The sequence below is a fragment of the Protomyctophum bolini genome (genome assembly GCF_963924005.1).
Source record: "Protomyctophum bolini genome assembly, chromosome: 11".
In the NCBI taxonomy this organism is placed as follows: domain Eukaryota; kingdom Metazoa; phylum Chordata; class Actinopteri; order Myctophiformes; family Myctophidae; genus Protomyctophum; species Protomyctophum bolini.
Genome location: NC_137872.1, coordinates 29186972 through 29329272, shown reverse-complemented (window position 1 = coordinate 29329272; position 142301 = coordinate 29186972). Strand labels below are relative to the sequence as shown.

At 42.4% G+C, this 142301-nt stretch overlaps 11 protein-coding genes across 14 annotated transcripts in view; 8 read left to right on the top strand and 3 right to left on the bottom strand.

The window, feature by feature from the left end:
- Positions 1–22134: 22134 nt before the first annotated feature.
- On the bottom strand, positions 22135–28754 carry nkiras2 (NFKB inhibitor interacting Ras-like 2). 2 transcript variants are annotated; one of them, XM_080776340.1, is made up of 4 exons: positions 28733–28754; positions 26787–26910; positions 25550–25791; positions 22135–24548 (listed from the first exon to the last, which is right to left on the bottom strand). In XM_080776340.1, the coding sequence occupies exons 2-4, from the start codon at positions 26878–26880 to the stop codon at positions 24306–24308; spliced, it is 579 nt and encodes a 192-aa protein (XP_080632466.1). In that variant the 5' UTR covers positions 26881–26910; positions 28733–28754; the 3' UTR covers positions 22135–24305. The 2 variants fall into 2 exon arrangements, with proteins under 2 accessions (XP_080632466.1, XP_080632465.1); XM_080776339.1 differs by lacking the exon at positions 28733–28754 and adding an exon at positions 27316–27342.
- A 24-nt stretch (positions 28755–28778) lies between these two features.
- dnajc7 (DnaJ (Hsp40) homolog, subfamily C, member 7) lies at positions 28779–40127 on the top strand. Of its 2 annotated transcripts, none has more exons than XM_080776338.1 (14): positions 28779–28859; positions 31025–31113; positions 31203–31327; positions 32596–32709; positions 35496–35570; positions 35680–35798; positions 36248–36401; positions 36648–36812; positions 37236–37327; positions 37482–37555; positions 37738–37884; positions 38002–38154; positions 38329–38400; positions 38520–40127. In XM_080776338.1, the coding sequence occupies exons 1-14, from the start codon at positions 28783–28785 to the stop codon at positions 38555–38557; spliced, it is 1494 nt and encodes a 497-aa protein (XP_080632464.1). In that variant the 5' UTR covers positions 28779–28782; the 3' UTR covers positions 38558–40127. The 2 variants fall into 2 exon arrangements, with proteins under 2 accessions (XP_080632464.1, XP_080632463.1); XM_080776337.1 differs by having other exon boundaries at positions 38326–38400.
- Positions 40128–40428: 301 nt separating this feature from the next.
- odad4 (outer dynein arm docking complex subunit 4) lies at positions 40429–44348 on the top strand (the record flags this gene model as incomplete). The annotated part of the gene is made up of 11 exons (XM_080775123.1): positions 40429–40548; positions 40829–40960; positions 41043–41196; positions 41311–41372; positions 42344–42497; positions 42721–42945; positions 43034–43241; positions 43425–43511; positions 43633–43829; positions 43938–44038; positions 44211–44348. The coding sequence occupies 11 exons, from the start codon at positions 40429–40431 to the stop codon at positions 44262–44264; spliced, it is 1494 nt and encodes a 497-aa protein (XP_080631249.1). The 3' UTR covers positions 44265–44348.
- Positions 44349–48355: 4007 nt separating this feature from the next.
- cnp (2'',3''-cyclic nucleotide 3'' phosphodiesterase) lies at positions 48356–54303 on the top strand. Its single transcript, XM_080775684.1, has 4 exons — positions 48356–48416; positions 50050–51825; positions 51921–52048; positions 52882–54303. The coding sequence occupies exons 1-4, from the start codon at positions 48377–48379 to the stop codon at positions 53350–53352; spliced, it is 2415 nt and encodes an 804-aa protein (XP_080631810.1). The 5' UTR covers positions 48356–48376; the 3' UTR covers positions 53353–54303.
- A 1278-nt stretch (positions 54304–55581) lies between these two features.
- On the top strand, positions 55582–82649 carry aclya (ATP citrate lyase a). The gene is made up of 28 exons (XM_080776150.1): positions 55582–55702; positions 59617–59796; positions 61218–61340; positions 63999–64061; positions 64215–64405; positions 67175–67254; positions 68304–68434; positions 70054–70172; positions 71311–71447; positions 71727–71788; positions 71884–72001; positions 72105–72259; positions 73562–73655; positions 74350–74491; positions 75013–75181; positions 75288–75392; positions 75514–75710; positions 75844–75925; positions 76453–76563; positions 76821–76948; positions 77506–77599; positions 77861–78015; positions 78809–78959; positions 79598–79741; positions 79835–79948; positions 80165–80247; positions 81204–81280; positions 81383–82649. The coding sequence occupies exons 2-28, from the start codon at positions 59638–59640 to the stop codon at positions 81475–81477; spliced, it is 3279 nt and encodes a 1092-aa protein (XP_080632276.1). The 5' UTR covers positions 55582–55702; positions 59617–59637; the 3' UTR covers positions 81478–82649.
- A 709-nt stretch (positions 82650–83358) lies between these two features.
- LOC308323698 (kelch-like protein 11) lies at positions 83359–89734 on the top strand. Its single transcript, XM_080775487.1, has 2 exons — positions 83359–83896; positions 85311–89734. The coding sequence occupies exons 1-2, from the start codon at positions 83439–83441 to the stop codon at positions 86893–86895; spliced, it is 2043 nt and encodes a 680-aa protein (XP_080631613.1). The 5' UTR covers positions 83359–83438; the 3' UTR covers positions 86896–89734.
- A 213-nt stretch (positions 89735–89947) lies between these two features.
- Positions 89948–96318, top strand: LOC308323839 (cytosolic 5'-nucleotidase 3-like). The gene is made up of 9 exons (XM_080775691.1): positions 89948–90100; positions 91891–91989; positions 92950–93019; positions 93152–93198; positions 93745–93830; positions 93934–94023; positions 94379–94541; positions 94632–94832; positions 95434–96318. The coding sequence occupies exons 1-9, from the start codon at positions 90098–90100 to the stop codon at positions 95542–95544; spliced, it is 870 nt and encodes a 289-aa protein (XP_080631817.1). The 5' UTR covers positions 89948–90097; the 3' UTR covers positions 95545–96318.
- A 768-nt stretch (positions 96319–97086) lies between these two features.
- LOC308323622 (peptidyl-prolyl cis-trans isomerase FKBP10-like) lies at positions 97087–103634 on the bottom strand. The gene is made up of 10 exons (XM_080775379.1): positions 103308–103634; positions 102708–102856; positions 101822–102011; positions 101173–101318; positions 100848–101037; positions 100591–100736; positions 100206–100395; positions 99673–99815; positions 98526–98689; positions 97087–97785 (listed from the first exon to the last, which is right to left on the bottom strand). The coding sequence occupies exons 1-10, from the start codon at positions 103502–103504 to the stop codon at positions 97606–97608; spliced, it is 1695 nt and encodes a 564-aa protein (XP_080631505.1). The 5' UTR covers positions 103505–103634; the 3' UTR covers positions 97087–97605.
- Positions 103635–105112: 1478 nt separating this feature from the next.
- p3h4 (prolyl 3-hydroxylase family member 4 (inactive)) lies at positions 105113–111181 on the top strand. Its single transcript, XM_080774911.1, has 7 exons — positions 105113–105735; positions 107404–107553; positions 107673–107844; positions 107942–108070; positions 108154–108299; positions 109175–109258; positions 110422–111181. The coding sequence occupies exons 1-7, from the start codon at positions 105250–105252 to the stop codon at positions 110566–110568; spliced, it is 1314 nt and encodes a 437-aa protein (XP_080631037.1). The 5' UTR covers positions 105113–105249; the 3' UTR covers positions 110569–111181.
- A 129-nt stretch (positions 111182–111310) lies between these two features.
- Positions 111311–137453, bottom strand: LOC308323227 (disintegrin and metalloproteinase domain-containing protein 11-like; the record flags this gene model as incomplete). Of its 2 annotated transcripts, XM_080774910.1 has the most annotated exons (24): positions 137289–137453; positions 136657–136847; positions 134310–134386; positions 133395–133461; positions 127514–127596; positions 127232–127295; positions 126805–126865; positions 126423–126607; positions 126202–126273; positions 125482–125648; positions 124963–125047; positions 124734–124824; positions 123429–123480; positions 121748–121847; positions 121416–121487; positions 120869–120961; positions 120245–120325; positions 120001–120051; positions 119845–119908; positions 119618–119723; positions 119228–119347; positions 118646–118814; positions 118341–118452; positions 117322–117416 (listed from the first exon to the last, which is right to left on the bottom strand). In XM_080774910.1, the coding sequence occupies exons 1-24, from the start codon at positions 137344–137346 to the stop codon at positions 117322–117324; spliced, it is 2316 nt and encodes a 771-aa protein (XP_080631036.1). In that variant the 5' UTR covers positions 137347–137453. The 2 variants fall into 2 exon arrangements, with proteins under 2 accessions (XP_080631035.1, XP_080631036.1); XM_080774909.1 differs by lacking the exons at positions 127514–127596; positions 133395–133461; positions 134310–134386; positions 136657–136847; positions 137289–137453 and adding exons at positions 111311–113761; positions 115903–115920 and having other exon boundaries at positions 117326–117416.
- A 3807-nt stretch (positions 137454–141260) lies between these two features.
- Positions 141261–142301, top strand: part of 42sp43 (P43 5S RNA-binding protein) — a gene marked incomplete at its 5' end in the record, with an annotated part of 3339 nt that continues 2298 nt past the window's right edge. Inside the window, 5 exons of the mRNA XM_080775122.1 lie at positions 141261–141383; positions 141535–141635; positions 141720–141816; positions 141922–142010; positions 142212–142285. Of these exons, the coding sequence (XP_080631248.1) occupies positions 141261–141383; positions 141535–141635; positions 141720–141816; positions 141922–142010; positions 142212–142285 (484 nt within the window). The remainder of the gene's footprint in view (positions 141384–141534; positions 141636–141719; positions 141817–141921; positions 142011–142211; positions 142286–142301) is intronic.

Here is a 142301-nt window from a genome sequence, read left to right as displayed (position 1 = left end):
CACACACACACACACACACACACACACACACACACACACACACACACACACACACACACACACACACACACACAGCTGACCATTTCACATACCGGGACATTAACTGGCTAAAGCAGTTGTCAATCATCATGAATGGCACTTATAATGTGTGAGTTGTACTTGTAATGTGGCTGAATGGTCCACATGCGGACACGAGCATGCTTACTTTATCCTCTCAACAGGCTTGTATCATGAAACTGAGACCAAGACAGACACCGGGCCATCGCTCAGCTTTGAAAGCACAACAACCAGGGAGAAAGAGAGACAGAGACAGAGGAGAGTGACAATGCAGCAATGATACAAGTGAAGTGAGCCTTGAGCTTGACATCAATATTTGCTATTGATTTCCCTTTTGTCCTCACACAGAACAACACCTTTCACAACAGTAGACAGTCCCTATTTTCTCCTGTCCCTTCATTCTCGATGTGCTTTTTGCGAAGTTTGGGAATAGACATACATTAATAGCTGCAGTTCCTCTGGGTAATTTCCTTTTCCTGGGTCACATCCCACAGCCAGAGGTCATTCGGGATCAAGGACAAGAGTCCAAAGAGCCAAGAACAAATGAAGGCAGAAGATTTGGATGACAGATGATACCAATCTGTTCTTCTTTCCCTAAATTGAAGTAAACGCTCAAGCACAATGCACAGTATATGAATTGTTACAAAAGCAAATGCATCCACAAATACAGTAGCATAATAGACCTGCTACAGTATACAACCCTGAAGGGTTCTATCCTTAAATCATTGACACAGACTACAGTGTAATGAAGTTCCCAGATTGGACACAGTGTAACATGTCTGCTGCCTGGAGCTGTCAGTATGAATCGCAACGGTGGGAATATGCAGTTTTTTCATCATGTCCATGCTCCACAAAAACCCATTAATTGTCATATGGGAGTGTATCGTTATAACATGCCTTTGAAAGGGTTCAGAGGAACATACCATGGTCTATTAAATATGCATTTGCATATTTAACCTTAGTTGTCAATTCCAAACCTAGTCTAAAATGAAGGGAAAAAAGAAAGAAAATGCTTTGTTTTTCTGTAATAACACAGCACATGCACATGGAGAAGTTGTCACAGTGATAAGTAGTCACAGTACGGCCAAATGTTTATTCTGGATTGCCAGTGTACACGCAAGGGTCAAGATGAAGAGGCAGAGGCTCTGGGAATGTTATGGGATGTTTTATTCAGTGGGTGTTTTATTGGTATTCTAATGCCAAAGAGGCAGCACACTTCTAATGGGCCTCCCCGAGAGCCCCGGAGAGATTAAAGACGCGAGAATTAAATCAAATTAGGCGATAAACAAAGAGGCACACAGACGGAATCTGAAAAGTGAAGGCAGTCCAATCTTTGGTTACTGGCAAACTTACAACTTCTCCTGTGGAGGAGGAGGAGGAGGAGGAGGAGGAGGGAAGTGGTGGGCCTTCATTCCTCTTGTGGTCACAACAAAACCAAGTTGAACCAAGGACTTCAAAGCAGTCGAACACACACACACACACACACACACACACACACACACACACACACACACACACACACACACACACACACACACACACACACACACACACACACACACACAGAAGCACAAAGGTTCTGTCAGTCTGAGACATCTCCGGTCATGTGACAGTGGACCAGGTGCACCCTGACTGGGTCCTTGGCAAGGCTCCTCACTCGTTGCCCCTGTCCATCTTGAGCCACAGCCAATCGGAGCCCCTCCCTCCGCTGGGGCGGCTGCGTCGGGGTGCACAGGCAGCCTCCCAGATTGGCTGGGCACCCGCTGCTTTCCAATATGCCCACCCGCTCCCCACAGTGTCACAACAGGCCTCTCATTCACACTCGCTCTGCCCCTGCAATCCACCCCCCCCATCCTCTATCTCCCCCTGCCAGGTGGGACCAAACACATGCCCGCTGTCTCATAAACACCAAGACATGCCAACATCGGACTCCTGAGAGACATCCATACTATCACAGGAACCTAGGGTAGAGCCAAATGCTTCTGGGGAACCAGACAGGCAATAAACAGAACAAATCCTCACACAACTTTGACGAAAAACAACAGCAAGGCAGCCAGGAGGCGTGTGCGAAGTGCGAACGCATATTATGTGCGCGCGCGCACACACACACACACACACACACACACACACACACACACACACACACACACACACACATGCACACACGCACACACACTGATTAATAACAAAAAGAACAAGCCAAAAAAAGGAAGCATGAAGATGGAGCACTGGCAGGCAGTCAACATCCAAACACATCGAAAAAGTAAAGAGCCCTAATGAAAGATTTTCAGCATGACTAAACATAATAGAGGAAATCTTCACTCTGTGTTTCTAGGCAAGAGGGCAGGGGTGATGGTGGTGGGGGAGTTTGCGTTGAGGGGGAAAGCAAACAAGAAATTGCCTTCCCCTCCTCGATCCACACATTCATTTCCTCTGAGAAGGCAATGATGACCGGTAATCTTTGTCCAAGTTGAAGCGCTTTCCTGCCAATCACAATGTGATGCATTTTGAAAACAGCATTAGGACTTAGGAGCTCTCTACCTGATCCCTGACAGAGCCAGACTCAGCCAGACCCCCCCCCCCCCCCCCCAACATGCAAGACACGCGGGGGAAATCAAGCCAATCACACACACGCTCACACCTCTCCTCCACATCCAGTCTAAAAAAATACCACTGTTTTTTCCCCCTCCGTCTGTTTTTGTCTGTTTCTACCTCTAGACTCTCCCTCTTTTGCTCTATTGTAAGTAAGTAAGTACATTTTGTACATTGCGTTTTTTAAAGTGAAAGGTAGGGCGTTCCATAATGTAGGTGCAACTACTGCAAAAGCACTATTAGGAGGCCTTTGTCAGAGGACCGCATTCTATTGCAACTCTCTCCCTCCCTCACTCTCTTTCTCTCTCTCCCTTTTCCTATGCCAATGTCTTTAACGAATCCCTCTCAGAGCAGCCAGACAGCCTACACTCTCCACTTCCACTAAGCTCTGATTGGGGCACTCACTCTGGAAAATGATATTCTAACACTGCAGTTTTAATGAGTTGAATGGGTGGAAAATCTGCTGAAAACACCAGTTACATTCTAAGTCAACGGAACATATCTGTCAGAGCCAAAAATCTTAACACCATTTCGTTTGTGATGCTGACAGCTGCAATTTGTTATGGCAATGGCAAAAGCTCAAGTTTTGGTTTGTTACCCACCCCCCGCTCCACCTCACTCCTTCTGCTGTCTATACTCTTTTGAATACTTGCACCTGTGTTCCATGAAAATGGAGAGTAAGAAACTAAGTCAGAGAAGATACACGCATGTGTACAAGTAAAATTAAGAGACAGACAGACAAGCACCAATCCAGAGCCCTATACAGGTATATGAGAGACGGAAGTGGCTGAGGAAGGAGAAGGTTGAAGGAGCTGAGGGAGAGCAGGCAGCTACCATGGGCTGAGGGCCAGGATGGCAGCTGGGGGCCAGTGGTAGCCATGACCGTTGACAATGCTAAGGGCCGTAACTCAAGTGCCACGACCACGACCCCCTGCGCGGGGCCTGTGGTAGCCATGCGCTTCATCACTGTAATTGTCACGGCCACGACCCCCAGAGTGTGTGCCCAGCCTGTATATCAGAGGACCTTGCCCGTGGGGGGCTTGTGACTGATGGAGCAGCCAGTTAACCAAGGCTTCATATGCACAGGCGAGGTGCCGAGAGGGAGACGCGACGCAGAGAGGTGTTTGCAAATGTTGCACGCACAATCAACGCATAGGCAGGGTTCAGACCACCATGCCTCCATTGTAAGTACCAGCCTATGGCAACACTTGCTTCCAAGCCCAAGTAGCTGTAGATTGGTTGGAGCAGTGAAGCTGGCACCCTGTTTTGTGATTGCAGATTGAGATTGGTGATGACGACGACAAAATAGATGTTCCCGAGTTCCTTGGCTTGGTCTCCTACTCAGCCCCCCTTAGTATTTGCATTGCCACTTTGAGAACTGTATAGGCTACTGTCTGCACTTTACTTCAGTTGAAGTCATCAACTGCACAGTTACTAGTTATTTGCCCAAGGAGTGTTTTTTGTGCAAAACTAATGCTTGGAATGGATTCAGAATCATGAAAACCCCCTTGTTTGACAAACAAATTGCTCAATACCGACAGCCGGTCAGCAAGTGGATTCATAAATATGTATATAGACAATATTTTAGTCCTAGACTATATAGGAACCAAATTTCCCACCCCATTCACAAGCCCAGTTGCCGGACTATAGTGATTTGCATATTTGTCTTGTATTTGAGCTTTTATTTTTTTAGTTTAGCAGCCCATTTTTAGTGTTTGTCAGTATTGTTTGGTGTTCTAGAAGTTGAATTTAAATAAAGTACTTTGCCTTTAACATTTGCCTCTGTTTTAAGTTTTTGCCTATTAATATTCAAGTTGTCTAAAGAACCTTTGCCTTTTACATTTTTAACATTTTAAGGACCAGACCTCAAAAAGGCGGTGTGGTCGGCTTTTGCATTAGTTTAGCTACCAACACATGTTTTTCTACTATGTATCACACTCAGATTTTTCATATTCCATTCCAAAGTTTGTAGGAGGTGCCTGTTTGACAAATAAAAGCACATGAACCCATCTACCCCAACTTTGAATCACACATTGAGAGGCCTCAGACTATAGTCCTTCATACTGGAAAGGTCAACTGGAGTATAATAGGCCTTAATCGGCTCCGAGCGCCTCAATGTTTCTTCACGAAATTAGGTACAAAAGATCTTTGTACCTTTGTAACCCATGACTTGCACAGCGCAGCCCTGGCTATAGGCAACCCAGCCTTAGCAGATATACATGCTCCATGTAGTGCCCTTCTGTAGTCACTTGACATCAATTTAATCAAAAATGTTGACATTTTTCCGTTTAAAATATCTAAAAATAATCTACACTGCAATTGTATTGCAGAGGTTAACAGAATGTTCGTATAGGTCAGCTTTAAACAGAAAGTTTGATATTGTTTTCACACTGCTTTTCTACACAGTAAAACCCTCAGTTTTGTGTGTAATGTATCAATCTTCTCAAATGGACCTGTAATGATCCCTGTGTGTCATTTGAATTGCTGTATAAGAGGGCTTCAGGTAGTGTGTACAGTGTATTGCATGTTGAAATTAGAGCTAATAAAAAAAAATCACACTTCGTGAAGTCTGAGTATCACAAGTGTAGGCCAAGTGTAATTTCCAGTGACTCACAGCTGTCAGAGACACCATCTGCCTGCCTCGCAAACAGTGTGCCAGCTTTCTGCTCTGAGGGGTCTTCAACGTCTTTCAGGCCAAGGACCCCCATAGCTGAGAGAGCTAAGGCCCTCCCCTATACATATTGTATCCAATATGTAAGTGTCCAATAATAGTTTTGTTTTAATTGATCGAATGTAGTAGTAGTAGTAGTAGTAGTTCTACTACAGTCAATAATAAGGATGTTCTGTCATGCTGTAACACATGGTTAAACAGAATTTCCACCATTATTTTGTTTGTTTACCAAAACCCCAAAGTCAAGTGAACAGATAAATAAGAAAATATTGTTAAATAACAAAATGTTGCACTTGTTATCTTGTTTTTGATACATTAACAGAGCACTGGAGTATGTGAGAGAGCAGGCAAATAAATGGGACTTATTGTCTGGTGGCTCATTTCTGGCGGCTGTGCTGTGGATTTGCACAGCTCATTAAAACGAGGCACTGATAATGCGAAGAAGTTTGATTATCTGGCTAATGACATGTCTCGCAGAGAAACCGGGGGAGCTGAGCAATAAGCCTGTCACCGCATGGGGATTAACTATAGTTTAACACTGGGCTGTCAAAAATATTTTAAGATTGACTGTAAGATTATATTGTTCCATTTAAAGCCAATGGCCAATGGTAATACACTTCACTATAAGCCAGGCGCTGAGCTAGTTTGAGATCACTGTATCACTGTATCAGTGCAGTATTGTGCAACATTTTGTGTAAAGACCCTAAAGCCACTGCTTGGATCAATCCCTTTTTGATACAAAACAACTTTCCCCCAGTTTGCTTGTTTTGTTTCACCACACAACACCACCACAGGTTACTACAGCTGGTTCCTGTTGGAGGGGCCACAATAAGCTTCCATTGACTGAAAGGCTGCAGTGGCTGCGTGCCCAGGAGCAGAGGTGATATTTGCGTGCGTGCGTGCGTGCGTGCGTGCGTGCCCGCGTGTGAACCCACACATGTGTCCATATGTGTCTGTTGGTGTGTGGTTTCTCTTTCTCTAACACAGATCCACTATTGTGATGCTTTTGGCAGTCTGCAGTAACATTTGACTGGGCCGGGGCTTTTGCCAGTTTCCAGACTGGGTTTCTGCCGTCTTAAAAAGACAGACAGGTGAAAAAGCACACCCTCAACAGTGCAGGTCGTGTTGAACAGGTCTTCAACACACACGACTGCGTTGCCAAGCATAGCTCCAACATGCACCATCTTCAGCCTTATAATAATAATCATATTAATAAGAATAATATACATTATTATTACATAATTACATATACTACAACATAATGCACTTTACATTTGAAGCAAATCAAAGTGCTATAACTGTATCAAACACATCCACTAACAAATGGAAATGGAAAGAAAATGCGCCAATATCTTTGAACTGCATACACTACATACGGTAACATCACAAATAATCAAATATTAGACTTGTCTGACCATTCATGGGTTATGCAGTAATGTCATTTCCACGAAAGTAAACCATCTTTAATGCATAAGGAAAACGTAGGCTACCTTATGGCTATGTTTGTCGATGTGGTCCTGGGCAAGGCGCAGATGCCTCAACTTAAACTTTATGTAGTCGATAATTTCACCACTTAATCCGGTTGAGCGGATTCCCTCAGGGCTCTATACTAGTGGTTTTTTTTCAGATTTCTGTTATTGTAGGGAAAGCATTCGCTGAAAATAGCAGATCGACAAGCTCACAACCAGACGACCGCGCTATGATGATGATGATCAGATGATTGGGCACTCATGCCAGTGATTATTTGTTATCTGTGATTTGGGCATTCATGCCCAATCATGCAGAGTGTGTTTTAGACCAAAACGCTTTGGTGGACAAACGTCCTTGAGGTATCATCAGCAATATAACATCTCCGGTGAGTGATAGAACTGTTTTTTGGGGATGTTTTTCCTGCAGCCCAGGAGAGCATTCCACCAAGAGGCACCGAGCCAAAAGATCAAATGTCAGCCAAGGTGAATTTCCTTCCTGTTCATCGCTGCCCGTAAGCACCCTCACGCGTCAGTCATCCTCACTTCCAGCTGAGTGACAGCTCTGTCGACAAGTGAGGAGCGAAGAGAGCATGAGTGAGTCCAGTCACATCTGTTGTTTTACAGGCAGCTTGCGTTCAGCCCCAGGGATCTCATTATAACCCGGCCTGTCGAGAGTATCGCTCACAAAACACTCAGACACACACTGATACACACACACGCTGGCATCTATGCTTTTAGATAAAACAGGGAGGCATGAATGAACATCAACACATCAGCATGACTGGCTGAAACACACATACAGAGCACAGGCACACAGTGGTAAACACACAAACGCACGCATGCACACACGCACACGTGCACACGCACACGTGCACACGCACACACACAGCCTCTCTCTCTATCTCTCTCTCACAGCCCTTATAAGTATCACGTCTATCTATGCGCACGTGTGTGAATCTTGGACTTTGTGTGGCCACTTTATGGCGGTCAGTCACCTATGACATACTGTATCAATGATGAATAACTCCATATTCTAATGTCTGTATATAAAGGAGAAAGAAATGATATGATAAACACACATCAGGTTGACATGTCAGGCAGTGACAACATGCCCTTGACTAAAACAGCTTCACTGCCCTCTCAACCAGGATCAGAGGAATTTTATGTTGACTTTAGACTAGCAAACTTTCCCTGCAGAAGACCTGGAATGAAAAATTCTATCATGTGAGATGGAACCGTGCCTCAGTATTCAGGATTCTGGCACTGAGGATGTTCAGTGCAGTGACAAAGCTGGGCTTTGTTTTGGCACTGCTTGGTACAGCTCTTTTAAGCCTGATTCTGTAGTTTTGATGATACAACACATAACCTGCCAGCGAATGGTGATCAGTGATCACACAGGGAAGCTTTATCTAGAAATGGGCCTGGTTGTGCATCTGGAAGGACACAGGGAAGCTGTGGGGGAAGATAGTTTTTATGACGGCAATGGTTCGTGTTGTGGCGTCACCTTTGGGCAGAAGTGGAATTCCATTTTGGGTGATTGGATGTTGTGTTCATGATATTACAGGTATAGAATATTCAAAGCCTGTTAAAGAAATTGGAATAGAGGTTCTTCCTTGGCCTACTGGGAGTGTGTGTGCAACGTTTCATGCCAAATGGTCCAGCATCCAAGATTTGCTTTACACAGATAAACAATGCATGCTTGCATGTTTTCATTAACCAATGATTTCTCAATTGTGACTTCAAACGAAGACACTCCCTTCTACATGTTCCCCAAAGTCCTGAATTCAAATCGGGTGGCCTAGTCTTTACTGCCAAGCATGTTTTGAAGACTAAAATAATAACATTAAGGCATGAATGAGGAAAGGTGTGGTGAAACAAGGAGCATGGTGGCTCTGTGTTAAGCCGCTCACTACATATTACACATGTCCTTGGTTCAATTTCCACCAAGGATGGTCTCAGGATGGGGAAAAGTAATTATTTTGGCATAATAAATAGTATGTGATTTCGGACGGGCCCCTGAATTTAGTATGCATCTCACATACTATAGCAAAAGCTACTAAGCTTTCGGATACACTTTATTAAATCAAATACCACAATGCTCCTGCATGCAGTTTCATAAGTACAAGAGTATTCAAATAATCCAAAATATACTTAAAGTGGCCCAGACGGTCTACAATGACCTTATTGATTGTATTAGGTCTACAATGATCTTATTGATTTTCTCTCAAGCCGTGTCTGCCATAATAATGAAGGTGGTGGATGTCAGTGCCACAGAAGAGCAATTCGTTTATTTTGAAACATGTCAAGTGACATGCATGTCAAGTGACAAGCATGATGCCGCTGCCTGTCAGTTGTGAGGGATAATAGGTTGATACAGTCAACAAATACATTTTCAGTTTGGCTATTCACATATACATAAATGTGCTGCCGTTCCTTAGCACTACCACTGCTACAGCAATAGTGGGCACAGGGAGACTATGATCCAGCTGAATACAAATTGTGCTCAACAGAGTCAACAAAGAGTCATTCTGATAACAACACCACTGTCGAAGGCAAAAATCACCTGATAGAAAACAGATTACACTGACCACAAACTTCTGGGATGGGTTTTACTTTGAGACGATCTACTCCCTGTACACGTACATGTACGCACAGCCACGCACAGCTCCAAGTATGCCTCTACTCCCTGTACACGTACATGCACAGCCACACACAGTTCCAAGTATGCTTGACACTTGACAGTGATTGATAGGCCCGATTGTCAACAGCGACGAGTCTGCCTACAAAGGGTTCCATCAAACCTTGCATATGAAGCACAAACAACAACACTTCAGTTTTTATTTAATTTTATCCCACAATTTGTAACCCATTTTTCACCCCTGTGTCAATTATCTAATGTGATCCTGGGCTCTACACACCCTCCGCCATTGTCCGCCAACCTAGTCCCCATATATGGGGGACATGGGGAGAGCAACGGACTTGAACTCATGCTTCCTTCATGCCGGAGTGTCCAAGTTGCTCCTTTACACCTGACAGGGGGAGTTTCCCTGGTTGGACGTAGCGCGTGGAAGGAACACGTTATTCCAACCAGTTCCTTTCCAGTCCATCAGGCGCCCCGGCTGGCCAGGGGGAGGCAGTTTAGAGACCAGGATTACTGCATGTTTTTTGTGAGGGTATACCTACCCTAGGGGACACGGGGAGAACATGCAAACTCACAGAAAGGCCCTTTCGACAACCCCGCCTCGGGTATGGGCACTGATGAGGAGGAAACACGCCGCCAGCACCCACAGCGGGAATCGATCCCAGGACCTTCTAGCTGTGAGGCGACAGCACTACCAAATACCAATGGTGCCACCATGCCCCTTTTTAACACTTTTAATTACAACATTACACTGAACATTAGCTCTCCTGCTCTTTGTCTCCCTGGCTGGCCTAGCCTGAAGAACAGAGGGCCTCTCCTGCTTCAGTGGCCCAGTTGAATCACTTTCTCCCCATACCTTGCTTTATAAGTCGGCTATCGATTGATAACTGAGTCCTTAGCTTTCCAATATTCAGCTATCACGTCTCACGGATGTCTCGACCACTTGCCTCCCTGCATCATTATCTCCCCATCCAACCACTATCTACATTTGTACCTCCTACCAATGTCTTCTCTCTCTACTGTACATCTTTCTCCTACCAATGTCTTCTCTCTCTACTGTACATCTTTCTCTGTTTCTCTCCCTCATTTGATTCCCTCCAGCTGTGCTCTCTTGCCCAGCCCGCCCCATGGTCTCAGACAGAGAAACTCATTATAGCTAAGGATTAGATCGATCAATATGGGGGGGAGGCGCAAGCAATTTATGCCAACAATGGAGCGCATCTCTCCCTGCCTACTGCCTCACTAGTGGGAAAAACTCTGCAGTGACTCACAGTGTGAACAAAACACACACACACACACACACACACACACACACACACACACACACACACACACACACACACACACACACACACACACACACACACACACACACACACACACACACACACACACACACACACACACACACACACACACACACACACACACCATAGTCTTTTTTCACCAAGTAATTAGGCTGAGAATAATTTTGTACAGTATATTTACAGCAATGCTCAAGGGCCTCTGTGGGACTGGGAAGGAGTTGCTACTAGTCACTGAACAGATGCCGGTTAAATATTGCTCAAAGGCACTTTGACTTTAAATACTGGAGGGGGATAAAATCCGCTACTGGTCCATAAATTCAAAACAACACTGTAACACAAACGTTCATTTATAGTGGCACACACACACACTCTCTCTCTCTCTCTCTCATACACTCACAAACACACACACACACGACAAATTAAACTTCGTCTTTATCGGCAGATCTACTGTACAAGCTCACAACGTAACGTAACGTAATATGAGTATAATATATTGTACGTTCATACAGTAAGTTCAATTTCTGATGATGCACATCAGTAATGGTCTGGAATATTATTGTATGCATTTCCCCACAACATTTTATTTTCAAGGGAAATGGTCTTGTCTGGAGTGTGGAGTTTATGCCTCTGCAGGAAAAGCAGAATCTCTTTTGCCCACTGCTGCCATTGCCCTGGAAACCAGTGGTGTAAGCTGTAAAGTAACTAAGTACAGTACTTAAGTACAATTTTGAGGTATTTGTACTTTACTTGAGTATTTCCAATTTCCAACACTTTTCACTACCAATATATCAAAACTAGTTAGTTACTTTTTAGATTGTGATTATTATTATAATTACAAAACATACATGAACCACTTCAGCCCAATATACTTTTCGGCCATTTGAAAATAGAAGATCTACAAGTTCACAATGCGTCGCGATGTGACACATTGTGAGCTTGTAGATCTGCTATTTTCAAAGGATTTGGAACTTGTGAAATGGGACATTCTGCATACTGAGTACTACTTATTTTTGGCACTAGTAGCCTTCATTTGATACCAATGAATTCCGTTATTTTTACTTGTAATGGAGTAGTTGTACATTGTAGTATTGATACTGTACTTTTACTTGAGTAAAATATGTGAGTACTTTTTCCACCACTGCTGGAAACGAGGGAGAGTAAACAGCAGTGGGATTGGTTTGTTGCTGAGTGCTGTATCTTCCTGTATCCCCCCCCCCCCCCCCCACCTTTATTTCCCACAGGAGTCTTAAATACGGCACTGCCATTCAGCTCAATGAACAGTTTGTAACTTTGTAACCCTGACTCAGGATTCTACCCCCTTAGAGCAGTGGCTCTCAACATGTTGTCCAGGGCAGAGCCATCCAATAGAAGAGTTACGATATTGAGGGGGCAGAAGCCGAGGGCTTGAGCGCTGTTCATGCAGCCTGAACTGAGACAAGCTGGAGTTTGAAATACATCGTTTTCAACAAGGGCGGCACAAATAAGAACAACGTGCAACATGCCAACTGTTTTAAAGTATTGTACAGTGACAACTGACAACTAAAGTCTGTTTATGTTGTACGATTAATACAAAACAATCTAAAATAAAGGTCATAAGATCATTAAAGCTGGGCTTTAGTGCATTTTCCAATGCATTTCTGCCTACTTCCGGTCCAGGACTTGTCCCCATCCTCAATAGAAGTCTATGTAGGAGAGCCGCCATTGGACTGGCCCCATGAAGTGAACAGAGTTTGCATAACTCTGTCTTACTCTAGGCCAGGGGTAGGCAACCATTATTATCAGAAGAGCCATTTTTGGCCCAATAACGTATTTCAATTCTATTTGGAGCCACAAAATAATGTTTGTCTTTCAATATTACATTTTATTGTTTGCTAATTTCTCAAAGCATATCATAACAAGTATACTGTACCAGTAAGCCAGCAGCATTGGTGGTGAAAGAATAACTTTATGCCTCCTACAAATTCAATAATACATTTTATGATATAATTTTTTTGCTTGATTTGTTGCATTTTAATGTTTTACCTTCTACTGTTTGTTTCGTGCCCTTGTTTTAACATGATTGTTTTACCTGTTGTACAGCACTTTGTAACATGTATCTCTATAAATTACAATCCAAAGAGGGAACAAGATATAAGACATACCAAGCCATCAACCCAGATCTATCTGTTCACCCACTCTATACCAGCACCAGCAGTACACCTTACATTGAGGACTATTTGAGGATAACCTTTACACGGTTTCGGTTGTCCGCTCATAGACTGCGTGTGGAAATGGGAAGATGGAGACGCATACCACCTGAACAGCGGTTTTGCCAATGTGAGACTGGTATACAAAACGAACAGCACATACTGGTGTGTCCCCTCACACAAGATATCAGAGAGAAATATGGACATGAGGGTATTGATTTGAGCTCACTCTTTGTGGGCACTAACAGAGAGACTTTGCATATGCTACATGCCTGCCTGTCACTTGTGGAGAAATAGAAAGCTCCTGTTGTAAAGGGTTTCTGTATTGTGTATTGTATATTTTATTGTATTGTACCTTTTTAAAGTTTTTGATTCATGGGTTTTTTATTATTGTTTGGACCCAATGTTTTATACATTTGTGTCAATAAAGTAACTAACTAACTAACTACTTACTTACACCACAACAGACTGCTGATTCACTGACACACCACAACACACTGCTGATTCACTGACACAACAGACTGCTGATTCACTGACACACCACAACAGACTGCTTCAATCACATTAGTAATGAATTATACAAACAGCACACACAACGCAAGCAGCAGCAATGTAAGGTCTGTGGATTTTTCGGCCATTTGAATTAGAATTTTATTTTTGATAGACGGTAAGGTAAGGTACAACGTCTCATGCAGACCTACGTATATATGCTCTGAGGCGGGGGTGCGTATAGACAGGGCTTAATGTATTCAGAACAATGCACACAAAGTGCACAAAGACCAGCACACCGTCTGCACTGGCAATACGAACTTTATTTAAAGGCAACGTTTCGGTCAAAGGCCTTCTTCAGGCATCCGTTTGATATTTGATAGATGAAATTCGAAAAAAAAAACTTTCCGTTTTCTATTCTAAATGCAATTCAGAAATGGTTAATTAAAACTTAATTCCTGATTTTCATTGGTGTGGTTTTAAACACAATTAAGATTTTAAAATTCAAATTTAAATCAAATACACAGACCCATGAAAAAAAGGTTCCGTACGGACCGTACCTTGAGCCGTCTTCTGCCTGAAGCTCCGGGTGTCGATGGCAGTGTGGGGGGGGGGGGGCACGGTCTCTACCTCCTCCAGCGTCCTCCTGGGTCCTCCTGGGTCCTCCTGGGTCCTCCTGGGTCCCCCTGGGTCCTCCTGGGTCCTCCTGGGTCCCCCTGGGTCCTCCAGCGTCCTCCTGGGTCCTCCAGCGTCCTCCTGGGTCCTCCTGGGTCCTCCTGGGTCCTCCTGGGTCCCCCTGGGTCCTCCAGCGTCCTCCTGGGTCCTCCTGGGTCCTCCTGGGTCCTCCTGGGTCCCCCTGGGTCCTCCTGGGTCCTCCTGGGTCCTCCTGGGTCCTCCTGGGTCCCCCTGGGTCCTCCTGGGTCCTCCTGGGTCCTCCTGGGTCCTCCTGGGTCAGGGGTAGGCAACCATTATTATCAGAAGAGCCATTTTTGGCCCAATAACGTATTTCAATTCTATTTGGAGCCACAAAATAATGTTTGTCTTTCAATATTACATTTTATTGTTTGCTAATTTCTCAAAGCATATCATAACAAGTATACTGTACCAGTAAGCCAGCAGCATTGGTGGTGAAAGAATAACTTTATGCCTCCTACAAATTCAATAATAAATTATGATTAAATGTAAAAATAAAAAATAAAGAAAAGAAAAAGAAAACTTCTTATTACTTTTCATACTTCTTTTCCATAGCAACTGGGAGCCACGGGAGAGGGCCTGAGCCACATGTGGCTCTAGAGCCGCAGGTTGCCTACCCCTGCTCTAGGCTCTGGTCCAGGGACCCCCAGGGCCAGGGATCCTTGGGCAGTCTCAAACTCGGTTAATGTAGCATAAATAAATAATGATTGGCCAGTTTTGAGTGTTTGTGCAAACACAAACATTGAAGACAAAAGTGAGGACGCAAATTGTGGTTGGCCGGAATGAGATGATGTATGGACGGTGATGATGTGTGATATACAGTAAGAACTCCCCTCACTTCATACGGGTGTGATTTTTAAACTTGTGACTCCAGCACCTCTCCTAAATCTATTGGCAGATGAGCTGTGCGTTTGTTTGTTCTGTCTTTTTACATTTTGGGTGGAAATCATGTCTAATCCTGTCCCTGCTTATGGGCGATAGTTCTGCCTTTTGTTGTGAGGAATAATCATACAGGTGGCAGAGTGGACACCTGGTAAACAATTCTGTCGACTAAAACTATAGCATGGGACTGTACCTCCATGCTCCCTTGAGCTATAGCTGTACAATACATTAAGAGTAAGACAAATGTGAAACAAGACAAAACTAATGCCAGTGTGGAATGTAAAAGACTGGAAATGCATGAAAGAGAAATCAATATTGATGAATTGCAAGATAAACATGGGTTGTTCGTCATACCATATGCGCAGACGTTTGTGTGCAATGAGCCATTTTTTGCCTGCCCCACGATCAATTTATCATCATCCATATAAGAAAGCTTCCGTTTTCAAAGTTAAGCGTATACTGTAGGCACACTAAGAATGGAAATTATGTACCTGTAAAATTGCCAAAACATGCTCAGACCCCTCCCCCCCACAAAAGCAGTCACAAGGAAAAGTGTACCTATAAACCCTTTAACAATACAAATGCTGCCCTTGCGCTGAGAGGGAAGCATCTCAAAGGCAAGACGTGTTCTCATCTGCAAAGAGGAGATAACTGCTCCTCATCCAGCCCTCCTCCATGGCCCCTGCCCCAACCCTGCCTTTGTACAACCACTTACTGCCTGCATCATGGCCCCCCATGCAGTCCCCGGCCCTAACCCCACACACACACACACACACACACACACACACACACACACACACACACACACACACACACACACACACACAGGAGAGACAAGAAGGGAGAAGAGGGATGGAACTTCAAATGAGTTCAGACAGCAAAGTAAGAGCAAAGAATTTTGCCTCTTGCTTTGCAGTTTTGCTCTGTTTTTGGCTCAGTATCCCCTTTCCCTGATTTCCGAATCCTAGTACCACCTTTACCTGCCTACAATAGTCTACCTTGTTTAGAAAACGTCATGGGAAACCATATAGCTAGCAAATGATGATCATTTTTCAACTTACATCAGAAAGTTCTTGCTAACAGTATACTAATTGTATACCGTCTGTACCCAATGTAAGCTCAGAGAAGAGGAGATAGTTCACTAGCCTGCTTCTTTGTTTCAAGAGAAAATAACTAAAACTAACTGTAGGGTAGGTTTAGGTTGAGACTGGCTCATATAAGTTACTATTAACTACTAATACTAAAGTGACTATGTGCACTGTGCATTACACACACACTCGCTAGAGTTTCAGGAAAACAGATAAAGATTACATTTAACACTAAACAATAAAATGCAATATACAAATGATCATCAACAAACTGAACTCACTTAAATGACGCATAACAAAGGCCTGAGGCTCCAGGACAGAGGGCTCTCAGGTGGTGGAGTTGTTGTTGTTGTTGTTGTTGCTTATGGCCTAAACGGCTTCCCATACACACACCCCCACTTCCTTGTTTACCCCGAAACCCCCGCCCACTCTCTTAGGGTGAATTATGTCCCTATAAAGTAACTACAATATATTATTATTATTATTATTATTACGGTATTATTATTATTATTCATGTATGAATCCAACGCTATTTATATTTTTAATACAACTGATTCCATTTCTGAGCAAAACGATAACCACCCGTTGCCCGGCGACGAATCTAACCAATCAGGGTGCGATCAACCGGCCGGGGTATGGGATCACCAGAGCCATAGAAGCTCTGAGCCTCTAAGCTCTGACCCTATGCTTTGAGCGAACCTAGTCGGAACACCGTTTCCGATTGGTGGAGCTGCCCGTTGTAACCATGGTAGCGCCGCAGCGCGTTATTTAAATTGGGCCAGAGCGTCACTGTCAGGTCGGTTGTGACGTGGCGGCCCCGTTTCGGTTTGACGTTGCCGTGTTGACAGAATCACCGTTTCTGGTTTGTGGAGCTGCGCGGTAACCATGGTAGCGGCGAGTGACGTCGCTTTGTTGACAGATTCAGGTAGGTTGTGACGTGACGGCCCCGTGTCGGTTTGACGTTGCTTTGTTGACAGAATCACCGTTTCTGGTTGGTGGAGCTGCGCGGTAACCATGGTAGCCTCGGCGTGGTCACATCAGTGTGACGTTGCTTTGTTGACAGAATCACCGTTTCTGGTTGGTGGAGCTGCGCGGTAACCATGGTAGCGGCGTGATTTGTTTACACGGAACCACAGCTGATCTGGAATAAAAAGGGCTCATCCTGTCACAGACAAACACCTTTGATTTAGTGTTAATGGTAATCCTGTCTACTAGTGCTAGCAAGCAGAATAGTCACACAAGTTTTATCAATTGTATTATGGTGGAACCAACTGACATGGAATCCTCCAGAATAGCTGAGCAGCAGCTCAACACTTATGGCATTAGAACACCTGATTGCCGCAAAACCAACGGAAGGAAGATGTCAACATGCACTTGGAGGAACAAGTGCAAGGAGAAGGTTTTCGGAGCACCGCTGAAGAGCCTACAGTGTCATACTGACCACGGGGATGTGCCAAGGTTTCTGGTGGGTGCATGTAACATGCTGCTGGAGCACACTGGCGAAGAGGGCCTGTTCAGAAAAGCAGGTTCTATTACTAGACAAAAAGCACTCAGGGTCCAACTGGATGCGGGCAAGGAAGAGTGTCTGTCCACAGAAAATCCCCATATTGTGGCCGGCCTGGTGAAGCAGTTCTTCAGGGAGCTTCCAGAACCCATCCTGCCCACCGAGCTGCATGATGCCTTTATGAAGGCCCAGGAGCTGACCAGTGAGGAGGACAGAACCGCCGCCACACTGCTGCTGTCTTGCAAACTGCCTGACAGAAACATCAGCGTGCTGCGCTACCTTTTTGACTTCCTCCACAGTGTGTCCAAGAGGAGTGCAGAGAACAAGATGGACAGCAATAACCTGTCTGTGGTCTTCACCCCTAACCTCCTTCCACCTGGAGAGAAAACTGAGAACATGGAAACCAACCTCAAGCTGCAGAGAGCAGTCATTCAGTGCTTCATAGAGAATGCTCAGGACTTTGGTGTGTTACCACAGTGCCTCTTGGAGAAAGTCATGTTTGGCGGTGAGACCAGTGAGACCAGCGAGACCAGCGATCCACTGCCTCCTCAAGACAGAGAAAAGAACACCCTAGGACAGAGAGCAGAGAGGGCAAAGAAGCAACTTACAAGATTTGCAACTTGGATTCACAGGACATTTGGTTGCCATGTGCCTCCTGCCTCCTAAGACTTCAGCCAGGCTTTCCTGGGTACGGGAAGCGAGTCCAAGAGCTCAAAGTACTTCAGTACATCTGAAGAGAACCTGCTGACACCCCGGGGTGATGTAAGCACCAGAGTCACCAAAAGTTGACGAGGCGGCACCCGAGAGCGCCGCCCCACGAGGGTTTTGGATCTGATAAATGCACGCATCCCCGGAGGTCAGCGCCCTTTTGCATGTATTAGCTCTAGAATTACCACAGTTATCCAAGTAACTGAGGAGCGATCAAAGGAACCATAACTGATTTAATGAGCCTTTCGCAGTTTCACTGTACAAGCCGTTTGTACTTAGACATGCATGGCTTAATCTTTGAGACAAGCATATGCTACTGGCAGGATCAACCAGGTAGACCTCCTGTTTCTGGCCGGGAGACACCCGCGCCCAGGTGAGGCGCGGGTGTCTTACTGTCTTCTACAATGTTCTATTTTCATCCTTCCATGTCAGTGAAATGGCAAGCCATGCACTACTCTGTAGTGATGTTTGTGCCTTGAGCAAACTTTGTTTGGACATTGGAAAGTGTGAGAGCAAAGGTCCACAAAAATTACAATTCTTAGTTACACAATTTAGGGTTTATCATTATAATTTAGCAAACTGACAGTCACGTGGTTACCACGTTTCCCAGGGCTTATTGGGTTAGTTTAGATGCTAAGTATGACACACAGAGCAACTATGAACATTAATATTAGAGAAACATAACAATAAGGCTGAACTATATGGTGACTTACTTGAATGAGCTGGTTGTATGACACAAAATACATTAATAAGGAAGAGGTGTTACACCAACTTTTATAAATATGAATGTGATTCTACTGACGCACATACAATGTGCTGGTCAGACTAGGTCAATAAATGTTTTACTACTTTTATAAATATTGTTTGTTTTGTAAATTGTTGATGTTTGAATTATAAAAAAAAAGAAAAAAAAAGAAAAAAAAGAAAAAGAAAAAGAAAAAGAAAAAGAAAAAGAAAAAGAAAAGAAAAAGATTACTGACAATAATATACAGTATGAACTTTAATTATGGTAAAGTATAGTAGAAGACAGCCAGCACTCAACAAAAATGTCCTTTTACTACCGGTATGTGAAAATGAATTGAGTGCTGTGCTGGCCCTATTTTGAAAAACCTTTTAAAATATCCGATCTACAAGCTCACAATGTGTCTATTTTGGCTATTTGAACAAAAAATATGTTTCCAAATACAAAGAAAAAGCCTAAAAAGGTTTTGTCATAAATAAGGGGTAAGGCGGCACCCAAGATAGGGCTATTATATAGCAAATCTGCTGTAGTGGGGCTGCTCAGTGAGTGTCTGAGTGAATGTCTGGAGCTGTATGAGTACCAAGCAGAAAGAGTTGACTTACAATAAGAACTATTCTGTGTTTTGCTCCAAGGACCTTGACAGCAGCTACTACACAGCCTATGTGAAATCCCTTCTAAAGAAAAAGTCATCAACCCCCAGGTGAACATACATTTACTCTCATGTTATTGGAGTACAGTACTTATGTTGATTTTCTTCATATGAGTAAAAAGTATATATTGCAGCATTCATGACTATAGCCCAGGCCCATAGGGCCAGGTTGGATCTTTTATACAATATTTGTATTAGTGTTAACTTACCCCTACTACGTATTATGTACTTTAGTGTTACCCTACTTATTGTCTCCACCAGGCCGAAGGCATGGGAAGAGAGTATGTTTTGCACTCCGTCCGTGTGTGTGTCCGTCCGTCTGTTACTGGCTAATCGCACTGTTAACCCGGTCGATGCCAAATTTTGCACACACACTCCCTGGATGCCAACGATGAACCTCTGCCACCAGAAGGCCGACTTTTGTAAAACACATTTTTGGATATTACTACTCCAGATTCTGTCCAAAAATCACGCAAATCGTTACACAGTATCTCTATAGTCATGTGCGCAAGACAGATCTGTCCAATATTTCATATTCCATCCTAATTGGCTAACATTGGCTTTAAAAGTTTGCAGGATTGGCCCGTTTCGAACAAAAAGCCTCAAATCGTGGAGTGCAATTTACATGAAATCTTTCACAGACTTTCCTACTAGGCTGAAGAATATATCCCACCGTTTTCACATTGGCCTGTTATAGTGCCACCAACAGGTGGATTTATGCAAAACACATTTTTGGAACAAAATACCTCAAATCATCCACTTGCCATCCAATGGTAAGAAGAAATGGCACCCTTTTCACATTGACCTATTATAACGCCACCAGGAGGCCACAACCTGACCTGCCCTGGTAGAGACCTGTCCCCCGAGGGGCACTTTATCTAGTTCTGTAGTGTTCTCTGCCCTTACCTGTCTTTGTTTCATCCTTTCATCCTGTGGTGCTCCTATGACAACTGAATTCCCCTCAGGATCAATTATAAAGGTCGGTCTGATAGATGGAATGACGGTCTGGACGGATGAATAAATGGACAGACAGACAGACAGACAGACAGACAGACACAGACAGTCAGACAGACAGAAAATCAGGCTTCTCACTTCAAAGGAGATCATTACATTGCTTGTGTTCGGAGAGCAGCAAGTCTGCTCCTCTATCATCCCTTAACCCCCCCCCCCTCTCTCTGTCCATCTTATTCTCTTCCTATGCCAGCCCAACAGCTGCTTTTCATCTGGCCAGCCTCCAAATGGATGACTGAAAAAAGAGTGAATGGGTTTATAATTTCACTTGTTAATGGCACTTCCCCCATTTCCTCTCTCCCATCCCTCAGTGCCAAGCTTGGTGTGAGAGGAGAGATAAAGGGGATGTTCAGATCAACAGAAGAATAGGTCTGGAGCTTCAGTTGAAGACATACTGTATACTCACTATACTGTATAGATACTGCAATGAGCTGCTTCTGAGTCCTCTTCAATCATTGTCTCCACTAGGTCGAAGGCATGGGGAGAGTATGTTTTGCACTCTGATCGTCCATCCATTCATGTGTGTGTCCGTGTCTGACTGTCTGTCTGTGAACAGCTAATCTCTGGCACCGCAGCCACACTGCACACACACTCCCTGGATGCCAGAGTTGAACCTTATAGCACCACCAGGAGGCCGATCTTTGAAAAACTTTGAATTTTTTTGACAGTACACTACACCTACAGATTTTGTCCAAAAAACATCACGCAAATCTGTAGTCACTCTATATCCCCAAACAGAAGAGGTGTTTCAGATTTGTCTTACTCCATCCTGATTGGCTAAGATTCCAAAGTTTGCAGGAGTGCTGCATTTTGAACAAAATACCTCAAATCATGAACACATCGTGTAATTTCCGTGAAATTATAGGAAGAAATGCCACTTGAAAATTTTCAAATCAGTCTCATGGTGATCTGTGTAACACTTTGTATGTAAATCGTGAACGCAGCGTCCGATTATGGTGAAACTGTGCAGTGTGTGCACACATACAGTACATGTAGGCTAGGCTGAGGAAGAAATGCCACTTAACAGTTAGAACAGGCCAAGTCGGGTCTTCACCTATAACTGCACCAATCTGTGTAAAACTTTATATGCATTATGCACACTCACTAGAGGCCAAGGAAAAACCTTGGCCTTCAATTTTCAATTCTGCCTTTTAGAGGGCCACCAGGAGGCGGACTTATGTACAACACATTTTTTATATTAGTCCTTCAGATCTAAATATCACGCAAGTCTGCACACATCTTAATTAGTGTGAGATTAGTTTTTGTATGTTTAACTTGAGGGAAGTTAGGTCTAGAAGCAGAGTCTAAACTAATATTTCTCAGAGACATTCAATTAATAATAATTTGGTCCAGTGGGCTGATTCATTGACATCCACAGTTATGTTGCAAAACAGCAGAGACCTCTGCTGGCCATGAAACAAACTGCAAAAAAAATGACAGTTCAGTTCTGTGAGCTTCGGTTTATTGAGCCTTTTCAAATACACAAATGAATGTCAATGTTTGAAAGCATATCTGAACGATTCACCTCCAACCATCTCTTGGAATGCACATCAGAAGGGTTTCAGCTGGCCCGGAAACAATTCGACCAGTGATCATTCTTTAACCTGCATGTCTGAGCTCAGAGGGACATGCTGTTGTGATGACTGAACAAGGTTATTATAGTTAACGAAAACTAACAAAATAACAAAAACTGTTTGTTGGCTGAAACGGTATTGTGTTTACAAAACTAAAACTAACTGAAATTATAGACAAAATGCCCATATATAGTTTTCATTGTTACCGTGACATTCTTTTAATCCTGCACCTGACAAATAACCCAAAGTCTAAAAAAACTAAATACTAAAAACTAAACTAAAACTAGGTGTCGTCACAAAAATAAAAACTAGCAAACTTTAGCAGAACTAAAAGTAAACTATAATGAAAAATCCCAAAACCATTATAACCTTGCTCAGCAATCATGGATGCAGGAGAATGTCCCACGATGAAACTGTTACTGTACCAGAATGTACTTACTCTATGAAATAACAACCACCACTACCAGCGAGACACAGAAGAAAATAACTTATTTACAATACATGCAAACAGGTATCAGGCAAGTACACTTAAAGAGGACATTAACAGCTTCATGATCCATGAACAGTCACATAAACATGTTACATGCATAGTTTTAGATTAAACATTTAACCTGATACTGCACCCTGATTAGACCTCAGTAGCCATTTAACAATAATTCTGAAGTTCTTTTTTGACAGATTAGAACACTAAAATGTCTGTATATATGCGAGTAGTGTATCAGTTTGTGGACAAAAATAAATATAAAATGATTGAAAGAGAGAAAGAAAACACACTAAAATGTATCATAGCTTTAACTGGGGAACGTTTATCAATCTACAGAAGTCTGTGACAAATTTTCTCATCTTATATGCTGTGCGCAAAAGCTTTATACATTAACTTCAAAATAATAAGTAGAATCACACCTGAGCCTGTAAATGAACTTAGACAAATAATGCCATTTTGTCCTTCATAGCACCAATCTTTTGTTTTAGCATAAAAACAAACTACAAGGCAAACTACAAAGTGTTTCTGGAAAATCTGTTGGAATATAACAAGACTGGAATGAACTTTCTAAAGATTTTAGGAATGCCAGTCATTCACAGTAACATTCCACATTGAAACCAAGAGGACCAGTAGTGTAACAAATCTCCCCACTAACAAATAACACTTATCAAAACTTATTCAACTGCACCCACACTCTCTACCCAGCACACGATTCGCATTGGCATAGGCTTTAACATTAAGGAAAGGAAAAATCAGTCATCTTTAAATGTTTCCACGTGATTCATTATTGGGTATACGTGTAGTGAATAGTTACATTGCATTCAATCTATATACAGTTAGGTCCATAAGCATGAACAGACTGACATGTTTGATATTTTTAGATCCATACTTTCATAACTTTAGATGTCGAATGACACAGTCATTGTGATTAAAGTCAGACAGTCGGTCTCTGTGTGTGTGTGTGTGTGTGTGTGTGTGTGTGTGTGTGTACCGAGCTAACCTTGCAAACCACAGGCCACGGCACCAAATGCTTTATGCACACTGCCATTAGGGCACATTATGTGCCATTTGCACATAATGTTTCATGCTTACCATCTAATTTTAAAATGTAAGACAATGGGGCTCTGATTGGGATGAAACCCTGCCCAAATGTGTAGATTTAGAAGAGCCACATCTACAGGATTCTTTTTTATTTTTTATCTCATGAAATGGTAAATCTACAATCCTGGACCTAACTTAATGATTCAAACATATTAAACAATCTGTATCAGGTAGAGTACATTTGTAGTGGTTGCAGGTCTGTCTCCCTACTAGACATTTTGACGACATAAAACTCACAGATTGTAGCAGTAAAGAAATAAAATGTCAAACATCACTTTCTAAATACTTATGGAGTTCAATATGAATACAATCATCCTGCCTCGTTTGCTCTCAATAAAAACGTTTTCCCTCAATTCTCAAAAGCTTACTGACCTTTCAGCAAACCTGCAGTTCCCTTAAAACACCTCCACTGTCACCTTCTATCTCTCTGCTCCTCCAGGCCCTCCGTTGTTGTTACTCAACTGTCTGTAGAACCACTTCCCTTGTTCTTGTTGCGACTGAGGGGGAATGTAGACTTGCTCTGTGGTTGAGTCATTTTGCTGGCCAGGTAGACGAAGGGCTCAATGAGTGTGCGCCGGTCCACCACAGATACTTCCCACAAGCGAACCTTCTCAGTTTTAGCCCAGTTCTGGGCCATGTTTGAGTCGACCCGACGATCCTCTTGCTTGTCCAGTTTATTACCCAGCACCACGATGGTCACCTGGGAACAAATATGTTACCACACATTTTACAGTTTCTTATGGGCATAGTGTTGAAATGGGTTAAATTCTCCTTTAAGCCCATGAGCTTTATTGTACGATAATTTTTACGATTACGAAAAGAGTCAACAAGATGGAACATTGTTAAATAAAAGTAATACTTTCAAGCTGTTAATTTTGGGATATAGGCCAACATGTGAATAATGGTGCATACTGCATGCCTAGTTTTTGGTATAAAGAGGCATTGCTGTATTAAATTATTATAATTTTTGAGGGGCGCTAGCCCCTCCTATATACAGGTTTTAATGTTTGTTTTAAAAACGCCATTGACAATGAAGGGAAGATTTACGTCATATTGTCTCTTTATTGTTAATGGCATTTAATGTTTGTGTTGGCATCGTTTGTTTCACATCACCATTTCATCACTAGCACCCGTCACTTCACATAGGTGTGATTTTTAATACAGAATGAGATCATATCGGTTATCGGCCATTACAGCAATTCATTATATAGGATATCGATATCGGCCAAAATGTCTCATCTGTACATGCCTAATTTTTATGTATTGTGACTATGAGCATGTAGAATACAGTATATCTGCTATTTTAGAAATTACTCTGGATTGAACTATGAATGCGTTCTTCCCATTCTAGAGTGAGTACCAGAAAGAGAATATTGCCCCAGTGACATTCTTTGCTCACTCAAGAGGCACCAAACAGACAAAACAAATTCACATACTATGTTATACTCCACTCTACGAGTAAACTGATTCTGTGTAAAATCGTTTATCCTGTTCTGTTCCGTGCCTCTATATTTCAGAGACAAGTCTAGAGCGAGAGAGAGAACGAGCTCTGACTCACAAACTGTTATAATCCACGAGATGAGTCAATAGATATTCATGTCCAACACAGTTACAACAATATGTTTGAACATATTGAACACTTTATCCTTTGTGGACCTCCTAATTCAGTTTAACAACACTACAAAGTGGGATGGTCCTCACCTCTTTCTTGTCCCTCTGGCGGTCAATGTCCTTCTTGAGTGACTCCATTCGCTTGAAGGACTCTTTACTATCGATGCTATAGACAAGCACAAAGCCATCTGCAAAAGAGTAGTAATGTCGAGGAAACTCCATCCCATCCCTGAGCCCTCGGGTGTCGTAGAAACGCACCTGCTCCCTTGTGCCACGATCGGTTTCTATAGAGCCAATGTATATGTCCTCCAGGGTCTCCATGGGCTCAGAGCCTAACAGATGACACAAATTACAAGTAACAAGCACATCATCATGATGATCACACTGACAGATAATCAAAATACTGTGACCCAGTTGATAGTGATACAATCATATACAATGTTTCGGCAAGGTTACGGTAGGAGGCTAGCCGGAGTGCTGTGTGTGTGTGTGTGTGTGTGTGTGTGTATGTCCAGAGCTAATCTTGCTAACCACTGGAATGATCACCACCGAGTTCCTTGTGTGCAATCTCAATTCCCCACTGAGAGGTTCAATAATATTGTCAAACGACCAGAAACTGCCCAAACATATTATTCACGCATTCTCTCATCACGGTACTGTCACTTCTTAAAGGGCCACTTCACCCCTTTTGCAAGAAACACGTTCCTGGGGTTTTTGTGTGGTTAATTTGTGTTTTTAGATATTTTAGTATTTCAAAGTGTCTGTGATGTCATGGACACTGGTCTCACTGCTGGTTTGACCATAATGCTTTGCTGCACTCAACCCACTTTGTGGAGAGGGAGAGGGCTGTCTTACTGAGACAAGATGTAGTCCAGGAAGGAAGTGAGACCAGTGTTCATGACATAACTGGCACTAAAAAAATCTAAAACACATTACACACCGCAGGAAAGTGTTTATTTTCTCCCGATATGATCCGGTTGCAAAAGGGGTGAAGTGGCCCTTTAAGCTGAGCCATACGAACATAAAACTGTTCCATTTCCATGTCAGTTTACCATCTTCTGCACTTGATCATAACTGACCTCACCTCAATCAATAATACAAATGGATGGATGGTATGAGCATGTCTGGTGTGCAGACAGTACAGTTATAGATTGTTCATGCCAGAACCATTAAGCCTGTGTTATACATAGTTGCACACCGACGATCTACAAGCTCACGACACATGGCAGCACAACATATTGTGAGTTTGTAGAACTACTATTCTTTTTACACTTTAGAAATATTCATCATTCTGTGCTACATAGAATATGTATGCCACACAACTTACCTGCAACATGATTGGCATACAGTAGTTGTTCCAATACGGCTGTTTTGCCAACAGCAGACAGGCCACAAACAACTACTTTACAACTTTTCCCCATGATTACGATTCTTGCTTTCTGTCAGGAAACCTGTAAAACATTTAGTAACGTTTACACAAAGAAATCACTCGTGCAAACGGTGCAATGCAATGCAATTAAACAACAGGGACTGTACTTATACTATCTTTAGTTTCGGCTAGTTCTGTTGTCTTAATCGTAACAATCAAAACATTTGCTTATTTGCTTATTCGAACTACACGTCATGCAGGCAGGCTAGTCAAAGTAGCAGGCCAGCAGCTGACAGCGTTAGCTTTAGCTTCCATAGAAACACGATATCTCAACGATCATTCTCTGAACAATCAATTGAACAATCAACGGGAATCAAACAATTAGAACACCTTGCACGCGCAGATAACCACTATAACGTTGTCGATTACTCGCTACATGAACGTTTTAAAATCGTGGAAAAATAGCTCAAACGCTTTAGCATCTCACCTGACTTTGAGTTGAATTGTGAGTTACTTCCTGTTTACATAAAAGAGATTACCAGTGTTGCCAGGTTTGCGAGAGAAACAAGCAACCAGCAACCAGAATCTAGAGAGAGAGAGAGACCTGTCCTGTACTATATTTTCACCTGTAATTTGAGATTTTTCCTGTACTTTTAAACAGAGAGAGAGAGAGAGAGAGGTGGGAGGAGGTAAAGTGTCTAGTTATAGTGAGAGTTGAGGGGGCCCAAGGGGGGTCATCAGCCTTAAGGAATTGATTGATTGATTGATTGATTGATTGATTGATTGATTGATTGATTGATTGATGGATTGATTGATAACAGTTTTCAAGGACAAGCACAGGGAAGTACAGTACAAGTAGTACAAGTACTACTTTGTACTACTAGTACTTCGCAGAGGAAAATATGTTTTAAAAAAGTGTCATGCAAATGTTATGCACATTTATAATAATTATTAAAATAATAATAATAAATTAATAATTTACATTTGGGGGATACCTTTCACAATAATAAATGTTCTAGACATTCTAATGATCACAAAATATATGTATATTACTGGCATTTTACTTACTTTTTTCACGGTTAAAGGTCAAAGGTTAGAGTCCAAGTTGTGTGAATTTCTGTGGGGGGTATTTATATGCAAATATATTATATTTTATTTTATCAAAAACATTTATTTTCAAGACCAATGCCATGCGTTGGTCTTGAAAATAAATGTTTTTGATAAAATATCAAATATAAATGTTGCCCAAAAGCATCGTTGGAGCCTGCAGGGTTGGGTAATCAAAAAAGTAAACCAAAGAACAAGATTTCTGGGCAGAATTTCCTCGTTTGTCAACAAAGGTGCTCTCAAGACTCTAGCGGAAGCCCTAATTCAGCCCTACTTTGACTATGCTTGCACCTCTTGGTTCTCAAACATCTCTATGACAGTTGACACTAAAGACCAAGCTACAAACCTCCCAAAACAAACTAATTCGACTACTCCTCGGTCTGGGGCCTATGACCCATCTTTTGGACTCTGTTTTCTACCCGGAGCCACCCCTAGACTCTAGGGGTGGCTCCGAAAACAGAGTTAAGCAATTGAAATTGGGACTGACATTTAAAAATGTAAATGCCCTCTATGCCCGCAGACCTATATAGCACTGCCACCCAAGTGTGTATTAAATGCCCTGACTCCCTCCCTCAAAAAATACAAATAGTCCTTTAAAACAGGCCTGATGAGTTTGACCCGTACTGATTACATTTCTGTTTGAAGTGTACGCGGTACTGATTACATTTATGCCAATAAAGTAATCAATCAATCAATCAATCAAAGAAAAGAGAAGGCCAAAGTAGCTTACAATAAGCGGACATGGCAATACCGAACATTACGTAACCGCTGCGGACGTTCAGGGGGCGTGGTCTTACGCCTGTGTGACAATTGTGGCCCCGCCCACCTCCTCTGTATCATCGGCAAAATGGCGACGGAGGACTGTGATGATCTGATCATGGACCCAGACATGGAGATCCTCCTCAGTGACGAGGAGCTGGAGAGGTAGGAGGAAGAGCAACAAGTTGCATCGTATATCAAGGTCGGTCAGACGAAGCCCTGACACCGACCGCCCGTTGTTGTCATCGCGTCTAAAGGGTCCTGTCAGGGTGAATGTTCTTGTCGCACAAAGAGCACAAACTGTTAGCTTCTCTTTAGCAACCCATTGCGCTATCCGTCGAGCCCCCCTGTCCCCTCCACTTTGCTGCTGTGTGACAGTGTCCTGCTGGAAGGAGCGGTCGTATAGCCCCTTTTTCGGGACCCCTGGTTACCTTTTCTGTACGAAAAGCATACTCTAAGACGAAAAGGTAGCCAAGGGTCCCATACAGACGTCCGAAATTCAGTAACCATGGGTCCCGAAAGGTGCTAATGTATGTTACTGTGACTGTCCTGCTGGAAGGAGCAGACGGTGTGCTTCTGCCTGCCAGCCGCAACGACCTGCCTCGGGTTACTTATAGTTTACAATTAATTGTTGTTCGGCTGTTGCGTTTGTTTTAAACAATTATAATAATTCAAATTCAGCTAGTTTATACAGTTTCTGTGCGACTGCTTTTCTATCAGTCCTATATCATTTGGTTAGACAGAAATGTAAACAACCATGGGACGTACAGTCATACATTTGTGCTAAAAATGCGTCCTTTGTATTCAATTCATCAACATAGCATACAAAATTAATACTGATAGAATATCATCACCAAAAATAAAACAGTAGAAAAACTACGGGCTGGGGGAGGGGGGGGGGTGAATGCCATTACCTTTCTAATGGAGAAGCGAGATTTACCTCTCCCTTTGGCCTCCTAAAAGAAGATGGATTTCCAGGCCTGTTTTGAAGGAAGCCAGTCAGTGGTCATCATCATGAGGTGAAACAGGCTTCCAAGAAAAGCTGTTTCCCACATGATGGTGTCATTCCTCTCTCCCCCTCCCTTTCTCCTTTTTTGCCTGGCATAAAATACCCCACGTGTTCTTGGTTGGGAACCTACCCTCCTCATCTGGGCTGCTGGTTTGGCTCCTGGCTGGGCTATGTTTAGCTGCATGGTAGATTGGTTGCATACTGCTTAAGAACTAGAAGACCCCCCTCCCACATATACTATATCTTTTCGGTTTCCTAAATACATGCATGCTCATTGCTGGTGGTGTTTGTTTGTGCAATATAACACCATGTTTTACCAGTGTCTGTGTTACATGATTGTAAATCTGGAGCAACACACAATTACACTTTATATAACACTTTGTATGCATATTTGACACATCATGACATGGCTGTCCCTGGTCAGCAGGGTGTCATTGTGAACGTACAATTGTAACATGGTTATTACTACTTATAGAGCGTCGCAGTCCCGCCCCCTTTCATGATGACGCCAGGCCCAGGAAATAATTCCTAATGCATTTATCCCATAGACATTTCACCTTTTATAAGCGTCGTACAAAGCCAACTCAAGTTGTGACAAATCATGACAACAAACACAATATTTTGGATCAAACTAATAATTACAAAGAATAAAAACAACAAAAAAGTGTTGTAACCTGTCGTTTTTTTCTTCTTTCTAATTCTTTGTTTGGCCCAAAACATTGTGTTTATTGTGTCACAACTCGAGTTGGCTTTGACCACAGCGTAAACATCTTTAAATAAATACTTTGTGAAAAGTCTATGAGGAAAATGAACGGGGAATTATTTTCCGGGTCTCTCGAGGGGGTGGGACTGCGACGCTCTATAGAACTTGCTGCCCTATACACCAGCTGGCGTGATGGGGAAAAGTAACTAGTTATTAAAGAACACTATCACATTAGAACAATGTAAATCATGAAATGTTTGAATTTGTTATTGACTTTATAACTACAACTCAACATTGAACAGAGATATTGTATCCTTGTTTTTAATTTTATATCAGTGTAAAAAAACACACATGGGTATAAAGTAAACGTATAATGTCATGAATAAATGTTGAGTAATAAATGAGAATATTTTGTGAATATTATGTTTATGACAAGACATAAGACATACTTACCGTAGTATCCAACTATCCATTGTACATTTCCCCATGAGAACAGGCTGTGTGTAACAACTGTGTTCTTCTTTATGTATAGCATAAACTCCAGAACTGTCCAGTTCTGCTCAAATCTATTTAGACTTAATTCACTAATTTGTATTTCTCTACTCCCCTTTTATTCAGGGAAGCAGAGGGCTTCAAAGAAGAAGGCAATGTCTATTATGTCAAGAAGAATTACTCTGAAGCATTCGATTACTATACCAAGGCCATAGGTAATGTTTTCATTCGTTTTAAATTAATCATCCCATGATTGATGTTAGTTACAATTAGTGGGTGTTTAAGTTGTTGATTTTCCTTACAGACATGAGCCCCAAGAATGCAAGCTACTATGGAAACCGCGCAGCCACTCTAATGATGCTGTATCGGTACAGAGAGGCTCTGGAGGACTCCCAGCAAGCAGTGCGGTTAGACGAGACTTTCGTGAAGGTAGGTTGTGGAATTTTTTTAGTTTTTATGTGGACAAGCCCACCAGTTTATTAATTATGCCTAGTGGTTTGCCTGGTGGATGGTGATGGGTGGTGATCCACCTGAACTGAAGCCGCACCCACAGCTGTTGTATGATAAAGGCCGAGGGGTTAGGGGACATTGGCACATTTGACTGTCAAGGTTTCATCCTCCAGGAAGAAACCCTAAATGTAAAGGGAAGACATCATTGCACATAATAACAACCATACCAAGGGGTCTAATTAAGTACTGTCACCTCATAACAATATGTATAAAATACACATAGGTTGGTCTTGGCGCCTGTTCAGTGGGGTGTTGAACTAGGAAGAACAGCATTTAACTCATTGTTTATCATTTCCTCTTCTACATGTGCAGAGAGCTGTTGGAGGGTGCATTTGTCATCCCTTTCCCCAAGCTGAAATCTGCAGTTTCAGTGCAGTTTTCAAAATGATCTATCCGTTCAAGTCAATGGTGGAGCTGTGCTGTTTGCAAGACTTAGAGACCTGCAGAGTGGTGGAGGCTGATCTTAGTGTACAGTCAATTGACTAGTACTGTACTGCTAAATAAATTCATACTCTAAATGGGAAAAAGAGAAAAAAAACCCAACAGCCGGTATATTTTGAATGTGTAAGGCCTAGTGGGATATGGGGTATTTGGGTCATTAAAACACATTGGCTGCCATTGCAGTCCCGAGGTCCAAGGACCGCCCGCCCCTGGCAGTATTGAAAAGCGACGCACACCCCTGGGACAACCCAGGGACTTAGCATGTGGAGCGACAACTGTGGCGGGCACCAGGTGCACGGGCCGGAAGTAATTAATGCATATACAAGGCAATGGCATTAAAGATTCAGGATCTATATATATCCGCTATATCTATAGAGCAGAGCTACCATGATATACAGTGTATACATACAGTACGTGACCTGTGTGTGTGTGTGTGTGTGTGTGTGTGTGTGTCTGTGTATAATTTGTGTGTGTAACTTTTTGTTATTCACTGTATTGCATTACTGCATTTTTTAATGTTTATGCCTTGCTTTTCTTTTCTTTTGTTTCTCCATTGCTCTGTAAAGCACTTTGAGCTGCATTTCATGTCATGAAAGGTGCTATACAAATAAAGTTTTATTATTATTATTATATTCATTTTATATATACACACACACACACACACACACACACCCACACCTGCTTTCATTGAAACATATATACTGTATAATAATTATTTATTTTCTGGGGAAATAACATTCCCCTAGGGTCATTTACGAGAGGGTAAGTGCCACCAGACCCTCGGCAATGCAATGGCTGCCAGCCGCTGTTTCCAGAGGGTTCTGGAGATGGAGCCAGACAACAGCCAGGCTCAGCAGGAGGTGAGTCAGCCGCAGCAGAGTAGTATCTCTGCCTTGGACAGATGGCAGCAAACAGAGTGCAAGAGTCTGCTCCTGCAATTTAGAGATGATCTGAGGTCACAGTTAATTTGTGGTGAAAGACAGTTTCATGTTGTAAAAAGGAACGAATCATGGGTTCATGTGCTGCCACACCACAATGGAGACTACGGGTTTCAACCCTCCGGTGCGCTCGACTTCCATGCAAGCACAATTGGCCGTGCTCATGGGAAGAAAGCTGGGCGGGAAGGTCAGTCCTTGTTGCTGCATTAGCGACTCCTATATGTTGGTCAAGGGCACCTGTCAGCAGTTGAGCTGTAACAGATAGGGCGTACTCTGCATGCGCTATGTCCTCTCAGTGAATCTCCTCACTGGCAGTTGAAATACCATCACTGTAGTGTATTCTCCACCTATCTCCATTCTCCACCAATGGTCTGGATACACCTACATTCATTGCATGTGATTGGATGGCCAGTGAAAGTGACTGGTGTGTGACAATGCCACGTCCACTGTTTCTTTTAGAACACTCATTTACATCATAACCTCAGCACCTGCTTCAAGGTCCTGCCCTCGGGTAGGAGATACGCTGCATCTAAATTCAAGAAGGCAAAGGGCAGTGCCAGTTTCATCCCCTCTGCCATTAGGGTCCTTAACAAGCACAGACCCCCCAATACCTGATTCACCTCACCTGGACTTGCTTGCCAGTGCCCCCGGAGAGCGCACACAAAGGCAGTTGAACTGGACTGAGCGATGATAATGGACAGTCACATACACGCATGCACACACACACAAACACATTATGTGTGTTTCGTGGTGTGGAGAGAGACTCTGCTTTCTTTTAAATAGCTTTTAAAACGTAGAATTATTTTACTAGTACTTTGCTGGGTGTTTTATTGTATTTGTATATTTATGTATTGTCCTGAATGTATGCTAATTTACCGCCGCTACCACACCGACTGAATGCCTCTGCCCTGTTTAGGAAATCCCCTGTCCTTTGCATTGGTTCTGCAATTTCTAAAAATTGTTACCACCCACCTCTGTCCCACACAGAATTAGAACCTCACCAGACTTATCAGTAGGCAGAGATCTCTGAAAGTCTGGCTACGCGAGACTACCATCACTGGGACCAACCAGTAAGGGTCACCAGTGACAACAAGACTACAAGTGTGGGTAATTTGGTTATTGGCATAATTACGGAACTGCCAAGCAAGCAAAGACTAGTCATGACATACACATTGTCGAGGAGGGGTAAAAGTTACCTTGTTTAAAAAACATTTTATTGACCTTCATGGTTTCCAATACATGAAGTGGTTATCACTAACATCTGTAAACCACATCTTTTCAGAGGACGGATAACGGAACAATCAATAATTATTAGTAATTATTTGGGGTGCCCACTGCTCAGTCTGCCCACTGGACTGGTTGCTCCAGTTACCTAGTAAGAGTGCATGCCACATAAATGATTGATTACCGGTATTATGTTTTTAACGGGAGTGTACCTATGTTCCCCAGGTTCTATGTTCCCCACCATGCAAAAAAGGTTCTTTGTTCCCCACTTGGAATAAAACTAAACCTAACCAGAAACCTAACCTAGTAAGTTTAGTAGTTCTAGTAAGACTAAAAGTATTTTAGCAACTTAGTCTTTTTAGTGTTAGTTTTAGTAGCAAATTATGATTTAAGCTCAGTCTTTGAACAATCCATTGATCAACTATCTAGTCTTAGCCAACTAAAAATTAACACTGGGTCTTAGCCAACTAAAAATTAACACTGGCATAAAATAAACTAAAACATAATTGCTCAGACTCTTCAACAAAGATGGCAAAAACAAACATTCTTTGTTCTATACATATAATTGTATAGTACAAAACACTGAAGTCCTTAAACCAGAAACCTAACGCTAACCCTAAACCCTAAGGTAAATGGGAAACATAGAACCTGGGGAACATAGGGATGACCCCTTTTTAACCATGTAGCACTCTGGGATTCCCTGTGAATGAAAAGTGCAATACAAATAAAATTCATTATTATTATTATTATTATTATTATTAAATGAGGCCACAGACCCCCCCCCCCCCCCCCCCCCCGCAGGTGGCCCAGGCTCAAATCCAGCCCAACATTAGCTCTTTGGTCTTTGGTGCATGTCATCCCCTCTCTCTCCTCCACCTGTCTTGTTTCTTTGTCAGACAGTATCATAAATAAAATAGACAAAAAAAGAAAAGCAGTTATATAGCGCCTTTATCCATTATGCGCTTTACAATGATTGTGCATTATATTCACCCATTCTCACACACCATGCAAGGCACCAACCTGCTCATCAGGAGCAATTAGGGGTTCAGTATCGACACTAACTCTGGGAGAGCCTACTCCCTGAGCCACTGCTGCCCAAGTTTAGTTCTAGTTTTACTTCAAACTAAATAATCCATGACAGCAGAGAAGGGGCTCTTGTAAGCATAACATTGTAAGCGTGACTTAACCACAAGCGAACGCATCACTTGCATGTTCAGATATGTGTGCACCACCTAACTTTACCTGTGTACTAGCACAGTTCTTCTTTCAACCACTATAACACAGGTACACATTCCTGCGCTGTTCCTGTATTTGTCCATAGTTTCATAAAGTGTAATTTATCTACTCCATCATGCAGGGGTGTCACTTCTCAAGAAAAACAACGTAGTCAGGAAGCAAAGAACATGGCACCATAAAACAATAATTGACTGGTGAAATTAAAGGTCTTTTACATTGTCACTGAATCCTCAAAATTCTCTTCTCAGGTAAAGAATGCTGAATCCATCCTAGAGTTTGAGAAAATGGCGGAGATAGGATTTGAAAAGCGTGACTTTAGAATGGTATGCTATTGGTTTGATTGAACACATATCTAAGTAAGTTGCATCTGTGGAATATCAAAATTCTCTGTTCCTGGTGTTCAGTTGTGACTGTGTTTCTGTGCGATCACAGGTTGTCTTCTGCATGGACCGTGCCTTGGAGACTGCTTCAGCCTGTCACAGGTTCAAGGTTCTGAAAGCAGAGTGCCTAGCCTTGCTGGGGCGTTATCCTGAGGCCCAGACCGTAGCCAGGTAGATAATTAAGTAATTGATTGCCATGTCAATTGGAGATGCTAGGAATGTGTCTCTGTGTAGTCGGGGTACAGGGAATCGTCAATTGTGTCTATCATTTTAAATGTCATCCGTCATCCATGCCACTCTAAACATTATTTTCTAAACGATTGGCAATTGATCCATGCTTTTTTGTAGTTGTGGTTGATTACCACCATTACATTTATATACATTTTATCCAAAGTCATTAAAATGCTTCCACCCTTACTGAATAAATGAATGAATGGAAAACATTGACTTCCTTGAAGACCAAACAAACTACAGAATGTTTGAAAATGGTCTCATCAGAAATTTCAAGTATACAGTGAGTAGTAGTCATAGACAAGAATCTAAACATGATAGTCAAGACTACTCATAGAATTTGAAAACGCTTAATTTTTACATTAACATGTTGTTTTGTTCCCTATAAGTGATATTCTGCGAATGGATGCCACAAACGGGGATGCCCTGTATGTGCGTGGCCTTTGCCTGTACTATGAAGACTGCATCGACAAAGCTGTCCAGTTCTTTGTCCAGGCCCTGCGAATGACTCCCGACCACGAGAAGGCTCGGCTTGCATGCAGAGTGAGTCACTGCTTACTATGAGATGTACTATGAAGGTATGAGATGCTATGAAGTGCATGCAACAATGTTTCCTAGTTTTGCTTAATTGGCAAACTTATACACTAAAAAGTTGGGTTTTATTATGTTTCCATGTAGGGAAGCGGGCCTCAGATTTTAAATGTCTCATGAGTTTCTCTAATCCATTTTGTCTCGATGCTGCCTCACTGATAAGTTAGTGGATTTTAAGGCTGTGTCTTGTCCTTCCAGAATGCTAAAGCTCTCAGAGCCAAGAAGGAAGAAGGGAACAAGGCTTTCAAGGAGGGTAACTACGACTTGGCCTATGATCTGTACACTGAGGCTCTGACAATAGACCCCAACAATATTAAGACAAATGCCAAGCTGTTCTGTAATCGGGGTACCGTGGGGTCAAAGGTAAGCCAAAATAAAATGCATACATACTGTATATCCTTTTTCTTTTTCAACTGCTGTGAAAATGTACTGAAAGACCACCAGATATTCTATTTCAAATGGTAAAACAAAAAGAGGCACTCTGTTACAGTCAAGTAAAAAGCCTTTATTGAAACGGCATAAGCTCTGCAAACGGCATTAAAACAAAGACCTACGCGTTTTGCCTGTAAAAGCCTTCGTCGGGGTCCCATTCTGTTTCAAATGTTTACAAAGCCAGCCAGAGAGCCCACTCTGGCCTTGTTACCTTAAGTATGTCTTTTAGCTGAGTTGTCTTCACCAATTGAACATCACATTCCTCTATATAACCAAACAGAACTAGGTCACTATCTCCACTCCCTCTCTTTTGTCCTTGAATGACCACTCTTCCTCTTTTTTCATCTTTGAAAGCTGAAAAAACTAGATCAGGCCATCGAAGACTGCACAAAGGCAATCAAACTGGACGAGACCTATATCAAGGCCTACTTACGGAGAGCGCAATGGTATGTCCAAGATCACTCTGCAATCAATGTTTGTTTTGTTTAGATTTCCAACAGAGGCAGTGTGTTGGCTGTACCTTGTTTCTGTGTTATGATTCAATCAATACTAATAAGTGAAGTAACAATGAACTTGCATGTTATTTGTGTGCTTTTACAGCTACCTGGACACAGAACAGTATGAAGAAGCAGTCCGGGACTATGAAAAGGTTTATCAGACGGAGAAGACAAAAGGTGAGTCAGTCTTTTCCCTGTATGACACAGCTGCTCAGCTGTTTCTTTCCCTCACTCGTTAGCTCTGTATAACCTCCCACACCTACGTTTCATTGCTATTATTTAACATGGCTTAATGTCTGTGACACCTGCTGCCAGTTTAATTAAATTTGACTGCTCTTCTCGCTTTCTCAAATCCATAGAACACAAGCACCTCCTGAAAAATGCCCAGCTGGAGTTGAAGAAAAGCAAGCGGAAAGATTACTATAAGGTGCTCGGGGTGGACAAGCACGCTACGGAGGATGAGATCAAGAAGGCGTACCGCAAACGGGCCCTCATGCACCATCCAGGTCCATGACATGAACTATATTACACACACACACACACACACACACACACACACTGTATAATATCTACAGGGAGATGGCATGGCATGAACTGAGCGAGTTCCTCCCTTTTTTTTGTAGACCGTCACAGCGGGGCCAGCACTGAGGTGCAGAAGGAAGAGGAGAAGAAGTTTAAGGAGGTGGGCGAAGCTTTCACTGTGCTTTCAGACCCAAAGAAAAAGTCCCGCTATGACAGCGGTCAGGATTTGGAGGAAGAGGGCGTGAACATGGGAGGTCAGTAGCTGGGGAACCGGAAGTCTATCTTAAACATAATTCATAGATTGTTGCGCAGTGCGCCGGTTTTGCAGATCATTGTTCTAGTATAGTAATCATTCTATTACTGATAAGTTGCAGTTTTTTCTGTTGAGGCACTTTCTGTAATTTGATGGTGTGTTGTGCCTTCAGCAGATTTTGATGCCAACAACATTTTCAAGGCATTCTTCGGTGGCCCTGGTGGTTTTAGTTTTGAAGGCAATCCATGTATGTATATAAAAAGCTGTTGGAAAACAGTACTTTTCTACATTTTATTACACTATTCAGATTTTGCAGTATATATTTCACATTATTAACTTATTTTTTATGTTTTGTTTTTATTTCAGCATCAGGACCAGGAAATTTCTTCTTCCAGTTTGGTTAATTGGACAATATGAACCACCAAGACTCTATTCAGACAGTATCAAACCCTCAACCCAACCTTATTTATCATATCTGACTGTTTGCGAGTCAGATTCTTGTCTATGCCATTGACTGAATGCTATCCAATGACATGCAGCAAAAGAGGTAACACCAGTATAACACCAATACCGAGAAGGCCCATCCTCGAGTTGACAATGATGTTACTGGTTTTTGAAGTGGTTGAATCTCTAGAGTGAAGCAAACTTGAAAGTCAGTAATAGCAAGCAACACTGATTATGTAAAAATACATTGTTTCCCAAGTCATGCAACATTTTTAAATGGGTGTAATTGTGTAGCTCTAAATGCTTAGAGCTTTTGGGATCCATGCAGGAACAGGATATGACACCCCAAGGGGAATGCTTCATAAGAAACAACTGAGCACTGTGCAAGCTATTATCCTTGACCTACTGTAGTGCAAAGGAGGCATTCCCAGCAGGAAAGGTGATATCTTCCCCAGCGAAGACAATGACACCCAGTCAACCTAGCAATGTGAATTTTATCTGCTGAGGAACACATGACATGATCCCCCTTTTTTTAAGTACTTGCAAAAAAAAATACAATTTGCTGCTATGGATGAATACTTAAAGCTGTCTCCTTGTTATAATCCAACAGGAACAGTTCAAGTAAAGCATTTCTTTGCGTTCACAACAGCTGGAGCCCAGACTTGCAGTATGCATAAAGCACAGCCTAAGCACAGTAGGAATATGACAATTGAAATGGCTGCACTGGCTGCTCCTGCTAGCACTGTCGCCTCCTTTTTTCCCATTTACTTCCTCACCACCAATTTTATGTTTATTGCCATTCACCGGGTGCTGCATTGTACATTTTACTGGAATGTAAAGTGTTGATGACTTATGTTTTTATTTTATTTTCATGTATATTTATTGTAAATGTTCTGTCTGATAAAACCATCAGTGTAAGATAAGGATGCTGTTCTGTTTTGTTTTTAAAGGGTCACCAATAGCATCCCTCTGGCGCAAACTCAGGAAAAGTTGTTTCTGCTTGTTCTGTATCAAAATAATGATATGCTGTCTTAACCACTTAAACCCTACTGCCCCCATTTGGCTATTTTTGGTGAAGAAATGTGATGTACACAATATTTGAGGTTGCCTAGTATAAAAGGATAAAGCCCTGAGGGACACCTGTGAACACCTAGCCTCAATGTAGCCTGATAGCCCGTCGCTGATTTGAGTCCTGATCCTGGCAGCCTTTGCTGCGTGTCACTCCCCATCTCTCGACAGTTTTTATGTAGAATGTTGATTTTGTTTTATTTTTTACCGGACTACTACAGGTCCTCTGGCCTCTTGGGATGATTGTTGAAGGTCTCATTCAAATATTTGAGCTCAGTATTATTTAGGACTTAATGTGCAATCTCTTCTGTATAATGAGTTTACGAGATTTTAGCTTGGTGCACTTTGACAAAAATGAAAAGCGTCCTCATCTTTGCTCATAGGTTTTGCTCTCTGGGTGAAACAGTCCTCCTGTCACTATGGAAAGTTATTAGCCATGTAAATAAAGTTTGCCTCATATGCGTTTCCCCTAAATTATTTTAGTGTAAATTTGACTACCAAATACATGTGAATAATTGCAATAACATGACGGCAGCTCTGCACTCTAATTCTGAAGAACTCTGGAATCCATTGGGGTCAGAGCTTTACAGTCTATGGGTCAGAGTTGTAATGTGGGTGGTAATGCTGTCCAGAACTTTGTTGCGCCGCTGGAGGGCACTGTTTCTTGCTGTAGTATTTGTTAGGGTGGTTGCTAGGATACCAATCGACGGGATACAGGATAAAGTTGGAAGTAATTGAAAACAACAACAGGGAAATGGCCAAAATGTTTGACATGGGAGACCAAGGCCAAGCACCGAAGAGCACATTTCATACTTATATGGCTGAGGGAAATCAGTTATACCGAAAAGGGGAATATCTCAAGGCAATAGAAAGCTATTCCACGGTAAGTTAAATGTTGAACACGTTAAGATAGTTGTGAAAGCCAACTGGCGCTGCACTGTTAAAGAGCTCCAAGAGTGAAGTGATGTTGACAGTAAGATATTTGAAATAGGCTATCATATTTCGGTTACAACAACCTGTGGACTTCAGATGGATTGATCTTGTAGACAGTGACTTCGAACCCCAGCATAATGAAGTAAAAATGTTCGCCAGTTGTCCTGCTGCAAGTTGCTGCTCGGTTGATATGAAACTTATTCATTATTACTTTTTGTTGAAATGTTTAGGCATTGATTCTTCAGCCGGATGACAAGAACTGCCTCGTTGCCCGATCGAAATGCTGTTTGAAGATGGGGGATTCTGAAAATGCATTAAGAGATGCCGAGGCCTCTCTTAAAGGGGACAAGAAGTTTTTCAAGGTGAAATGATTTTTATTTTATTTCATGTCGAAAGTGAATTGATGCTGTGCAGGAAAACATGTCTGTTCTATGCCTCTTCTAGGGATTGTACTGTAAAGCAGAGGCACTGTACACCATGGGCGATTTCGAATTTGCACTGGTGTTTTACCACAGAGGACACAAACTGCGCCCAGAGCTGCAGGAGTTCAGACTTGGTATCCAGAAAGCACAAGAAGCTATTGAAAACTCTGTGGGCAGTAAGTCAGAAAAGTACTCTTTTGTATTATGTCATAGTCACATCATAGGGTATTTAATTTTATGTTCCTGCTCCAAGACCATCTCTTCAAATGTGTTTATCCTGATTCCTATAGGCCCTTCTTCTGTTAAACTAGAGGATGTGGAACATCTGTCAATCTTTGATATGGATGAGGAGGTAAGCATTATTATTTACTTGTCTCCCACCATTTTCATTTTTGAGCCGTGCCTTACCGCTGCATTAGGCAGCTCTCTCTGTGTGACGTGTGTGTGTGTGTGTGTGTGTGTGTGTGTGTGTGAGAGAGAGCGTACAGCTGCAACACCTATAGTGGCCAGTAGAGTACACTACATCTCAGAGGCAAATATTGTACTTTTACTCCACTATTATTTGAAAACTTTAGTTACTTTGGAGATTTTATACAATGCAATGCTCACAGTACAACGCGTTGTGAGCTTGTAGATCTGCTATTTAGTTTAGTTTAGTTTAGTTTATTTCGCACAATAAAAAACAGTACAAAAAGGTAACATTAATAAAAGAGAAGTGAGTGCAAATAGTAATATACAAATAGTAAGACAAAGTAATCAAACATAGGTATGGAAAATAACAGAAACAAAAACAACAAGAAATACATTATTTACACTTGTGAAGTGTGTGTGTGTGTGTGTGTGTGTGTGTGTGTGTGTGTGTGTGTGTGTGTGTGTGTGTGTGTGTGTGTGTGTGTGTGTGTGTGTGTGTGTGTGTGTGTGTGTGCGTGCACGTGTGCGTGCTACATTACGTTAGAATAAATTGGAGAGGGTAACTTCAAGAGGCTGGCTGTGAATTCCAGAGTAAAGAACCTCTGACTTTTATGGAGAACTGGCTAAGAGTGGTACTTTTATACATTTTGAAAACATAATGTACTTTTACTTTTGGTATACTTTAAGTACATATGTATGCCAATACTAAAGGAAAGAAATGCTCCTTATCCAGCTAGGTCAGAACTTCTTTGCCTTCTCAGGGAATAGAGCCAGAGAACAGTTATCTGGTCCATATAGTAATTTATACACACTAGGGCTAGGCCACTCTATTTTCTGTGTAGTATTTGATTATATCATATCATTTTCACTCCTATTGATGTGGATTGTTTATTATTTCATGATAATTGACAGCTACATAAGGGGCAACCTGTGAGCATTATTCAGCCCCTGAGGAAGGATGCAAGGCGGCAGAAACAGAAGACCATGAGCGAGAGGACAACCAAACAGTTGCTGGGACAGATTTACAGTGACAGGGAATATCTTGAAAAGCTACTGAAAGATGAATGTAAGTCATGTCTTTGTCTTTTATTTCTTAGCAGTGTCCACTTTGTTCTTTGTCTTTCACATATTAATTTCCTTTAAGTTTCTCTGCCTGCCATTGCTGTTCAACTGCAGCTGATTCCTAAACCTAGCACAACATACTATACTACTGTATGTAATTCCACTTACTGTATGAGAGGCTATAATGCAAATGTTTCATCTTAAACTGTCCCACTAATGGTCTCCAGACTTGGTAAATGGTAAGATGCGTGGTGGGGAGAGAATACAGGAGGTCATTGTGAACTGCATCTCCTACCTTGACACACGGACTGAGTTCTGGCACCAGCAGAAGCCTATGTATGCACGGGAAAGGGAACGTAAGCTCATGCAACAGAAAAGGAACAAGAGTTGTCACAAGCCACCTTCTGACCCCACACGATTTGTACTCAACAGCCTTGAGGAGATTGATGCCGGTAAGATGGACTTCATGATGCAACCTCTCAGTATTTTCCCTTGTTTTGTAATGGTGGTTTTCAATCTGATGTATTTGTCCCCTTTAAGTATTGAGTGCTGGAAATGCAGAGGTCAGCCTCAAGAAAGCTCGAGATGTCATGAAAACCGTGCTGGGGTGGTCAGAGGAAGTGGTACCTAATAAGAAAGAGGTGCTGGGAAACCTACACAGTTGCATTGGGAATGCCCTCATTGATCTGGGGAATATGGACAAAGCACTAGAGAACCACCAGAAGGATCTGGAGCTGGCTACACAGTGGTGATTAAACATTCAAATTATTTAATATTAAATTATACAAGTATAAGAGAGTCGGTATAAGAGAAAATGGTAAAAGAAGCAATAATTTAATTTAATTCATGTGGAGACCATATAGGAGCACACAGCATATTTGAAATCCCATTGGCTGTTCTCCTCTATAACAGTTCACTTCTTCATTAATAGCAAACTTCCTGATGCAAAGTCACGTGCTCTGGACAACATTGGCAGAGTCTATGCCCGAATTGGAAAGTTCAGAGAAGCTATCGAAGTGTAAGTGAAGAATGAAAGAAATCATTTATTTGTCTAGGTGAATGATGTGCGGGTTTGGTAAACAGGAAAGATGTATGTTCAAGGCTAATCGACTCTGCCTTTCTCCATATTTGTGTTTTAGCTGGGAAGAGAAGATTCCCTTGGCTTGTGGTGTTTTGGAGAAGACCTGGTTGTTCCATGAGATCGGTCGTTGTTTCCTGGAGCTGAAGCGCTACACAGAAGCCAGAGACTATGGCATCCGGTCCCTCGCTGCTGCTGATGAAATTGCAGATGAGAAGTGGCAGCTGAATGCCTGCGCCTTAGTGGCACAAGCAGAATGTAATTCTTCAAAGCATAATAGAACAGGATTAATGTAATAGGTTGAAGTGTCATTCCTTTTAAACTTTAGCTTCTTCTGATCGCTAATTACCTTCTCTCTCATCACAGTGAAGCTGGGAAACTTCAAATCTAGTGTGTCAAATTTTGAAAAAGCCTTGTTCCATGCTAAGGTGCTACAAGATGACCTTGCCAAGGATGCCATTCAGAAGGTGACCTCTCATCACTTAATGTCTGTTCTGCTCTTGCATGATGTCATTGTTCACTGACAATTATCCACCTGCAGTGCACCAAAATTGTTAATTTAAAAGAGTGTTAATTTAACCTCTACAAATCAACCCTTAAATTAACATGCACACTTTAACACTGTGTGTCCTTTTTCAGGCCCTTCGCGAGGCAAGACAACATCAGCACAATAAAACGAGTGGTGACACTTAAAGACCCGCAGGGGACAAATAAAAGTTGAACTATCAAAAGGAAACTTATAGTACTTTCAATGTTATTTGTACTACTGATCTCTCTCTCTCTCTTTGATATTGGTCATAAATAATTCCATTATTATACAACACAGATGCATACGTTTGTGGTGAAAGATTTAGAAACCAACATAGCTATGAAAACATAAATATATAAGACATTGTATCATGTTCTGCATTCAATATTACTGCATACGCTGCATTAGCCCTGCAAATGTAATTTGTCATCTGTCTAAATATTCAGGAATAATCATCTTGAATTTAATGGCATTTAAAATACTTTATTTTTATGTTTTGCATAAATGTCTTTGCTTGCATGTACAGAGTTCTGCTATTAAAGAAGGGTACCCACATCTAAACAGGACACCTTAAAACCACTTAAACCTCATATGGGTAACCAGAGTACCTCAGGGCTCAATACACTCTTCTTTTTACTGTTATTGTGGGGAAAGCTTTCACTGAAAGCTCTTTCTTTCACTGTATGATTTCCCTTTTTTCATAGAAGTGTATATTTGTACGTCTTTAAATGTTCTGATAAAAAGAAAATGGAGGGCCCTGATGTAAACAAGTCTTAGTGATTTTTCTGGTTTTATCTTCGTAGCAGTTTTTGTATTGACCTATCAATGCTAATTTCAGCAAAAGCTTTCTTCAAAATACCAATGCTGGGGTTTAAGTACAAATATCACTAGAAGTAAATGTTGTGAACAGACAAAATATTGCTAAATGGTTGTTGTAATATGTCTTAGTTTATACTTTAAAAAGATCACTTCAATTAAATGGAAATAAGTATTTAAAAAAATGTATATGGTGTCTCTTTATCTTTATCAACTATTTTGTTTGCAGCCTTTAATTGCAGTTTTCCAAATTGGAAAGCTTTGTGTCACACAAGACGAGAGTAAATGCATTCCATGTAATCTGAACTAAACTTGAAGGTTGGTCTACTGACTCTACTCTATACTGTACATTTCTTAAAAAAGCTCAATTGCTCCACCTCCTGGCCTTTTGGATTTGACAGGTTGTTCTTGTTAAATCTAGACACATTTATTTGGTTCTGGTTGATGATTGTCACCAAATCACTTTGCCTTTCCTTTTAGTGTTCAAGGTTCTGGTCACAGTCGGCACTCATTCTCTCAGCTTGTTTGTATTTGTGCATTGAAGCAAGCATGAAATATGCCAATACCAAAATAGTATTATTTTGTAAAATACATGTAATAAAAAGAGTATGTTAATCAATATAACTTATACATATGGTTGTATTTTGTCTCCCTGCTTTTATTGAGATATTTAGGATCTTGTCAAAGGTCATGTCTCACCTAGACACAGGATCTGACAGGAATTTTGACCTGATGGTCAAGATTCTATAAGATCTATAAGATCAATGGTAAAAAAATGCTGGTTCAAATCCGAGGTAGAAGAGGAAAGTTACATAGTGCAGCTTTTAGTCTGTCTTCCTTTGCCCATTACACATGTTGCAAATATACCTATGCTTTTGGAACAGAGCCATAAAACCAGACTGACGGACAGTAATGATGTACAGAAAGGAGTATGTAGAAACAAATTAGTCTATTCCTATAGCCTAAAATACAGTCACAGTCACTGGATTTGAGAACAAAAGCTTCTCAAGCTTTGACCTCATTCATTGCAACCTCAGAATCAGTTTTCCCCTGTGTGAACAACATTTCCTCATCAGAGCTATTCATAATGCACACCACTTCCCCTAGTCTCACTTCTATTCAGCGTAAGCACATGATTTCTGTTTTCATGTTGCAGAGACCAGGGGCCATATAGTGAAAGAATAAGGACACTTCCTGGTTTGGGCTTTGGAGTGTAGGGATGGGACGGTTCCTACCTGTAGAGTAGACACTGGGGACATATCTGCACTTTTTTGGTGCAGAAAGTTTATTGCGCAGAGAAGGCTCAAACAACCCACCTTGACTCAAAAACACCAGAGTAAGGCCAAGTGTGGACAAGGACTTGAGACGTAGGAGGACCCTAGGCAGGACGCAAGCCACAGTCCTAGAGACCTCTAAGGGCCTGCAATCCCCCAAGAACACACAAGGCAGAGGGAGCCTCCTGTTGGCTCTTGCATTAAGAAAGGACAATAGCTGGATCCTGGATGAGAGGGGCAGTGATTTGACCAATTACTGCTGACCAGGCCAACTGGAGAGTGTTGTGGTTAAGGCCAGCGTCGACCTGATGACCTCTCTTCCAGGCCAAGGCTTTATCCATTATTTGGATGTTCTCTATATGCCTCTAATAAGTTACCTCTAATAAGGTTGCCTCTAATTAATAGCTGCTGATTCACAATAGAATCAAATACCTGTACTAGACCATCCGTGCAAGTATGACATAAAAACAACCAACAAGTAGAAAGGTTAAGGCCAGCGTCGACCTGATGACCTCTCTTCCAGGCCAAGGCTTTATCCATTATTTGGATGTTCTCTATATGCCTCTAATAAGTTACCTCTAATAAGGTTGCCTCTAATTAAAGGCTGCTGATTCACAATAGAACTATAAATTACGGTCTGCCCCGGTAACAAGATGTGCACATGCACACACTACAGTGGGGGGACACGCAACAGGCCAACAGGCACACCAAGGCCTGCCCCCGCTCGATCATGATTGGCGGAAGGCCCCTCTACATTGAGGGGAAAAGGGGTGGGTGGGGCCAGTTTTGCATGTCTTAATGACTGTTGGTAGGGAGTTCCACATTTTGGTGGAATAGGAGCGAAATGAATTTAGTCCCTTGTTTGTGCCGAATCTGCACATGGTTTGTTGAACTCCCTCTGGTGTTGTGGGTGTGGACTTCGTTGACATTAAGGAAGTATTTAGACAGGGTATCTTGGTAGTGGTAGTGTAGCAAATCTTGTTGACCAGACCCATTGCAAGATGCTGCACTCTGTCGTCAACCCTAAGCCATTCCAGCCTGTCAAAATGGGCAGGGGTGAGGTGGGTTCTGGGAGTGACGCCAAGTAGTAGCCTGACCAGTTTGTTTTGGGAAGTCTGGAACCTTATTTTAAGGGCATTTGAGGTGCTGTGGTACCAAGAGGTGCATGCATGCATAGTCGAAGAAACCTTGTACGGCTCCGGTTCATTCATAGTCTGGATTTTCGGTGTAGAGGTGACCACCGAACTACAACATATGTTGTAGATATTAATGGTCATGTTGTAGACATTAATTGTATAGCGTACTATGGGAGGTCCCAAAATAGATGACCCCTCAGAAAAGGGGTGGGGCCATATACTCTAAGGGTGGGGCTCAGGAAAATTTGAACCCCATCATTTTCTGACAGTTCATGGTCCCTAACTCCCTATAAAAGCCAAAACAGCAACAAAAAAAAATAGCAAAAACATCCTACGGAAGTACACCTCGTATCACACAATATTGTGGGCTGGATGCCGATCTTAGCCAATCATAATGGAATATGAAAAATCTGAAAGAGCCGTTTCGTTTATCAAAAATTCACTATAGAACGACGAATGACGGACACACCAGACAGATGTAAAGCATAAGCAGTAGCACTCAAGTAGAGGCCTAGCCCTAGCCCCACCCCTCTAGCGCGCCAGTAGTTTCAGGAGTAGATTCGATCCCATAGCGCGGGGAGATGGTCGCACGCGCCACGATTGGTTAACTGGTTGTCAAGTAATCTCTCAAGAAAATACAGATTCAGCTCCCCAGATTATATTATTATTATTATATCATCAATGAGTCTGTAACTGTATGTAAAAGCTAGCAAGATCTCCATATCTCCCTCATAGCCTACTTAAATAATTGATAACTTGATATTGTAATAATAGATAATAGAATATGTAAACTTTCATAACTATTATCTGTCCACTACTTGGTGTGTGTGTGTGTGTGTGTGTGTGTGTGTGTGTGTGTGTGTGTTGTGTGTGTGTGTGTGTGTGTGTTATTTATTTTACAAAAATTAACAGTTGTCCAATTGCCCAACAACCAACTGGCCAATCACAACTCGACCGTCCCTCTGGGGTATGGGGTTAGATTCTACTTTCCCGTTTTGTTTCTTCAAAAACGGGGCGTGGACTGCCCTGTCATTGTAAACGAAGGCTCGCATGGTCCACGGCGCCACTGACATTTCCAGCAGCAGATTTGGTAAGCTCCCAAACACGCACGTTTGTCATGGTTGCAGGTGATCTGCTTTCACAAGTTGTATTTATCCAGCGTGATATCGTCCCTTATCTTTGTAACACACAGAGTGTTTGTACGTGGCGTGGTTCAGTGCCACGCCGGTGTTTTTGGCTGGCGTGGTGCATGATGAAGGCAGTCCTCGACTAAAATGTACTGCAATGTGATTTAACATTGAATTAACCTATCGAATTGACTTTATTTTGAGAATACCGGTATGTGACTTTAGCTTCTTAAACTTGCCTTTCTTTTATTTACCGGCTTTCTCTTATGTGCTGAATGTTTTGGGCGAGCATTTTAAACAAAAGGATGGCCATGCTCTCCCTGTGCGCCATATAAATCACTATGAATCATGTAGTGTAGACTGCACTAGAGGAGATGACCAGGCCATGTAGCCATGTTTCGCATCATCATCGAATAGACATCGTGAATATTTAATCCCGATGTCTTGTTTGCATTTTTTCCGACAAGGGCGTCTGATTTGGCACGCTCAGCTGTATTTAATTTAACGGAGGTAACGGATAAAGTGAGGTTATGAGAGTTCTTCAATGTTGACACGCATGGCATTTCCCTGAAATGATTGGACTTCGTTTTAAGCTAAGCGTTTGCTTACGTGTTATATTTGATTTACCCCCCCCCCCCATTTTTTTTGTTGTATATCGACTATTCATTTATCATGATGATGAGGTCTTTGTCTTCCGCTAGGCTAGGTCTAGCGCAGCTGTTTCGGTCACACAGGGTGTGAACGATAAACCCAGCTTGTCGTCATAGGGCAACATACCTTTGTGTCCTAATACTTTGCTTTTTATCTGAATTATACTTTTATAGTTTGAAAGCTTAAATGGGACCATGACTAGTTTAATTTGGGCCATGAAGCCCTTTGCCTTTAGGCTTTTATTAAGCAGCAGGTAAACTAATCGGTATGTAGTGCTAGTGGAACAAGATTCCACAGCAATATTTAAAATTCTGCTTCAAATTAGCATGGATGCTTAAAAAATAAATAATGATGTCCCTCAAGTATAATTAATTGGCTTAGGAACTGCAGTGTAAAACATGGGGCTGTTAGCAATATCTAGTGGATTACAGGAAGATAATGTCACCCTCATATGCTTCCCTTGAATCCCTTCCAAACCCCCTGTTATTGGATTAATGGTGACTTAAACCATTATTTCTCGTATTCCAACTCCATGGAAATTTGACACCATCCTGGTCAATGCTTTTAGTTGGCAAGCTGTTGGTCATTGAGCAGCTCATGACAAGTACATTGGTGAAGGTTGTTGAATGCTTTTAAATCAAACAAATGGGAGATTGGTTTATTTTTTTGTAATCATTGCATTCGGAAATTATATTGATCTATGACACTTTGAGGCAGATGTGAATGGCTGGGGAATTGTAGTAGACTTACAGATACATTATGACCATGGTACTGATAAGCTTATTTGGAATTATAATGTCATGTCCAAAATGCAACATCTGAATACATTCAGCACTGTGGTTGTAGTTGGCAAGTTGTTTCAGAGCATGAGAGCACAGACCATTGATATGCTTGTACACTACAGACTCAATGCTGACTTACTGTATTTGTTTGTTTTTATTTAAGGTGGTGTGCAGTTAAACATGGCTACTGAGCAGAGTCACAAGGTTTTGGCAGAGAATTCACATCCTGACAAGCTACCATCCCCAGTGGTGGGAGATGCTGGAAAGCTTGCGATGAATGGCCATGAGGCAGAGAAAACGCCCATGAAAGGGATGGATGCATCGCCACCAACATTGACATTACTGTCTCAAACTGTGGAACCTGAAGACATGTCTGTACAAGAGAAGGGAGCTGGTGAACTGGTAGTGCTGCCTAATGTAGTGACGGAACTAGCTGGGCTACCCAAAACGATCCCTGACCCAGTTAAAGCTTCGAACAGCACAGAAACAGAAAACGTCGTGGAGAACACACCAGACAAACCTCTGTCAGCGGCTGCCCCTGAACCAGAGCCAGAGAAATTGGTCGAATCAGTTCCAGAAGCTCGGATGGAGGCAAGCTTGTTTCCAGTGGCTATAACAGAGGAGGGAATCCTCAAGAAAGAGGAGGAAAGTAAGATGGCAGAGCTCCAGAAAGAGGAGGAAATGAAGATGGCAGAGCTCCAGAAAGAGGAGGAAATGAAGATGGCAGAGCTCCAGAAAGAGGAGGAAAGGAAGGCGGCAGAGCTCCAGAAAGAGCAGGAAAGAAAAATGGAACTGCTTCTGAGAGAGCAGGACATGAAAATGGCGGAGTTCAAGAAGGAGCAGGAAAGGAAAATGGAAGAGCTCATGAAAGAGGAAGCAAGTAAGCAGGCCTTTCTCAAGAAAGAGCAGGATAGGAAGGAGGACGAGCTGAGGAAAGAGCAGGATAGGAAGGAGGACGAGCTGAGGAAAGAGCAGGATAGGAAGGAGGACGAGCTGAGGAAAGAGCAGGAAAGGAAGGAGGCAGAGCTCAAAGAGCAGAAAAGGAAGGAGGCAGAGCTCAAAGAGCAGGAAAGGAAGGAGGCAGAGCTCAAAGAGCAGGAAAGGAAGGAGGCAGAGCTCAAAGAGCAGGAAAGGAAGGAGGCAGAGCTCAAAGAGCAGGAAAGGAAGGAGGCAGAGCTCAAAGAGAAGGAAAAGAAGGAGGCAGAGCTCAAAGAGAAGGAAAAGAAGGAGGCAGAGCTCAAAGAGAAGGAAGCTGAGCTCAAAGAGAAGGAAGCTGAACTAAATGAAACGGAAGAACCGAAGAAAACCGAAGAACCGAAGGAAGATGAGAAAGAACCTGCTCCTGGCTCTTTGTCTTTTGCCCTTCTGGATCAGGAACAGACCAAAGTTTCGTTGCAAGCCTCTCGTACCCTTGTTGTCCTCCGAGGCCTCCCAGGCAGTGGTAAGAGCCGTGTGGCCCGTGCCATAGCAGACAACTTCCAAGACCTTTGCTCTGTCTTCTCCGCAGATGACCACGGTATTAAACCTGAAAACCCTGAAGGATCCATGGATGGGTACAAGGCACTGGATGAAGCAGTGGTTGCCCATTGCAGCGCACAAAAAGCTGCCCCTATGGTGGTAGTGGTGGATGACACTAATCACACCTTAGATCGGCTGGTCCGCCTGGGGGAGATTGCAGAGCAACAGCGGCTAGTGGTCATGTTTTTGGAGCCCCGCACCGAGTGGAGCCGAGATTTGTCACAGCTACCCAAGAAGACTGGACGGGATCTGAAGGAGGCCCAATTCGAAGCAATGAACGGCCCATTTGAGGAAACTATTCTTCCTCTTTTCTTTGGCTGGTTTCTGACCCCCACCACCCAGGACAAGGTCAAATGCATATCCATGGATTTCCTGAAAACACTGGACAGTTTAGAAGCCTTCAAGAAGCACTTGGCAGACTGTGAGTGAATTTAATTATGCACAAATTGAAAGGGAAAAAAATGTTTAGCAGCCTAAGTAAGTGACTGTGATTACAGATTACCTTTTCTTTTGCAGTTAATGTGGAAGCAGAGAAAGGGGTGGATCTTGAGCAATATTTCCAGTCCAAAGGCATTCTCCATTGCACCACAAAATTCTGTGACTATGGCAAAGCTGAGGGAGCAAAAGAATATGCAGAACAAACGGTAAGTGTAAAAAAAATAGAAACATCTTGTCCTCAATTCAAACTTTATATATTTTTTATGATTCAAAATTTTATTGCTTTTTCCATTAGTTTCACAAACATTTAAGACAACAAACGAAACAACTAGACAAGAAAATAATAAATACATTACACAACAAAATCTTTACATAAAAGATAAAACAATACAGACAATACAATACAATAAAAATAAAATAAAACAAATTAATAAAAAAGGGAAAAAGAAATGCCATTACACCTGGGTAGTATCAATTTACAATGTATTCACAGAAAACAGAAAACAAGAGAAAAAGAGACGTTGCGCTCACACCATAATGGGATTGACAGCAATGTGCATTATGTAACCTCCCCATTTCCGTATAAATTTGTCCAGTCTGTCGGACCTCCTGTATGCCATTTCTTCATATGCTGCAACCTTACCTAACTCCCAATTCAAACTTTATTAAAGTTTAACATTTGAACCAGAATCTGATTTGAGTGTAAATGTATGGCTGGGACAGATTAATTTAGATTATTAATTACAGAAACAATAACACTTTTTTAAACATTTTAATCAAGCTTCGTTTTTGCACCATGGAACCTTTCTCACTGGAGGAATTTCAGCCGTACCGATCATACCAGTGCACGCAATGAGAGAATAAGCCGTTCAGACTGCTTTGCTTGGTCCAGTGGATAGAAAATGTGTGTGTGTGTGTGTGTATATATATAAAAATACAAATGAATTGGATTCAGGTTTTTTTTGGAAGTCTCAGCCTATGTGTCAATTTGCTTTGGATTTGAACTGACACTTTATCTCTGCCTCTCCATCTACTCTAGGCTGTTAAAGAGCTCTATGGTTCTGCATTTGAGCTGACTCTTAGTGCCCTCTTTGTCACACCTCGTACTGTTGGAGCCAGAGTGTCACTCTCTTTAGAGCAGCTTATGCTCTGGCCAGCCGATGAAGAGAAGGAGGCACAGCCTGAGGTTCCTGCGGCCGCCTCGGTGCCTGCGGCCGCCTCGCTGCCTTTGGGCAGCCGCGCCCACGTCACTCTGGGCTGTGCCAATGGAGTGGAGCCAGTTCAAACGGGCGTTGATCTACTTGAAATCCTGGCTTTGCAGCAAGACGGCCAGCAGGGGGAACTGGTGGAGGAGATGGAGCTGGGGTCTCTGGCCTATTATGGAAATGGCAGGTGGCTGCTCAGTCTGAGGGAGCCCATTTCTGTTCAGGCTATCTTCTCTAGCTTGTACAACCCCAAGAAGGCTGACCTGACCAAAGAGAAGAAAAAGAAGAAGTGCACCATATTGTAAACGGCACAGGTGGGGTGTGTGGCTCGGGATGAATGGTGTAATAGGAATTAGGTTAATTTTTTGGAGGGTTTGTGCTATTTTTAGGGGTTCTGTTACAGCTGACCCTAAACCCACAAGCCGTGTGCCTTTTTACTGTTGATTTGCACCACAATCCAAGATGCCTTCAACCCACTTAGGTAAAAATTGATCAGTTGCTTACCACAAAAAAAACCTGTATCTTACCACATATAAATGTGCCACAGTTTCAATACCTTGCAATTTGCTTAGGTCTCATAAGATGCAGTGTTAAACAAAGGTAGTACAGCCTCCCTTCCTCATCTTTATAATTCCTGTCTGAGCCTAGATTTCCCACTATAAATGGTAGCTTGTTCAGTATTCATTTAAGCGAGTGATTAGGTATTTACTATTTCATTACATGCAGCAATCTTCATTGTATTGTCGGCTTAAATGCACATTTTCTCACCTGTTTTGGTGTTTGCCTCACTCACTGAGAGATCTGTTAAAAGTATCCTGTGGTTTTGGTGAGTTGATGTTCAGCTGTTTTGAGCAACTGTCTTGTTGTTGTAGCATATGGGCCAAAGGTATGTAATTAAGTGTACTGGAATGAATGTTATAATATAAGTCTTTCCTTGTAAATTCTTTGCACTGTGCACTCTTGAAAGGGAGACTGCTGATGAGTTTAGCGTTTGTTTCATTACCTTGCACTTGGTACTTATCAGATGCTGTGAATCCAAGTCCACATTTTGCAATCCTTCTACTGCGCAAAACTCATTGATCCCTTTCAGCCTCTTTGAACAACACTGCATTTCAATTTTATCCACATAAAATGCCAGTTCCCCCCCCCCCCCCTTTTTTTTGTTTTGTTGGTAGGACAAGTTGTGCTTGTGTAGCTCTATGAACCACTATTTTTGCACTTGTTTTGTACACTTAATAAACGGTATGCTTTGCTCCAAATTGAATTAGGTGATTTGTCATTCTTTCCTGATGTCCTTTGAGTTTTTTTTGCTTGGCATGCTGACCGATGAACATGTTGTGTTCCTCTTCAGTTTATGTTGAAAACTGAAAACACTTGTCTATACTCTATTTTGTTAAGTGGTTAAACCAGCAGATGGCACTCCTCACTGGTACACCGGTAGCCGGGAACAGGTTTTCTACTATAACACATGATCCTGTGAAAATAATATATTCTATGCCATCTATTAAACCCAGGCACAACTCCTCCCAATTTATGTGGACACGTTTTACTGATTACTGCAACAGTCTAGACTGGATTCACTGTCGATACCCTTGCTGATAAGGCCCTGACAACATTTTATAATCCTGCATGTCATCCAGTTGGTAACTGCCAGAAATTGATATCTGGCCATGTTTGATTAAGGGACTGAACAGTTGTGCATGTGCCGACACATTTTGGAAACAATTAGTCATTTTTTGTGTGCTAGTCTAATAAGAACCAACATGTATATTTTATATTTATAAACTATTCTAAATTTGATATAGGCTAATTCTCTCAATGTGCATTTCTATCCAATCTTTTTAATGGAGTCCCATACACTACTGTTCATCACTGTCATCTGTGGAGGTATGACCTTAAGCAATAATGGCCTTAGCTCTGGTCCATAGCATTAATGCTATAATGGCCTCATATGTAATATAAATGTAGGGTTCTCGAGATATTCAGGTGGCGGCTTAAATATTTAAAGTGAATGTGAAATTGTTAATACTGCATATATTAATGATTATGTTCATTCTATTAAGTATAAACAATGAACTTCTATTGTGTATTAATATAGTACAGGGAGGCGATCAACACTTATCTCTGAACGTGCATGTGTTTGGCAACATCCTAATCTGTGTACAAGTGCCAGAGTTCATGTCACAGGAGTTACTAGTAATAAAATTGTAACAATGTAGACTGAGACTAATTAATGGCAGTGAACTTGTGCTTGGCAAAATCACACGTGCGCCGTAGAAGTTTAAAGTCATAGGGAATGGGTGTAGGTCTTGGTATGATCAGGACTATTGTATAGTCATTGGCTACTCTGTAGATAAAGAACAATGTTGACCAATCACCGTTGGCAGTGAGTGATTGCCTAGGTCTCTGCTCTGAACGAGCGGTGGGCGTGAGCTTGGTGAAGCAACATGAAGCACGGTGCTTCTTCAACCAATCGGAGAGCAGAAATATCAGCCAAGCCTATCGGCAGATGGGCGACACAGACAAAACTCACACAAGGAGCCCCAGTGTTCCACATCCAGCCAGTGAGTACAAATCACTGCTCCATCAGCCCAGATACCGGTGACCTCAACGAAAAACCAGGGCGCATCTATAATATTTTAAACACCAAACAAGGTAAAGTATATATATTTAACAAATGTAAGCTTTTTACTGCATTCGAATATCTTTCGCACTCTCACGCGCTCCCTCACTCTTACATTCTCTATCTCTCTACTTCATTCATCTTTTCTTTTACCTCTTCCTGAAGGAGTCGGAGCCCGGAACAGTTAAACCGAAAACAAGTTTAACTGGATAGTCAAGTGTGCAGTTTAAAACTGAACTCCCGACGAAAGCGCAAGGAATGATTTGGTCATGGTTAACAACAACGCTATGAAAGCATTGCATTTCAGTGACGTGTTTGTAATCGGCAGAAATAAAGGTATAACAAGCAGATGATTCCAGGTGGGACTTTTCTCTTCGCAGATGAGTAAGCCTGGGACCGAGGCTAGGTGTGACTGGGACACATTGGGATAGGGACCACTTTGACTAAATAAGTTTGGAGTCATGTACTGCAAAAGCTATCAGTCCTATTAGTGTGATTCATTATATCAGTATATATTTATTTAGAAATAAGTGCAGAGCCTAGTACACAGTTTTTTTCTATGGCTGGTCTGCTCTGTTACACCTGGTCATTCATCATCCACCCTTGTGCAGTGCACCATCCTGACTATTGTTTGTTATTACAGGGCCGTGGTATTTATTAACTCTGACAGGCCTGTTGCAGTAAGGAAATTAATGGGGAGCCTAGATGGGGATTTGGTAGACCATCTTCCACTGGCATGGGACCAGAACTGTGGTGACTCGGGTACAAGAGTGATCAATACTTGGAGAGTCTTCATGACACCCCCATTAATCCCCATAACTGCAGACACCCAGGGCCGTGATGTAATGTAGGGAGTCCTGTTAGAGACGACATGAGGAACCTTTTTAATTAATGAACCACAGAAAAGCTAGACAGACTCACAGGGTACTTTGTCCCAGCAAGGTTGCGTAATGGTTCTTCTTGTGATTTATCCACAATTACACATGGGAGTTAGTGGGTGACATAATGAAAAATGTCATGTCACGCTTATTGTGGGCAAAATGAGTGGTGTAGACTGTAGATGGACAAAGGACAATTTCATGATACATTTTAATCTCAGACTGCAATATTAAGATTGTGAGAATCTTTATCGCAATTAACGATCCCTAGTCTGAGGTAAAAGCAAAGATAGATTCTGGCTTACGGGACTGCACAGCCAGATCAATAACGAAGGTGTTGTAGTACCAGGCATGTAGCATAGAGGCGGAGGGGAAGGGATGGAGCTGAGAGTAGAGCCTGGAGGCTGCAGGTGACTGTTTAGTGAACAATGTAGATTTGACTGACCGATGGAATTAGGTTTCCAATGCACAGTGCACATAGATATCATATACTAGTTTCAGAGATGTTGAATTGTTCTGTGTCCTATGGAAAACACAGACTTTCTTTTACGCATGATGCACAATGGTTTATCTGTTAAAAATCTGAATTCATTCATAGGCCTTACTAGCACTCCCTCTCTACTCTCAAGTATAAATGTTATAATCTGGTCCTCATCCGGTCCTGAGACCTTATCGTTTTGGGGATGTCTCCAGTCTAAAGTCTCTAGGTCGTCCTCAGATCGTCGCTTCCAGTCATCCCGGTTCTCCATACATCTGACCAGCTCATTGGTGCTTTGTGCTCCTGCGTCTTTCTTGAGTACATCCACGATTCCACGTATGTTAATGTGGGATGTCCTCTTGATCGCAGCACTATAGTGGCTGTTATTGACTAAATTAAATATTATATTTTTAGGGATGACTCTTCTTGCCTTCAGATGAGTAGTAATGTGTATATGATGTCCAAATGGATAGAGCTATTCCTTGTTCATTTCGCTCAGACAGAAGTGTCTTCTCTAATGACTTCAGAAAATTGTATCGCATCCCCTGTAATGAAGCTTTTAAGGCCAAGAAAAGACAACATCCATTCCATCTATTACCAGTAAGACGCCTGAGGGCGAGAAGCGACCTTGCAACCTGGGTGACAGCAGAGTGCTGGCGCTTTGCCAAGGGGGGGTCGGATCAACATATGGTATTAATTCTTTACTGGCCATATATGGAGCGTGTCTTGAGTGTACAGGGTTTGATGAGGTCAGATCAACATAATATGGAATGTCGGAACAGGTCATCTCCAGCTGGAGATCTAGGGGTGGCAGCGGGCGCAGTATCTTGAGTGTACAGGGTTTTTTCGGGCCTGTTGAGAACTTTAGTTTTCGCCAGCTTCCGGGCGTGGCTGCATTAATAACTTTGGGGCAGGCCCGTCTAGAGTTTAAATAGACAGGTATCAGTCAAAAGGGAGACATCGAAGAGGATGGATGGATGGATGGGGAAGAATCAACATATGGAATGGCAGAAAAGGTCAGCTCCATATATGGAGATCTAAGGGTTTGAGGTGAGTAGAGTTGCCGGCCAATATTGATGACATCACGTGATGGTACAGTATGACCAAATATGGGGTGTGAATGACGGGAAATGCACGATTGCATAGTAACAATAGATGGAGATCTATTCTATATTATTAGCTAATGGGAGGGCTGGCCGGTGTGTGTGGGTGGACCTCTGAACAAACATCGGCCATATCACTATATGACCACATAAACAAACCACAAACCTTAGAGTATATATGAATAGAGACGGCACCAGATTTCTCCTCCCATCCACTTGCATTAAGTTGCTCAAAAGCGCATGAGTCGATTTCACTCCTCCTTCCGGGTAGGAACAGAGTGCATTCTGGGATGGATTGGGTCCAAACACATGAACGTGCTGCCGTTGACTATCATTGCACACGTTCACGTGCGTTCACGTATGAAACAGCGTTCACGTGTCATCATGACCGTGCGCAATGATAGTCAACGGACCAGCGCGTTCATGTTTGGGCCAGCGCTGCAATACCAAATTCGGCCACTATGTCCATTTCGCCATTTCGTATATATATATATATATATAACCATAAACAAACCACGAGTCAGCTCCATATATGGGCACAACGGGTACTCTGACAAAGCCCTCGACACTATGACTCGGACATAATGGTTGGATCGGCAGTGCGACGTACTTTAAAACATGTCAGCTTGAAACACCTCAGTGTCAATGAATGAGCTGGACTCATTCAGAGAGCAGAGATCACAACCCTGGCTGTGTGTAATAACAGCTGTTTGTGAGACTATCAGTTCAACTAAGATCCTCTCTATTTTTGCTCTTTTCTGTGTAGGCAATAGGCATGCTAAGAAACTGCATTCAAAATCACAACAAACATACACGATACTGGCAGTCTGGCACCATGGCTGGTTCCGTTATGTCACGACAGATCAAACTGCGACTGAGATGAGATCTGTGTTGGTCAGGTAGCATTCAAAAGTATCAGGGGACAAGGATCATTGTGTTGTCTGTGCTGATTCTTAAGGACAATTTCAAAACTATAGTAAAGTCTTTTGTTATGTAAAACAAAATTACCTTGTTTGAATGCGTTTTGTTGTGGTTTATTACTACTTTGTTGTGTAGGTCCAACCTTGGCTAATCGTGGTAGCCTCAGCTTCACTACCTGCATTGGCTGTTTTCTAGCAGAGTGTCTGATGGCAGGCAGAAAGGATGACTGGGCAAAAAGTACAAACCTGAGTCTGCAGTTTGCATCTAATCAAATTCTGTGCTTGTGTGTTTGAATTTGATTGTCTAGGTTTTTGTCACCATTATACATACTGTAAGCATCCTTCATTGAGATCCTGCAAGTACAGTACTGGCACTAGATCTTCTATCTCTTCTCTCCATATCTAATTTATATTCCTATCTGTCTGTATTGGTTTTGCCTCTCTATTTCTGTCTGAATTCATTATGTTTGGCTACATCTCTTGCTCGTCACTGCAGCTCCCCCCCCCCCTCTCTCTCACAATCAGTCAGTCAATCTTTTCTCTCCATCTGTCTGTCCCTCCCATTAGGCCACTCTAACCCAGGCAGTCATGTCGGCCAAAGCTATCTCCGAGCAGACAGGAAAAGAGTTCCTCTACAAGTACATCTGTACATCAGCTGCCGTCCAGAACAGGTTCCGGTATGCCAACGTGACGGCCGAGACTGACTTTGACCGCTTGGCACAGGAGCACCCCTGGCTACTCACAGAGGTGAGGTATATGCCTGCAGGACTGTTGGCACACTGTAAATCTCGTTTTAAATTAACAGGATTTCACAGAGTTACAGATGGATAGATTAAAGCTGAGCTTGTTCTCTTCATTACACAATAAAATCCTCAGTATTGGTTTGCTCTTAAGTCTTAATATTGCTAGTTTGCGACCCTTCACCAGCAAAAGAAAAGCTAAAGAAATTGAATAAATACAGACATTATCTTTTCTTGCTGCAGTGAGTGGGGTCATATTGTACATTTATGGCCCATAACCGTCATGAAAGCACATTCTGAGATTAGCCTGCGTGAAAGGAATCTTCATTTTCTTTTATTAGTTTAGTCTAGATGAGTGGTCTCTTGGTGCTTGTTAACAGACATCACAGCTGGGCAGGGCTTCCTAGCAGCTCCTCTGCTAGCCGAATGGAAATAAAACCTAAGTAAATGTATAGGAGAATGGTTGGCTATATGGGAATGTACTTTTTAGTGGCAAGCACAGTAGGAAGATGCAGTCACTTCAGGACCACGGACAGAGGGACTGTAAATGGAAGTTAATCTGATTTTATGTTGTGACTCATCTCGTAGGGTAAAATGTCGTCATCCTCCTACCTCTTTCTGCTCTGCACTGTCGGAAGGTGGTTTTATCTAAGATAAGATGAGGGTTTGGAAGGAGGGAGATGGGTGGTGTGCCAGAATTGATTAGCAAATTGCATTCACTGACTTTCACCCTTGGCCCTTTTTCCTGAGCTCGCTGGCAGGCCTCCAGATTGTAATGGCTGCAGTCTCATAAGTCATTCTCTATGTTGGATATGCCAATGAGATGAGCTAGTTGGGTCGGGTGGTAGGGTTTGTAGTAGTACACCGTAAAATACTCCGTGTTGGGTAGAAATCCAAAAGGACCAATTTGGTTAGACTTTTACAATTACATTTTAACACCTAGTACTCTGTGCAAGAGCTTTTGAAGGGCTACTGTAATATGCTCAGTTGTGTGAATTTATTGCCTGACATCAGGGTGTATTGTGTTAGAAATGTATAAAATTAGCTGGACCTGATGGCGGCTCTAAATTAAGTGAAAATATGCATGTCATGCCTATTTTTAAAAAAAAGGAAAAACAGAAATACTGTAGCCCATGCTGCCAAATTAGTTTTTGGCTCTTTTGGATGATTAACGTTATTATTAATTACATAGTGGAAATTGTGACGTAGTGGGGGAAAAATTCTGCCACACATTTGGTCATTTTATGTACAATACGGTTTTCATTATTTTTCTTGTATCGTGTGTATTTTGTGTACTAGGGAAAACTAAATGTGCCATATTTAGGTCAGATTAAATGGTTAAATAAAATGGTTCATTTTACCATCGTTCCTAAGAGAGATCTCTGTGTTCATGTGCTCAAGTGCCAACACGTTGTCTACTTTCCTCAGAGGCTGGTTGTGAAACCTGACCAGCTGATCAAAAGGCGAGGGAAGCTAGGACTGGTGGGAGTCAATCTGGACCTGGATGGCGTCCGAGAATGGCTGAAGACCCGCCTCATGAAAGAAACAATAGTAAGTCATCCACTGTCTAGTTGCAGCACTGTCTAAAACGCACACGTACGGCCTATTTAAAACTCCTTAAATCAATGTATGTTTCCTTCCTTCCGCCATTTAGATTGTTAAGCTGGATTTATAGTAGTTGCTCAGTGCTCACCAGTGTCGCATACCGAGAAGAGCTGATCTACAAACTCACATGTTCGCGTTGCATGGCGAATTGCGGGCTTGTACTATATATCTGCTATATGTGGCGTGACTCTTGCACACAAGTATATCAGGCCCTTTAGATTTCTGTGTTGTGTATTTTCCTGATCTATAGCAGTGTTTTCCAAACAGCTGGATGCTTTGTTCAGGAGCTCCCTCACAAACACAACCAGTAGATCAGTCAGCTGGACACAGTCCTGCCAGTGAGAAAACACATTTAGTCCAGTCGGTGTAGCGGCAATGCAACAGATCCATCACTTTGCCACTTAGATGGCGGCTCGCCTCATAAACCTAGACCCTAGTTCATAAAGCTGTGCGTGTGAGAGAGTGAATGACTTATAGATTCAGGCAGGCAGCCCGACTGGGTGCGTCATTCACCAGTCGGTTGAGATGGAGCTGTTAGTGGCTACAAGTGTCCATAAATAATCATGAATGAATTTATATTGTCTGCCAGCATAGCATGTCTATCTTTGTGTTGATGTTTTTTCCTTGTGGTTGTAGATAAATAAAATAATAAATTTTATATCAGATATGGAAGATAATAACATTAATGCATAAGAGGCCATCTTGATTTTGTATTCATCATCCACAGTGTTTAGCCTCTGTTTGAGGCCACTATATTCTTGTTATACCTGTCCTTTACAGTGGGAGGTTTCTTCCACACGCGATAATGTCACTTGTTTACAGTATGTCAGAACAGTCTTTTCACAGGGCATCAAGTTCATCAACATAATTGTGGCTGTGTTTGAGTAGCCTGGAATCCAGACTGATTTGATTCTTTTTTTCTCACTTTGCGACGTGAGAAAAGAATCCACCGAACCGAACTTATCGGTCTGGATCCCAGGCTAGTGTTTGAGTATTGTGTCTTGAAGACAGAGCTAGTGGTAGCTAGGGGAACACACCAGTGACTAAACAATTTAGTTTGACTGCACACACTTTTCTCTCCAACATATAATTCTCAAAGGCCTACTCTCCCCTCATCAGCTCTGTTTTATTTGTTCTCTTCAAACTGGCAGTCCTCTCCCTTCCTTTCTTCTCTGTGGCTGGTTGCGCGCTGGCAGTTCTTGGTTCATTCGTGCCTTGTGGCATTTAACACGACCATTGTGACAGCCACTCCAAATGAGCAGGCCGTGTGCAGGGCCTTGCCTGTAGCAATACATGGCGACACTTTACTCTTTCTGCTTGACTTCATTCGGATTGCTAGGGACAATCTTACTTTTATTTCACCCTGTTATTTTGAATAGAAATTCCGTTTACTGTCTGCATTACTGTGTGTTCTGGACACCAATGGTTTATAAATGGCTGTAGCATGCATGTGAACCTTCGATGTGTTTGTCTCACTGGGAAGACATAATTGCTAATATCTTTGCATTGTCCAAACCTTTATTTTCATAATTAATTGTTAATGTCTGTAGTCTGTTACACCATAAAATGACAGTAAGGTAATGGAGTGCAAAATAAATGGTGATCACAAGTTATCTGAAACTATCTTCAGTGTGACCAAACATTCAGAAACATAATGTAACAAAATACATACATAAATGGATGCGCCTGGGACGTATCCTCAGTGATGTATCCCAAGGTCATCGGGGTTTCGGGTCTCGCAACATCATACCCCTCACTCAGGTGACCCAGCCAGGAGTGATCAAGTCCCGACTTACGTCCCAGTAGCTACCCTCGATAAGTCCCATTAGGGAAAAACCACAATCCATTCCTCCTGAACTACTCTGCCGGGACTGGGAGGTACCATTCTGGCACATGGAAGGACTAGGCTCTGTGGGTTGACACCTGTCCGGGCCCCTCCTACGTCTCACCAGGTCCACTCCTGCTCTCACCAGGTCAGGCCCTGTGCGTTGCACCAGACTCCCAGCACCAGGCACTTTATTCAGGAATGGTGGATTCTCAAGCCGCAACGGTTCCGCAGGCTCCACCTTGCCCTTGGTGGTGCCGCAGGCTCCGCTTGAGGCTTGCATGGCCCTCCTAAAGGCCTCACCGTGGGTTTGTTGGGTTTCTTCCTCACAGAAGACACAGGCTGGTGGCGCTAACCCATACTGCTCCCGGGTGCCGTCTAATTTCCGGCTGCCACCCGTCTCTCCGGTGGTCACCAGACTATTCCTGGTTGTCACTTAGTCTATTCCTATGAGTCACTATAAATAGAAGAACTATAACAAAATACATACATAAATGGATGCGCCTGGGACGTATCCTCAGTGATGTATCCCAAGGTCATCGGGGTTTCGGGTCTCGCAACATCATACCCCTTAATCACTTGTTTTATAATATGAAATAAGTGGTACATACACATTTTGACAGGATATAATATATATATAATATAATATATATCATATTATGACTATGAGGATTATTTATAAGGGCCATTCAACTAATCAATTATTCGATGACTCTATTATCCATGCATCAAATGTTTCTCTGGCTTCTGATGAAATTGTGTTTTTGTTTGATCCTCAGGTGGGAAAAGCAAAGGGAATCCTAAAGAACTTCCTCATCGAACCCTTTGTTGCCCACAAGCAGGTAAGGCAGTGAGGCACACATGTACCTCCATGTACAGCTAACAACTTATTTACACACATTATAAGAGCTTATCAAGACATATCATGTACCCTGCCTTGTGCTGTTCAAATACACATTATAATGTGTCCTGTCGTTTGAATCTCCATCCTCCAGGAGGAGGAGTTCTACATGTGTGTGTATGCAGCCCGGGAGGGCGACTACCTCCTGTTTCACCACGAGGGAGGGGTGGATGTTGGTGATGTGGATTCCAAGGCGAAGAAGCTGCTAGTCGCGGTAGATGACAAGATCAGCGAGGATTCTGTCATCACAAACCTCCTCACCCATGTCCCCAATGACAAGAAAGTGTGAGTTGCACGAGAGAGGGGGGGCTGTGTCCTTTGAATATATCATGGACCCTATCTTGCGCCATCCCTTATCCCTAAACTCCTTCGCCATTCTTTTACTATTTTAAAACATTTTATAGTAGTTCAACTTGCCAATCTGCATCGACATGTTGTGAGCTTGTAGATCAGCTATTTGAACTAATTTAAAAATGTTCTAAAATAGATTACATTGAAGACTGGCGCTGCCAACAAAAAATCTGTTTTATTTGGATTATTTTTCATATGAAGTTATATTCACACACAGTGCACAATTCACCATCTCAAAGAATACTGCAGCTCATGCAAAAAAACAAAACCCATTGCATATCGTTCGATAGCTTGGTGGCAAACAGGAGATTGTAATCAAATAGCAGGTGATTATAATTGACAACCATGGCACTCCAGTATACTGTTGGGCAAAACACATCGTATATATTGTAATACTACGAATAACAAGTGAATGACCATATAGCTCCTATTCTGAGTTGGGCGCAGCTCATGTGTGCAAGGTATTCAGATGAGGAAGCCGTTACATTAACAAATTAATTTCAATCGACCAGTCACCCTGCATGCTATTTTTGTCTGTTTACTTTGGAGTGACTTACGTGCAAGGCTATTATTATTTGTCTTCATGATGTAGTGACATGATATGTTTTCACTTTCTTGGCAATGTAACCATGGGCAATACATACTTCTAATATAAATTCTATCCACATACTATTTATAAACGCTAGACAGGACTGGGCAGTCTTACTGCTTTATGTTTCGGGGGCTTGCTTTGCTGCCAATATTCTGGAAAATACAAGACTCACAAGTGGCAGAGAGCACTTCAATGTATTGCAGTGGAGGCAGGGGAGGAAAAGGGCGGAGGGATTCCATTAGACAAATGACAAACTCCCTCTGCTGCGCTTTCCTTCGATTACCCCATCCCCCGTTCCTTAGAGCACGTCCATATCGTCCATCGTCTATGCCCCCCCCCCCAACACTATACCTCCATCTTCCCAGAAGTGCTTGTTAAAGCCGGCAGGTTCTGGCTGGTCTCACTGTCTTGGCTGACATTGAGGAAGACGGCCCTGCATAAACTCTAAATGCCAACCCCTACTCACTGCAGCCCCCCTCACCTTCCACTCGGGCTTGTTTGTTGTGTATCAAAACTGAGAGTGGGCCCATTACACCCACGTGACCCAGCCGTCAGACCCTGACATGATGAGGAGCTGAGTCACTGGGTTGGGTCACGATTCTTCCCCACAGGGAGGGCAGCCACAGAACTGACGAAGGACTGACAGGATGGTCACAAAGGCACCGAGCTGCCTGCACAACTGACAGGCAGGAGGAAAGGGCAAAGCATCGCCTCGACCCACCGCCCCCTCCTCTACCAAAACCCATTCGTTGCTGCTCTGTTTTGACAGGTGGAGGATGGAGCAAATTAGATTTTTCCTTCTCTGGAGAAAGCTACTCACTGAAGTTAATTAGCTGTTGCTGGTTTGTAGCTGCTGTTGGACTGCTACTGCCCCCTTGTCTCTATTTTAATGATGGTAGCAGTTGTTTCTAAGATGAGTACCGGTATGGCAATGTTGTTTCAGCAATCTAATTCTTTACTCATGAACACAATCCAGGATACCTTAAAGATGGAGTGCCACCATTTCTGTATTTTTCCAGTTTTTCATATGTCTGAGGTGACAGGACTTCATTAGACACCCTGGAGTCGTTTTTATGTGCAATGGTGTATTAACTTTGTATTGGGGTTTCTTCCTGGAGACTGAACCCTTGACAGTCAAACGGGCCAATGAAATAAACTGTAATAGTATCATCACACTATCAGCCCCTCCCCCTTTATCATACTGTGGGTGCGGCTTCAGTTCAGGTGGATCACCAGTTCACCACCCATCACCACCCACCAGGCATACTTGATGAACTGGTGGGTGTGTCCACATAAAAGCATGATTTTAACAAATACTGTACACTTTTTGGAAAAAGTTCTTGTATTATAATGCCTGATAATCATGTTTTATGGTGGAAACAAATCGTGGCACTCCATCTTTAATTTACTGGTTTGCTATGGGATTTACTGTGCATATTCATGCTACCCAGACAATGGCCGCTGTGGATTTTGGTGGCCTTTCCTATAGTGTCATCCTATACAAAAATTCCGTGGAGGGCAGTGTTGCATTGGTGATTCTATCTTTGGTGGGACATCACACGCACATCTCTTAACATGTCCTACACTATAGGATTTAGCAAGTCACACAATGGACCATTTGATATGCATCCAGGCTCATCCCTATATTAATTAAAGCTGGTGTGACTCGGCAGTCAGTGGCCTTTGTAAACTTTGTTGATTTTCTTCTTAATCAGTGCATGTGTGTGTGAGTGCTCCTGAGCAAATCTTTGGGCAGACGTCACGTTGTGTACTGCGTGCAATGAGCAATGCAACACTGCTAGAGGGTCAACCAACGGTTGATGGTGGACGCCACAAACGTAACTTGCAGAGTGCAGACTTGCGAGGTGCACCGTTGCTCCGCTCCACATCAGACTTGGCACAAACACTGCTGAGGGGTCTGCTCTCAGAATAGCCACATCAGGGACCATGTGTGGCACCCAGGGGCCCACCAGGAGACCTTAGCGGTTGTCACTGGGATGATCCCAGTTCATTGCAGAATTTGCAGTAACCGTAACAAGCATTATTTAGTAGAGCAGAGCTGTAGAGACTTCAGAGTAGAATCTAATGTGTGCATTTTGTTCTTGTTTCAGGATACTGGCCAACTTCATCGTGGGTCTCTTCAACCTTTATGAAGACCTGTTCTTCACATACTTGGAAATTAACCCATTGGGTAAGTTTCTACCTTTCCTGACTTGTACGTCAACCCCTACTCCATGATTCCACTATCTAGTATCTACGCTACAACCCCAAGCTCTGTGATTCACTCTGTGTCTAATAAGCAATTCCTCCTTAATGGGTTCATCAACGTCATCGTACTCATTTTAAAAATAGCGATCATAAATGTGTAATTATGGAATTAGAAGGCGGACATCAAACGGAAATAATAATCTTAGTACCAAATCAAGGATCTGAAGTTGGTTCCCTACATATAACACTGGGGGGGAGAAAAAGGTAAATAATTCATCCCCCTGCTGTTTGATAATGGCAGTGCGTGTTTATGATGGAGTAATTGGGCACTAGTATGCCCGCTGGCAGCTGCTCATGTGGAGGTGGCAGGGATTGCTTAGACTGCATCTCCATGCTTTGATGTCCCCCCCCCCCCCCCCATCTCCCCTACACCACATCCCCCCACACCACATCCCTATGTCTTACACCTCCTACAGGGAGAGCAGGAAGGTGGGTGTGTCCCCAGTGGGTGGGCATGATGGTCCTCTTATTTTCCCAGTACAGTACAGTACAGTACAGTACAGTAATGACAGCAAAGTGGTCCAAATGCTGTGATAGAATACATGCAACAAAAGATCTATCTTGCCTCCCACATGAACCAACGTTTTTGTGAGCTTACCGATCTGCTATTTTTGGAGTGATTTTGTGTCGAGGGAAAAAGGGAGGGGACCAGGTACCGACTGCTGGGGGGGCCCCCGGTTAACAAAGTACATGGAGCTTAAGTGGTTAATGAAGGTTGAGGAAGGGATGCAGTGGATGCTAGCTCAAACGGAAGACCACTCATCTGATCATTAGCTCAGACCCAATCTGAGAACCCATCGTCAAAAAAAGGACAAAGTATGTCTCGAGAGACTAGCTCAGACCTGAATCCAAGTAAATATCAGTAGGTGTGGTGGATGTGGCTCCCAGGCCTTAGTAACACACCTTAATTATCCATCTCTGATATTGCACCCATCATATGTCTCACTCTGACCTCTCTCTCCACTCCATCAGTGGTTACCAAGGCCGGCGTGTATGTGCTCGACATGGCAGCCAAGATTGATGCCACGGCTGACTACATCTGCAAAGCTAAGTGGGGAGATGTGGAGTTCCCTCCCCCCTTCGGCAGAGAGGCCTATCCTGAGGTAAGAGTACTGTAGCCATGCATCAGATTCTCATCCAGCAGCATTGAGTGATTTGTTTATTTTGTTATGTCATGTTATGTATGTTCAAAGGAGTAGGGGGGGGGGTGGTGTTGTATTTGTGAATAATTCTTTCTTGTAATTTCTGTGGTTGTGTGAATTCATATTTCCTCGCGTCACAGTCTGCAATCCAGTTGGTACTTCCTACCGAAATGGCCTCAGCATGACTGTTTTATTCCTCTTGACTCTGTGCTTTGTGTCCCTGGCCTGGCGCCCCGCATGGAATTGCTTGGGAGAAAGCTAATAGCAGAGCTGTTAATCAGCCCTTATGACTCATTCTGTGCAGACGTACCCTCCTCCACTAAAGGTTGTCTCGTTGGATACTAAATACCGGGTTGTTATGAAGTGTCCTTTGCTTGGGCAGTCGGGGACACTGAATCTGAATTCTAGCTTCACAAGCTGTGAAGAGTGTAATTGAACTAGGAGTACAAATCTAACTACATTTGTACACTCTTGGAGTTGGATGTGTTGACTTTCATTATCCCTGCAAATGTGTTTAACACGATGGACGCCAAAAGGCCCCGGAGGTCGCCAAACCCGTCAGATGGCGTATAGTATTAAGGGTTATATCGGTACCATGTAAACAGTGATTTCTGATCACATCGCGCCAGCCATGTTACCGCTTGTTGTGAAACCTAACACATGTCGGCTTCTGCTCGAAAAAGTTTTTGCCCGTTGTATTGGGCTGTATTGACGGTAATATACTGGCATATAATAATAGACTGGATATGGTAATAGACTGGATATAGCTGGCTGCCTGCGGTCATTTCAAATAAACAGCAGGTGGTGCTGAAAGTGTTAACTACTAATTTCAAGAATGAATACATCTTGAATGAATAATTGAATTAATTCTTTGAATATTTTGCTTTAAGGTTTTATGCTTGCATGTCACATTTACAGTATGTGTGCACTGCAGGTATGTTGTTTGGGGAAGAGCTTGTTTGAGGCAGACCGCCTGGGTACCAGATGGGTTTATCTAATTGGGTTGCTGTAACTCTGGGCTGGGTGGAGATGACGGTCAGCAGGGGCCTTTGATTGGTTGTGTTTACACTCTGGTCCCCAGCTGTGGCCCTGGTTGTCACAAACGAGTAGCGATGGGCATCGGATTAATCCTAACATTTTTGTCCCAGTGTTAAACCATACGTATATTGTATCTTCAATTCCATATTTTTGAGGGGTGCTAGCCTCTCCTATATACAGCTATTGTCCCCACACGTCTCAATATTTGCCGTTGACAATTAAAGGAGAAATTAGGTCAAATGTCTGCCAAATATGACATACATTTAGCCAACCATCACATAAATTCAGTTGTTCATGAGTTTATAATGATAAGAGCGCCCCTCTCTTCACACAGGTGTGATTTTGTATTGTCACACAGGCTTCCTTCCGAAATGTCTGACTCTGTTAAAGTGTGGCTACATCCGCAATCATGAAGTGGGCCTCGTACAGTGTCTGCCCTGATTGCAACCACAATTAGCAACCCTCTTCCTCCGTTCTTTACATAAGAGTCCTCTAGTCTAACCTCTGACTGACTGACCAACCAATCCCCTTATCTGTTACAGGAGGCCTATATTGCCGATCTGGATGCTAAGAGCGGTGCTAGTCTCAAGCTAACCCTGCTCAACCCCCGTGGCAGGATCTGGACCATGGTGGCAGGAGGTGGTGCATCAGTGGTTTACAGGTAAAACGGTCGTGTACTCGACTCATGAAGAACATGAATAACAGTTACAAACGATATAATCTATTTAGGTCGTTCGTATGGTCCTCGTAAATTGTCCCCTGCCTTTTCCTTTATTTCGATCATGCTATGTGTAATTTAATTTAGCATTGGGGGAAAGTACGCCACTTGTGCAATAGTGAGATTGATGGTACAGCAGCTGTGCTTGACTCTGTCTGCCAGCTAAATTGGATTCTCTAATGATGCTATTGCTGCCAGAGTCTGCAGGAGGCATTCAGGAGTGATGTCTCCTGTGCTAGTCTGTCTGTCAAAGTACGCAAAGCGTAAGCTGCAGTTTCACGAGCTGTGACTAATTATTCCCCTTGTGTACTGGTATTTCTTTTAATTTATTTTTTCCTGTTACATTATTAATTTGAAAAATAACGGAAGAGAGCACTTATAGTGTCCGGTGGAATGCGGATCAACACGGATCCGTCTGATTTTCCATATTCCATACTAATTGGCTAAGATTGCCTTCCAAAGTTTGCAGGATTGGTCCGTTTTGAACAAAATGCCTGAAATCATGAATGCAGCTTCAAATTTCTGTGAAGAATTCCCACATTCCCACTAGGCTGAGGTCAAATGAAATCTTTTAAATCAGCTTTATGTTGGTGCTATAACAGGCCGATTTGCGTTTTTTTATCTATAACTGCACCGATCTGCGTGAAACTTTGCACTCCCTAAAGGCCAAGAAAAAACTTCTAACATTTGCTTTTTAAAGTGCCACCAAGAGGCCTACTTTTGTAAAACACATTTTTTTATATCACTCCTTCAGATTCTGTCCAAAAATCACACATAAGTATACAGTATTTCTATAGTCATGTGATCAAGACGGATCTGATATTTCATATTCCATCCTAATTGGCTAACATTAACTTCCAAAGTTTGTAATATTGGTCTGTTTTGAAACTCTGAACACACATTCCCACTAGGCAGAGGAAAAAATCCAACCCTTTTCACATTGGCCTATTATAGCGCCACCAGGAGGTCACAATAACCTACCTGACCTGGCGGAGACTTGTGATCCGAGGAGCACTTTTTCTAGTTATGCTGTGTTTTTCTTTCGATGGATAACTAATAAATACTTCATATTTCGTCTTAGTGACACCATCTGTGATCTGGGCGGGGTCGATGAGCTGGCTAATTATGGGGAATATTCAGGAGCACCTAGCGAACAGCAGACCTATGACTATGCCAAGACCATCCTGTCTCTGATGACCCGAGAGAAACACCGTGAAGGTAAGAGATGAGCTTTGAGTCCTATACTCACTTAAATGATGATGAAACCATAGGCTGATTGTGTAGTTCGGTTTCCACAGGTTACTACAGCAGGGACAAACATGACGGGCTGCATGATTTCTTATGTCTGTTGGCATTCAGATCATGTTTGTGTGAGCACTTATTATTGTGTTTATACTGTGTTTGTTTTCACATACCAGCCTATGGTTTCATGCCCCTTTTTTATAAGTGCACTGGATTTGTAGTCAATTCATTGAGCAATCAATTCCTTGCCTACAGGAAAGGTTCTCATCATTGGAGGAAGCATTGCAAACTTCACAAACGTCGCAGCTACATTTAAGGTAGACACTGAGGTGTCATTTGCAGAGTATTACAACAACTACAACTTATCTGTGGTTCAGATTGTCATCTGTTGTCATTTTCTTTTCTTTTGTAGGGGATTGTTAGAGCCATCAGAGACTACCAGGGGCCTCTAAAAGAGCATGAGGTCACCATTTTTGTTCGCCGTGGTGGTCCCAATTACCAGGAGGGTCTTAGGGTCATGGGAGAAGTGGGTATGTGCACTCGCATACGCTGTTCATTCACGCCAGTCTATTTTTCATCAAATGCATGTCTGCTCATTTGTCATAACGCCAAATGTTTGTGTGCTCTCAATAGGTAAGACCACTGGGATTCCCATTCATGTCTTCGGCACGGAAACCCACATGACCGCCATTGTTGGCATGGCTCTAGGTCACCGACCAATCCCCCATGAGCCTCCTGCGGCTGTTCACACGGCGAACTTCCTCCTCAACTCCAGTGGGAGTTCATCGGTATGGCATGTAATATGTTGGCCAACGGGCTGTCATGATATGACCACTTGTTATGTAACGACTCAAGTCTACATGTGAACAAAAGATCTGCATGTGGTAATGAGGCTGGGCGATATGGCACAATATTATGACGATAATATTGTAATGACAATATCAGTTTTCTTGTCTTAGATGTACAAGCTGTGAGCTTGTACTTCTGCTATTTTTGTATGTTTTTGGAAAATCTTGAAAGTGTTAATAATTTAGAATTACGAGAAAGTTTGAAAACTACTGATTTAGAAGGCATTTGTAGATTCGGCCTCAGGTGTCTTAAATAACAAAGACGGCCTGGGCTGACCTGGGCTTGCCCGCTGGCCAAGTGGTCCAGGCGCATTACATTACATATAGGCTCTGGCCTGACATCGCATCGCGTGTTCGAGTCCCGTTCATGACGACCTTTGCTGCAGGTCTCTCCCCTTTTCTCTCTCCCCCTCTTTCCTATCTATCTTCACTTGATACTATCAATAAAGCCAGAAAAAACAAATCTTTTAAAAAATGAACAAAGACTGCCCCCTATCTACAAGCTCACAGCGAAGTACAGTATAAAATAAGGCTTAGGTGATTAAAACCAGGAACAGACAACACCTATGCCACATCACAATATTACTCATTTGAAAATTCCAGACGATAATCTAGTCTCGTTACTCTTATCACAATATCGATATATCAACATATTGCCCAGCCCTACTGTAAGTGGTTACCTCTTGGTTAATTTCTCTGAAGCAGGCCTTGTAGTGACGTCGTATGTAAGTGCATGGGAGACTGTTGTGTAATGCTCTGGTAGAAATGGCTGTCTGGGCAGAATGGACTGCTTTACCCTGGAGGCTTCCATTAAAAATGTGCATGTACAGGCTTTCAGAGAAGCATTTCTGTGTGCGTGATTGTGTCTGTAGTTACTGTATATGTGATCATGTGTGCAGCTTTGTTCCTTTGGAAGGAATTTACTCCTGATTATTGTTTTATTTCCTTCCCTCTTTTTGCTATTTAATCAATTTTGACATGGCACTAGTCATTTGATCATCTCTGGGGCAAAATGGGTGTGTCAAACACCATAACAGTAAAACATAGCAGAAAAAGTTTATTGGATGAATATTATCATAACTGTTCAGCAATCATTTATTAGCGATACCAAAAAGTAAAAATGCCAAGTCAAATAGGATCTCGTTAATCAATATACACTGAGCTGTACTTGAACAAAATCACCAATCTACGAGCTCACAGCAGTGCAGTCCGTTGTTGATCTTCTCTCGTTTGTGTTTACAGACCCCAGCATCCAGCAGGACCGCATCCTTCTCTGAGAACACTTCTAGAGTAGAAGGGTCGCCTGCCAAGAAAGTCAAGACCGGTGCTGCTGTTGGTGAGAAAAACCTCAGTGTTAACCACTCTATTCTTGCAACACTTGTTTCCCTGTTCACTAAACTTCTTCATCAAAGATTGCCGATCTACAAGATCACGACTGTTTTGGGGCGAGTGTTCTCCCCAGATTGGGCATGCCGTGGTTCAGATGGTTTTAACTCTTGAGAGCGTACACATGTACACTTAGAATACATTAACACTGAAGATTTTGCTGTGCAGATCCAGTCCACCCTCCACAGACCGCGACAATTTGCTTCTTGGGATTATGAAATCAATACATACTGAAAACTGAGCCTTGGGTTCTTAAATTGTTACACAAAGGATGCATTGGATGGCATTGTAATTATACAAGTCAAGATTATGATTAGGTGGCACAGTGCCCCCTCTTGGACAACTGAGACTTGCAGTCTCTCAGTGAACTGACAGCACTTTAGTTACTAATCTATCTGTGATTATATAAATGACATGTTTCTGCATGTGTGTTCATAACAAACTGATAACTAAACTAACAGGTTCATGAGCTCCAGCATCTAATTTACAAATTGAGCACTGCATACAACTTGCAAAAGAAAGTTATTTTCTTTTATATCATGTTAAAACTCAACCACCCATGTGTGTGTGTGTGTGTGTGTCTCAATCAAATGATGGCTCACACTTTACTCACCATCAGTTACTATGTTTACCTGTCCACGTAGCCAAGGGAACCAGTCTGTTCGGCAAGCACACCAAGACTATCGTGTGGGGTATGCAGACGAGGGCGGTGCAGGGTATGATGGACTTTGATTATGTCTGCTCCAGAGAACAGCCATCCGTCGCAGCCATGGTCTACCCGTTCACGTGAGTGTTACGCCATCTGTCCTGCTTCTGTGGTGATGCTGTAAGTGCCACTGCTCGTGTATTTAAAATTGAGCAGGATCTCTTTATGGCAGTTGGTTCTAAATGTGGGGTCTGGCAGGTCCTTGAGGGGTATCCGGAGAATTCATATTTGCTTAATTGAACAAGGTGGACCCTCTTGTGTAATTGTAATGCTTTATTGGGTCGTCCACTCACAGTTAACAGTCTTTGTATTGATTAAATGTACTGTAATTCTGCAAAATGTTCCCTCAATCAATCAACCATCTGACTATAACATCTGTGAGTTTGACACACTACAGTAACTACACTGATGAAGACAGCATGTTAGCATAACGATGAAGACATTGATGAAGATTTTTCGCTGTGGCGACTTAAAACGGAAACGCTTTGCCGGTGCTGCAAGTTGCAGCCGCATGCGAGCGTCATTTCCAGCCACCAGCCAACCATCCTATGTCTGTGCAGAGGCTTCACACATGACTGACTCTGCTGAATGTGTGTTTCAGTGGAGATCACAAACAGAAGTTCTACTGGGGTCACAAGGAGATCCTGATACCCGTCTATAAGAACATGGGAGACGCCATGAAGAAGCACCCGGATGTGGATGTGCTCATCAGCTTTGCCTCCTTGAGATCTGCTTATGATAGCACCATGGAAACCCTGCAGTATGCACAGGTGACAAATAATAACCTCTACGGCGCAGATGTTGACGCCATGCATAGGAGGCGCATGGTGGTGCAACTTTTTAAATGATGCATTATAATAACACAACTGCTTTCAGATTCAAACCATCGCCATCATTGCTGAGGGCATCCCTGAAGCTCACACCAGGAAGATCATCAAAGCTGCAGATGAGAAACGAGTCACCATCATTGGGCCAGCGACAGTAAGTCCATCTTGGATCTTAATTTCCACAACGTTGCATGTCACAGTACGTTATGCATAATGGCAACCAAATAACAGATCTGTATATGACCCATATAAGTGACGTTTGCACCGTAATCCAGGTTGGTGGGATCAAGCCAGGCTGTTTTAAGATCGGGAACACGGGGGGCATGCTGGATAACATCCTTGCCTCTAAACTCTACCGTCCAGGCAGCGTGGCCTACGTGTCCCGCTCTGGAGGGATGTCCAACGAGCTCAACAACATCATCTCCAGAACCACAGATGGTGTTTTTGAGGGTGTGGCCATCGGTGGGGACAGGTATGCAACTGTCTGGCCTCTGCAGTGTGTCACAATCGATGTGTCGAGCTTAATTTATTATTTCTGAAAGCGACACCATCGTGCAATGGACCGTAAAGGAGGCTTTATGCTGGACCCTTTTTTATTTCCTCAGATACCCCGGGTCTGTGTTCACAGACCACGTGCTGCGCTACCAGGACAGTCCAGGAGTGCAGATGATTGTTGTATTAGGAGAGGTTAGTTGATAAACTAACACGGTCCTGAACCCTTTAAAAGTGTGGGTTTTTTAAAGTGTGGGTTTTGGTTGTGTCATGCCGTGTGTCATGGTTTACTAGTCTAATTGGGCCGTTAATCGGTAATCTAAAAATAGTCCTTTTTTGGGGGGGGTTTATGTGCTAAAAGAGTGACTTTGAGAGAAGTTACATTGTAATTCAAGTCAAGGAGACAATTTTCTATTAATTTCTACGCAACAGAGCAGTATATCTAGCCAGTTGTACTAGTTACATCATGACAAGGTAACTACACAACCCAAACCTCTACTAAAGTGTCCTTGTGCTTTAATTTCGAGGACCCCCTGTTTGATATCCATTAAGTTACAGACGGACTCCAATTCCATATAATTAGTCATTTAGTTGTGGACCCTTGGAACCCCCTAGACACATTCAGAACCTGTGATCTAACAGACACACTACTTCTACAAATGCCATTGTGCACAAATTAGTTGACACTATTATTGTCTGTGACCTTCCCACCCCTGCTGTAGATCGGAGGTACAGAAGAATACAAGATCTGCGAGGGTATAAAGGCAGGCAGGATCACAAAGCCAGTGGTTTGCTGGTGCATTGGTACCTGTGCCACCATGTTCTCCTCTGAGGTGAGAGCATAAAGCATAATCTGGATTCATTGACATTTGGACACTTTTTTGGTTTGGCTTTGCACTGTTGACTTTTGTCGTGTTTTTCTTATGATGAGACGTAGGAACACTTTATTATGACTGATCGACGTTTTCCTTGTTTTCCCTGTTTTCCTGTTTCCTGTTCCTTGGAGTGGTTGCACCACTCAAAAACAGCTGCATATTGAGCAAGTCTTTCAATCGGTAGTTGATCCATTTCGCTCATTGTTGTCCCCCAGGTCCAGTTTGGCCATGCTGGAGCCTGTGCCAACCAGGCCTCTGAGACGGCAGTAGCTAAGAACAAGGCCCTGAAAGAGGCTGGTGCCTTCGTCCCCAAGAGTTTTGACGAGCTGGGAGAGGTCATCAAGTCAGTACTGTCACAAACACACAGACATGCTTCCTACATATGTCAACATCCATATTCTTCAGCACATGTACTGTATGACTATGTTCAGACCCCCTTGACTCACTGCAGCTCAAGGTATACTTGACATACACCAAACATTTTTGAAAGCATACATACCATAGTTTGTTTGCTTTTCAAGGAAGCCACTGGATACCATTCATTTCAGCACATTGTGAAAATCAACATGCAAAGACTTGACATTTGCTTAATTCAATACAGTGAAACTAGACGAAACCGGTCCCTAGAAAAAGGATTGATTTATGAACTAAATTCAACCATGATTTCTTAACTACGGACATTATGTTTAGCCAACATTGACTCAGTTATTCCAGTAAGTTTGGTCAAGTTTTAATGACTAAAGATTTGGTGTTCATTTACCTTTTTCTCTAGAGTAATGCCATTAACGTTAACATGGTATATGTGGCCAGTAAAATGGTCAATGTTTATGTATGACCAAAGCTGTGAATAGATGTATTGATGTCGACAAAGTTCTTTAGGTTTGCTTTTTCTTTGTGCAGATCGGTGTATGATGACCTTGTTTCCAAGGGAGTCATTGTGCCAGCAGCAGAAGTGCCCCCTCCCACTGTACCAATGGACTACTCCTGGGCACGGGTAGGTATTTCCTAATTTATACTTCATTGTACAACAGTGTGACCACGCGATGCAATGCATTGTGAGCCTGACATTGACCTGTGGCAGAAATATCCGAAGTATAAATCAGACTTTAATCACTTCTCTGTGAGATCAATATGATGGGTGGGCCTTTTTATCTAAGAGTTCACTATTTCAGATCAGGCTACTTGGGAATAGATGGAAAACGAAGGTGCCTTGAGTGATATTTTCAATTTTTTTGTTTTCCTTCCATTTCTGCAGGAGCTGGGTCTAATCCGTAAGCCAGCCTCATTCATGAGCAGTATCTGTGACGAGAGGGGTCAGGAGCTGATCTACGCAGGCATGCCCATCACTGAGGTCTTTAAGTCAGAGATGGGAGTGGGGGGAACCTTGGGACTGCTCTGGTTCCAGAGGAGGTCAGCTTCTCAAACCAACAATAGGCTCTATGCACATACGCCATTTTGGAAATAGCTTTTCCCACTTCTGGGCAGAAGTGGGTTCCAAATGACCCTGTATGAGTGTGTACAAATGGAACCCAAATGGTTCCATTTTACAGGTCCATTTGGTTCCATTTGTACACTTAGAGTTATGGGGGTCCTTGAAATGAGAGAATTTGAGAACAACTGAACACTAAATGAAACAGAGCCTTAATTCACCTTTAGCACCACTTAGACACTCCCACTTGGACACTTTCTAGCCAGGCTCATTCATTCCAATGTAAATATCATGGATTTTACTTTTACACATTAAATACCGGTTAATTTTTTTAACTAGACCTCTTCCAAATCCGTCAACAAGGCCTACCATATGCACTGGAAAAATATGTGTGACATTTCCTTTTTTAAAACAACGTTTTATCATATAGGAAAACTATTGGTGGAGAGGTTATGTTATGCTTAGCTGTGATTGGACCATATCAGTTTGGGGAGGGGCTTAGCTATAGGTCAATTATAGATAGATAGATAGAATACTTTATTGGCAGTTTAAGAAGATTACAGAAAAGGACATAATTTAAAAAAAAACGCCAAATGGACTTAGTATCATCGATAACGGCCTTGAAGGAAGTCTGAAGAGGCCCGGAAGTAGGGAGAGTTGTTTCCAAAATAGTGTGCATATAGAGCCTATTGCCATTGAAAACTCTTGACATAACTCACAACAAAAGACGTATACATGTATTATAGATGAATTGATGTCCAATTCCATGTGTAGGTTGCCCAAGTACGCCTGTCAGTTCATTGAGATGTGCCTGATGGTGACTGCAGACCATGGCCCTGCCGTCTCTGGTGCCCACAACACCATCGTTTGTGCCCGTGCTGGCAAAGATCTGATCTCCTGCCTTACCTCTGGACTCCTCACCATTGTAAGACATTGCTCAACCAGAGCCATCATTTTCATGTGGCAGTATTATTAGCAAATCTCACACCCACAAGGTACTTCATGACTTAAGCACATTGTCCCCTTACAATGTTTACCAGTTAAAAAAAAAACATTTTACTTTATAACTGAAGAGATAACGGAGAGAGGATTATGAATAGTTAACGCTAGCTGGCACTACCTCAGGTAGGCTACAACAATCTCTCCTCTTATTATCAATCATCAGAGCCAGATAATCTCTAAACTATTGCATGCGTCTTTCAGCACCACAACCCTGTGTGAGCTCTGCCTCTGACACAGCTGGACTGTGCAGTGAGCTCTGCCTCTGACACAGCTGGACTGTGCAGTGAGCTCTGCCTCTGACACAGCTGGACTGTGCAGTGAGCTCTGCCTCTGACACAGCTGGACTGTGCAGTGCGTGGTTGGCGCCACTGTTTACAGAACATTATCATTAATCAGTGTGGACATTCACATAATCATTGTTATAGTTATCGTGTTTGGTGTGAACAGGATTGGAAGTGGTTATGCAATGTAGATGCGCTTTTTTTTTTACTCGACACAATGTTGACGACAAAAGTTGGGAGAATGTCCTCAGGTCTCCATTTTCCTGCCATGGCTTTTCAGGGTGATCGTTTTGGAGGTGCTCTGGATGCTGCAGCCAAGCAGTTCAGCCATGCATTTGATAGTAGCATGATGCCCATGGAGTTTGTCAACAAAATGAAGAAGGAAGGCAATCTGATCATGGGCATCGGTCACAGGGTAAAGTCGGTGAGTGCCAAGCGTCCTTCAGTTTGTGTGCTTCTTCTATACATGTTTTTTTTTTCTCTACAAATCTCAAGAAGTGTACGTGTGTGCGTGCAGATCAACAACCCAGACATGAGAGTGCAGATCCTGAAGGACTTTGTGAAGCAGCATTTCCCTTCCACCGCGCTTCTGGACTATGCTTTAGATGTGGAGAAGATCACCACTTCCAAGGTAAGAATGAGTCGGCTTTCAATGCCCTTCCAATGTTTAAAAAGTACACGCATCCAAACAGTAATGCCTGACTTGCATCTAGATTTACACGATTGATTCCACCACAGACCTGTAATGTTATGAGCTTCAACTCTTCATCAGGCCTCATCAGGTCTGTGGTCACCATGTCAGTGGTACATCCTAAATTATGTTTCTTTCCTTCTGTTGCTTTATTAGAAGCCCAACTTGATCCTGAATGTGGATGGTTTCATTGGTGTCGCCTTTGTGGATTTGCTCAGGACCTGTGACGGATTCACAAGGTAGGATAATAAATTCCATCTGCCTTTAAAGTGCCAGTTACTTATTTTTATGACGTGGCTCCTCAAAGACGAGCTGTCTAGAGGAGGGCTGGATGTGTCCAGAGCTGATCTCACAAGCCCATCTCACTTTTTGTACAGTTGTGAATGACAGGAAACAGGGAGAGCGAGACAGAACGCAGCTATGGTCGTCTGGCTTGGGAATCAAACCCACAATTTGCTGTCAGACTGCATTAGAGCCTAATCTCGTGTCTAAATCGTGCTAAATCGCTGTGTGATCCAGTCTAGACGGCCTTTTCAGTGTTGCTTTGTTTTGGTCCCTTACATCTTATTCCAAGATGTACTTGAAGAAACGTGTTGGATTCATATGCCGCATCAAGGCTTTTATACTGTAGGCCCTAAAATTACACCCTTGATCACGGGGAATTTGGGGTACTTGATTTTTACATTTTATGACAATGACAAAGATTTGGGGTACTTCTGATTCCGCTTTGAGGTTTCCTGCCTGATAACTACAAATCAATGACTATAACATGACCGCTACCGACCGGATCATAAAACCGATCTAATTTGCTTCCCAGGCAAATTAGAGCATATATGTGGTATGAGACATAACCACTAGGCCATTGGTGCCCACAGAGGGAACACTTTTATATTTAACTTTACATGTATAATGGAAGTCAATGGGCTTCTGATCTTGCAGAAACTGTCATACATCATAGATTATTTTGACGTATTCGTATGTCATGGCTGACGGCACAGGCTAGGCACAGGGAAATTGGTAGTAATCATAGAAAGAGCTTCCATGAGATCATAATGTACTCCGTTTATTACCCTCAAAGTAAATCATAGAGAGGGGCTGATTCATGGTGTTGTGAACCAGTCAACACTGATGTTGACCATGTCATTCTAGATGCAAATTTTGTGCAAGAGTTTCCTTATTCTTTTGTTTTCTACAGGGATGAGGCTGATGAGTTTGTGGAGATTGGTGCTCTGAATGGCATTTTTGTCCTGGGACGCAGCATGGGATTCATTGGTGAGACCTGTTGTTTTGTCCTCCGTTAACACTCATTGTATTGTAACATTTGAGATGCAAGAAACACTCATGATAATGTATGATGATCTTGTCATTTCTCAGGACACTACCTGGACCAGAAGAGGCTGAAGCAGGGTCTGTACCGTCACCCTTGGGATGACATCTCCTATGTGCTCCCAGAACACATGTCCATGTAAAACAATGAGACCAAACCAGAAAGTGCCAGCACTCACCTCAGCCCCTGTAACTCCCCTTGTACTGTGATCTGTTACCCAAAGTGGTAGCAATATATAGGGAAGATGTTATTAATATACTGTAGCTGTAAATTTCAAATATCAAAAAATAGGAGTTTTAAGGGTATGGTTTATTGGTTTTAGTCTTTATCACTAGCTAAGTAGCTAGTGCTGCAGCCCTGAGAATAATGGCAAAGCCCACAGAACAATCAAGGCCCATCTGAGACAAATGCAGAATCTGAACTAGGGAGATTATTTGGAAGTAAAATGGATGGACTCTTGGCCCTTTGTGTTGTAAAGTGTAATTTATACTTTTACAACAATGTCAACTGTGGTTTTCACTGTATATTTTTTTTATTTTCTGAGACCAGAATTTGGACAGTGGCGATTGAGAGTACAATGTTTACTTATTTTTAGCTACCACAGTGAAGTACTTGGATTTGCCTCAAATATTACAACATAATGTAAAGCTAGTTTGTCTGTATCACAGACTATTGTGTCTCCGTGCGGTTTTCTTCGTTGTCTCAGTGCCATATCAGAAACATAAGGGATGAGACTGACCGTTGTGCAATAATGTCTGTCTAGCTATTGTTTTAGATGGAACATACTGTAGATCAGAGCTTTATTTATGTATAGATGTTGTGACGGTAAAAAAAGGTACAAGAATGTAACGGTTTTGATTTTATGTTCTGTAAGGTTTTTGTTGCATTGGCTGAGGTGTATTTGAGTCATTCCTAGTACGCAGTGCCATTTGCTGTTTTTGCTCATTTTTTATTAGGTTGGTCTCGTTTATTTTTTTAAGCCTTTTATTTTCATAAAATATGCAATTCCTCAAAAGGAATCTAGGCTACCATACAGTAGATTCAACTTTGACGTGATTAATTACTAGATAATTATTAAAATGTAAAACTACATACTTGTTGCAGATGTATGAGGTCCAGAAAATCCCCGCTCACCAGGAATGACTCACAATTAACATGTTACTGCTATTGTGGCCAACCATTACCTTTTGTCTTAAAACTGTGTTGTCTTGTATTAACTGTTTTAACTTTGGTTATGTGAGCTAAATATCTCTGTTCAAACTTGTTGTATAAATTGTGTAAATTAGTAAAATAAAATATATGCAACTTGCTGTATTTTTTTTATATTATCTTATTTATTCCAAGTAGAAATAAATGCGAGTGTGAGAGAGAAATAATTCATGGTATCACGTTGATAAATATGTAGGCCTATTTATAGATGGCAAATTGGCAATCAATCAGCCAGCAGGTGACGGGTCCTACAATAAAAAGAATAAACTGTCTGAAGTGAACCTCCTATGAAAGACCCGTAGACTACACGCAAAAAGCTATTTGCTTAATAAGAACTAAATGATTTTGCTTGAAGTCTGAAATTAAACTGAGGGCAACGCTTAAGGGGGAACGACTGTTGTCATGCCAACCATAAAGCCCTTAGCACACTGCGAACACACTGCGCATGTCAGTAAATTGTGTTTGTTTACTAACCCTAATGTCAGACGTCATATGAGAATAAATAAACTATTGTGATTTTCAGACACTATGTCACTCATTTACTAAATAAGGCAGTTGATGCTTTTTTAATTATTTATTGCTTCGAAATTTGATTCTAAAACGTCCAGATACAGCTACTGAATAACATTTTTAGTTGAAATGTTACATGTAATAATAATCAAAGGGCAAAAAGACGTATGATCCCATAATATTCCCATTCCGTTTGTGGTTTGAGGAAAAGCTGTCATTCCCCCTTTATTTTAAGCGTCACCTAGCGTCACCTACATACACGCACGTATGAGTCGAAGACGGAACTGACTTCAGTGTCGTCCTCTGTTTTGAATTCATGCGTATGCGGTCGTCTTTCGTCCGCGAGTTCACCGCAATTCCAATATTTCTGGGTCCACTGGCACAATGGCAGCCGTAGCCCCTAATACAGAGGATTCTTCGCGGAGCAGCAGCGGCACCAGCACGCCCAGCGCCCTCGCCGGAGACGGCGATGCGGAAGAGGCCGAGGACTTCACCTCCTCCTCCCACTGTTCGGAGCTGTCGCGCCGGCAGAACGACCAGAGGAAGCAGGGCTTGTTTTGCGACGTGACGCTGGCCTTCAGCAGCGGGGCGGCCGCCGGGAACGTCCAGAGCTGTGAGTTCTCGGCCCACCGCTCCGTGCTGGCCGCGGCCACTGACTATTTCACACCCTTGCTGGGAGGACAGTTCTCCGAATCGCTGTCCGGACGGGTTGAGATGAAAGAATGGAGCTCAGAGCTGGGACCAGATGCGGAGACGGTGGAAAGTGTCATCCAGTATATGTATACTGGAGAAATACGCGTGAGCACCTGCAATGTGCATGAAGTGTTGGAACTAGCTGATAGGTATGTTTAACCTCACGTGTATGTGCTTGTGTGTGTGCGCACCATTAACTGATAAAATAAGAAATCTAATCTAATCCCAAATCAAGATAATCCCACAATGGCTGATCTATTGACATAAGGGCTGTGGTTGATCATCATGGCTGATGGCATATATTTGAATCTAACATACTCACTGGTGTTTTCCTAATCAGTCAAACTTGAAGCATTATTATATAGTTATAGACTAGTATACACTACAGTTTAATTGGTTGACCTCGTGCCTCGTCCTCATTGATGCTTCATGCTTGATTGGCAAAAGTCTAACTGTATTAGTCGGGGAGCCACAGGCCCAAAAACTCAAGAAAAGGGTTCGACCTGTGCTGTCATGTCATGCCCTACTTTTTATTTGTAGTTTCTATAAACAGCTTTTGTCCCCACACGTCTCAAGATTTGCCATTGACAATGAAAGGGGAATTCAGGTCAAATGTCAGCTAAATCTTGTACCCACACGTCTCAAGATTTCCCATTGACAATGAACGGACAAAATTCTGCTAAATATGACGTAAATTACACATCAAAACATTAAACGCCATTGACGTTGAAGGGAAGATTTACATCATATGTAAACGAGCAAATCAGCTAACCAAAACAGGCAACAGGCATTTCTGATTGGCCAGTATGAGATGATGCATGATGTACGATGATAAGAGCACCCCTCACTTCACACAGGTGTGATTTTTCTTCTTCTATTAATTTGGTTATTAAGGTCCACAGAATGAGAGGTCTGCTCCGCCGAAACATAGCAAAAAAAGGCAGTTATGGCCATTATTGTATAATGAAGCCTTTATTAGGTTTCTTTTCTTTGTGTCCTCAGTAGTGAACAACACCAAGTTAAGAAATACACTCCCAAAACCTTTCCAAATGATAGCCATTTTTTTTACAAAGGTTTCTCCCCTTTTTGGATAATATTTGTGAATGTAAATGTGTTACATGGATACCTACAAGCCTCCATACAGATACAGTATTTATGCCAATCTCATGCAGTTTTGAGCAAGAACAATGCTGTTTTTTGCATGCAGTACATATCTGTAATTTTCGCCTATTGTAAACATGAGACCACTTTACTGTATCTATAGCTGTATGAGACCACTGTACTATCTATAGCTGTAGCTGCAAGAAAACACTTTGTACCACTTTTGTTCTTGGGATCTTCAAAATCTTCGTCAGTCAGTTGGTCACCCCAGGCATGACCCACACAACCTACTGAGCACTTTAAGAAAATAAACCTAGTTCACATCACATAGTCAAAACATATGCGTTGTTTCCGGCAGGGCAGGGCCTTAATGCTTAAGTACAGCATGACATCACATCACAGGTCCTCTCATATTTTGGGTGACTGTCTGACTATATGACATTTTATTTCTATTGACCATAGGTTCCTGCTGTTGCAGTTGAAGGACTTCTGTGGTGAGTTCCTGAAGAAGAAGCTGAGCCTTACCAACTGTGTGGCAGTGCACAGTCTAGCCCATATGTACACTCTGGACCAGCTGGCTCTTAGGGCTGCAGATATGATCCGCCGTAACTTCCACAAGGTCATTCAGGATGATGAGTTTTACACTCTGCCCTTTCACTTGGTGCGTGACTGGCTGTCCGACGCTGAGATCACAGTGGATTCAGAGGAGGTGCTATTTGAGGCTGTGGTAAAGTGGGTGCAGAAAAATACAGAGGACCGAGGACGCTATTTTGAGGAGTTGTTCCGTCTCCTCAGGCTGCCCCAGATAAAGCCTACCTATCTGACCAGGGTGGTAAAGAGCGAGCGCCTGGTGGCAGCCAATGAGGCTTGTCTGCGCCTGGTCTCTGAGGCCGTGGAGGGCCATGCTATCCGTTTTGAGAACCTCAAGTCAGCTGACATGGAGTTCTGGTCCTCTTACATGGCCTCATTCCAGCCTCGCTTCGGCCAGAACATGGACGTTATCATGGTGGTGGGTGGCGTGTCGGAGGGAGGGGACTACCTAAGTGAGTGTGTGGGCTATTTCATTTATGAAGACCGCTGGGTTAATCTTCCACACATCCACAACCACCTGGATGGCCATGCCATTGCCACCACAGAGTCTCATGTCTATGTTGCCGGCTCCATGGAGCCTGGCTTTGCTAAGACAGTGGAAAGGTACAACCCCAATCGCAATACCTGGGAGCAGGTGAGCAACTTGACCACACGTAAGCACTCCTTTGGACTCACCTGCATCAAGGATATCCTCTATAGCATTGGTGGCCATGGTAACTTCAGCCCAGGTTTCAAAGATGTGAGTGTGTATGAGCCTGAACAGGACAAATGGCACAACCTGGAATCTGCACCAAAGATCCTGCGGGATGTGAAGGCAGTGAGTGTGGAGGACCGCTATGTGTATGTCACGGCACGCACACCTGTCGACACGGACAATGACGATGGACTGAAGACTGTGACCACCCGCTATGACACGGAAAGCCGCCAGTGGCAGGATGTTGACTCTCTGCCCCTTATCGACAACTACTGCCTCTTCCAAATGGCCGTGGCCTCCACTAACTTCTACCACACAGCCTCCTGCTGCCCCAAGAACTACACGGTGCGAGATGAGGTCGCCAAGCAGAAGATCAATGCGCGTATCTCTGACGAGATCCTGGAGAGCCTGCCACCGGAGGTGACCAGCATCGAGGGCGCCGCCATCTGCCACTTTGACGAGGATGTCTTCATTATTGGTGGCTGGAAGAACAGTGACGACGTGGACAAGCAGTACCGCAAGGAGGCATACCGCTACTGCGCAGAGAGGAAGCGCTGGATGCTGCTGCCACCCATGCCGCAGCCTCGCTGCCGAGCCACCGCCTGCCACGTACGCATTCCCTATCGCTTCCTATATGGCTGCCAGCGCTACCCCATGCCCCAAAACCTGGCTCGCCAGCGGGATCGCATGCAGCAGATGCAGCAGCTCCACCGGCGCACGCTCACTCTGCGCAGGCAGCTACAGTCCCAGATAGAGTGCTGAGTCCTCCCACCCGGTTCCCTATATCCCATTCCTCCCTGTATCCTAATCCTCACAGTACGTTTTAACAGCGGGCGACGAATTTTCCCGGAAGTGCATTATTTGTATATGGGACCCGGCGACTACCTGCGATGACAGGCGAACGGGCGATGGTCGAAAAGTGGGCGGCCGATAAGATACAAATAATTCATCTTTTCGGGCGATGGGGCGATGTGTCGGCTGATGCTCGCCGCTGTTAAAACGTACTGTTATCCTGTCCCCTGTATCCTAATCCCATCCTCCCTGTCTCTTTTAACCCATACGTTCCTGTCCCCTATACTCCATACCTCCCTGTCTTCTACATTCTAATCCCATACCTACCTGTCCCCTATATCCTAATTGTATTCCCTGTATTTGCTACAAACATTGTCCTGAGTACTTTCAAGCACTCTACCGTCATCGTTGACCACTCATGACACGCGTTAGCAGGCCCTGTGTTGCGCTTATATCGGCCACATTCACATGGTGAATGGGCAAAATGGCAGCTGAGTGAATAGGGTCAATGTCATCATCACTCCCTGCCAGCAGCTTCCTAGCAGTTTTGTGTTAGCTCAGCTGTTGATATGCCGAAGTCTGTGAGATGTGTAGGCAGACAGGTCTGCTGTGAGAGGACATTTCAGAATGTACACATGTGAATAAGAGTGTTGCCATGGCTATGGCGAGAAGAATACCCTAAATATCGTCAGCAGAGATTAAGTTGATCTATTTGTACATACATAGTATATAGCTGTATATGTATATACATTTATATAGATATTTTAACATCCTTTTATTTTGTGCTTGTACAAGGGAAGCTATGTGACATGTATTCACATTCCTGTATTCAAACCAACTAGCTTAAAGAAGTCACATTCCATTAGTGACACTGTGACAATCTCTTCATGCTAATATCACATTGATCTTTTGGTCGGATATAATAATCATAAAGCTTTGCTGTGCTGTTTATTGTAGTTACTATCTTTGAATGGCCCCTCAATACCTTATTAACATGAGAAGAGGAGAGGAGAAAGAATGTTATTCTTACATTGTATTTATACTTTATTGTATGTCAGTGTTGCACACTGATATATGACCTATTCCTAGCATGCAACTGTCATACAGTGGAGTATAAATTAAGCATTAGATTCCTGTTAATGCAGTTATACTTTGCTTCTTATTGCTTGCCTAACACTCCAATGATATTCCAAGTTTGTGATGATCTCTGAATGAGACAGATATTACCTCGCCAACAAGTTAAAAAGAAAATCTAGCTTTTGCATTGTTCTTGCTCGGTTCTTAAAATTATATCTACTGTGTATACGGTATGTAACATTCCTTTTGTTGCATTCACACGGGCAGACGCAAAGACGCAGTCTATCATTCATTGTCAATGGAAGCCAGCGACGTGAAGCTATGAAGCAAATCCGACGCTTGTAGCTGCTGAAGAAGCTACAAATACACTGTGTAGCTTTGCATCTTTTGCATCTGCCTGTGTGAAAGCAGCATTTGTGCTCCAAACTTTGGTAGTGCATGAATCATTCCTGTTCCTGTTCATTCCTTTTTATGCACTTTGACAGACTTTGACAGACCTTTAGTACATGTCTTTAAATTGTATGTGTGTGTGTGTGTGTGTGTGGGGGGGGGGGTGCTACTTTACTCGGAGCGAAAAAGCTTGATTCATGCACTTTTTTTACATCCTGTGTAATGTCTTATATAAACCTAGCTCTGGTCCATATCCCTAATGCCCTTTGCTGCCATTGCATTAAGGCTATGGGACCGTTCTCTTCCTGGCTCGTATGAAAGCAGACCAGCCTCTCCTCTGTTACGAAAATAAAAAGAACGTTTCACCTACTCACCAATACAAAGGCGGCTTGTGTTATTAGAAAGTCTACTTTCCTTAGTGGACGCACTCTGAGCCCCCCACCACACGTATAAAATGCACTTTTTGCCCAGAAAGGGATTTTATTTTCACTGGAAAAAAATACTTTTAATTACTCCCCTCTACCGATATTGCCAAGAGAAAATCTCAAGATTTTTCCTTTCGGTGAAAACAAATCCCTTTCTGGCCTAAAAGTGCATTTTATACGTGTGGTGGGGGTGCTCAGAGTGCGTCCACTACGGAAAGTAGGCTTTCTAATAACACAATCCACCTTTGTATTGGTGAGTAGGAGGGGCTGGTCTGCGTGTGCACCCCGTCTCGGCTGTCTCATGCAAGCCAGGAAGAGAAGAGTAGCAGAGCCCTAATGAAGGCATTAGAGCTATGGATCAGAGCTAATATAAACAGGTATAAGTCAGTTGCCATTGTGTTTGACTTTGTTTTTTTACTACCATTCAGACGAGATGATTGTATTTAGGAAATGTTTAGTTTATCCAGCATCCAATCAATGTTGATCTCCTCTGATAAATGTCATGACTTCTTTTGAAAATTGATTTCTTTACTGCATTCTCAGCTGGGTGTTTAGATTCCACCTTTACTTTCACTGTCCAAAGATTATCATAGATGAGGTGGAGGGGGGGAATATATGTGGATTTTGATGTCTTGTTTTAAATAAATAAATGGAATTCCATTGTGAATGTGTAACAATGGTCTTCTACTATTCCAACAGTAAGGTCTGTCCATACAGCTTTTTTGTTTTATTATTATTTTAGAGGAAGTCAGAAATTATATAAATTTCCTCTAGTTTTTTGGCAGGCTTACACAGCACTGCAGTTTAATATTAAATGGAATAAGCTATATAGATTTTGCATTGCATGTGACAGTCTGATAATTGTCTTATTGGATGTTCGAAATGCTATTGTCATAATTATTTGCAGTAAAAATTTGTATGAATAACATTTTGTATGATCTATTTTTGATGTAATGTAAAATGTAAAAGATGAGACAACTTAGAGTGTGTTTGTATGAAATTAATAATTATGAATGAAGTTTAAAAAAAACAGACGTTAATTGATCTCTACATGATGGGATAGACCGATACCAGGTATAGGAACCATGTATAGTGGCTTTGTGACAACGGGGAAAGTACAGTGTGTCCGTCCTCTTCAGTCGTCAAGTAATGCAAGCAAGTTAACAGTCTTTGTAGTTAAAGGTTCAGTCCGTTTGGTCGTCTGCAAACGTAGCATCTTAGTCGATTAGAAACGCTGTAATAACATTGCGTTACAACTGAAAGAGTACACAACCCGCAAAATGGTAAGAGTTACATGTGTGTGTTCTTTTTAATGAATTGGTGCAGCTGCAGCATGCTAGCTTGTTTAGCTAACGATACGATTGTTGTGTAACGTTACCACCCTGCACGCAATCTGGGAAACCAAACCATCGGCAATTATTATTATTTTTTGAATTGCTGGCTTCTGAATCTGTCTTGAGACATTACCATGCTCGTTAAACTGCATTGTATGACTCGATGTACATCTGTAGTACATTTTGTTCATATTGTGTGTCCCTGAAAGTTTCAGCAGGACTTATAAGACAACTAACTTAAAAGGACCACTTTTCAACCTGCTTTCATATAATTGGTCTCACTCCTCACTAATGTTCACGATAAAAAACTTAAAAAAAAAATCTACTCTGTCTGTGTCTCATAGCATAGGAGGGCTGTGGGAAGTTCAGAAACCGTCCACCAGTGACATCATAGATGGTGAATTCAAGCTAATAGAAACTGCAGGCTTTACTATTCGTGAAATGTTGCAATGCGATAATGCCATCGTTCTCACGATGATAAAAATTTAAATATGTTTAAAAAAAAAATCTTGTTTAAAAAAAATCTGCCTAACAGTGATGTGGACAGGGTTTCTGATCTGCCCACAGAACGAGTACAACAAATTGGTATTTTATCATGAACATTAGTGAGGACCATTTATATGAAGATAAGTGTTTATTTGTACGTCTAAATGTTCTGATGAATTGAAAATGGTGGACCCTGCGGTTGCATACTTAGTTTACTAGTCATTGGTTAGACATGGGTTAGGTGTGCTGCCCCGTGGGAGGTTAGGGTAAGGGTTAGCCCCGCAAGCAGAACCCAAATGTAGTAAAGTTTCTGACACTTTGATTACTTTACCCATTGGGTCCTGTTTCACGCTGGGCTGCCGCCAGTTACGCACACACAAATACAATGTAAACACGTAAGGAGAAAAGAATCTGCGCGCTTTTACGATGTTTTTCCATGTGTTAACTTACGAATGTGCGAACTATAAGTACCTTACATACCATACCGACACATCTCCTGTGTCGCGGAAGCCGTTAAGTATTTTTAATCGATGATTGATTAAAAAGGTCGCTTCTTCCTACCTTGTTTATTGACACCTCATTGTACCGCCTATCTGGCTAGCTAGTGGTGCTATAGCTATGACGGAGCAGATCAGAGGCAGGGACGTAGCCCGCAAAGCCAACCGCACATCGGGAGGCGGTACAATAAACGGTAAATAAACAAGAAGAAATCAAAGCGACATTTTTAATCAAACATGGATTAAAAATACTTAACGGCTTCCGCGACACAGGAGATATTCTCAGAGGTATGTCAGGTACTTATAGTTCGCACATTCGTTAGCCATAACAGGAAAAAAAATTGTAATACCGCGCCGATCGACTAAACGAAGAGTTTGTTTATATCCGCGTTCCAACAATCGCATTAGAAAATCTTAGCATGGCCAGGAACCCTATATAAAGCGACAATCAAATTTCATAAAAGCTTTATGTAGGGTTCCGAGAGGGGCTAGGTAAGGGTTTGAGATAGGTTGTAGTTGTAGGACTGGTCTAACCAATGACTAGTCTAAACCAAAAACTGTCTAAACTGCACCTGGACCCTGTTGTAAACAAGTGTAATGCTTTATCAGTGTGTCGTCCACACTCCACAGTAACAGTCTTTGTATTGAGTTGTGCTTTCATGTGAAATGTACCCATTCTGCAAACTGTTAATACATACTTCAATCAATCTCCCCCACGCACGGCACGCGCGTGGCACCATGTCTGTGTGTTGTTAGATCGAAGAGTTATCGAACCCATCTGTGTTCATGAGGGACCCTCAGAGGGTAGAGGACATCCTTAAAGCCATGCAGAAAGCGGGTTCCAACACCATACAGGTACATTGTCTAATGCTGCCTGTGATTCTTCTAATGGGAAATATGAAATTACCGGTATGCATTCACACCACTAATTGTTAAAACTGCATATCCTGATCTCTAGTCTAACTGGGAGTGGTCTACACTGAGGACTAGGCCTCTCTCGACTTAATCAACCGTTTACGCACATCAATAGGCTTTTGTTATGACCAAAGTATCGGTGAGACTGTTCCTGGATCTCCAGCTGAGTAGCAACATCAGCCCAGCCCCATGTTTATTCATCACAGTTTATTTGAACCCATCCAAGGTTACTAAACTTCGACCACTTGTCATTCTAATTAGATTTGTCCCATTGTCTGATATGGAGGCTAGCTGTCTGGTCATGTGACCAACAGTTACTCCTCCTCCTTTTGAGTAAGACTGTATAAAATTGACACACATTCGGTTCTTGAGTTCAGTCATCCGACATGCTGGAAGATGGTTGTGCTCTAGAGATCTCTATTAAATTGAACTGAATGCCTCATATCATCTTGTCCTCACCTTATATTTTGGTTTAAGTATTCTTGTGTTAGTATAAATTCCATCACATTCTCAACCTTTTACATTTCAAGGTTCAAGCCTAAGGGAAATTTTCAGTAGCACCGAAGAGGTGACTTTAGGACGGTACCCGCCCCCGGCACCCCCCCCCCCCCCCCCCCCCCCGAACCTCAAATGACGTTGTCACATTGTAGGCTCTACACAGAGCCGAACCGACTTTTATTCGGCTCTAAATTTATTTATAGCTCTAATATGTGGGTGAGCAACTCCATACCTCTATTATTTATAACCATGAAGGACCCCCAGTTTGATATGCATTCGGCTACAGACCCCCATTGGATACTATTTGTATATCTGGGTTGTTTCCCTTGTTGGCAATACTGTGCCTGCAGTACACTGACAATGTCCTCATTTAATTTTTAATGTGATTTATATTTGTCCAAGGTGATCTCAGATTTTGACATGACCCTCACAAGATTTGCATATAATGGAAAGCGGTGTCCCACCTGTCATAGTAAGTTGTAAATGTAGTTTTACGATTAATAGTCTAATTACATCTGAATGTAATCTTTTATAAATATCATGTATTATTTATTATTATAATTATTTTATTTTATTTGATCTTGCTTGTGTGTTTTACTTTCAGACATTCTGGATAACAGCAAACTTATCAGTGAAGAATGCAAATTAAAGGTACTTTGGTTCTGGAGAACTGCTCGTCTGAACAACTTTGACAATTTGAAACGGAGTAGATGAGATTTGTAGGACAGACAGACAGACATATACATACATTATGTAGCAATAGAGATTCCTGGAATTTCTTGAAACCAACCCTGCAGAAGTCTCTAGTCTAGACATGTGCTAGCCTACACCAGGATGTTGAATTTAAAGATAGATATTAGTTTGAAGAGTCTGGGTGGAAGGTCAGTGTAATAATCAAAGCAAAAACGGACTGTTGAGCCCTGTTGTTAAGCAGGGCATATGATTTAGGGTACTTGGTGCGTCTTGAATCTAGGGGGCCACATTCTAGCATGTACGCATGCATGTGCATTTTTTCCGGTACCACGCCATGTTACCCCGTGCAACGAGCACGACACCACTGGTCACAGTGCACAACCAAATGGTGCCAGGAAACCTCATCTGCAAGATCCTCACTGATGCCAATTGGGGTAAACATTGCTGTGTATCTTCTAGATGCATAATAGCCAGTCACATATTGTATTGTCCATTCTCCCTCAGTTGAAGGAGCTGCTCGACAAATACTACCCCATAGAGATCGATTCGTCACGGTCGATAGAGGAGAAGCTGCCCCTTATGGTGGAGTGGTGAGTTGGATGGACAGACATCTCTGTGCAAGCCTTTGTATTGCCATTATTGTGTCCTTCAGCTTCCCTTCAACTTGGATGCTGTCTGCTTTGCATCTCACAGGTGGACAAGAGCCCATGAGCTTTTGGTGCAACAGAAGATTAAGAAAGACATGATGGCCACAGCGGTCAGAGAATCTGATGCCATGCTGAGGTAAGACCACAAGTCATAATGAGTTTTTGTAAAAGCAAAAGATATCCTAAAAGTATATATTATCATCTTTTTTAAGACATGCAAACACCAAATACCTTGGTCCAATTTTGACAGCATAGAGCAGCTCCAGAACGTGCACATAGGAGGCTGTGGACACCCGACAGTGGTTGTTACATGATGGATCCATGTCCAGGAATCTTTTGGACAATCTTTCTTTAGTCCAGTGTGCCAGATCTTAACATTGTAGGAGCCCATGCATGTTAAGCACAAATGGACGAAGTGTGCACCCGTTTTATGATGTACTCCCAGACTCATTATCCTCGTTTTTAACTCCAGTGATGACTTATTTCCACAGGGAGGGCTACCAGCTCTTCTTTGACCGCCTGCATGAGCACAGCATCCCACTTCTCATCTTCTCTGCCGGAATAGGAGACGTCCTAGAGGAGGTGATTCGGCAGGCAAAAGTCTTCCACTCCAACGTCAAAGTCGTCTCCAACTACATGGACTTTGATGAGACAGTGAGTTTTGAGTGAGATGATGGTGCATTGTGTGCTGTATTTGTACGTTAACACATTCCTATCCTAACTTCCATGCATGGACCCCTCCAGGGCGTGTTGAGGGCTTTCAAAGGGGAGCTGATCCACATCTACAACAAGAGGGAAGGTGCTCTGCTCAACACAGAGCATTTCCAGGAGCTGCGGGCACGCCACAACGTGCTGCTACTGGGAGACTCTCTAGGAGATCTGACCATGGCTGACGGCGTCCAGGATATGGAGAACATCCTCAAGATCGGCTTCCTCAATGACAAGGTTTGCACATCAACTGATTCATCACCAATGCCACTTCCAACCTGGCATCCCTAATTTGGGCATGTCATTACTGTATATGCGAAGGTTTTACAGTGTTCAAAAATAGTTTATATAGACGATTGTACAAGCACACAATGCGTCACATCACATGTGAGCTTGCGGATCAGCTATTTGCAACATGCAACAATGCTGTACAGTGAAGTATAAAATAGGGTTTGGTTAAACACTGTTAACATAAGTAAGTACTAGTAGATGAGAGGATGGGTATACAGTACATTAGCCTCGCGTAGTATATTAGTCTCGTCCCTCTGTGTTCGATTTTTCCCCATGTCTCTCCCCATATTTGAATACTGGGCTCTGGTTGGTTATAGCCTGGTTCCAGACGAATCTGGTTGGCTGTCACCATTTCGGCCGTGAAGTCCTCTCACAACGGGCTCCTTATTAAACTATTACCCTTCACATTACTCTAACTTATTTAGAGGTAACATACTATACATTTTGATAGTCCTTATTACCCATGATCTTACAGAAAATACCACAATATAATAAAGATGAATTCTTGTGACATGGTTTATTTTTCTCCCGTTTGTATTGAACTCAGGTGGAGGAGCGGAAGCAGTCTTATCTGAACTCCTATGACATTGTCTTGGTGAAGGATGAGACCTTGGACATTGCCAACTCCATAGTGCTCTACCTCACTGGCAGTAAGTGAACTTAGTTAGAATATGGTTCATCTCACTGGCACACCAGTATTGGACAATCCAGTGTCACATGAGGAAGGTGTCATCCAGTAGGAAGGCCCGGCTCAGTAAGTGTGCCAGTTGACAAGATTTCTCAGAACAAAGAAAGACTGGTTCTTTTTTATATTTGCCAATTTATTAAAGTTACACAGTTGTGTAACTGGGTTTTCATTTTACCACTTTTTGAAGCCCAACAGAACATATGGTTCATAAATGTTCATAAATATGTGGGGAGAAGCTAAATGTTACTGATAAGCATGTCTTGCAAATCTACAGAATGTACTGTAACAACATACATGTTGTAGGTATTTGGGTCCATTTTTGCAAAGGAAGAGAGGTTTTTGACATACAATGCCCATTGTCTCATTCTCTGATTCTTAAACTTGATTTATACTCAGCAGTATCGCTTACTGAAAATAACAGATTTTTGGCAAGTGATGCCATAAGTATAAATTACACTTGACACGGATAAAGGGAAAAAGATCACACAATGGCACAAAAACTTGTCTGAAATGTATTTGCTGGTTTAGTTCTAATATTGAAGGGAAGTTTGTTGCTATGTCATTTCTTCCCTTTTAATGATGCTATATGGATAGTGTTTTATATGGAAAACTCTTTTGTGCATTACTACAGTGCTACCAAGTGGTGAAATAGGCCACATTATACTTAACAGAAAAATGCCTGTCCTTTAATTCCTGTTCACCCTGATGTTCACGGAAACATAATTAAAGGGTTTATCAAGGGTCTCCCATTTTTGTGCCGTCTGTTTACTTACATTTCATCATAATTACCCCAATCTCATCCTTGTTTACGTATTTAAGAATTCTGAAAGCTTTATTTAATATCTAAATCTTTTTCATGTTGCTTAACGACTTTAAACCTGGTCGACCTTTTCATTTGTGTGCACTTATCAGACTAAAAGAGTAAAGCTTTAACCATATGCCCTCTGACTATTGGTAAAGTCTGCACTTGACAAACTCAACATAGCTCATGGATTTAAGTTCAGTCTCCACAACTGATGTCTTTTGGATTACCTACTGTAGAAGTAAAAAAAAAATATGGATGCTTGTTTTTTAAAGATTGGATCATTTGAAGTGGTCAAACTAGCAATGTTTGGAAGCATTTTCCATAAAACCCTAATGGTCTTGGATATATCAAAAGAAAAGGTTAAAGTCTCAATCCGATTTCACCTGGTGGCAGCATGTAAAACAAGAATTAATTTTTTTTTCATAGTGTCAATAGTTTTAGGAAACTAGTGATCGGTTCATTTCACAAATCACATATTAGAATTTGGCCTTTTTCCAGTCGTGAGATTTTTAGCTTTAAATCCATGTTAGCCATTAATCAGTGGTGTATTTGTTACTGTACCGGTAGTTATTTTGTATCAGGGCTTTTACTCCTTGCAATACAATACTTTTAGTCCTACATTTGGACAAAATATTCCATCAATATAACCAGAAATGTTAAGTATGCATGTTAACTTGCAAATTATTGTAACAGTAAAGAAAAGGATATTTATTACAAAACGATTTTATTAAGGTCAACACTTCCACATTTTTATAATAAAAAAAGCACATCTGGTCTTGCATAAAATAGCCTCTCTAAAAATATACAACCAATGGACTTTACATATATACTTTTTCAATTTGGTGTATGGGCCTAAGGCACAGTGTGAAGTTTGTGAACTCCAAACACAACTGATCTAGCAGCATTTTCAAATAAACTAGCAGTTTTCTGGAATGATGGGCACAGCCCAAGTGCTTGACAAGCTAGTTCAGTGCAAAAGTAATTACAGTACAGAACAAAAATTACTTCTTTACTGGCCATTACTTCTCTATTCACACTTTAAAATATCCGTCACCTATGGAGAACCACAATCCACCTATACCCGTACCTTGTCTTGTCAGTTTTGGTTGAATTCAATTTCAGAAGAAATATTGCATAACCCTTGAATCAACTGCAAAACAATTACAAATGTGACAGTGATAATGCAATCACTGGGGTTCTGTACTTCCATGTATAACACATCCCGTTCACAGCTCCTCATGTTTGAGCTCCTCATCTGCTTTCAGTTTTAATTCGCTTAGTACAATCTTCCCATCTCTATTGCGGTCCTGGTTATCGAACATATCCTTTATAATATTGTCGGCATCCATGCCTGGCCGCAGACGACCTTTCCCTTCTTCAATCTGGGCCATGAGGAAAGCTGTGAACTGGAGAGAAAGAAATGTAAAGGACCTCAGCAACCACACAAGTCAGGGTAAAGTGATTACATATAACAAACTAGATTTGGCTAGAAATTGCGAGACTTAAGACTAGGGATGCACCAGTATAATAAAGTTGACATTTACAGATGGCAGTGAGTAGCTGATATTAAACTGTTGATACATTTTGTGCTGGCTATATTAGAGTTTTGCTTATTGCTTATCTGCGGCGTACCAAGCTGCAGATTCTGAACAGTTACTTAAGATTTATTTGTTTCACTGGCACAAAAGGGGCAAATAACACCAAAACTTAATGATCAGTATCATTGTGTCAATTTTGTTGACCAAGACTAAAAGACTAAGGTTTTTGATATTTAGTCTACTAAGACTAAACAATTTCAGATGACTAAAACTAAAATGGTGTGTCATTCAAAAGACTAATGGCCCCATCTTGGGCGAGCCTTACCCTATATCCCTAAACTTATTTGCCATATTATTTTACCATCTTGAAAAACATTTTTTAATTGTTCAACTAGCCGATCTACAGCGACTCATTGTGAGGTTGTAGATGGTTGTAATTTTTTAATTATCTTCAAAATAGGATGAAAAAAAAAGGCAAATGCATTTAAGGGTAAGGGCAAGATATAGCCCAAAGACTAAAATCTGAATTTGCTGTCAAAATCAACACTGCATTTTAAACAGCAGTATCAGTGCATCCCTACTTAAGACTGATGGCTTGTTTAACTTACCTCCTCCAGAGGCACCTCTTTGTCACCATTGATGTCCATGGCAGGGAACAAGGGATCTGGGCTTTCTCCCAGCCACACAAACATGTATCCCTCAGGCACACCCTTCTTTAAGTCCACCAATTCCAGCTCAAACAACAACACTGCACTGCTAGGCACACCTTTAGCTACAAAAGAGGAAAGAGAAGAATACATGAGAAAAGAAAAAATGACAGCTTGTGGCGAGCTAAAACCCTTGAAAAGTACTGTCATGACTCTTGCATCTTACTAAAGTTAAATTAAGGTGACCTAGACAAAGCCCAAACCACACCAAAGGGTCAGGTTGGGACAAAACCGTTTAAGGTAAAACACACCATTGCGTGTGGTGTGGTCTAACAGTTTTGTCCCAACCCGACCCTTTGGTGTGGCTTGGGCTTAAAGCTCACTAGTGGATTTATTTATGCATTCCTACAGGCACAAACAATCCAACATCTAACTGTAAACATAAACAATACTTTTCACACTTTTAGAGACAGGGAATTTCATCCTTTAATATCTAGATTAGATGTCTTTATTATCCACAAGGGAAAATTGTTTTGCTCAGGTCAATGCATACATTCAGGACAATACATACAGGACATGTATGTATTGTGTATAATGTAATATAAGCCTTACATGAGCACCGATCATTTGCAGTTTCGAACAATCTAATAATTCAACTAGGCTATTGTATCAGACAGGCCACTGACAATGTCATCAGATGAGGGAGGGGTGCTCTCTGTAAAGTGTAAACTGTTAGGGCCAAGTTTAGAATATTGAACCAACTTATGCACATTTCCCTCTTTAAGTTGTGTCTGAGAGGACGTTCGGGTGAACGTGTTGCACTGACGGATTCAGTCAGTGACAACGCTCTTATGCCAGTCACGCTGGGCAAGACCTAAGCTGGAGTGTATTTTTTGGGGAGGAAGTTGCAGGATTTTGGTGGAAGTACCGCTCAAGGAAATGACGTTGACAATTTACATTGTCCGTGAATGAAATAAGTGTTGTCATTGGTGGTTGTGACCAGGCTTTTCTCTTCGCAGACGAGTAAGGCTTCACTCAAGCTGGTAAAAAGAAAGCAAGTGGGGGTCCATATATAATGTACATTATGAGAGCAGACACGCATACTGACCTCCATCTTCACCGTGCCCCAAGTGTGGTGGAACGATCACCCGTCTCTTCTCACCCACACACATGCCGCGCAGACCTTCATCTAGACCCTGGATCACTTTGTTGGAGCCAAGTGTTGTGGCGGGAGGTAACTCATAGTGATCCCTGGGAAGGAACCAGACAAGAGTTGTTAAATGGACTCATCTCCAACCAAGGTTACATTGAAATTTAAATATTAGCACTGATTTATACCTGAAGCTATTGTACATCGTTTGGGTTCTCTTGTGTTATGAATCATACTATGCTATTTTGGAAAGTCTCTTCAAAATACACTATCAGAACTATAACTACACTATTATGCTGGAACTGCATAGCCTCGAATTGCTTTCTAAATTTTTTTTTATTTTACAGGTCATGCAGGTGTGTGACGTCACGTGTGCTGCCGTTAGATTTATTCCTACTGATGTCACTTGGCCAAGGAGCAGAAAAGGACTACATGCATTGTATGGACCAAGAGGATGCAGTGTAGCAGTGTGAGGGGCAGAGGGCACTCACGAGGAGTAGAGGAGGGTGCCATCCATCGTGGAGCAATTGTAACGGTACTGAATCAAATCATCAACATCACTAGTAATGTCGCATTCCTTAGGCTTGTGAAGGATCTCAACCGCAATAGCATCTTTGGGGTTGTGGAAATCGATTACATGGATGTCAAACACCAGCACTGCAGAGCCAGGAATGAGCTCTCCTACAACAAGGGATAAAAGAAGATTGAGTCATACTTGAGACATACTGATTAAGAATGCATTTTAAAAAGTCCCCACACATTTTCATGTTCATATTTGACTGAATATGTAACCCATGTACTATATACGTTCAATTAATGCATCCTTTGTGCAAAAACACCAAATCGCCCCAAAATATCTATGGTTCAGAGACTCACCAACGCCTTGTTCTCCATAAGCCATGTGAGGTGGCACAGTGACCTTTCTCTTCTCTCCAATACATAGCCCCTGCAGGGCTTTGTCCACCCCTGAGATCACATAGCCCTTGCCAATGTAGGTGTTGTAGGTACTGTTACGCTGGTAACTGCCAGAGGAGAAGTGGGAAGACGTCATAAATAAGACCTCAAGCTGTGCAAAACTGGAATGGAATTATGCTTCTATATTACACTTCAGAAAACGGATAACTTTTCTCTACCTAGAGTCAAAGGCAGAGCCATCCTGGAAGGTGCCATTGTAGTGGTACCGGATGTAGTCTCCGACCACGGTCTTGCGGGTACAGTTCTTCGGCACCTCCTTCACCACCACTGTAAGCTTGTCTTTAGTATTGAAGATGTCCACCATCAGCACTTCAAACACCAGCGTGGCTTGCGGAGGGATATTCGGACCTGTTGAGATAGCAATCCCTGCTCAGCAGCATGTGACCACATCTCCTTTATGTCTAACTTTATGTGTACTAACTACTAGTGACACAAATCCACTTTGCATTAAAGATGTGGTTTGAATATTGGTTTGTAGCCTACCAGATCCCTTCTCCCCATAGGCCAGGAAGGGTGGAACAATGATGACCCGTCTCTCTCCCACACACATGCCGAGCAGACCCTCATCCATGCCTTGGATGAGGTGGCCCTCGCCCACATAGGTATCATAGGTGGAATTCCTAGAGTAACTAAATTAAGCAAAATAAACACACGCACATTAATAGAAAGCATAATATTAGTATCTTGACATAATAAAAAAAAACGTAGTGACTGGTTCCAATCACTACTGAATTGGAAGATCCAGTAGCGACTGGTCAGCTGAGAAGTTCAGCCATATAAGGGCTACCACCTGCCCATTGAGGGATTTAAAAGCAAATACAAGCTTAAAACCAATGGAGTGATAAACTGGTGTGATTTGATCACTTTTTTTTTGGTACCCATGAGAAGGCAGGCAGCTGCATTCTGGACTCGCTGCAGAGTGCAAACGCCTGGATGAGGATTGGTCAATGTCAGACTATAATCAAGCTTTGAGGTATGGATCACTATTTTCAATTGTATAAATGGGAGGTGTAGCTTGACAAGTAACCTTAGTTTTTTTTTTTTATGAGACTTATACAATACTGTACAGTATAGAGACGGGGGACATGCAGCAGCTGAGTCACATGGTTTTGTAACCGAGACGGTATCTCACCTGGTGTCAAAGACTGATCCATTCAACAGAGTACCATTATAGTGGTAACGGATGTAGTCTGTTGCAGCAGCAGTGCGTTTACAGCTCTCCGATTTACTGATGGTGCGGATCTGGATCTTGTCCTCTGCATTCCAGATGTCCAGCAGGAGAACGTCAAACACCAGCACCGCATCAGGAGGGATAATGCCACCTATCAGACACAAATAAACACCCTGTTCACTCATCTGTGTGGTGATTGATGCCTTCATCATATCGGACCTATATTCTATGCAAAGTAAATATTCACACATCCACTTTGTTCAGTTGCGTTGGACAGTGAAGCAATCATGAAAAAAAGGTATTTCACGAACAAAAAAAATCCTGCACATTGCTCTTGCTCAGCAGAATCTTTTTTTGAGGGGTGCCAGCCCCTCCTATGCCCATCTTTGAGGGTTTGTGTGAACACAAACATTGGCTGATCACCCCATAGCGATGATTTTATTGGCTGAGCAAAGTACATATTGAGGATAAAAGTGAGGGCAGAAAAAGACGCCATAAGTGATTGGCCCGGAATGACACTTGTGATGATTTGATTGGCTGAGCACAGAATGTGATGTATGATGATAAGAGTGCACCTCACTTCACACGAGTGTGATTTTTCCCCCCAAATTGTCAATTTGAATAATAATAACCGTCACTCATGTCACCATGACTCATGGATCTAAATATTGGCATAAAAGACACATGAACTGACAGATACCTCCCTATATGGGCATAAAAGGAAGGAAGGAAAGGACTGCAGCCCATCAGTGGTGTGATGTAGGTCTCTAGATGTGAGAGCCACATAGCGGCCTGATCTCTAGTCATTATTTCTTAAAGATGTATACACATGTTGAGTCTCTCGTACCTCCTGTTCCTATGGTTCCATAGGCAAGGTGTGGTGGCACGGTAATCTTCCTGCGCTCATTAACACACATGCCCTGAAGCCCCCGGTCCATTCCTGTGATGAGTCTGCCCAACCCCACCTGGCTGATGAAGGCAGTACCACGGTCATGGCTGCAGGGGAACAGAGGTGAAAAGTTTTAAAAGTAGAACAATAACGATTAAAAAAAAGTCTACTATAAAGTATAGTCATGTGTTCGATGCCGTGTTAAATGCAAAATAAATCATGCATTGGCGAGTCGACAATAACGCTTACTAGTAGCAACATTTAAAGAAAAATGTTTGCGCCATGGCCAGGCCTACGCGCATCAGTGTGGCCTTCATTGCCCGTTAGTTACATATGACACGTCTGCAACAGTCACGGACTCACGGTAGCTCCATAGCGGACAAGTTTAACTCAGCAGGGTTCATTCAAGGTTAGCGGTCCTTTTGAGCAGGAATGCAAAACCTTTTGGTTCCAATTTCAACAATCTAAATTATTTGTTAGCAGTTTAAAACAATGGTATTCTCTCAGTGTGGTTGCAATCAGCCCAGTAGGCTATACATTCATCACGACATAACGTACCTGGAATCAAACTTTTTCCCATCTGAATGGAAAGTACCGTTAAAGTGATACCGGATAAAATCCTCGTTTTGCACCTCTCTAGGACAAGCTCTTGGGATACTATACCGATCGATAACGACATCCACCAACGCACCGGGGTCGCACTTCACATCAACTACAGTAGTGTAGAGCAAAATCAGGCACAATGCTAGTGCCATTGTAGTATACCGTCGTGTTAAGCCGATGTAGTTGCGTGCAGAAAATTGAGAAAAAGAGCACTCCTCTGCCAGTACGTAGTAGCTCAGCTGTAACTCGAGGAAGAAACGCTGATTTCCCGTGGCCGCGGGACGTGTCTTTTCAAGCAGAGGGGGAGGAGTGCCCCCTCATGACCCCTCCTTTTAAATTCTGTAAACGTGTAATGCCAGGTCCCATGAAGGAGGACATTTTCATCATGCGGCATGCCTGAATAATCCATCCAACCTGATTTTGATTTGTTGATTCATTTACTGATTAATTGGAAGGACTTGTATGTAGATTTTCCTGAGCCAGCGGGGACATGATGTTCCAGCCAATATATTATGTGAAAGGAAAGATGTGCACAGTGCACATCTGTCTGCCTCAGTACCTCCCCAAACAAACTCACTTCGTGTAGTTTCAGGGTCCTAAAATAGCCTATCAAAGATCTTAAAACAGCGACCCATAACTAGTCTTCGCAGTTGAGAGATGCCTTTTTAGTGTGATACCAAAATGTTGTTTAATTGTTGTCTTCCTGAAATTCCCTGGGATATCTCATCAAATTGTTGCGTGTCTCAGCATGCCAGTTTTGTTTGGAATGTTATGTAGGGTAGGCCTCCTATATTGTATACTAGCCTTTTGTTTAGCCTACTGCTGCTGCATATAAGGACTGAAAATACATGGTCTGACCTGGATGACCTCTGACAAACCATGTGTAAAAAGTTGAGTCCAGTCAACCAGGAATTCAAAGTGACTTAATTCCTTTAATTAAACCCACGGTAGTTAAAATGTATATTATAATATTTCTAATCTAGTCTTAAACTTTTGGTCATTTTATCGTCTACTCAGGCTTATGTGAACACCCCAGACAGTTTTTAAGTTGCTTGATTCAATATTTAGATATTCATTTTAGTTGCCCCTTCCTATACAAACCCATTATAACGTCAAACTCCAATTTTAACCACGATAGATTCATCGACATTATCAGTCAACAAAAAAAAGGTCGGGTGTTTTCGATGAATCTATCATGGTTAAAATGGAGTTTAAAGTTATAATTCCCTTGTATAGGAAGGGGGCGGGGCAGCTAAAATGAATATAAAAAATATAAATACTGAATGGAGCAACTTAAAAACTGTCTGTGGTGTTCACATAAGCCTGAGTAGACGATAAAATGACCAATTTTTTTTTTAAAGTGAAATATCCCTTTAACTATAAAAATAAGTCACACTCATAGACTGTAGTCACACTATGTGTCTATATGTAGTATGTAATGTATGCACTAAATATGCATGTTGGTTGTTTGTTTATTTGCGTAGCATGTTTGAACAGATGTTAGTTTGGTGTTTACGGTATCCTGTTACTTTGTAGCATTTAATTGTTTTTTGTTTACACTCTATATACATGACCGATGCCCAGTTGCTTAGATGATCCAATTAAGGCCTGCTAGGTTTCTACTCTCTGAATAAGATCGTCTATTTGCTTAAATATTAAATAAATAAATCCAGATCGGTTGGGCATTATGACCCAGGGAAAATCTAGGCCTGGTGGAACTCGTTTCCTCCTGTAGATTCTCTCTGCTGAAGACCCGAAAATCCCAGCCTGCTCTATCCCCACCTACCAACACCGGCCCAGTGGTTTCGTAGCACAGGCTACGTGCAGTCTGACATGCCCAATCACTTCTAAAAGACGATTGAAATCCAACCTGTGTGGATACATCTGCGAGGGAATCATGTTCCTGAGAAGTAGAGAGACTTGGCCTTTTAATTTTATTTGTGTAGCCTTTGTGATCGTCCCAGTTCTGGTCGAAGCTCAGTATGAAAAGTATAGTTTTACAAGTTTCCCAAAGAACGACATCATGCCACTAGATGCTGCCTATGGACATGCGCTGGAGCAGTACGCGTTGCAGAACTGGGGGGAAACCATCAAGTACTTGGAGTTGTGTTTGCGACTTCATCGGCTGCTGAAGGATAGCGAGACGTTCTGCAGTCACAACTGCAGCTCTGTGAGCAGCAGGGACTGGGACAAAGTGGATAATGGCTCTCTATTCAACGACACCAGCCTCCGCATCATGCGACACTTCTTGATGCGGGCATCTTGTCTTAAGAAATGCAAAGCAAACTTGCCCGTATTTAAAATAACGTACCCACGGAGGGATGTACTGGAAGCTTTCGACAACAGAACGCCATATCGGTACATACAATATGCTCATTATCAGGTGAGGAGGTCACAATCTGTTGTCAGGGGTTTGATCATGATCAAAAGGGGTTGGGGACTGCCCCGTTAAGAAAGTTACGCGTGTGCCATTGGCTGTGTGTGTGTGTGTGTGTGTGTGTGTGTGTGTGTGTGTGTGTGTGTGTGTTGTGTTGAAAGACCTTTACACTGCCCTGAGCTCAGACAACCAGTCGACAACCACCCACAGTCAGACACAGCTGAGGTCTTGTAGGTGGATATAAAATATAAAATAATATATAATATGTTTATGGTCTAAGAACGGCGGCTCGATGCTGATTTGTACATCTTAATAGTAATTGCTTTACTAGGCCTATACTGTATCGGCTAATCACTAAACAATTAAGTAACTAAGCAGCTAGCTATAATAATAACTGAATTAGTATAGGCCGCCCACAGTATGTTCGTGGGTCAGATTTACTGGGATTGACTTCTCGAGAGGAACGTGACTGAGATGAATAGCCTAGCAGTAGCTAGGGTAGGCTATTTTCACTAGTCTACTCTCCCGTGAGTCCCTCCTGTCGACAAACCTGCAACTGAACTGAGCAGTTGAGAATGTGCCACGTCCCTCCAAAGGCACCCCGTTAAACAATCCCCATGCAGCTGGTACAATCACCTTATTCTTCTCAGTCAGAAACAGGAGTGATGTAGGCTACTACCTGCTTTCAGCTTTCTCATAGCTTATAATAAAGTCAAAGTTCTGCTTAGGCCTATACTTACTGGTCTGATCACCTAACCTAAACATTATTGTCATTTAGAACAGTGGGACAATCTTGTCATATTACTGCTATTTGTTGTTATGTTCATTCAATTACTAACAAAATACACATGATCTGGTCTCTCAACAGTGTTTTGCATTTGTGAATCATTGATGGAGCTGGGGGCATAATAAGGTCACATATCATCATCATCATCATAGTAGGGGTGCACTGTAGATGTGAAAAGCCATTTAGTCCGGCAGCCGACAGGCTTCTTTTGTTTAAAGTGGGAAATTTGGTATATAGTCATTTTTATTGGACTAAAATATTGTCTATATACTGTAGGCTACATACATTCGTGAATCCACTTGCTGACCGTCTGTCACTATTGGGCTATTTTTTTATAATGAAAACTAGGGGGTTTTCATGATTCTGAATCCATTCCCGATCATTAGTTTTGCACAAAATACAATACTTTGGCTAAAAGCAGCCATAGCCACTTGCCCAAATGTGCCCAAAATGTGCTGACCTCATCACATTTGTCATGACGTCTATAGCCGTTTTTAGCCCAAAGTGAATTTTGTGCAAAACTAATGCTTGGAATGGATTCAGAATCATGACATTTTGACATGTCACATACTACTTAAAGGAAAGTTTGACATTTTTTCCTGCCACAGGATGTTAATGGTAGGGTCACAAGAACCCCCAATATAGTGACAGCTGGTCAGCAAGTAGATTCAATGTATTATAGACAATATTTTAGTAGAATAAAAAAGACTATATACCAAATTTCCCACCCGTCCACCTCGGCTGCCGGACTAATTTGCTTCCCTGATTGATTCCCTGTTAATCCTGATAATCAAGTATATTAGTATATTATCACTACAATCTCACACCAGAGTGTTGTCATTAGTAGTGGCAATGATGTAATTTATTTATTTACATTTCTACTTCAGCTTAACAACCTAGAAAAGGCTGTTTCAGCAGCCCACACTTTCCTGCAGAAGAACCCAGATGATCCCTACTTAACCAAGAACATGAACTACTACAAGACCCTGTTGGACGTGGAAAAACACCTCATTGACATTGAAGAACGCTCCTATGAGGTTTGTGCTTTTATTATTATTGTCCTCCAAAATACCTTTTGCATGCTGGACTGCTTTAAAAATGTAACCAATGGTGGCGTTGCACCCAATCCAACACACATACCCGGTCTGTTATTCAGAATGTGTTCCTGAAGGCTGTGAAGCTGTACAACAATGGGGACTTCAGCAGCAGTGCTCGAAACATGGAGCAGGCAACCGTAGAGTTCTTAAAAGCATACGATGTCTGCTTAGCAAGCTGTGAGGGCTCATACGAGATTGTAGAGTTCAAAGACTTTTACCCAACATTGGCAGGTAAGAACATAAGAAGAATGAAACAAGAGCAGTTTGAATACAAAAAAAATATGTTTTTAAAACGTCTTTCTTATTGTCTCCTCCTTGCTCCCTTCAGATCTGTACACTGACGTGCTAAAATGCAAGGTGAAATGTGAGGCGGACCTCACTCCCAATGTTGGTGGATTCTTTGTGGAGAAGTTTGTTGCCACCATGTACCACTACCTCCAATTCGCCTATTACAAATGTAGGGGCCAGTGAAAATGACTATAAACCAGAGAATGGGATATTGTACCTAACGTAACAAGCCTCTTTTCTATTGCTCTGCAGTGAACGAGGCAAAGAGCGCTGCTCCCTGTGCAGCCAGTTACATGCTGTTTGACCCTAGTGACAAGGTGATGCAGCAGAATATAGCATACTACCACTTCTACAAAGAGCAGTGGGGACTGGAAGACAGCCACTTCCTGCCACGGCCGGTGAGGAAAAATAAATTTCCTTGATATTTTTCGGAAACATATACTCTATACATTATGCAGGCATAATATAAAGGCATGGGTTTCCAGTTCAAATCTTTCCCCCCATGGATCTCCATATACTGTATGAGCATGATGTGACTCTGGACTTGACATCACACAACAGAAGTCAGAAACCATTGCATATCGATGTCAATTTGGGTGTATAATCGGACCACCTGCAGCATGTTCATATTTGGGCACAATATTGTCACCTGCCTGCCACAACTTGAACTTTATAGTAGATCACTATTAATGGAGGGAGGGGGGGTGGGGTTACAGTGGTCAGCAGAAAGCAAAGCTCTCACCCAGCAGGGTGACACACCAAACCAGTGCAGGGAAATCTATTGCATAAACTGGTATGCCTACTATGAGCGGCAAAAAACTACTTTCTGTCCTTGACGGCCCATATATCCAAACAGAAAAGTCCATCTGATTGCAATAAATGACTTTGCCACTCGCTCACTTTGTGCATGCTCTATTGGCGATTTGGCGTGAACGTTAACACAATTTAAGGGTGGCAATTAGAGGCCTGTATAATAGTCCTATAAAGATGTTTTCATCCTTTGGTTATGCTTTGCCTTGTGCTGCGTTTGTAGCATGCCAACTTTGCATGTAATTGAGTAAAGCCACAAGGCTCAGTCCTTTGCCCTCTGAAACGGGAAGTCGGTTTTGCAGAAAATACTTACTTTACAGGCGCCTAACTGAAAGGTAAAAAAGGAAACCATAAAACAAACACAAACAGCGCACAAACACATTGTTTTGCAGGATGTCATGAAATGGCAGCTTTCTTCTTCTGCTGTTTGGGTCAGCTGAAGGTTGTCACATTTGTTTTTCAGGAGGCTTTGAGGTACTTTAACCAGACAAACAAACAGAGGGCGATGTTAGAGTTTGCACAAAACTATCTACAAACAGATGACGAGGTAAGTTCAGTATGGTAAGTCAAAGGGATATCCCTTTGGCTTAGTGGTTAAGATGTTGGCTTTCCATGCGGGAGACCCGGGTTTAATTTTCGGGTTCGATTCCCGGGTGTTAAATTGGTGCCCTGGCCCGCATAGGATTAGGAGGTTAAAAGGAGGGTGATTGTAGCAGAGTGGCTCACAGCCTCAGCCTGATGGCCTCAAAAGTCTAATATCTCCCCGGAGTCATAGGGATATGCCCATGGATCTCCTGTGTAAAGTAAGTAAGTAGCCTTGCCGAGCCATGAGGCTCATAGGGCAGGAGCCTATCTCCTGTTTCTGTAGCGTGAGGCAGCTTGATGTACAAGTACACCCCCTGGACATGACGCTAGTATGTCGCAGGGACTTACCCCCAATCCAACCCTTGATGCTGAGTGTCAAGCAGGGAGGCATTGGGTCCCATTTTTAGAGTCTTTGGTATGACCCGGCCAGGGATTGAACCCAGTCTCAGGGCGGACACTCTAACCACAAGGCCACTGAGCTGGTCTCCTGTGTGGGAAGTACTAATTAGCTGTCTTACCCAACACCAAGGTCTAAATTTCTTCTTCATGGGAAAGAAGTCACTTTAAAAATGAAAATGTTAGTCAACTTCATGAAACAGTTCTGTGGTTAGTCATTCCTTGACTATGGGTATGGAGGGAACTCCTGAGTAGGGACTACTGATGATGACGTGACTACTATAGTGTGTGTAAAGGCCAACAAGGAAAACGTTGAGTAGAGAAAAGTATATGAAGATGGGGGAGGGAAGGTAGTACTGTGTTTTCCACCAGTTGAGTGTGGTATGTGGCTGGGAAGTGTTGGCCACTAGGCCCGGGCCACATGCATTTAACTTGGGTTAGCCCCTCCCAGTTCACTGCACTGACTAGACCTGAGAGTGGGGAGGAGGCACATAACAAAATGGTGTGAATTACAGGGTGCTGAAGTGAAGATAGAAGATTTGACAAAGAATCTCCAGATGTATCCAATGGAAGAAAGGAATGTTTGCCCGGCCATATCTCAATTGTGACACTTTGTGTTTTGTTTTTAGCTTTAAAAGCCGTTATTCTTTTGGCAAGAATATATTGGTCTTTAGGTATGCACCAGACAGATGTGAGAGGCCAATGACTGATGGTTTTTTTGTCCATCAGGATGAAGTAAGACCAGAGGAGGTCAGCACCAGTCCTTCAGAACCACCTGATGCTGAGTTTGAGGGGATAGGAGACTACGAGGAGTCCTTCACTGCCGACTGGTGGCAGGAACCAAAAACCAAGTGGGACATTGGACAGTCTGACTGATGTCTACCGCTCTCATCCAGCTGTCTCCTGAAGGCCTATTCATAGTCTGGATTTTCGGTGGTGAGGTGACCACCGCTCCAGTGGTGAGCTGACCACCGGAGCTGAAATAACGTTGAGCGGTGGTGAGTAAAAACAGAGAGAAGGGCTTGAGCGGTGGCGGTGGTTTGCTCTTCACCACGGCTCGTGACGTCATGTTGTAGTTCGGTGGTCACCCCACCATCGTAAATCCAGACTATGTATGAGCCTTGACTCATGTGAAAACATAACAAATCATGTGTCCAAGCTACAGAAACAGACTGTGCATTCACAATAACCGTAGAGCAAAAAACGCATTTGTGCACTATTGGCACAAATCAAATGCATGTGTTGATCAACACAAACCTTTGGGACTATCAACTAGGTAAAACCATTATTTAAACCGTAGTTGGATATACCTCTTTGTGCATAGTTCGGTGACATTTTATTTAATTAAAGATAAATGCCTTGGTGCCTTGATACTAGGAAGACGAAGAATGTTGAATGATATTGTGCAGTTACTAAGTTGTGTGGAGAAATCAATTGACCAAATGTTTCAACTTCAGTTGATGAATAAAGTTATTTTAGTACAAGCTTGCCCATGACTCTTAAAACGGTCAACAAGGTAGCGAGGAAATGTGCACAGCGTCAATACCAACCACAGTTCAAGGACACAATACACATTTTATATCCTCAACCATCATTCCTGTAAAATATGCGTTTTGTCAAGACAAATACAATAAAAGTTAATGTTCCAAACTAGGCGTTTGAATCCACCTAGGCTGGACATTTGGCCTTGTTTGTGGTAGGGAAGCCGGATGGACATTTTCGCTGCATCAGTGACTACTACAGGTTGTTCAAGGTGCCTGGCTGCCAGCAGGGGTGGTAACCTATTAGGAATGTGTATCAGAGGAGGCATCTAGTTTACCATTACCATCCCCATTCCCTACCCCCTAGGACCAGCCACTAGGGGTCATCAGTGGCAAGGTTACAAGTGTGTGTGTGTGTGTGTGTGTGTGTGTGTGTGTGTGTGTGTGTGTGTGTGTGTGTGAATCAGGGAGATTACATTGGGAAAATAAAAAACACTTTCATGACAAACACAATGAGGTGTTAACATGTGAACATAGAAATTATGGTTTCGCTTTTTTATTTAATTTCCCCTTCATCTCAGTTCATTGACATTCTATACTCTATAGAGTTCATCTGTAATTTCATTTATTTTTTCAATTCAAAAGTGTCTAAAAATACAGGGTATGATGGATCATTTTTTTCTTTTCCCTTTCCAGATTGTATTTGATACCTCTGTACAAATTGTAATAGTAGTGCATCTACCATAGTGCAAAACTCAACCAAACAAAACTGACCGCATACAGGCATATCAGACAGGCTTTCTCCTCAACCCTAACCTATATCTCTTTAATCTCATTTACATTGGGGACAACTGGGGTTCATTTCAAAGTCTCTGAGCTGAAGTGTCCACCCAGGGCTCGAGGGCTATCAACAAAATGTACAAAAGTCCATAACATTTCTGTGATAACTGGAATGATTAAAGAGATGGCTGGCTTTGCCATTATGCCATGTTGATGAATGAATGGATATGGAGAGATTTACAAATGCAGTTCATGTCACAAAAACGGATATGTTTTTCTGAAACCAATAAAACAAATGATTTTAACATAGTTTTAAAATGAATGTTCATACAGTGTATTTAACATTCAGTATACTTTTCAAATTATTTACAAACAAGTGTGCATACAGTTAGTGCTCATTTTACGTAAAGACAAAAACTGTTAAATCTTTTATTGACGTGCTGCCTTTGTGGTACGGTGACTGCAGAGCACAACAGGTCATAGAAAGAGATGATATTCTAGATCTAGACGTAAAAACCTAACCTACCTGTGAGGTGTATATGAACACCACTGCCCCTATAATGCCTGATTTATACTTGGTTTGTAGATTATTTTTGATGCATGACACTGGCGCACAACTAAGTATAACTCGAGCTTAAGTAACGCTACAGTGTAAACACTCATACTCATTCTTTCATTCTTTAAAAAGCTTGTACCCTCATACATTCATCCATGTACAGTACAAACATAGAAATTATACCTTCTTAACATACAAACTTTGGGCCCCAAGAAGGTGATAAGCACACATAGATATTTGTTTTCATTAAAACTAATAGTGGAATGTATGTCGATCGGTCTGTGGTTCAGAACACAAAGTTACGGTCTCTTAAATTACGACTCTTAAATTTCGTTTTTCAAAAATGATCCCATAACCATAAGCTTCCTTTTTTTTGTACCTGAAAACTTTAAAAAGTGGCAAATAGGATGCCTTTAGTGAAAATTACAACAAACAGACAAACCCATTCATTCGTCTGTGCTCTTAACGCTTTTACAGGTCCGTTTTCAAGTCATACTGTATGTAAATATTCATTAGTTGTTCCAAAATCTCTCTTTGGAAAATAATTGCCAAATGCAGTAGTTGATTTCAGTTCAATCTGCACTGTTATAACGTACTTCTAGGTATAAACTTAAGGACAAGTTGTCCGTTCTGAGATGCAACTGTACAAGGCCTAGCCTTGGAGGGACAGTAGAACAGGCAGTACCTCAGGTCCGTCCTCTTTAAGACGAAAACAACTAGTCAACGCCTACCGGTATATCATTTCGATAGTCTGTTATACACAGCCAGTCTGTGCTAGTCCAGCATTTAATAGTGGACTTGTTCGGTGGCCACTTACTTTGTAAACAAGCAGGCAAGCATTGGCAAGACATGTCTTCATATTGAATTGGTCCACCGTTGATATGTTCTTCATCAGACTGTCTTAAGACGTTAGGAGAGGAGGTACACGGACACCAAAGAACGCTGTTAAAGCCACTGCGAAGGGTGAAGACACCTGAGGTCTCTCCCATGGACAGCCACCTGACGCAATCCTCAGTGGCTTACTGGCAGGAACCACAGGAATATGATTGGCAGTTATGGTATGAGGACAGGCAGGAGGACAGACAAGGAGCAGACAGCAGAGGGGAGGAAACGATTTCGGAAGGTTTGGAGAGATCTACGACAGGAGTGGAAGACTTTGCTTTCTCCTCTTCTCTGATGTGGAAACGACACAGTGCGAGGACGACAAACATGAAGACAGAAAGACAGACAGGTGCCTTATCCTCCACCAGATCTGAAATAGAAATAAAGCACAGTATAAGAGATCATTTCAGGTAGAAATAAAAGCTGGTGGGGAACGCAAACAGAACTGAATGAGTGAATAGAAAATGCCTGGAAGATGTTAAACCATTTAACTATATACTTTGTTGTATGTTTAAACAGCAAAAAGAGCGTTATGAGCTTGTAGATCTGCAATTGTTGTTGTATGTTTGCCCATTTATGTTAAATTGTGTGCTTATTTTTGCCATAATCACTTATTATGACGTAGCTGGAATAGAGACACTAGGGTTCATGTGGTTAAGTGCACTGTATTAGAAGAGGAAGAGGACCATTACTAGGGGCAGCAGGGGTTAAAGTGCTTTTTGGGTGAGGAAGCATTTAACTGGGACTATTGCAACACTGAGCACTGAGTTAAGGTGGAGTGGAGAGAATAATGCTACAGTGAAAGGCAGGGCTGAAACAGATGGTGTTACATGTAGCTGAGCCACGGGATGATGAAGCTAGCACCCATTAGTGCTGCCAACGAATATTCTATATCCGAATATAGATTCGAATCAAAAATAATAATTAATAACCGAATATATAAAATTAAGGTTCGAATTAAAAATAATAATAAAAAATATTTTTTTATTTATTATTATTATTAGTTTTCGGTGCCATGGGTAAGCGTTGTGACTTGTGAGCTTGTAGATTAGTTATATTTGCCACGCGACACGCCGACAACGGCATACATTGAAGAATAAATCATTTCCTAAACACAGACTATACAGCGCAGCGCAGCGCAGTTCTGATTGGCTGCCTCGTCTCCAGCCGTGTTGCCTCAGAATTCTTTAGGGTCACTAATTTGAGCATAACAGGCTGCGGAGCGCAGGCGCTAGCCAGCTAAAAAGTTTCATAACGTCGGCACTCGGCAGCAGACCCACAGTCCACAGATAATAATAATGCAGCAGAATTAACACTGCCTCCGTGCCTCGTTTTGATAAGGCTGTGTGGTAGGATTGCTCATTTAAGAAAAATGTTTTACTGGAGAAGGGAGAATGTATGCGTTCCGTTCCATCTCAGTTTTCAGCAACACCAATGCGCGGAGAGAGAGAGAGAGTTGCGCCAGCAATGCGATCTTAAATGTTATGTCTCAGGTTGTATTGGTGTAAATATAATTATTAAAAAATCCGATTGGCTCGAATTTAATCCGAAATCCGAATGGCTCGAATTGTTCGAATCCACGTGGGTTTTTAAAACGAATATCCGAATCCAATTTTTGGACAATTACGGCAGCCCTAGCACCCATGCTGCGAGGAGCAGTGATGTAGGATGTTGTGAGCTACTGCAGGTGTTAAGCCTAATTTAGCGGCCATGATTACAGTTTAGGGCCGTAGGCCAGGGATACTCAAATAGATTTACCTGTGGGCCACATTACAAAAATGGCAAGGCCAGTAGATAAAATTACGACATTAATGATACTTGATAACTTCTCTCTTTCAATTGCTTTATTTTCGCAAAATGTATCAAAGTACAATGTGCATGCACACAATATGTAAATAAATAAATGTGTTACATTTTCTTGCATAAACACCATGAGTAGCTGTCTGTCTGCCTGTCTATGAGTAGCTGTCTGACTGCCTGCCTGTCCAATTCTCCATGAGTAGCTGTCTGTCTGTCTGCCTGTCTATGAGTAGCTGTCTGCCTGCCTGCCAGCCAGCAAGTTGGTTAACAGAAAATAAATTGTTATGGCTGAGTAAAATAAAATACAATAAACACAATTTGCCTGAAAATAGATTACCCAGCTATGACCTTTTTCATGAAAAAAAATGAGTAGTGATATGGCTGACTGAGTAAAATAAAACAATCTACCTGAAAATAGATAGCTATAAGTGAAGAGCAATTTCCGCAATTAACATTTCCGCAATTTCCATTTCCAACTATTAATGGCAGCTGGGTTTCATCATTCAAATAAAATAGAATTCTGTCCGTTTAGCTATAAAATTATGTCAGGGAATAGGGATACACAGTATATGTCTTTCATTTGCATTGCATCTCGCCCCCCCCCCCCCTCTTTCTATGAGCGACATGGTTGTGCAACAAAGTATGGGTTGAGGTTTATGGGTGCCACTCTGACATGACAATTGGCTTGTGGAATTATCTGGGTGGAATTACCTTCCTCTTCGGATGTTCCTTTATCCAGGAAGAAACAGGAGCACATTGGGAGAAGAAACACAAGGTCAGGAGAGATATCAATAACATTACAGAGGAAAGAAAGGCCAGCTAGTAATTACTGACAGTCAGGAGCGTGTTGTAAAGCCCATCAATGGTAAATGTGAATTAGAAATTAGAAATAAATTTCAAAATTACATAAAAAAGGTAAAGAAAATAATAATCAGAGATTTTGTGCAAATGTTGTGCAAAAGGTTCATGTTATTTTGTGGTCACAATTCTTACTATCACAATGAATATAACAGCATGGGCTTTACACAATACCATGAAATCAAGTCATTACATTAAATAACTATTATCCATTTGGCTTGATCCCATTGTGCTGAAAATTTCAGACAGGAAATATGAATCAAGCATTGAGCCAGTCCAAAACCCTTCTTCCCAAGTAACAGTGATGGCACCACATGCAGCAGGGCTACAAACAAAGTCATGGCACCAACCATCTCAGTCCAATAAGGTTTGATTCTGATGGGCCACCACAGCAGGCCTGCCACGCCCATCGTCCTGCCTGGGCTCTGATTACCAAGTTCTGCTACCTGCACATAGCTCATGCACGGGGGCAACACATGGAACTTCTGTCCCTAAAAGGATTGTTGATGCTTCATATTCATAGTTTCGTTTAAAAGTAAAAAAAAAGGGTTCTGCTTTTCAAGTAAGCACTCTTCAACTTGAAAGATTGGGTTCAAACTGTAGTCCTTTTAGGCGCAGAGTATAAGCAGTGAACACAAGCAAGCATGCAAAGATGGAGCCGTGCAGAGGAAGCATGCACTGCCTGTCAGTACTTTAAAGAAAGCAAATGCAGTGAAAAAGTAAAGTGCTACATGTAGAGCACTCCGTTAATGGGTACATAAATTAATTCACTGCGACGATTACAATATTCCAAGACTACGTGGGGAATGAGGGGGGAGGAGAGATGGGTTGGGAACGAGGAGAGCTTCTGGATGTGGCACCAGTGATTAGTTGCATAATGTTAAGCAGCTATGGGGTTCTGAACCGTGGGCCCCTGATGGGCACTGACAAGAGTGCTGTAAATGTTCCTGGTAGAAGAACACCTTTGATTGATCCTGGCCTATCACTATATCTGACAGAGATGAGAGATAATGGGATTGCAGAGGAGGCAGGACAGGAGAGGTGCGGGATGGAGCTCAGGGTCGATCTTGTTCATTTGATCGCTATCCAAAAGGAACAGAAACAACAAGAAAAGAGCGACGCTTGCTAGTGCATAATGGCAAAACGATCCAAGCATGAACACGCTCCCTGCCCCACCCCCCAAGTTGAATGCATTGTTTCTGAGTGATGTGAGTGGGGGTGCGGGGGGCCTTAGGTAGAAGCAGACAGGTACACAAAGGCATGCCAGAACTCTTACTTAAATCCCCATCCTGTTCCCCCTAGGACTATAGCTGCCAGGAGAATAGCACCTGCGATGGACCCTATTATGATATTGGTGCCACTGGGACCTGCGCAGAGGAAGGAGGGGGGTGCGAGGAGGAGGAGGAGGAATAGAAACAAAACAACACCACTAAAAACACACATCAGAGGACGGCATCGACAGCAACATCCACCAAAGAGATAGAGAAAACACAGAGAGAGAGAGAGAGAGAGAGAGAGGGAGATTGTATACCTGTGGACCAAGGAAAAAAGAGATGAGGAGAAAGAGAAGGAGAGAAGGTCCAGCATGTAGGGCGGAGGTGAATAAAACAGACGGGTGGAGCGAGGGAGGTCAGGGAGACAGCAATAAAAAAATGAATAGGGGGATCGTTTTGTCTTTCATTTAATTTTAATCTATACTAGACAACTTCATGCGCAGGGGAGCTTTTATAAAAATGTTTGTTGGTCATTAAGAGAAAGTAAGAAAGACACTTGCCTGCAAGACACACACATACATATGTACACATACTGTACACACGAGCACTCACACCAACATATGACATGCACATAATATGCTCTACGAAACTATTTTGTTACAACTTACTCCGCACACACACATACCCACATAAACAAAACAGCAATGACTACAAAATGCTGTGTTGACCAAACAGCAATTTCTGAGCTTCTCACCACTGATTCACATCGTAAGTAGTTGAACTATCCTCTCATTAGGACACATAATATTTACACACACCACAACATTCAGTACACTGGGAGCCTGATTTAAGTCTGATTTATACCTAGTTGCGTGCCAGTGTCACACAAGCTCACATCAATCTACAAGCTCATAGCTGATCTACAAACGCATAGTCAATCTACAAGCTCTCAACATTTGTGAGGCTATTTTCTGTGACACGATGCACATCCAAGTATAAATCAGGCCTTACAGTGACGACAGCAAGAGAATAAGGTAGGGAATGAGCAGACAGACAGGTGGAGTGAGTGCTACGGACCTTTCTTCTCTGGGCCGGTGGGAACGGTGGGGTCAGGGATGGGGTCAAAGACGCTGCAGTCCTTCCCTGTGTAGTCCCTGTCACATATACACTTCACCTCATTACTGCAAGTCTAAGAAACAGACAAGGAGAGAGAGACAGACAGACAGACAGACAGACAGAGTAAAACAAAGTGATGCAGACAGGAAACCAAACGATGCAAAAACCGGGGGCTTCATACACTTTGTTGCTCGCATTGTCTCGTAAACCAAGTATAACTCTGTCTCGACTCTTATAAACAACACGTTGAACGTAACAGGACCTACCCCGTGGTCAAAGCAGGTGTGCCCGAAGTTAGAACCAGCACAGGTGCTGAGGTTGAAGGCCGCCATAGGGAGGCAGCGTTGGTCCATACACATCATGTTGGGACCACACGGTGTGCCCTCCTCCACATAGCCCAGGTCTGAGCCATCTTCTAGCAGAGCATGGCCACCTCTGAGCGAGCACGCACATACACATACACATGCACACACACACACACACACACACACACACACACACACACACACACACGCGCACACACACACACACACACACACACACACACACACAGGTCAAGGGGAAGAGATATAGTGATTGAGAAATATTTCCCAATTTGAGGATGTTAACCAATAGCCACATGAGGACTTATATCTTGCATAATGTTTCTAATTGATTGATTCATTGTTTGGTCCATTGTACTAAATTCATCAGTAATATATATTTATCCATACTTCATTATGTTTTCATGCTACAAAGGTTTGGTCTGGGTAATGAGGTCAGTCACCCTAGGTGAAGTGGTCACAGACAGACACATAGAGCCTCCGATTCCCCCTGTGATGTCATATGTAGCACAATGATCCACTCACTTGCAGTCCAGGTACCTGCCCTGGTGGTAGATGGTTAGGCTGGTCACCTCCCCCTGCAGGTCTCCAAACTTTGGCTTCACTGTCATATTGGCACAGAACAGGAAGCCACACAGCACATCCCTGAAATGACACCAAAAAGAAGAGGGTGCACCCCAAAGAAGAGCATGGTAGGTCAGTAGACTGGAGCATTCAATGCTCTGATTACATGTGGTTTTGTCCCTTTCAGTACAATGATGGCATTCGAATCCGCTAGTAGAGACCATGTATAGATCACACTTGTACATCTCCAAGGGCTTTGAGTGATGTGAATGAAGCCTAATTCATACGTTGTCTAACAATTCAAACATGACAAATCATGAATTAAGCTTAAGACTAATATGAGCGACTTACGGCTTGTTGCACTGCAGCCAGCCCACACCCTCCGGACCAGGCCCACAGTTGCCTTTCTCTGTTCCCTCAGCGTTAAGCTTCTCATAACAGAACCGGTCTGCTGAGTCTGAAAGAGCGGACAAACAAAACTGAATAATTTGGCTGACAGCCATTTCTTGTCAGGAGTGTAAGACTGCAAACCAAGGTACAGGTGGAAGGACATCAGAGGAATTAGCTGATCATCTTACTATAGCCCCAGAGTCCCTTGCACTGTGCATCACGAGTCCTACATCGACCTCCATAACAGCGACCCTGCAAACAAAGGGGTAACAGGAAAGGCTCAGAGGTGGGCAGCATGAGAAAGCATGAGACAATATGTTTATAATGTAGGCAGCATCACTTACTTGGCTGCTGTCACACAGGTATCCATCCAGTTTGTTGACATTATGGGGGCACTAAAAGGGAAATGTATAATTATTATTGTGGTGTGTGTGTGTGTGTGTGTGTGTGTGTGTGCGTGCGTGCGTGCGTGCGTGCGTGCGTGCGTGCGTGCGTGCGTGCGTGCGTGCGTGCGTGCGTGCGTGCGTGTGTGTGTGTAAAATAGCTAATTCTCATCATGTTTTGTTATGCTAAAGTCTACTACACTACCTGGCTGGAGTCCCCAGTGCAAGTCTCTGAGATGTCACAGTCGTTCACAGCCTCTCGACACACCACTCCTCTCAGCTCATACTGAAAGGCAGCAACAAGAGGCCTTCAATTATCAAGTCTAATGACTTATCGTACAATAATCGGCAATAAGGAGTATTAAAACCTAACAATAACAATGGTAATCACTTGTTTTGGAATCTGGTGCTGTGACACTCCAACAAAAACAACATTAAATACATACAGACAATGTATACACATTAGAGGCAGTAATGGATGTGTGCTCTGCTCATGTACAGTAGAGCACGTTAGAGAACGTTTTTGGCTGGGGACCCCCAAAAATGCTTTGGCCATGTCTCACGACCCCTGCCCCGCCCCCCCTCCCCACCACCAATGCAAATTGAACGCTACAATAACCTTAATAATAGAGAAAATACATCATAAATTAATATTGAAACCAGATATAATCATTAAGGGAAGTTTATGCATGCACTATGTGTACTATGTAAACTCTAAATTTCCATTTTCCAGCCAGTCAGATGCAAATGTTTTTAAATTAAAAATATTCTGGGACCCCTGAGGGGTCGTGACCCCCAGGTTGAGAACCCCTGCAGTAGAGGGACTCACCCTGCAGTTGCTGCAGCAAAGGCCATTACTACACATGGCATCATGGGTCAGCGTGCACTTTTTGCAGCAGGCTCCTCCATTGCGGGCACACTCCTACAACCACACACACGCACACACACACGCACTGAAACTAGAAAAGAGCTTCTCTCTTTAGCTCATCTCTTTCCTCTGTACTTCTCCCTTAAACCACTCTCTCACTCGCTTAAAATACAAGCTTTTTTTTTTTTTTTACTGGTATATTCAAATTTGGCACAGATTTTAAATTCCGGTATATTTTGTACTGTCTATTTGATTACATTTTTACACTCTTTGGAGCTAAACCAGAACTGCCAGTGAACTTTGTGACATCACCGTATGCATCTTGGACCACTGGGATATTGATATATAGGGTCAAAAAAACCAACCAACCAAAAATCTTAATTCTAAATTGCCCTACTACCAAAGTTTATGAACTAAATGCCTAAGTTGTGCAAAATGCAGAACGGCAGCAGATGAATGGAATTGTTATTAATCCACATAACAGTTCTGTTGGGATGAAGACACTCACCACTTGTGATCCACAGTCACACTCCTCTCCTGGTTCCACAAAGCCATTCCCACAATCTGGGGGATCTAGTAGCTGAGAGAGAGAGAGAGAGAGAGAGAGAGAGAGAGATACAAAATGTCAGGAATACAGGAGGTAGAAGATACATGGTGATGTCAATGGCTACTGTTCTGTAAAAACTGTATATGTGCGTTCTTCTGAGAGAAATTAGGCCATAGGGATAATTAATTTCTCTATAAATAACAGGGTCTCGGAGGCATACAGTTTCACTCCACTTACTCCCCACTAGGACAAGCAGACTCCCCCAGCCCCCCCCCCCCCTCCCCTCCACTCACCTTGTTGGGCTTGTTGAAGAGGCAGCTGCCGCCCCCCTGCCGTAGGAACTGGGTGTACTCATCAATACTGCAGCGGGAGAATTTTCTGGGGAGGTAGTATCTACAGGTGTTTACACGCACACGCACACACGCACGTGCACACACACACACACACACACACACACACACACACACACACACACACACACACGACAGAAATATAAGGATCAATACCATATGTACAGTAATATTTCATATAGTCCATACAGTACATTTAACCACTTGTAACGGACCCCGGAACTGAAAAGCTTTTATTTTGAAAGGCCTTCCGGGAACACCGGAAGCACTAGCCCACTGGGACCAAATGACTATGAAAGCCAGCCCAACGTCACGTGAGTTGGAAATGTTTGTTTGTCATGTGGTTGGGATTGAACAGAACTGTGAAAGCGCTACAGTGAAGGATTATGAGTGGCATGCAATCATTTTAAATAATATAGGCTACCGACATGAAATCTGGATGGAATGAGAGTTTTAATGGTTGAATGTATTGTTTCAGTTATATGCCAACGGAATTGCAACGCCATGGTCATTAATGTGTTTAGTGCCCAGCTGGAAAGGGGGAAAAGGTAGTTGTCATTTTAAATGTGAAAACTATATTGTTCACTGCTGACTGTCTTTTATATTTGAGAGGTTTTTATGTGTCATGGTTGATACCTTTTTCACTGTATTGCAATGCATTTTGGGGCTTTGAGGTTTGAGCTATGCCAGTATATGTCCCGACTTGTGTTTGCCGTTTGTATAATGTGTATATTGTTTATTGTGTTATGATTGACACTGTGGTGCCTCTTTGACACCTGTTTTGTAGTTTTCACATTGATTAATTAAAGAGCTTAAAATCATCAGTTGGACTTCACCATTATTCCAGCCGGGGTCTGCTACACCACTAGCCCCTTTCGGAACCCTCGGTTACCTTTTCTGAATTTAGGGCGGCGGTAACCTAGGGTCCCTTCCAGGTTATTCCACTCTCCATAGGAATAATAGGACGCATCTTTACCACTGTCTGTTCACAGAGACCCGTGCATATCTACAAGCTCACCACACCATGCAACTTGTGAGCTTGGAGATCTGCAATTCTCTGATTTTGTTTCTTGAAACTTTTGAAATATTTCACCCATGACAATGGGTGAAATGTAAACGACAGGTTTACAGTGTTTAATTTTGTGTGTTCATGTAACTGTCACCCATTTATACTTTGACTCATGTTAGAGCCAACCACTATAATATAATGTTTCAGACAAATCGAATAATAATCGCTGCAATTATCATTCACTTGTCTCATTGAAACCAGACAAAGTCAAATCAGCTCAGACAACAGAAGCCCCGCAGAGTATTTCAGATGTTCAAGTGTATAATTGAGTGAAATGAAGAGAACAATGGAAATTAATATTTAGATAAGGGACACATTTTGATATTAACATACTAGTCCATAGCTAAACAACTATCACTTTCTATTTTCATTTAATTATATGGAAATTACTTAAAATTTGAAAAGGTGACCCTGGTGGTAGCAGAATGGAACTAGAAAAGTGCACTTCTTGGAGCCAAAGTTCAGTTTTTTCACATTATTGGAATGGGCAGCATTGAAATGTATCTGTAATTTTATCTGTAAACTTCAATATGTGCTGTTGATGTGGAACTTTACCCGGTGTCTTCCATGATGCAGCCCAACCAAGCATCTGGACACCTGCAGTCTCCTGGGAATGAGGGGTGAAAGAACAAGCAGGCAAAAGGAAATATAATACAATATACATATAATACTGGAGCCACAATTTATCATAAGAAGAGATGATGATAAGGAGAGGGTTGGGAGAGGAGTAGGGACTAAACTACTTTAAGGCCTTTTTATAGGGTGTGGATTGCTGCCTCGACATGGCAGGGAGAGACATTACGTACAGCCGTGCTCTCTTCCTGACACTGTAAGATGGAGTGAACATCTCTTTACCATTAGTCACCCTGCCATTGTTCGGTGAGTGATACTCCAATCTCTCTCTCCTTGGTCTCTGGCGAGTGGCGACTAATCACCAAATGGAGAAACTCTAATTATAGATGGACCCAGAGTGCTGCTCTGCCAGTCAACTGGCAGTCCCATCACCAGTGCTCTCGTCCTGCATCCCCTTCCTTATCCATGCTTATCTTATATCTTTCACTCCTTCCATTGGTTGTGTATTCAGCACTGGATTTATGGATACCGGTATTCTTTTACGCCGTGGCACCAAAGGGGTCAGCCATCAAGAAAAGGGTTTGTCGGTCTGTATGCGTTTGATTACGGAAGGGGAGTTGTCTAGGTAGTAGAGGCATGTTTCTTAGCTAATCCCACTTAACAGCATGAGGGAGATGTGAGGATCTATTGCAATCAAAAGGCACCTACGGACGGCTGCAATTCGAAACTGGCCCCTGTAAAAATCTGAATCCCCCCACCACCCACCCCTTTTTCCCCTCACTGTATATGTTTCTTTTCCCTTTTTTACCTCCTTTATGATGAATTCCTGTTCTGTTCTTTTTGGCTACTGTATATAGAAGTGTCTATTTGTACGTCTCTAAATGATTTGAACAAAGTGGACCCTCTTGTAAACAAGTGTAATGCTTTATTGGGTCGTCCACTCACAGTTAACAGTCTTTGTATTGAGTTGTGCTTGAAAATTGAAATGTACTGTAATTCTGCTGTTCAAACTGTTCAAAATATTTCAATCAATCAAAGACTGTAAAGATCAGAGTTATCAACTGAAATTTGTAATTTGTAATTAATAACTACATCCCGACTTCCGTGATCAATAGCTAAGTGTTGTTAAAAAAACAAATGACACCTCTTTCCTACCATAGTCCTGTATAATGAATATAAATGATATTGAATATGAATATTAGATTGTTATGTTCCTACAGTATTTATGTTTTAACAGCATACGCTTGCCTCCCCACCAACCACCACTATGTTAATTTACTTCATTACCTGCTGAGCTGCGTGCGTTGTTCCATCTCATCCCGATGTTCTGGCCCAAGCTCTGGCACAGGGTGATGGCCATAGAACCCACATTCCCAAACTGGAACAGAGGAGTGTAGAAGCCAAACACACACAGAAACACCCATCATTAAATGGGAAGACTGTAACATGGTTCCATCACACACGGAAAACAGGGACGAGCCTACGGTACGGGCGGACACGTGTGTCGGTCCCTCACCTCGTTGATTCCCCCTCCCCTTGTGAGAGAGCACACCCCTCCTGTGTAGGCGGTACCACTGCGGCCACTCTGGAATGTACGCCCTCTGGGGAATACAAAAGAAAAGGACAAATAGAGGGTCAACTAAAATCCATTTCAAAGCATACTTAAATATCCGCACATCGACAATGGGTGCTGGCTGGGGCAGAAAGTCTACACTCCAACTCCATGGTAAAGAGCAACTTTATTTTAATAGGCTGGACAACGTTTCGACCCGCGATGGATCTTCTTCAGGTCAATTTCAACCAAAATCCATAACATAAGATCTGAAGAACATGGCCATAATATCCATAACACAAACTTGCGTCTATAATGGACAACATCAACCCTATTCAGACGGCAGTCATTTTGTCCATAGGTCAATGTAAGGGCATAACGGAGTATGACATAAGAAAATGGCTACTGTTAGAAAATTATTTCAATCCATATGGTTTGATTTCAATCAATGTGGTTTGTTTTCTCAAGTTGCGGGTCTCTTACGAGAAAAGGTGGACAGCGTCACTCTGGTCCTTGATGCTGTCCTTTCTGTATTTCATGAAGTTCTGCAGCGTTGCCAGAGGATCCACCACCACTGGCATCAGGTTGTCTGACGACCACGTCTCCATGGCCACCAGCACGATCCTTGTGTTCAGCTGCTCTTTATAGATCTGCGTTCCAAAAATACCCAACAGTTGGCTTTTTTTTTCAATGATTGGATGAGCTCCTCACTGTAATCAATGCATTCCCGTATGGACATGAGACACACTGACAATGCATGATGTGCTATCTACAGATATATAAACTCGAAAGGGCCTTTCTGTGTGGAGTTTGCATGTTCTCCCCGTGTCCCCTAGGGTAGGTACCCTCACAAAAACATGCAGTAATCCTGGTCTCTAAACTGCCTCCCCCTGGCCAGCCGGGGCGCCTGATGGAGGGGAACTGGTTGGAATAACGTGTTCCTTCCACGCGCTACGTCCAACCAGGGAAACTCCCCCCTGTCAGGTGTAAAGGAGCAACTTGGACACCCAAGCATGAAGGAAGCATGAGTTCAAGTCCGTTGCTCTCCCCAGGTTGGCGGAGGGTGTGTAGAGCCCAGGATCACATTAGATGATTGACACGGGGGTTACAAAATCGTGGGATAAAAAATATAAATAAATAAAATAAAAAGATATATAAACTCTTCATTTCAATGAACTGTGGAAATGTGGGATAATCTCTTACCGCGTCTGCCATGTTGACCACCGCTTTGGCAAAGTTCCTGGTCTGGCTGCTGGAGCGACGCAGCTGCACAAACTTGAGCACACGAAAAGCACACAGAGAAGGAACACACTCACTTAGCCTGAAAGAACATACTGCACTGCGAGTTCAGTGTGTGGCACACAAACACACGCATACAAAACCACGCTGTCGTGATACACACACAAAAAGGAGGTTTAACTCACCATGTCGTAGTCGTTGACCACCATCAGCTCAATGTATTTGGTCTCGGTCTGGACTGGGGGCCTGCGGGCGTGTCTCTTTGATCGCCTCAGCGCGCCCGAGGCCTGATGCTCCTTCATTTGGTCTGGTCTGTCGTCATCACCACCACCTGCTCTGTAACTATCCCACTCGCCATCCTCCGTACAGTCTGGACGCACAAGAATGCAGAGATTAAATCATATTATTATGGATAGTCTGCAGTCTACACATGTACATGCGGAACATACGCACGCTTTGAAAAGCCTGGTGTAGCCCGGCCGTCATTTGAATTATAAAAATAAAAGGTCTTAGTAGAGAGTTCTAATTTGGAATAACACTGTTGATGTTGTAGTTTCACAAATGTACCAGGGCAGCTGGGGGGCAATCTAACGTCAGGCATCCGGCGGATCAGGTGAGCACCATCATCCTAGGGCAGAGCACAAATAACAAGATAAGACGACACAATCAACATTCTATATCGTCGCTGTCGGGCAGAAAACTACCCCCAAGTTTCAAATATTTAAGTTTAGAAAATTAGTGCCCTTTGCATTACTTCATCATATAAGAGTGTCACACAAAAGTTGTGAAAATATCAAATCTACGAGCTCACAAGCTTGTAGATCTTAAATCATTTTTAAAATAATAATAAAAAAGGTTTTGGATTTTCCACCCAACAGCAGCGATATGCATTAGCCTGTCCATTACCCTAAACCAAACCAAAGTATTACTCAACTACTGCCATTGGCTGCCAATAACCTCTGCCCTACAGTACCTTTCAGAGACAGACACTCACCTGATTACTCCTATTGAGTATAGGCTCAATCCCATAGGAGAAGAAGCCGTCAGAGAACATACCACTGAGGATAGACAACAATAGAAAGCAATAGAAAGACAGAGAGAGAAGGGTTAATTAAAATAAATAAAGGCAGGTCAACAATGACAGCAGAGTGGTGTGAGCTGCAGTACAGAAAACTGTTGACACAATATACTATTTGTGACGGTGACACTGAACAAATTTTGGCATAAACAGTAAAACATTGTACAGTATACAGTGTGTAATGATAGAGGGACTCGCCATAGGCCATGGCAGGTGGATAGAGCCGCCCAGGAGTCTGGTATGTCTCTCAACCTCCCCTGGTAGTAGCAGTGTTCCCCTCCCTGCAGATGAAAAGCACAGCGCACCAATGTTACCCAGTCACGCAGGTTTCTACGTGATGGGGTTTAAAGTAGAGATGTCCGGATCGGCCCTAATTTGGTCATATCGGTAACTGCAACTTAAATATACAATCAGGGGCTCCACTCAGAAATATACCAGAGTTTGGCAACCGTTCCTAACCTACTTTGCGAGTTTGCGGTAGTATTTTCTACATAGTCGTTGGCCATCTCCCCCCCCCCCCCCCCCCTTTTTTTCAATTTTATTTACCCACTTGTTTTGTATTTTTTATATATATATTTTATTTCAGTTATTGTTGATGTCATTAATGTACAATTTGGGTTTTTTTATACATTGTATTTCAGACTTTTATATTTTTTACATGAATGTTGAGTACTGGTGTTGTTGTTGGTTTGTCATGTATCTGTTGTCTGTCCTGTCTTATGTACAAAAAACTTAAATAAAAATACTACTACTAAATAAAATGTGCATGTGAAGTTTGCTTTGGAGTTGACCAAACTGCAAGTGCACATTTGAGTGAGGAGTCTGCTATAAACACAACACGAGATATATAGCTAGATGGCTATAAACACTATTCCTGGTCGGTGGACTTCAAAATAAGATATATATATATTTTGTATTATTATTATATATATTATTCTCTGGTATCGGTATTCGGTATCGGGCTAACACAGAAATTGTGGTATCGGGAACGGATCGGAAACGAAAAAAGTGTATCGGGACATCCCTAGTTTAAAGGTGGGCTCTTGCAGGTCAGTTGGCATCCTGATGTTTCAGCGATGCTGAGAACAATACTCTCAGTGCTTCTGCACACACATCAAATCAAGCACTATGGTGCTTTATGGCGTATAGTTTGTGACCTACTTGTGGTGCACGGAACTACATCCTACATCTGCTCCACTGGCAATAGAGGTGTATCCCGCAAAGAGCTCTTTAATAAATCAACACTTGAGGTGCCCCTGCAGTCAGAGTAATTTGCGATGAGAGTGAAACATGGTGGTGTAACTAGTGTGAGTAAAAGAAAAGGCTTGAAATAGCCCTTTCCCGGTGAAATACAATGTGGAACAAACATTAGAGCACAGAGGCAAAGCACATTTGAGTAGATAACGTAAGGAGCACTGATGTGTTGTCGGGAGTTTTTTCTTTTTCAGTGCGGTGGGCACTCGTTTGTTGCTCCTACACACCTGTCAACCTTTGTAGGTGTGCAAGAGACTTGCTTTTTAGTAACGCATTACTTCAGATTGCTTAGTTAAAACATGACATACTGACATTATTTTCATGAGTAACAAAGTAATACATACAACTACATATATGAAGCACAGCGTTAGTTTATACAGGGACACATGAGTCTGTATGCCTAAACTGTAATCAGCTGTCAGTCAGCTGATTGTATCAATCAGCCTAGCTCACATCTTAGCTGATCATTACGTCACACATTCAAGCTCCAATCAGAGCTCACGCTCTTAACAGAGCGTTCCTTTAAATACGGCTCTCTGTTACACGACAGCTGCTTAGTCGCTCACAGACACTGCTGCTGCTGCCAAAGCTTGCCTCCACCACCCCAGCCTCCACCTTTTGATCACAAGTCTGGCATAGGCTCAAGAGTCGGGCATACGCTCAAATACTTGGGAAATATGTCTGCTGATTCAAGATAAATATGAATGAATTGCTTATGTATTGCTCAAACGTGTAAACTGAATGTTGAACTGACATTTTCGTGTGCATCACCATGGTTCTAAGTAAACTAGATTCAATGTTGATATAGCTCTAATCTGATTCATGGCTTTAGGGTTGGATTTCTTGTTTTGGCTTTTATGCCTTTATTGATAGGATAGTAGTTCTCTGTCTTTCCAGTTGCCTTTCTCAGATGGGTATGACATGAGACAGTGAAGGTCTGCAGTGTAAAGTGTGAGCATAGATCTGTCTGGAGCTGATAATAATAATAATGGTAATAATAATAAAGTTGGGTGTCATCACGGTTAGCAGTGGATAGGATACAGAGGTCATGTTAACAGTGGATTTGTCAAAAAGGTAGAATGTACAGGATGAGAGGTCCGAGCGCTGAACCCTGGGATTTGCAGTTGATAGTAGATTTGTAGTAAATTATTACTTTTAATTGAAAGTAACAGGTTATATGAAAGCATACAATAAATGCACAAGATCTCTGTCCATGTGTCTATCAGTCTGTAGTCTGTATGTCGGCATACTGTGTATGATATTATATGAGCAATGTGATTTGGCCTAGATCTGGCCTAGATATTTGGCCGTGCCTGACACTGAAGTCCAAATATGGGTATAAAAGGGACATTTCTAACTTGCATCGTTCATGACATTGCATCGCAGTGTGTGTATTCAAATTGTGAAAGTAACTTCCTCAGAACTTATTCAGTTGGATTTTGTAAGGCATCTGAACATCGCCACAGCAACTTTGAAAGAGCACAAAACTCTGTGTCGTCAGACAATTTGACAGTGACATAAGTGGTGAGTTGAATGTGGCAGAGCTTCAAGGGATGCCAGGTCCCAGCTGAGTGACAATCTGATCTGAGTACAGGCCTCCACTCCTCCCTGCTGCTTTTTGGAACAAACCATCTGTCTACACACAGTAAACACAAAAGCACGCACATGCATACATGCACGTAAAATGACTCATTCTGATGCCAAAGCCCATCCTGCCTTTGTATCAATTGGCATTTAGTCCCGCTTTCTCTCCTCCCTTATTCCATCTTCTCCTCCTCTTACCTCCCTCACACTCTTCTTTATTCTTTTCTCTGCCAAGAGCTTAATGACGCCACTGAGCGGACACGTTGCTATGGAAACAGCCTCGTGATTGGTCGGGGTCGCTGAGGGAGAGTTGGGAACCAGAGTGGGCATGGCATACCAAGGGGGGGTTTGATAGTATCACATATGTACATTGAAATAAATGAAAGAGCACCACTCTTCCCTCCTGGCAAGCAGAATGCAGTGACATTCCTCTGGTTAAACAAGAAATGATAACATGATATTTGTCAGGTGAAAGAAGCGCTGGTTTCTTTAATTAGTAACGAACGCTCCTCTGGCCTCTCTGGCTTTATCTCCAAAACATCTGACATGGGCTGTCCCTCTGATGTTCTCATTCCTGATCCTATCCATCTCCCAGAGAGAACCTCAACATTTTTGTCTCTGCTACCTCCAGCTCTGCTTCCTGTCTTTTCCTCAGTGTGAATGTCTCTAACCATACAACATAGCTGCTCTCACACCTTTCCTTTCCTTCCCCCTGATACTTTCCTATCACACATCACACCTGACACTTTTCTCTACCCATTCCAACCAGCTTGCACTCGTTTCTTCACCTCTTTTCCACACACTCATTGCTCTGAAATGTTGACCCTAAGTACTTAAAGTCCTCCACCTTCTTCACGTCTACTCCCTGTAACCTCACTGTTCCACTTGGGTTCCTCTCATTCACACACATGTATTCTCTGTTGCTGTGGCTAACCTTCATTCCTCTCCTTTCCAGGGTATATCTCCACCTCTCTATATTTTCCTCTACCTGCTCACTGCTCTCACTACTCACTACAGATCACAACGTCATCTGCCCATGTTAAATAGGCTATACAACTGTAAAATAGCAAATAGCAAATAATAGCAACTAATAGCAATGATTAAAGATCAGAATAAAATTGTTGATTTGGAGATTCTGTAAAATGTCTACATTTGAGGACCTTAAGAAAGCTTGACCTATCATACCTACCTAGACACTTCTTCTACTGTAAAAATAAATAAAATCAAAAATAAGTGTAACGGAGAAACAGCCTGTAGAATGATTTTACGACAGGTGCGTGTCGCTGTTTGATGACATTGTGTAGAGTGGTCCTACTGTGCAAAAGAGGTGGCTGAAATGTGCCTGAATAATGCATTTTATATTAACTGTACAATATGTGAAGACATTGGGGGTGGGATAATAAGCCTAGACCCAATTCAGAGTACGTATGAATAGTCTGGGGCAAGTTGGGAGGCAAGTGGAGTGCTGGTAAGCTTGATCCTAGCAAACAGACCCCACCACGTCAACCCTATTCTGATTCTGGTAGTGGGATTGGGAAGAACTGCTTTCATTATGATAACTATTGATAGGGTGATTAGATATGGCTAAGCAATCAATTGTCAATTGTTGACAAAAAATGGTCCTGTTTATTTAACAGGCCTGGGGTCTTCATAACATGAGTAGAGAAGTCTGTAGAGAAGTCTGAAGTCTCATCACACTCATGATTATGCAGATACAGAAATCAGATTACTTTTAGTGTAACATCGGTTCATATTAACAACTCCATGAGTCTAATTGTGCCAAGCACAGAATTTAGTACATTGAGTACAGAACAGAATATTTGTTTAAATCACACTAACATCCATTTGAGTCTGCTCAAAATTAAGTCTGCAGCAGGAGAAATGTCACCCATACTGTTTAGGTTCAATAATATTATCCCCTGTGACCTTAGATAAATCCATTTACAATGGATGCCTCGTTATTCACAGTATGATAAGAATCTGGAAACAAATCAAAACATATTTTAGGAACAACTCACTATCTTTTCTGCTCCCTATAGCTGATAACCCCTCATTTCTACCATCCCAACTGGATGATACGTTTGCACAGTGGAAGGGTTTTGGTATACGCACAATTGGTGACTTATATATAGCTGAAACTTTTGCCTCATTTGCTCAACTGCAGGAAAAATATAGACTCCCTGGGAGTAACTTTTTTAGGTTTCTACAGGTTAGGAACTACATCTGTAATTTTTCTCCCACTTTTGAGAGAGCTACACCTTCGTCCCTAGATAGGTTCCTTCTTAATAATACAGTACCAGACATGAGGGTGTCACATCTTTATGAATCATTTCAAGTGGCAAACCTACCTACTACATCAGCTATTAAGTTGGCATGGGAAAATGAGCTGGGGACTTCAATTTCAGACGAGCTCTGGGAAGACAGCCTTGAAGAAATTAATGCGTGCTCTATCAACTCCAGACATTGCCTTATCCAGTTTCGAGTCATACATAGACTCCATTATTCCAAATTAAAATTACATAACATATTCCCAGATATGTCTTCGCAGTTTGCACTGTGACAAATGTAATGCAATAGATGCAAATCTTCTTCACAGCTTCGCCCTTTGCCCTCGGATAAATTAACATATTGGATTAAGATATTTGAGACACTCTCTGATATTTTGAGTATTCATATTGCCCCCGATCCTGTACTAATTATATTGGGTTTGTTAGACTCCATGCCTGTGTTGACGAGAGCACAGAAACAACTCTTCTCATATGGTCTGATTACAGCAAAAAAACTAATTCTGACGCGCTGGAAAAAGGAGAAGGCTCCTGCATTTAAGCATTGGCTAAATGAAATGACTATAGTACACTTCATCTTGAGAGAATAAGGTATTTCCTGAGAAACAGGGAGAGACAATTTGATAAAGTTTGGCTGCCCCTTGTCCATTACTTGAGTAGAAACAATTAATAGACAGGATACCACTGATATGGTTGACTGTACGCCATTTTCTTTTCAGATGTTTTCCATTTTTCAAATTACTATTTTATTCTAGTATGCAGTGTCACTGAGCAGTATAGGTGGGAGGGTTGAGGGGTTTCTTTCTCTTTTTTGTCCTTTTTCTTTCTTTCTTTTTGTTTTCTATACAAGAAAAATGTAATTCATATCGCAATGTTTGTATACAATTTATAATCTGTTCTCAATAAAAACCAATTTGACAAAAAATAAACTTCCACACCTACACATATATTCTTACCATAGACTGTGAGGGTTTCTTATCTTCGTTAAAGTGCCGTTCCACATATTCTGAGGACAGGAGATGGCTGAAAAGAGAGGCATTCCATTTTCCATTAACATTAAATACTCAAGAGAATGGGATATAACAGTGAAATTATTTCTCTCCCTCCCCCTCCATCTCTCCCTCTCTCACTTCAAATATAAAAAACGGGAATGAATCACTGTACATTATATAAATTAACTTCATGTACAGTATGATAGCTGATATGGTTTACCTGCATGAATGTGTGGTGTGATCGTAATCAGTAATGGTAATACTAACATCAACATTTAGTTTAGTTTATTTCTATCATCAACATTTACATTCCAAACGACTTTGTTCGTTATGAACGAACCCTCAACAATATTCAATATTTACATTCAAGACTTCATTCTAATACAACCAAGCACACACACAATGTCATTCATATATATTCTTCAACCATGTCTATACTTACTATACATCTTAAACTGTTTTTTAAATTGTACTATATTTTATATTTTTGGACATCCTCCGGTAGACCATTCCACAACTTCACTCCACTGACAGATATGCAACATGCGCTTCAGTTTAAAATGTAGTTCCCTTCTCAATTCACACCCCCCTTTCCTTGAATAATTTCTGTATATTTCTAGGTAGTAGTAAGTAGTTTATTCCTTGCATTGAAAAACATTTAAGCCATGGAATCTCCTGGATAATAAAGGTTCAATAATCCAAGCCTTCTCCTCTGGGTAAGAGTTTACACTAACAACATCTTTACCAGTCAGTGCTGTGTATGTGCAAGCGTGTGCGTGTGTGACCGTGCGTTCACTCACATTGGTATTCCCCTACACATCCTGTCATGACTGAATGATTGCAAATACATACTGTTATAAAAGTATATTATATACTCACTGGTTTAGCTCCAGATCCAACATGAAGGTTTGCCCAAACCCTTCTACCTGGAAGGAGGCCTGGGCTAGGTGAACTGGCTGAAACACACAGACGAGACACACAAGAAGCACGGACAGGTTTCAGTTTAACCACTTTTATACTTACATTTTCAGAAATACCCAAAATTGCCAATATAGAAGCACATGTCACACTATTACTGCTATTTAAAAAGAATAATTTTCACCTATAATGAGATGCCCAAAATAGGAATACCATGTTGAAAGTGGAAAATCCCTATAACAGCCCCACAGCAGGTGTGACCATTCTGTCACCGCAAAAATAAATAATCCAATTCAGAAAAACTCCCATGAATAATTCAACACAGGATCAATATAGCACATGACGCATGTGGTCTAAAAGCATTTCGGCGGCCAAAAAATAGTATGATTGATAAAGTCTATATTGTACCGCCCACATAGCAGCAGGCAAAGTACAGTTGCCTTTTGAGAGTTTCACAATAAAGATGGATGGAGAAGTGGCTGACAGAAGGCATGCAGGAGGAACACTAAGCTTTATGGATCCATCTACATTAGCTGGTGGTGTGGCAGGCTGACAGCACCCCGATGCCAAAGAGCTGAGGAGGCCAGAGAGATTTACTGCAGACTAAACAGCATGTCTCTTCAGCAACACTATACTTTATTCTGGCCTGGGAACAAAAGAGTCCACTTGCTGCTTTCCAGAAATTATCATAACCAAGTATAAAGAAATCAGTAGCAATGAGAATTTCAATCTGGTCCCCCAAATAGCTTACTTATAGCCATTCCCTGCTTGGAGTGCATATAAAAGTCCTATCTGATTACATTAAACAACGTTAAATTCACTTTGCCACTCGATTTGCCACTCACTTTATCCATCTATATGGAAAGTGGAAAATGAAGTTTGATAGACATACATGTTGTAACTGCACAACAACACCAGTAAAATTTGGAATCCAGTCGGTATTGGCAAATAGTGGGAGGGTTCGCATGGGGAGTGTGTGCCATCTCTGTTACACATGGAGACACCAGACACTTATTTACACCTGATAGCAAGAAGTTTCACTGGGAGAGCATAACGCGTCCAGACAGAGGTGCCAACAGTGGGAGGGTTGGCAGAAAACAGCCTGCATTATTAAACCTCTGGGGACATTGTATGCTATACTACAATCACTGATGATTTCATTTGCTGCAGAAACAACCTCCACCTACTGTGTATACCAACTCCATCCTGATTATCTGCATCAGGTTTGTATTATTATCTGTAAAAAGAAGGAAAATATATAATATCTTTCTTGAGTGTGTCCTGTCCATCTCCCTGATAATGAGAAGCACAAGTGCAATATCAGCTGTAAAATGTGCTGAGATATGATAAGCTTTGGACTCATTCCTTCCATATATTATAGGCATCTCTTCTGTCCTGTATGGTCATACATGTTATTGCACATTTACCGGTATTTGTTAATGTGTATTGTATCTTCTGCTATGGCATCTCATCTATCATGGAGAGAAGAGTGTGTGCGTGTGTGTGTGCGTGTGTGTGTGTGTGTGTGTGTGTGTGTGTGTGTGTGTGTGTGTGTGTGTGTGTGTGTGTGTGTGTGTGTGTGTGTGTGTGTGTGTGTGTGTGTGTGTGAGAGAGAGAGAGAGTAAAAGGCAAGCAGAGCAAGTGCCCCAGAGTCTTCTTGAGCCAGTTTAATAATGGATGGGTATACTATACAGTACGTATACTTCAACACACCACTGTAAAATGGAGGACTCCCACACAGCAGCTGGGTAATCAGACTAGATATATCAAAGTGGAAAATAATAGAAAACATTGTCTCTTCCTGTAACTCTGCATGACCAGAGTTGGCTCTGTGTAAACAAAGCACACTGCTTACATAGTATCCATTCCAATTGATGCATTTCTTGGCTTAGACATAGTTGTGTTCATCTGTCGGCCGTGCTGCCGCTGGGATCTTCAAAGAATAAATGGGTCAGTAACATCTATGAGAATAGATTGCAGCAAGCCACCTCCCTGCACTATAGTCTGTCGTAATTGTCTAGCTCCAACAGTGTGAGGCAGAGACTATAGAGAATTGGATTGACTATAAGAGCTGCACTGCTTCACAGAAGAAAGGTATAGGAGTCAGTTTGAAGTCACAGACGCACCCACAGCACACTGACCCAGAGATACAGAGTTTGTGTGTACAAGTCTGTTCTAGAGAAAACAAATCACTGTGCGTTGTCATTTCACAACAGTTGGTCAACATGAATTGTAAACAAGGTGGGGGGCATACTGTATGCCTGGGATAGGTTACTTTGACTTAACAACAACTACAAGTAACAACTACCTTTGTGTCTGTTGTCCTATTCTTCACCCTGGTATCCAGGTAGTCATGGGCCTTTTCTTCCTCCGACTCGATCTGCTGCACAAGTTTCTTTGGATAGGTGACCTCGGCCGCAGGGTCTCTGCTGTCAGTCCACCCCACCGAGGCGAACCAGTCCCATACACTCGCATCTTGCACCGAGGTCCTATCCTCGCCTGTACACAGGATAGTGGGTATAGGCTACACATAATCAACAATATACGACTTAAACTCAAACTTAACATAAAATGAAACATTAATCAGCTTACATGAAGCATCAGTAAAATATTAAACAATTTTCTTGTTTTGTCGTTTTCAAGTGAAATTTTAACTGACATCACATAGCCTATAAGCTTTACGCGAGGCAGCTAGGAGGATAGGCAATGGTGGAAATATGTTGATGCAGCGAATGTACCGCATCGGTTGCGCTGACGCGGGAAAGGTTCCGGGCCAGTAGCCACGGAGCTTGGCACCGAAATACGATTCAATTAAAAAGGGGCACGCTACACAAGGAAAGAAGTGTTTGAGTGTGCATAAATGTTGTAAAGGATCATAAGAGTGCTCTGTCCTGTCACTCCATCCGCGCCTACCCATCACCATCTCTCCCTCCCTCTTACCTGAAACGGCGAGCCTCTCGCCCACTGCAGCAAAGACCAAGCACAGCACCGCCAGCATGATATTCACATAGTCCCCCGGATTAACATCGAGAGCGTCGAAATGTCACAAACCCACTTTGAAGAGGAAAAACGACGCGCGGGGTCTAGTTCTGGCGACTCATCCAAGTGAACTGCACGACGAACGCCTTCTCATTTCCCTCGCAGTCAGCTCCAGTCGTGCAACAACACGACACTACGGAGATTTGCATATGAGGATGAAAGATAAAACATACGCTGGAGCAGTGGAGCTGACCAACGTAACGTAGCCTATAGGCCTAGAAATTGATCACGATGGATGGGGAGGGTGGGGGCTTGGATAAAACGGGAAGTTCCGTGCGCACGGACGCATGTTTCCTGAGCGGAGGTGTGTTATAGACTACGGGTGGATGGGGTTGTGTATGCGGACACGGAGGATAGAAAATGAAGAGAATTGCGTTGGGTATCTGCGGTGATGAGAACACGTGGGACCAGACTACCACCCTCCCTCATCTCTGGCCAAGCATCCTCCCGTTGCCAGGTTGCCATGCAGTTAGTTGTCTGCGCACCACAGGAAGGATGCGACAGCCTGGCTGAGGCGGGATAAGAACCATACAGGCAAAGCAAAGGCCCGGAGGGGTCAAAATGAAGAATTCATATTTTACTGTGCATTTAAACACAGGAATTCTCAAATGCTCTACTGACACAAATATTAGACCTGCGATTTATGAATAGCCTGGTTTCCAGCCCATAGACTCCGCCCACTCGACTGAGTGCACTGGTTAGCTGGAGGCTCTCAGAGTCTGACAATCAGGCTAATTTATGAAGGCTTCTCAGTTCCCTCATGATCTCAGATTTCATCTGAAGTGCAACCACTAGATCAGTTCACATGAATGTTGTCTGAGCCTTCCCTATAAATGGGGTTTATTTATGAGGATGCGAGGTTTATTGTTTACGTGGTGGTGGTATCCAAGTTTCATAAAGGAACCACTTTCTACTTACTCTTCTTATTCCGATTTCACACTTGTAAGTCAAAAGGTCACTCTGGATAAGTGTCTGCTATGCTAAATTGTAGCCAGAACTGGATGCATTATCTCTCAGTATCGTCCTCAGACGAGCCCTCCATCGTCGCTTCCAGTCATCCTGGTTCTCCATACATCTAGCCAGCTCGTTGTTGCTTTGCGCTCCTGCATGCGTCTTTCTTGAGTATGTTAATATGTACGTCCGTTTGATCGATGCCCAGCATGTGTTGGTTCCCACAGCACTACTTTGCTAGCTGCTGGCAGTTATTGATGTCTTTGGCAGTGTCCTGCTACTAGTCTCATTCTCCTGGCTGGTCCAGCATTCGCTGCCATAGGAGAACAGATTTGACCGTTGCATAGAGAAGAAGCTGAGTTTGATTTGTCGGGGGAGATTGTAGTTCCATACACTGGTCATGCCATTCAGGGCCCTCCAAACATTGAGCTGCGTGGCATTTCATTATAATGAGAAAAAAAACATTGATGTGGCATACAAATATAATACTGGACAACCCTAAACAGACCAGGGTTTTAGGGCTCACAGGGGCCCGGGCAGGGGGAACCCAAGAGATGACGTCACCAGCGTACACTAGTGGTTTTCAAACTTTGTGCCCAAGTGCCCAAGGTGCACCACCAATGGGCAAATCAAAATCTCAAGGCACACCTGTATTCATAGCAAAAAGCAATGCGTTGCGAGTTTGTAGATCATCTGTTTGTTTTCGGTCCCATTGTTCACAGTCTTTGGTATGTCCCGGCCCGGGGATTGAACACCAACCTCCCAGTCAGGGCGGACACTCTAACCACAAGGCCACTGAACTGAACCGGAGGGCATCATGCCCAGCAGAAACCACCTGCTCCGGACCTAGCAATTAGGTGGTTCAGTGTCTTGCTCAAGGACACTTCGTCATATTCATAGGCCTGTCACTATTATTACATAATTGGCAAATTGCAATTATTTTAGATAATAACAACTATGTTTGCATAATCGTTTGATGATAAAAAAAATTGATGGATCAAGCCAGCCCCTGAGCCACAGCTGTCTGATAGATAATAAATTGGCCCCTTGATGTGGCACTCTCCCATGCGATTGTTTTTCTCACTGTCTACTCTCTGTTAGTCACAGAGGAGCAAAATGAAATATTCAGAGGGGGCTGTCAGAATACACAATGTGCATCCATTAGTGAGATCCATTAGAGAAACAATGCAGCTGAAAAACTTAACTGCATCAAGAAAAACCCAACCCATATACGCAGCCAAATATTGTGTCCATTTATAACTCTGACAGCGTAAAGATTAAAGATCTAATAAGTGAGTTTGTGTGAGTATATTTTATACTATTAACATAGATACTATGTATGTAGAACCATACTGTATGGTTGGTTCATGGTCTGAAACGACAGAGCGGCAAAAACAGCCTAAAACGTCTCAAGTTTCACTGTTGAATTGATTTCCATTAATGGTTCCCACAAGATGGTCAGCAGGTCAATTAGCAAAATTGCAGTTGAGAGGGTGAAATTTAAATTACCTGCAAATAAATACTGCAGATTATGGAGCATGGTAAATGTGTTAGCGTTAATGACCCCCCTGTAACCCATTCATCCCCATTAAAACACCTCTAGCTGACTGGATTCATACAGCATTAATGGTGGGCAGGAAAATCATTGTTAAGGAATGGAAGTCTGAGGATTTACCTCCAGCACATGTATGGTTCACTCAGCTTGGTATTGTGGCTGCTTTGGAGAGGTTATCCATTCAATGAATAATCAGTTGGATAAATATCATGTTGCAGGTCCCTGATGTGATCCATGGTCAGGCAATGCCCTTTTGATTGTTTACTGTACTAGTATATATATATATATATATATATATATATATATATATATGATACGGTTAATGATGCTGCCGTTGCTGCGTGTTTGGTCGTGTAATCTAATTTTAAATTTAAATTTTAAATTAATTTGTTTATCTTGTCTATCCTTGTTTTATATTATGTTTCTGTGTTCATACATAATGTCCATGCATACGTATTCTGTTGTTGTTGTTGCTTGTGTTTGTTTTTTCTGTTTTCTGTATTTGTAAACAATCCAAGTAAAGTACTGATCATTAAAAGAAAACCCACCCCCATCTCCTGTGCCTCATATGAAAAGATGCTAGTGTAACTGGGTGGACATGGTCTCTCTCTCTCTCTCTCTCTCTCTCTCTCTCTCTCTCTCTCTTCCTGCCACCTCTGCCCACTCTATTATAAGGACAGCTGACACCTGAGTGAGTAATTCAGACAGCTGTATAAAGGCAGCAGACCAAACATCTCTACTGACTTCATGGCTTCTGTCAGCTCGCCTGTTATATTGCCCCTGTACCTTTACTGTACATGTGTGCAGGCTGCACTGTGCACACATGCACAGTGCAGCTTAACAGACATACTGCCCTCTGCTGAGCATAAAATTAAAAAAGCTTGGGTACTCGTACTGATAAGCCTACTAGCCTACAGTGCCCTACACCTAATCTGATATGAGTTCCCAGAAATGTTATTCTTCGCCACTAGTATTATGGGTATAAAAAAGGTAAACATTTAAAAAATAATAACAGATCTTCAAGTTCACATCCTGCACTGCGAGCTTGTGGATCGGCTATTTTTTTTAACCACGGCTTTTTACATGATAAAGAATATAGTAGGAATTAGGATCATGTTCAGACGGCAACGCGTGCTGCCCTAAGGTGCTGCCACTCCTTATTGTTGTTGGGTGACTTGGGTCATTGATTTATTGATTTATTGATTGATTGGGAAGGTGCCAGGCAGGCAATTAAGAAAATGAGCAACCCCCGCCCAGAGCCAAAGTAACCCCGCCCAAACCCTATAAAAGAGACACTTCAACACAGACACGCTCTCCAAAGTAACAAGAAGACGTGTGTTCTTAAAAAGCAACGTTATCGGAGAAAAATGAACGGTGTAACAAGTGGGAAGCCACAAAAACTTGAGCTCCCGTGTAGCCATGCTGGCTGTGCGACGGTCTTCACTAAACAGTGGAAACTGAAACGACACCTGTTGACGCACACCGGATCGGTAAGGTTATCATTTCTGCAGAACATTGTGAAACAATTAAAATGTGTTCTTCGGTTAGATATTAAACTTCCAGAAACGCCTCGCGTGGGCCCAACGCGATACTATTACCCGGCCGGGGGGGCCGACTGACTAAAAAACATATTATTCGCAGCGTCCATTTCAATGCAAGTTTGAAGGCTGCGGTCGTCGCTTTCGACAACAGTCGCATTTGACCCGCCACGCTCTTCGGCACAGCGGGATAAAGCAGTGCAGGTCAGTGAAGTTAATGGGTTTTCAGATCATCGTTCGCTCATGTCGCAGATACTTTAAAGTTTAACTCACTTCTCCTGTGCACAGGTGTACTGTGGCGAGTTGCACGGCCAGCTTCTTTGACCCAAACGCTGTGAAGAGGCACGTGCGTTATGCCCATGGAGATAAAGATGTGTACTTCAAGGTTTGGCCACACGAGGGTGCCGTATTACCGTTGTATGTTTCAGAAGCGTCTGACTGTGCACAAACGATTGAGTCTTGATTAAACTTTTGATGTGGTGTTTTTCAGTGCAATCAACCGAAATGCACGCTGACCTTCAAGAAACGCAGAGCGTTTAAATTGCACTTGACTGCGCATGGGGTGACTGCTCAATTTAAGTAGGTTCCCTAATTGTCTTTATGATTCATGTTGTAAAATGGTTACCCTAAATGCCTAACATTAATCTTGTCAAATTGGTGACTTCCCTGTGTTTGTGTAGTTGGGGCCGAGTGGTCTAACATTTAATTAATATAAAAAAAGTGATTGCTGGTGGGCAAAGTATGAACTGGACAGATTTATGGTCAAACATTTCTATTCAGATGCTCAAAGGCTGGCTGTGGTGCCACATTCGACTCCCATATCACCCGCAAATCCCATGAGAAAAGGCACACAGGTTGGTCAATTTCCAG

Excerpts from the sequence above, each read along its gene's own strand:
- nkiras2 (XM_080776340.1), bottom strand. The coding sequence starts at position 26,880 with ATGGGGAAAAGTTGTAAAGTAGTTGTTTGTGGCCTGTCTGCTGTTGGC. Across the intron at positions 25,792-26,786 it reads GTATGCCAATCATGTTGCAG|GCTCTGAGCCCATGGAGACC; the intron begins GTAAGTTGTGTG and ends GTCATCTGTTAG. Across the intron at positions 24,549-25,549 it reads GCCAGAGGGACAAGAAAGAG|GTGACCATCGTGGTGCTGGG; the intron begins GTGAGGACCATC and ends ATTTGTTCCCAG.
- dnajc7 (XM_080776337.1), top strand. The coding sequence starts at position 28,783 with ATGGCGACGGAGGACTGTGATGATCTGATCATGGACCCAGACATGGAG. Across the intron at positions 31,328-32,595 it reads TAGACGAGACTTTCGTGAAG|GGTCATTTACGAGAGGGTAA; the intron begins GTAGGTTGTGGA and ends ACATTCCCCTAG. Across the intron at positions 36,813-37,235 it reads GGGGTACCGTGGGGTCAAAG|CTGAAAAAACTAGATCAGGC; the intron begins GTAAGCCAAAAT and ends CATCTTTGAAAG.
- cnp (XM_080775684.1), top strand. The coding sequence starts at position 48,377 with ATGGTCCACGGCGCCACTGACATTTCCAGCAGCAGATTTG. Across the intron at positions 48,417-50,049 it reads CATTTCCAGCAGCAGATTTG|GTGGTGTGCAGTTAAACATG; the intron begins GTAAGCTCCCAA and ends TTTTTATTTAAG. Across the intron at positions 51,826-51,920 it reads CAAGAAGCACTTGGCAGACT|TTAATGTGGAAGCAGAGAAA; the intron begins GTGAGTGAATTT and ends TTTCTTTTGCAG.
- aclya (XM_080776150.1), top strand. The coding sequence starts at position 59,638 with ATGTCGGCCAAAGCTATCTCCGAGCAGACAGGAAAAGAGTTCCTCTAC. Across the intron at positions 68,435-70,053 it reads GCAGAGAGGCCTATCCTGAG|GAGGCCTATATTGCCGATCT; the intron begins GTAAGAGTACTG and ends TATCTGTTACAG. Across the intron at positions 70,173-71,310 it reads GGTGCATCAGTGGTTTACAG|TGACACCATCTGTGATCTGG; the intron begins GTAAAACGGTCG and ends ATTTCGTCTTAG.
- LOC308323698 (XM_080775487.1), top strand. The coding sequence starts at position 83,439 with ATGGCAGCCGTAGCCCCTAATACAGAGGATTCTTCGCGGAGCAGCAGC. Across the intron at positions 83,897-85,310 it reads GTGTTGGAACTAGCTGATAG|GTTCCTGCTGTTGCAGTTGA; the intron begins GTATGTTTAACC and ends TATTGACCATAG.
- LOC308323839 (XM_080775691.1), top strand. Across the intron at positions 93,020-93,151 it reads GCGGTGTCCCACCTGTCATA|ACATTCTGGATAACAGCAAA; the intron begins GTAAGTTGTAAA and ends TTTTACTTTCAG. Across the intron at positions 94,542-94,631 it reads ACATGGACTTTGATGAGACA|GGCGTGTTGAGGGCTTTCAA; the intron begins GTGAGTTTTGAG and ends GGACCCCTCCAG.
- LOC308323622 (XM_080775379.1), bottom strand. The coding sequence starts at position 103,504 with ATGGCACTAGCATTGTGCCTGATTTTGCTCTACACTACTGTAGTTGAT. Across the intron at positions 99,816-100,205 it reads GGCACCCTCCTCTACTCCTC|GGATCACTATGAGTTACCTC; the intron begins GTGAGTGCCCTC and ends GTTCCTTCCCAG. Across the intron at positions 98,690-99,672 it reads GGGGCACGGTGAAGATGGAG|CTAAAGGTGTGCCTAGCAGT; the intron begins GTCAGTATGCGT and ends CCTCTTTTGTAG.
- p3h4 (XM_080774911.1), top strand. The coding sequence starts at position 105,250 with ATGTTCCTGAGAAGTAGAGAGACTTGGCCTTTTAATTTTATTTGTGTA. Across the intron at positions 107,845-107,941 it reads CTTTTACCCAACATTGGCAG|ATCTGTACACTGACGTGCTA; the intron begins GTAAGAACATAA and ends TGCTCCCTTCAG. Across the intron at positions 109,259-110,421 it reads ATCTACAAACAGATGACGAG|GATGAAGTAAGACCAGAGGA; the intron begins GTAAGTTCAGTA and ends TTTGTCCATCAG.